The sequence below is a fragment of the Aythya fuligula genome, chromosome Z (genome assembly GCF_009819795.1).
Source record: "Aythya fuligula isolate bAytFul2 chromosome Z, bAytFul2.pri, whole genome shotgun sequence".
In the NCBI taxonomy this organism is placed as follows: domain Eukaryota; kingdom Metazoa; phylum Chordata; class Aves; order Anseriformes; family Anatidae; genus Aythya; species Aythya fuligula.
Genome location: NC_045593.1, coordinates 56,839,472 through 56,983,650, shown reverse-complemented (window position 1 = coordinate 56,983,650; position 144,179 = coordinate 56,839,472). Strand labels below are relative to the sequence as shown.

The window sequence follows — 144,179 nt, the reverse complement described above, 5'->3', positions numbered from 1 at the left end:
GTCAGAACAAGCTTCTTTCGTTTCATGTTTATTGTCACTGACTGCAATGAATCAAACTCACAATTGAATTTACTAATCAACTTTCATCTTTTGTTCATTACTGTCAGTAGCAATTGCCTTGCTGCTGAGGAACAAGTATAAACTGATAATCTTTTCAGGCAAAGCTTTTGAATGGGCTACCTCATATTTCCTACTGTATTCATTTTCTTGTTTTACATTTGATCCTAGCCATACAGCAGGAAAACATGGCACTGTCATTCTGTTTCTGAAGAGAACATAGAAAAGTTCTCAAGTTTGGTCCTGTACCTTTGCCTAAAAGGGACATTTTGTCATGAGCAGTCCACTCCTGAGACATGCAGAACCCTCAAATTTCAACAATCAACAATCTTCTAAGCCTTTCCCAGTTTTCTAGTAAAACTAACAAATCAATTTTTTTCCTTAACAATTATATATATATATATATATATATATATATATCCAACCATAGGTAAACAGTAACATGAAATTATTTTACTGACACATTCATTTGTGGGCAGATTCCAGAATATATATATGTGTGTGTATACATATATATATATATATATATATATATATATATATATATATTATTTATTTATTTATTCCTTATTTTGCTGATAAGTCTGGGCTCAAATTTTCCGTCTTGCCCAAAGAAAAATGCTACTTAGACATGTCTTCTTGTGCATTCTTACTCCTGTTTGCTGTGAAAGAAGAACTAATAACTTTCCTGGAAGCAGGTCCATGCACTGTGCAGTCAAGCACATACAGACAGGCTATTGTAGAATCATAGACTCATGGAATGGTTTGAATTGGAAAGGACCTTAAAGACCACCTGGTTCCAACCACCCTGCTATGGACAGGGACACCTCCCACTAGACCAGGTTGCTCAAAGCCCCATTCAACATGACTTTAAACACTTCCAGAGATGATGGGGCATCCACAGCTTCTCTGGGCAACGTGGGCCAGTGCCTCACCATGCTCAGAGTAAAGAATTTCTTCCAATTATATGGTATAAACCTACCCTGTTTTAGTTTAAAGTCATTACCCCTTGTGGGGGCACTATGTCCCTGACAAAGATTCCCTTTCCAGCTTTACTGTAGTCTCACTTTAGATACTGAAAGGCCTCTATGAGGCCTCCCTGGACCCTTTTCTTCTACAGGCTGAACATTCGCAACTCCCTCAGACTGTCTTCGTAGGAAAGGTAGTCAAACCCTCTGATGACTTTCCTGACCCTCTGGACTCTCTTTAATATGTCTAGGTCCTTCTTATACTGGGGGCCCCAAATCTGAACACAGTACTCTGTGGGGTCTCACAAAAGCACCAAGGGGGACAACCACTTCCCTTGACCTGTTAGACATGTTTCTTTTGATGCAGCCCAAGATACGGTTGGCTTTCTGAGCTGCAAGTGTACACTGCTGGCTCATGTTGAGCTTCTCATCAACCAACACCCCCAAGATCCTTCTCCTCAGGGCTGCTTTCAGTCCACTCTCCACCCAGACTGTATTTGTGCTTGGGATTGCCCTGACCCAAGTGTAGGACTTTGCACTTGGCCTTGTTGAACCTCATGAGGTTTACACAGGCCCACCTCTCAAGCCTGTCCAGGTCGCTCTGGATGGCATCCCTTCCCTCTAGTGTGTTGAACATACCACACAGCCTAGTATAATCAGCAAACATGCTGAGGGTGCACTCAATCCAACTGTGCATGTCACCAACAAAGATGTTAAACAGTGCTGCTCCCAATAACAACCCCTGAGGAACACCAGTTGCTACTGATCTCCAAGTGGACACTGACCTGTTCACCACAACTCTTTGAGTGTAACCATCCAACCAGTGCCTTACCCACCAGGTGGTCCATCCATCAAATCCATATCTCTCCATTTTAGAGACAAGGATATCATGGGGGACAGTATCAAATGTTTTGCACAAGTCCAAGCAGACGATGCCAGTTGTCCTTCCCCCATCTACCAGTGCTGTACCTCTGTTGTAGAAGGCCACCTGATTTGTCAGGCATGATTTTCCCTTAGTGAAGGCATGTTGGCTGTCACCAGTCACCTCTTAATTTTCCATGGACCTTAGCATAGTTTCCAGGAGGATCTTGACAGGCAGAGGTGAGACTGGCTGGCCTGTAGTTTCCCGGGTCCTCATTTTTTCCATGTTTAAAACTGGGCTTTATGTTTCCCCTCTTCCAGTCAGTGAGAACTTCATGAAACTGCTACAGCTTCTCAGATATGATGGACAGAAACAACTACACCCACTAGTTCACTGAGGCCCCGTCGATGTATCATCAGATCCCATGGACCTGTGCACCTTCAGGTCATTTAAGATGTTTTCAGTTTTTCTCCATTACACATATTTCTGTGGATTTGTGGGACACACAGCTTAATTATGCAAGTGTCACTGCAATTTTTATTTTTGTTTTTGATTAGAAATTTTTCATTTTTTAATTAAAAAAAAATAAAAATCCCTTTGATTAGAAAATTCTTGCTCTCCCTTCCCTTTCTGACACAGCAGCCACACCATTAGCATGTCTTTTAAATGTGGTTGTTCTTTCCATTGGCTTTTGAAAAGAGTTAAATACAGTGCAACAGTTAATAAGAAAATGAGTTCATTACATTCTTATTCCTTCAGCTCTTGTTCACTTGCCTAGGTACTCTTCCATGCTGAAAAGACAGTATGAAGCAGAGGCCTATAAACTCATTATGCTAATGAAGTGATGAATGAAGTGCTCTTCAGCCTTTCTATTACTAGTAGCTAACTTCTAAAAACAAGTTTACAAACAGCATCGAACATAGAGAAACCTTGTTCCCTGATATTTCTTGTCTTGAGAAAGAAAAGAAATTGTTGTCATCCTTTGTTATGTTTTATTTTGTTTTGGGGAAAGCTGATGCTGAGTGATAGCACACATATTATTCCAACATTTACTTCCTTTTACCTTCCTCTTTCAGTATCCTAGTGTTCAAAATCAAGATGATTTATTGTACTGTGCTGTATTTTGAAAGGTTTTGAGGTTTTTTGTTTTGAATGGTTTTGAGAGGTTTCTATAATCACCTTAAGCAAAACTATGCTAACTAGCAGAAACAAGTAGTTCTAATGATACAAAGAGTTTGAGATCTGACAAGCTGTTCTTCAGTTGAACTTTTGACAACAGTAGTCATTGTCTTGTTCTTTTGCCAGTGTTATTTTTCTGTTTATATACAGTCTGTTCTTATGTCTTTTGATTTTTTTCTCTTACTTTTTCTTATTCTCCTCAAAAAAAAAAAAAAAAAAAAAAAAAAGTTGAAACAAAGGTGTACCCAAGTCCATTTCTACCAAGTCCATTTCTTTATTTTTTTAAGGTCTTCCTTCTTTTCCTTATTCTACTTAATTCTCTTTCCCCATTATCTATATTGTTTCTATCATATAGACATGTTTCTATATCTATAATGAGTTCAAAGAGTCTTTAATACAACGGGAATAATTGTACAATAATAATAATAACTACAAAAACAACAACAACAATAATAACCAGTTAACCAAGAGGTTAAAAGCAGGCTTTGATTCTCTGTACTTTACAGAAATGAATAAATAAATAAATAAATCCCCTGAAGGAAAATTTAGAAAGAGATGTCTTCATAGTTTATCAGAGATCATCCAGTACTGATACCTACGTCAGCAAAGTACTGCACAGATCGTTTTGTAATAAGCAGATCCGGGTGCTACAGAGCATCCTTGAACGATTTTCCCTTTCTCGTCCCTGAATTTTTGATTTAACTCGCTCATTGACTGTAAATGCATTCTTCCACCAGAGGGAGCCAAAATCTCTAAGTACGTAATCAAGACCCAAAACTGAAGTTTTCTGTTCAGTCCCAAATCAGCAGCTACTGCGATAAAGCTAAAAAATTTAATTCAGGAAAAAATAAAAAATAAAATATTGCAGGACGAACAGGAGGAAATTAAAATATACTGTTTTAGTCCTACTGCTACAAGTTTACCGGATTTTAAGTATAAAAACTTAAAGGCTAGCTTTTCAGCAACAAGTTATGTATTATAATCTTAGTACTTGTAAGGAAGTTACTTAATACCTAATCACCTCATGTATTAATTCATGTTCAGAACAGGACTGTCTCATTGTCACTTTTTTTTTGGTGACAGCTTAAATCACAACATACTCTAACTTTACAATGCATTGCTAATACTTGGCATTGGATATGCACATTTGAGACTCAGTTTCTCTGAGGACCCAAGCCAACGCAGGGATGTTGATTATGTGGAAAGCAAAAGCCACAACAAACTCAGTGTTAGAATAACTTCTTCCTCATTATGCTTTTACATTTGTTCTTTCAAAGAAATTTTGTACAGACCAAATGAAGAATTTTACCAGATCATCCATGCTAAAAATGTTGGTGCTGTGTTGCTACACAGTACATTTTGTAATAACTTGAAGGCAGTATTCACCAAGAAAAGGAATTCACAGAACCAAAATTTGCTTAGTGTCCATTAGCTTACAGCTAGAGAACATGGTATTCATTTCTAGTGTAACAAGGAGAATGCTGAACTTCACCTTTAGGCTAAATAATACTGATCTTTTACATCTTTTTGATGGTGCGAAGAACTTACAGAATCATAGAATCATTCAGGTTGGAAAAGACCTCTAAGATCATCTGGGCTAACTGTCTCCTTACCACAAATTTCATCAACTAAACTATGTCACTAAGCATCACATCCAAATTTGCCTTAAACTTAAAATTTGCCCAGGGCAACCCATTCCAATGCCTCACTACTCTTTCTGAGAAAAAATTTCCAACCTGAAATACACTTTTATGGGTGTATGAAAATTCCAATAGTGTTGCAATAATAAATTCAATTTGTATTTTGAAAAATTTTTCACATATAGGATGAAGGAAATGAATTTGAGGACTTTGGGGTTTGAGCTTGTCGTTGTTGTTGCTTGTTGTTTCTTCTTCTTCTTCTTTTTTTTTTTTTTTTTTTTTTTTTTTAGTAACTTCAGTATACTAAAACATTTAAGTTATTAATAAAAATAAATTAATAAATTAAAATAAAATTAATAAACATGTATTTACTTTTCTCACCTATATAATCTTTATCCTTCTAAGAATATATAATGCAAAAGAGTTTTATTTTGTTACCCAGGTTGCCATGCTCTTCTGTTTCCTATTTAATTTTGGCTATTAACTATGGTGATATCTAGAACTAAGAACAGCTCAGATCAGCCAGAGTGTATACAGCACCACAAATTGCTCTGTCTTTAGATGATTTACCTTATGAAAGAGAAATAATGGCTATAAGAAAGAAGGAAAAAAGAAGGTAGAATCTCTTTCTCAGCTTGAGCTGAGCTAGTTCTCAACTGGTTAGTCTTGAAAGCAACACATCTTTCTTGTCTGTGAAGCAAGAATAAAGAAGGAAATTGCCATGCTGTGTTTCAGGGCTAATGTTAATTGCCCATATCAAGACATCTTTTAGGTGTTTCTTCCTACAGTGCTTTTTTTTTCATATATTTTTTCCTTAAATGATATTTTCCTGCCATTCAATCTCTTTGTCTAGGAGGAAAACAATAATAATAGATTATTATTATAATAGATTAGAGAGAGGAAGAGAGAGAGAGAGAGAGAGAAGGAAAGACAATTGCCTTTTACCAGGGAAAAGTAACTCTTAAAGATTTGGTATTTCAACATGTAGACAGCACAGATAACTAAGATAGTTTAAATTAAGCTAGTTAAAATTCCTCAAAACTGAAAGTAGGCTTTGATGTCAAGATTGCACTGCATTTGTGCTCTGAACTTACAGTGACATCTCTGAAAAGTTTTGACATGATTTTCATCTGATTTCAATAAAAGCTTTAAATAAATTGGATCTAAAAATACAAATTTCCTAAAGATAACAGGAATTAATGCCAGGCCACATTTGTTTAAAATTTTATAAAGTCCAATTTTAATCATAACACAAACAAAACCAGAAAAGTAATTCATAATACTGACTTCAATACCAAAAATCCATTAAATTTTCAGATCAGGATGATGTTAGACTGCAAATCTATTATCAGCATCTTACACAATAAATAAATACTAGTTCCAGCTTCAGTTCCTCTTCTCTAAGGACTTGTGACAGTCATTCTGGCCTTTTCACTGTGTTAGTGAAGTTAACAGCACTCTAACTTCTTGGCTGTTTATACAAATTCCTTGTCTAGAATACCTCTGAGGCACACTAGGTAAAAGCTTTCTCTCCTCCATCATTCACCTCTGTACTGCAAAAGGCTCAGTATAAATGTAATGCAGTGGGAGATCATTTAAAAGGAAGCTGTCTCAGTGAAGCGTACAGAAACCGTAACTTACTTTGCATAACTGAATTGTGCTCGAAAGCACTGTAGAGTTCTAATAAAGCTCTGTGTGTACAGAAAATAGGAAGAAGCAACTAAGAAGTAAAGATGCTAAAATGGTCTAGTGTGTTTTATCATAATAATTAAATTACACATCACAGTCCAAAAACATCACTAGGGGATATATATATATATACAGATATATATACTGGTACTGGCTCTGGCTGGGATGAACTTAACTTTCTTTTGGATTTGTGACTAAAACAGTGTTGATAACACACCAGTGCTTTGGCTATCACCAAGCAGTGTTTGCACAGCATCAAGGCTAGCTCTGTTTCTCACTCTGCCCCTCTAGGCAGAAGGTCAAGGCTGGGCAAGAGTCTGGAAGAAAGCACAGGAGGAGACAGAGCCAGGACAGGCAATCCTACCTGACCAAAGGGAAATTATATGCCATACAATGTCATGCTTAAGCAATAAAAACTGTGTTTTTGTTTTTGTTTTGAAAGTAACCATTGTTCAGAGAATGTCTGAGCATCAGTGCTGATTGGAGATGGTGGAGTTACTGCATTTATGTCACTTTTTGCCCCTCTGTTTTTCACTTACATCCTGTCTTTATGCAGACCCATAATTTTTTCTTACTTTTGCTTTTCTAAGTTTGTACCTTGTCCTGCTGGGAAGGAAGGACAGGGAAGGTGGGTGATTGCCCGGGTGCTTAGTTGTTAGCCATGGTGAATGCGTCTTTTTACACATTATCTATTTGTTTCCTATATGTGTGTGACTTCTGATATGTTTTACAACTGATGACAAGTTAATCCAAACAGCAAAAAAACATGTTTTTAACCATCTTGCTTATTCAATACAGAAAATGTCTTGCAGAATTTCCATTTCCTAGTGGTTTTGAGACACAGATACTTTAGACTTAGTAATATCAGGAATAAGTATTAGATTTGTGTGTGCATTTCAAGATAAAACAGAGGTTCAGCAGTGAACACTAGGAATGTGAAAACTATTCTTTAAAATATTATGCATTCACAGATCACTTGCTAAAACGGAAGTCAATACATCCCTTTTTTATTTTTACTGTTCTGTCAGAAGATCAACAGGTGGACATTAAAGCAACTCTACTCATAACTTTCATTATTTTAGCAAACATATATAAATAGTCCAGTATGTTTCACTTAAACCATGGTTTAAACTTTAGTTTAAAACTGCTTTGAGTAAAGCAGTACTGAAGAGCAGCCGTCAGCCTCCTGTAATTCTAAAGTCTTCAACCACATAAACACAGTTTGGCAGTAATTACAGAGGATTGCTTTCTAGCAAAAAAAAAAAAAATGATCCATTCTGAAAATCCCCGAATCAGTTTCTTGTCCATAACCACAATCTAAGAAAGCCAAAACAGAAATTCTGTTTCACTGAAAATGCTATTGTTGAAACGTCAAATTGGTTGGAACACATGAAGTAAGATGAGGTTACTACAATGTGTGAAACAAAAGTTTGTTTTCTTATTTGTAGATACTGTTAATTGTCATAAATCTGACCCATTTCACTCTTAGACTAATCAAATAATAATGAGATAAATATATCTATATGAATAGGGCATAATAGCAAAACACTCATACAAGTTTGATGTGTTCCCCTCCAAAACAATTCCAAAGCATTTTGTGATAAGTCATATAATCAATTTACTTATATATTTGTATTACTATAAACAGCTCCTCAAAGTATGGGGACAAGCCCTAGTGTTTCTGTACACATTCTCTTCTCCTCTGGAACAGAAGAACAAAGAGAAGGGGAAAAAAAAAAAAAAAAAAAAAAAAAAAAAAAGAGAGAGAGAGAGAGAGAGAGAAACTAATGATGTGAATCTGTCTTCAAAACAGAGGCCCAGTCATCAGCTCATCTTGACCTAAAAACAAGGGAAGGCAAACTATGTGTGGCCATTGGAGGAAAAACCTTTTTGAGAGATAATGAATTAGAGAGAAACAGAGAGCAGAGAGGCTTTCTGTCCAATTTCCAGTTAGTGAAGAAAGTTAAATGCTCCTTCAGAATTAAACTTTGATACCCATATATAAAAACTTGTACAGAAATCTGTCTATTCTGGAGGTGTTAAGATATTGAAACATGGGTATTTTAGACTAGTAAGGAAACATTTTGAGAATTCGGTCTGAAATTTTAAGCTATAAAAACCAAAATTGTAACCAGCAGTTTCTGTGTCAAGTTTGTCATTTGACTGAGTCTAGGACAGTTGCAAGTAAGGCATCTTGCACATATATAGGCATTTCAACACCAGGAATTTTTTAATGATCCCCTTATACTATGTACAAATTGCTGTTGAAAAGCTAGTCTATTATTAAAAACTAATCTATTAGTCTGAATTTCTAGTTTCAGCCCCTGCCTCCTCCTCCCAATGGATCTCAAAATAATTCTTTCCTCCAAGTGAGTCCAAAGGTCTCTTCATTATGAGAAACCCATTCCTTGAATATACTTAGACCATAATTAAATTCCTTCATAACTTTTACTTTAAAGAAGCTAAATAAGTGGCTATTCCTAACTATTATTTCTAAAACTTCAAGTCATTTTAACATAATTTCTAATCCTCACTTTGTACTATTCTCTTGATGTGACTGAGGATCATAGAATCATAGAATCATGGAACACCCAGATTGGAAGGGACCCACAAAGATCATTAAGTCGGTGTTTCAGGAACCCTGAAATATGTGCAGAGTTTGCTTCAAAAAACACTCCTGGACAAAAGATGAAGGGAGTGCTGCTTTCCTTTCTGGCTGCTGTAGAAGCCACTAGTCACACCTATAGTATGAGAAGACTGATGACCCCATCTGGCAATAATTAATCATCACTGAAATTAATCATCACATGCACACTTCTGACTTTGGCCCTTTGTTTGTCAGCTACCTAATAAAATGTCTACCTAATAAAGTATCTTCTTGAAAGACAAATTGTCATAAAAACCTATCCAAACTCCAATTAATGACATATTTTGTACTATTCCCTCCTATTAAAAAAATACATATTTTGACCATATGCTAAAGATAATCTCCCTGAAATTTGAACCACCTTCTCCATGTTCCAACAAATTAATAATGTACAGCAATATTATAAACATCAGTGAAAGTACCAACATCTGAAATTTAGAAGACTAAGAGCAAATAATTTGGTCAGGCATAGTAAGATTTATTATTATCCTCGACACACCATGTGAATACTTTAGAAATAATCCCCTAGTCCTTTGCAGACACCCCATGCAAATCTGTCACTGATTGGCTTTGTTAAAACTTCAGGAAGAACAGACCTCAAAAGTTAGAATTTGGTGCATCTTCTGCTTAAAGTCTGCATTAAGACAATTGTTTGTCAAAAAGTCAAAGAGTAAAGATTACTTCTAGGTTTTCAGTCAATTCATAACTATCTCCTTAAATAAAAGTTTCATTTTATCATTTATTTAAAGAATGTTGTCACTAAGTTGTCACTTAAATTAAATTAAATTGAAGTACAGTACTACAAACTTAAACATTTTCTTTTTTTTATACAGCTGAATACAATACAATACAATATCAGCCAATTTTGATAAATCCATACCTTGAATTCCATTCCCAGCTGAGCTTGTATTCTCATGTACACAGAACTATAAAGTTTTACATGAGGTTTTAATAAAAAAAAAAAAAAAAAAAAAAAAAAAAAAAAAGAGGTTTAATTTCTTTGAATTTCTTATACAGTTCTTACAAGGTTGAAGGATTAATACTGTTTAACTGTGATGCAAAGTAACAAGGAGAAAGGAACGAAAGGTCATCTGTCACATTAGCAACTCTGTGTTTTCATTCAGCATTTAACTTAGCTCATAAATAAGTCTGATAAAGCCAAAGCTCTAGTTCATGTCTATTACCTTGTGTCTGGAAAGATCTCAATTCTGTGAACCTGCAGTAAGTATTCACAAGTCAGATCCATCCACTCTGTCAAAGTCTCATCAACAATAAATTTATGTATATGAAATTCCTGGAAGATTACGCAACATAGGGCAGAAGAGGCCATTCATAGCTCATGAAGCTGCTCAATGTGATTCATGCAACCTACGAAAGACAGTTAAATTTCCACTTTGATACAAACAGTATATGCAACGATTCTGAAGCTTTCATCAAGGCTTGTGCCTGCCCTACATATGCACCTGCTATACTCAGTAAATATTGAGCTACTTGATTAACAAACACTTTTAAAATGATACATAGGATAGTTGTTGATTACTAAAAAGAAAGAATTTTTAAGACGATTAATCTGTTCTTGCCTAATAAAAGGCTGCATTGTCTCAATACTAAATCAGTTCTGAAGGTCACATTATTCACATAATAAATTGCAAAGAAATCTTTGCAAGCTGTTATATTATTGTATTTTTATACCATCATTTTGATTTGCAATTAAAATGACAATGTTTTCAACATAGGCTGATATTTAATACAGAATTTCTAATATGGTGAAAACCATTTGCTCTCATTCCCCTTTTTTCAAATTTGCTTTCCTTCCTCCCAGCTCTTATATATATGCAGAGAGAGAGAAATAGGGAGGGAGGTGGGGAAAAAGGGGAGAGGTCAGGGGGAGGGGGGGGGAGAGAGAGAGAGAGAGAGTGAGAGAGAGAGAGAGAGAGGGAGGAAAAAAAAGGGTGGAGAAAGGGGGAGGGAGGGAGGGAGAGAAAATGTTTACCAGTGAAGCAGAATCATGCCAACTTAAGTGGCAGGAGCTAAAGAATGACACACTTGGGAAGTAAAAATAGATTAGAGTACAGAGGAGGGGGTTGGTGTTTATTTATCTTATACATCAACTTCTTCACATTTCTTCACATGAAAGAAATAAATGAATGATTCAGTAAAGCAATTTTCCTCATATTTTGCACAATTAAAAAAAAAAAAAAAAAAAAAAAAGAAAAGAAAAGAGAAAAAGAAAGAAAGAAAGGAAAAGAAAAAAGAAAAACATTTTGAAAAATTTCTGTAGGAAATGTAGTATGATATGTGTATTTTTAACAAGTCATTAGCAAGCAAGTACTAACTAACAAATCCAGAATGAGTGAGGCAAGAAGAAATTTTATAGGTGCTAATAAATGTGAAACTTCTTGCTGAGTCTGACCTTGATTTCCAACATTCATTAAAACTACACCTCTTTTAATCTAGGGTCATAAATGTTAAGATTTTTTTTATTTTCCTCAGATAGATACAGAGAGGTTCAAATTTTCGTTGTTTCAATGGATTTTTTGATAGCTCTGTTTACATATACAAAGATTCTTAGTCCTCTAGACCCTCATTTATTACATGTACTTCACCAGTACTTAGTGTTTATTATTACTAAAGCAATACTTTCAAAAGACTGTATACTTCAGTTACAACAACAAAAGAACAAAGTTGAATATCTGATGGAGATTGTTTTTATTTTAGATATTGCCAGAATACCTTTTGTCTAAGGCTTTCTTACTTGAGTTGCATACGATCATTCAGTCATAAGGTTAACCATAAGCAAGGCCTTTCACTATCACGTTTTTAAAAATGTATAATAGCAAGTACCAGCTATGTAGTTTACATTATTCCACTAGAAAAATGACTGCTTCAAACAAAATTGTTAACTTTGTTTTGGCACAGTTTTAAGTTTCAAATAATGCTTCAAAACATTATAATGATACTCCACCCAACACTGCATAACTTGTAAAGAATAAAAAGCATACAAAGACTTTCCATGTATAATTATTGATTTAATTTACACTGTTAATGCCAACAGCATTTTGACATATATCGTACTTTCCTATCATTGATCACAATTTTTACTAGTTTTCCTAACAGAAACATCATTTTCATAACATCATTCAGATAAAATCAAGCCTTCACACAACTTTGTAAACTCAAAATCAATATTTGATTTTGAAGAATATTTCTTCAATATTTGAAGAAGAGTTTTAAAACACAGAAATGCTGTCTAGCTGAAATTAGTTTCCAAGTAAATTTCTACTAAACAACCAGCTACCTCAACAAATTCAAAAGAAGGCTACCTAATAAAGAAACTTGTCTGCATTAGATAAGGCTGAGTTTTCATTTCAAAAAATCAATAATGAAAAATTTTTACTAATTCAATGAATCTACGTTTTGCTATTTTATTACTAACAATTGCATTTCATCTTGCACACACACAGAAGTGCAAGAATGCACTGAGTAGAAGTTTGCACAACAGATACACAATAATCAAGAATCCCTAAGTGAAGGATTATTATGTTTAATTTAACTACAGCTTCCCAAAGTGGAGCTGTTGCACAGTGGAATTTTTTTACCCCCATCTTCCCATCCCCACCAAAGAAAACAAAAAGCAACAGCAACTCCACTTCTGAATCAGATACAGAAAATAATTGAGTCAATATTTTAAGAGTCCATTGAGGATTCAAAATATAGATTTCCTATTTCTTCTGATGAATCTTACCTTTCCCTTTCTTACACAAAGAAATAATATCTATCTATCTATCTATCTATCTATCTATCTATCATTTATCTATCTATCTAATCTATTTCCTGTAGCTGTCTCCCTAGCATTCTTTCTTCCAAAAAGAAGAAACTATGTCATTTTTTGGTTCATTTTTGGAGAAGACAGGCTTTATAAATACAGAGAAGAACCAGAGTTAATATAATCTTTTGTAAGCAACTTCCAGCAATGTTCCCTTTTGCACCATATATCGAATTTAAAATCCTGGATCCTTTAAAGACATGAAAGAATTAATGTGCATTGAAGGAAGAAACATTCACCTTGAACAAAGGTGAACAAAGAAACATTCTTCTTGAACAAAGATACATGCTATTTCTCTCATTCAAAAGCTGTGCATAGGCTCCTAAGCTTTTTTAAGGTGCTAATAACAATAATAATAATACACTGCAAAAGCAAATACTGCCTAGAGGCATAATGACTTTAAGGCATATTTATTTAGATTTACACAAGCATTTGTAACAAAGCAGTTCAGTTCTTCAGTTTGCTTGTTATAAAACAGTATCTTCATTTTCCAACATCAGTATTCTTGTTTTGGAATGATAAGTTTTAAGAAGCTTTCTTAACCTCACATGATTCTGGTATACCAAGTTGAAAAGATAAAGCAGTTTTAAGATATGTGATTTTATAGATCATAAATGATTTATATGAGAAATCCTAAATTGCATCTTTCTGAAGGTGAATCTTTGCTGTCAACCACAGGACGTCTCATACCATCAATGAAACATAATCCACCTCTATTCTTGTACTCAAGAAAAACTTGCTTAATTGACAGATTAGTCTAAGACAGCTGTGTGATCTCAAGCAATTCACAATCACTATCTTGCCACTTTCATAAATACAACTCAGGAATTTTCTCATAGCTACAGAATGTACCAAAGCAAGAGACATGCACATATTTCTCTCTATATCTTGAAGTACTCTGTCTTCCCTACAAGTCTTAACATTTATCTCATTTTGGAACTCAGGGATAAAATTTAACAATATGCAGAATACGTAAATAGTTTTCTCCCCTTGAACATTTGCTGCCTTAATACTATAAAAATCAGCATATATTTTAAATGACTTATCAAGTTGCTCAGGATACCATATGAAATGAAACTGAAGATAACACTCATTTTAAATAGTCATAATTCTTAATATTGTCTAATTATCATTTACAGCCAAAAAGGAATAAATTTAAAAGCACTATTGCAATATTGGACTTATATTTCCTGGACTGTTATAACAGTAATTATCATTTTATTCTGATCTCAGAGGTTTTTTTTTTTTCTTTTCTTCAATGAAGTTTAACATATCTACTTTGCCTACTGCAAATTCAATAGTACAATTCAATAGATTTTTTTAAGCAAACTTGGCATATAGAGAAGAGTCAGACCAGAATCTCTGTATTTAAAGTTTCTATGTACAGAAGCATGTGGTAGAACTCCTCATGTTCAAAAGTAACTTCTATCAATAATAAACAAATTGAGTGAACGTGTAAAGTGAGCTGTCTCATTTAAACTTAATTTCAGTTTTTATATTTGTAATAATGGTGACAAGCGTCATGATACTATATGCTGCAGATAAAGATCAGGGTAATCAACTAATTGGGTACTAATGGTTTAACATCAGGGAGTGGATTTTTAAAGAAAGTAGTTAGTAGTTCACGCATTTAGTCATATTACTATATTCTCTACCTCTTCAATGGAAATATATGTGTATATATTTACATGAAAATAACTTACTTTAATAACAATTATCCCAAAACTGTGGATATACTTCAGTGGAATTTCTAATATATATATTTGTCTATGAATTTCTCAACTAAAAAATAACATTTAGGATATCTGTATATACTTGAATCTGATATCTTCTAAATTTAATTTATCAGTTACTCTAAATGATTATGAGTGCTTACAGACATATTCACATATTGAAATGACACAACACTGCTGCTTTACCCAGTATGGACAGGAATGTCTAGTATCTGCATTACTGAAAGCTCTCAATTCAAAAACATGTAACAGACAAATGTACAAATCAATATAAAAGTATTAATTTCCTGTGATACTTCTCTTTAAAAAACATATCTTCTTGTTTACTAAACTTAATTAAGTCAAGTCATATGCAAGATTAAGTGATCTTAGACAACCACTATGGCTTCACCAAGGTCAAATAGTAACTGACCGATGTGGTGGCCTTCTGTGATGGAGTGACTGCATTAGTTAACAAGGGAATACCAAACAAAGTAATCTACCTGGACTTCTGTAAGGCCTTTGACATGGTCCAACATGACATCCTGATCTCCAAAATGGAAAGATGCAGATTTAATAGGTGGACCATGCAGTAGATAAGGAATAGGCTTGAAGGTCACACCCAGAGAGTGGTGGTCAATGGCTCTATGTCCAGGTGGAGGCCAGTGACGAGTGATGTCCTTTAAGGGTCTGTCCTGGGACCAGTACTATTTAGTATCTTTATCAACAATATAGACATTGGGATCAAATGCACCTTCAGCAAATTTGCAGATGACACCTATCTGAGAGGTGCAGTTGATACAACAGAAGGACATCCAAAGGGACCTGGACAAGCTTGAGAAGTGAGCCCACAAGAACTGCATGAGGTTCAACAACGCCAAATGTAAGGTGCTGCACCTGAGTTGGGGCAATCACAGACATAAAGACGGACTGGGAGACAAATTCATTGAGAGCAGCCCTGCAGAGAAAGATTTGGGAGTTCTAGTGGATGAAAGGCTTGACATGAGCCAGCAGTGCTTGCAGCCCAAAAGACTAACTGCATCCTGGGCTGCATCAACAGAGGGGTGGCCAGCAGGTCGAGGGAGGTGATTGTCTCCCTCTATTCTGTCCTTGTGAGGCCCCATTTGGAGTGGTGCCCCCAGGTCTGGGGCCCCCAGCAGAAGAAGGATGTAGATCTGTTAGAACAGGTCCAGAGAAGGGCCACAAATTTGATCAGTGGGCTGGAGCACTTCTCCTATGAAGAAAAGCTGAGAACTGGGGCTGTTTAGCCTAAAGAGAAGTCTCCAGGGTGACCTTATGTCAGCTTTTCAATACTTAAAGTTGTCTTATAAAAAAGAAGGAGGAAGACTCTTTTCTTGGGTAAATAATGATAGGACAATGGGGAATGGTCTTAAAGTAAAAGAAAGGAGATTTAGATTAGATGTTAGGAGGATTTTTCTCACTCAGAGGGCTGTGAGGCACTGGAACAAGTTGCCGAGAGAGGTTGTATATGCTCCAGCCATGGAGCTGTTCAAGACCAGGTTGTATGAGGCCTTGGCCAAGCTGATCTAATGGGTGGCCTCCCTGCCTATGGCAGGGGGCTTGGGACTAGACGATCTTTAAGGTCCATTCCAACTGGGGGTTGGGAGGAGATGATCTTTAAGGTCCCTTTCAAACAGAGCCATTCTATGAATCTGTGATTCTATGACGTCTCTATGATGTATAACAATGCTTTTACTTCCATTTTATATCTGGAGACCCATACTGCAGAAAGTTGGATAAGATGTCCAGTATTTGCAAGCCTAATTTGAAAAACCCAGGATCTGATCTGTCAGCACCTGAACACATTAATTTAGTCTTGTTGTTTGAATATCATGCTATAAACAAGCACAAGTCCAGCCTTACAAAGGTATACGTTAAACCTTGCAGGGTCCCCTGCTGCCTTCTCTTTCGGGAAGGGTTTAATCACTGTTCAAATTTCAAACAGTGATTCTTATTCAGGTTTGAAACAGACTGAAAACCTTTTGCCAGATTCCTCCAAACCTTACATGCCTTAAGAAAGGACATGAAGTTCTGTCAGTTTTTGAGGGGCAAGTTGTTCCCAAACTCCTTTGGAACAGAGCACTGCTTGTGTTTACAGCCAGCTCCATACCTCCTGCTTTCTGCTTCTGCGCAGGTTTTTCTCTTTTACACAAGTGCAGTGTTATAACAGCACAGCTTCCTGCAGCACAATACAGAGTTCTTATTTCCAGTCATTGGATCCCTCAAAGTCTTGCCACACAGCTAGCAATTTACTAGGACTTCCTCAGGAAATGGAAGAGCATCTCACAAAATTACTTTGTTAGGGCCGTGAAAAGAGAAAGGTAATTGCTAAATCCCCATTGCATAACCTACATCTTGAAAACACATAACTCATGTCCCTCCACAGGGCAAAAATCAGCCCTGTCGTATCTCTTGAGCTGTGCTTGGCAGAACTATCTAGAACTGGAAAAAGGACTATGCATTCCCTTGGAGGTGCAGGAGTGCAGCTATCACCTGGGTGAATACGCGTTGTCAACCACCAGAAAAAATTCAGTTCCAGGGTGCTGGAGCACTAGCTCTCCAGCAGCCTGAGCAGCTGAAGTTGGGGTTCAAGGTGAAACCTTTCTGAATTTCCAGAGTTCTGGTTACTGTGAAAGAGACCTTAGTGTATTGGGTCTACATGACAACGCGTCAGCAGCTGGGGCAACATGCAGGTCTCCTCTGGAAGGCAAGGCTGGGCCTGCCCTCTTCTGCATGCAGACAGTTCCAGCTGGCTCCCATGGTCCTGCCACAGGGCAAGGCTGGGCCCAGCAGCCAAAACGGTGGCACCTCAAGGAGGTGGATTTAAGAAAGGGTAAAAAATGCTGCACATTAGTTTGAGGAATGAGGGGAGAGGGAAGTTGAGAAACAGCCCTGTAAACACCAAAGCTAGAGGAGGTCAGAGGAGAAAAAGGGGGAAGAGGCACTCCATGGTGGAGCAGAGTTCCCCCTACAGCCTGTGGAGACACCATGGCAGAGCAGTTATCCACACTGACACATGTGGAGGGCACACAATGGAGCAGGGTTATCTTGAAAGAACATGAATGACCAATGCTTGTGCTGGCCTTGTATGGGCTGCTGTAGGGAAAGTTACCCAGCCAGACCCAGTAGAACTATATCCCATGGGAGGCCACAGGCTAGAACAGAGGGAAGAATGTGAGGAGGAAGGAGCAGCAGAGGGGACCTGTTATGAATTGAGCCCCCCTTCCCAATCCCCTCTGGGCTACTTGGGTTGGGAGGGTGAGGTAGAGGAATTGAGGACTGAAGTTGAGTGAGAGGGTGAGGGGAAGGTGTTCAGGTGTTGGCTTTTTCATTTGTTTTTTTTTGTTTTGTTTGTGGCATTGCTTCTCACCATCCAACTCTTTTCTAATTGGCAACAAATTGTATTATTTTTCCCCAGATCAATTATCTTTTTCTTGTGGTGGTATTAAGTTACCTCCCCATCTTTATCTCTGTGCATGAGCTTATCTTACTTTCTCCCCATCCTGCTGTGGGGAAGGGGAACACACAGAGCAGCTGCATGGTTGCTCTAGTGAGAAAATTATATTATTTTACTAAGAAAGAGGCATAACATTCCACATTTTGGCTGATTACAGTAGGTGTACCAATGTAATATATTAGTTTGTGTCCTGGTTTCAGTTAGCACAGACTGTTGAATAAGAGTCACCTTCCTGTAACTGAGTGGAATGTCCAATCATCTGCATTTGTAAATGTTTGTAGTGTAAACTCTATCAGTCTGGGATTTGATTAGGGGTGGTTTGTGACTGAAATAGCTATGAAAACAAAAGTTCCAGGTACAAATACAGTGTTTAACATAATGCCATATACATAGTGGCTTTACATCTCTTAACTTCCACTGAATCGCAACATGTAAGTCTACAGTGACACATTACAAAGAACAGACATTTTGTCCATAAGGTCATGTAATGATAGCATTTATCAAATAAGGAACAGGTTCCCAGTAACACGTGGTCACAGAGAAGGGCCTGTCATGCAGAAAATATCCTCTGTTAGGAGTTCACCAATCAGAAGTGTATATTCCCTGAAAGTTGCCCAGTTTTTTGCTGTGGCACACGTGATCTGACACATTCATCTTGTCAATACTCTACCAAACAGGCTAAATGTGGGAGGGGTGATCTTAAAAAAAAAAAAAAAAAAAAAATGAAAAAGGGGACAGATGAACAAGACCTGTATGTTGTTTGTGCAGCATACCCTGAAGAATTAAATCTAAACTAGAAATAGTATAACAGCTCTCTAAAACAGCCTAACAGCCTTACAATAATTTAAGTCTACATGTAAGAGTTGACAGTTTTGGATTGTTCAAAGAATGTTTTAAGTAACTTCAGACTTAAATTTTCAGGTGGGCTTTGTAAGCAGACTGTATAGAATGTCCTTGAAAGACTGAGTAGCTTCTTTTCAGTGCTTTACTGGAACTTCTAGTACTGTTTTCTATGTATTTTATTTTATTTTAATTTTTATTTTATTTTATTTTATTTTATTTTATTTTATTTTATTTTATTTTATTTTATTTTATTTTATTTTATTTTATTTATCTTATTTTATTTTATGTATATATACAAGTGCATTGTCTCAATTTACTTTTCCATTCCTCACCTTCTTTTGCAATAACTTTGAAGATCAGCTAGCAAGTTCAGCCAAATCTATCAAAAGTGCTGGGGCTCTGAATATATAGTCTGGAATTTTAAAGAGAAATCTAAAAGAATGCTTCTCCTTAGGAAAAGAGCTGTAGTTTGAGCTCATCTGGTATTTGGCAAAGCCTAATCTGCTGCTTCTTGCTTTCCTCTTCCTCACCTCACATTCTCAGGACAGTTAGCAGACATGACAACAAACCTGAGTTTTTGAAGACTGAGGAAGGTCGGGGAACATAACAGAGATTGTGATGGTGATATACAGGATACAGGTTTGCAGAAACAAAGTTCTCAGCTGTTCCCAAAACATTCTCCCCCCAACCCCGCTTATTTGAATTATTCAGAGACTGCCAGGTACAGTCTGAACATGTAACAAAGCTAGCTAATCTCACTCTGTAAACAATAAAAGGATATTTATTAGCTGTTGTGGTTATGGCTGGGTCTGCTCATGTCATCATGTTTTCTTTTCTAAAAATAACCAGCTCTGATTTTACATTCAAAGCCCGTATGATTTTAAAACCAACATGCTCTTTTGAATTGAGATACTGATTTGCAAATCAATAGGTGAGAATCAAAATAGCTGTATCACACCTTGGAGCTGTATTATGTTTTGGATGCTGCTGCTGAACCCATACACTTTTTTTTTCTGCATAACTGAAGCACTCAATAAACATTGCAAGAAAACACGACCTGTCTGGAAGGAAAAATAATGTGACAAATGGAGACATACTCTGAAGATGCTCCTGTTGCTCAGCAATGGCTTGCCACCCACACTGGAATTGCTCTGGAGTACAGCAACAGGAAACATAATCACAGCACTTGTACAGCTGCAGATGAGGAATTACCAGGCTGTTTACAGTGATGATTATCACATGCAAATTAGAGTAGCCTCAGTAAGGCTTGGAGCTTTCAATAGTCTGAAGTCATTCTTATCTAGCTGACTGTTGCTTCCCACCCTTCTTCAGCTTCTCTTGATTCCTTTGATCTAGGTCAAAAACTAGATATGCCAATGGCAAACTTATTAATCTTTAAATTATGAACTAATTTTCATCTAAAATTAGAATGAGAAAGTAAATTTAGAACACAAGAAAATTAGTTAAGTGTGGATTGTATTGTTTTAGAAAATGACACAATTTGAAAACAAATAACATTAGATCTTCAAATTGTGAGTTAATATACTGGTGATATATTGGTCCATTTATAGAATTTCACTGTTACTTACCTACCTATGACCTTGATAACTAATATCAAGAAACAATGTATTTGGCTTCAGTATTAAATAGTACACCAGAAAGTCTACTAATTGAAGCAAAGGCTAATTTGAGCATACATCTTTACAGGGGCTTGTTCATTTCACCTGAGCATTTGCAGTATTTATTTTGTCCTTTAAAAGTTTTCTTTAACTTTAATTCACTATAAACATGCATAATAATATACAACAATAAACCAGAACTCGGTAGAAATTTTTGTTAGAGCAGGTACAAACCAGAAGCCATACATAATGCCCTTCCCCTTCCAGACACACAAAAACTATATGAAACTTCCAGACACACAGAAACTATATGAAACTAAAGACTGGCAGTATCATTGCAGAATGATATCATCATAGAATCTCTACAAAATACTATCAAGAAAAACAGTCTTTTTTTTTTTTTTTTTTTTTTTTTTCATTATCAGATTCTAAACCTAAATGAACAAAAACTCTTGAACTGCCTGATGACAAGATCCTCTTCTTCTCAGTATGAAAGTTCCTTGTTTATTTTGAATATCCTCTGGAAGAATTAGTATGATCAGTCTGAATTTAAAGAAAAAAAAAAAAAAAGTATATATATATATAAGAATATAGCCATGTTTAAGACTATCACCTGACAATTATTTATACAAAGACTACTTATGACTTGAAGGATTATCACTGTAAGTTTTTTCTTCAGGCCAGGATTCTAGACTTATTCAAATAAAGTGCTTATTGTGATGAAATAAATCTTCAGGATTTCATTCCTTTCTGCTAGTCCAAAATATAGTTTAAAAGTGCCTAGTCTCTGCAGAAAGTAGTCATAGCTTTATCTTTGTTTTGAAAATACCAAGGGTGTCTAAGATTGAGGAGGATGAGAGACAATTACTTCAGTTCCAGTTTATACTTTGTCTAGCTAAGCATCAAGGTTAGGCTTATAAGGCAGTCAAGGTCTACACACTTCATCTGCTTTTAGAGAGAGTTAATCGCTCCAGTGAGTCAACAGTAATTTAGGAGCAGACCAAACTAAAAAGCAGTAAAAAGAAAAGTGTGAACTTTTCTCAACTGTCCTGGTGGATGCTAACTTTGAAGCTTCCTTATAGACACTGAAATTCCAATGCTATTATTACCACTTTGATCTGTTCAGCAAAATATTCAGCCAATACATTGATCCAATGTTGCTGTTCAGTAACTTATAAATAATCATTTACCTTAAACTGATGCACCTATATGTAAGGGATAGCAAAAATAATTTAAGAAGTTTATAAATATATTATTCAAAAACCTACACTTAGTTGGCCAGATTTAGCCATTTTGATTATCTAGCCAGTAGGATTCTGTTATGATTTCTTCCATATTTCCAGTTTCCCTGCTCTGTAATTAACAAATCTGCATGCATTTGAAGTATTTACAGGATAATGACATTTAAGCCTAACAAAAACTTGTATATTACTATAATGTAAGTAGACATGAAAATGTTTAGAAATTAATATTTCTAATCAGCTGTTTGTGAAGAGCTAAGTGAGTAGCAGATGCAAACTAAACTTTTCTAGCAGGAGTAATTTACAAGTGACCCACAGGCCAAACTTTTAAGAAATTTAGACTAGATTTTCCTCCTATAAACAAGAAGTGATTTTGTTTTTTCAACTTTTTGAAACAGAGAAACACTATTGAATCCTATTCTTTGTTCTTACTGATTTTACTTTGATAGATCCCATAGCAATTTTTATAAAAACAGGTATTTTTGTCACCTTTGTTTTCTACTAAACCTTAGTCACCCTAATCCTCAGCATTGTGCAGTTGGCTGGTTGATGAGGCCCAAGTAGGGGAGGTGAGGTAAGTGAGAAGAGGTTTTGAGTGTGGTGAATGAAAAAGCTAGGAGGAGGGAAGGAACAGGCAAGAAAGCTGTAGTAGTTAAGTGGCAGGATGATGATTTTTTTACCAATATCATTGGATGATTAATTATTATTGAGGATCTCATAGTAAACATTTTAAATGTAGAAGGAAGAATATAAAATTAAGTGAAGTAACAGGGATAACAAGTGAAAAGCAGGCAAATTAGGCTATCCCTGCTCTGCATGTAAGCTCTACTAAACTCTACTTTTTTTCGTTTTTTTTTTTTTTTTTTTTTTTTCCTCCTATAGTTTTGTGGTATTTGAGCTTTTCAGGAAATGTTTTAGAATTAATTGAAGAGTGAAAGGATTAAAATTGAAGCACTAAGTAGGACAGGGAAGTTGTTTAGAAAGCAAATAAGAAAGAGGATACAAAACACTAAGTATGTAATTAAGTACCAAGTTAAACATTGAGGATATTTCATGTGTATATCTTACATCACTAAAGACTGATAGACGCAGTACTTAAGGCTTCACAGATTTAAAATGGAAAGAGTTATTTGCTCAGAAGAACTATATGTTAAAAACAAAACAATGAAGATTTTTTTTTCTTTAATGTAAAGATACCGCAATAAACTTTAGTCCCCACTACTAGTGTGTGTGGGGTGGGGAGTTAAGATGAATGACCTGAAAATGTAGTCATTGAAATGGATTGTATTAAATACTTAGCAGTGCACCTAACTTGGATTGTGTATTGATTATATTGTTTACAAGCACAAATACAGTTTGAGAATAGCCAGAGGTTAGCAGTAGTTAAATCAGTGACACTTTAGGCATGATATTCTTACCTACATCTTGGAGGCATGCTTAGATGCCAGAAACCTGTAATACACAGTCAGGAAAAAAAAAAAAAAAAAAAAAAAGAAAAAAAAAAAAAAAAAGGCAGCTTATTCCCATAGGTTTTAGCTTTCCTGTCATAATAAAAAGCTTCATGCAACTGTCCTTAGAACATTGTGTGTCACGTGTATTTGTTGCCTGATACAGACTAGAAGATATGTTTAACAGAAGTCAATATTACTTATGGTGTGAAAAGCTGCTGAGATAGGAAGGTCGTGCATACTTTATTGTGCCATCTGGGCAAGAAGGAGTTGACGGAGTTGTAATACAAACAAATTCTAAGGTGAAAGAGAAATCCATTTCTCTCAGTGGGTGTGGAGAAAAATCTCCTGGTTGTTGTGGCAATTTCTAATCACTGTAAATCACAATTGCTGCTGATATATTACACATGGATCATTGCATGTGCAGCTGTGTGGTGACCAAGTTCAGAAAGTCAAAATGTCCAGAAAGCAATTATTTTTTAATGGGGTTAATCTCTGAATGGCATGGAAAAAGAGAGGATGGGATCACAGCAGCTCTAACTCTAGTTCATTTAAACCATTGTGAAACCATACCTTGGTTCCAAGGAAAGCCAGGATGTCAATTTCTCATGTACCTTAGAAGTACTCTTTGAACCAAAAGGCTTGCTTTAGCTAGAGATTGTTGAGGAGGTGAGCAGGGTATGTGACTTCATGAATTGTAATGCAAGCTACAGAAAACTGAGAAATTCTACTGAAAGGATTTAGGTGAAGGAAGCTAGGAAGCTAGGAAGCCTATTACGCAAAACATGAAGCAAAATGGAGACTTCTAGGTTCTGTAATTAGGAGTCTGATTAATGTCTTGCTGAAACAGAAATTTGTTCTGCTTGAATCTTAATCTTGCCTAGTATTGCAGTGATACCAGGTGAAGTTAGAAAATATGAGGCACTTTCATTTCATAAACACAAATGAAAGGGTATGTGCAAGTACACATCCTAGAGAACTGCACATGTGTAAAAGGCATAGGAAATGGAGATTATCTCCTCAGTTGCAAAGTGTAGACTAGGATTTCTAAGTGTTGTGTTCAATAAACAATTTCTATTAGTGAAAGCACAGGTTAGTTTGACAGAAAGCAGGAAGACTTCTCACAGTTCTAATTAAAATACAGAACTGTTCAAACAAGCTAAAGATTGATTCTCATTTGAAAGGATGTAGGTTTAAACTTATTAATTTGAATGCTATAACTGCTGGTGTTGAACTCCTGGTAATAAAAGGACAGTTTATAGCACACTCTCCAATAGTAACAGATTATGGTAAAGACTACATGTAAATGCCTTGCAGGCAAATAGGTATTCGTGGCAGCTGCAAGTATGTGCATTATTGCTTAATTAGTCTAAAACAGTATTGTCCACTCCAGAACCTTTTAGCAACCACAGGGCAGCTCTCCATGACATCTGGTATGCTGGGCTGGATTTAACTGTAAAGCTGGTAGAGGTGCTGTGAACCTGTAAATGCACCAGAAATAGGATGTTACAATCCTGACAGTACTGTTGGTAGAATTCATTAGCATTCACACCGTTTATTAATTTCTGCTAATACTCGTTCTATCATATTTTCAGTGTTACTTTTGATAGCTAAAATAAACTATTGCAAATGCAATTAATTTACGTACAGTCAGATCTTCTTATTGTGTAGTTAATCTCAAAGAGTACGCCCATCTTCTTAATGAAACGAAGGCCCAAAGCACACAGAGAATGCCAGAAAACTGTGCATGTATTAAAAATTTTTGCTGATTCAGGGTATTATCCTTCAAGGGAAACTGTGCATGTGCAGTGTGATCAATGACATCTAAATGTAGGATCTGTCACCAGAGGGACTCTAACCATTCAAAAGAAAAATTAGTAGTTGTCATGTGAAATGGGAAAATTCATTAAAACGTAAATAAATAAATACAACCAAACAAAAAACAAACAAAATAATAAATAAATAAACTTGGACATTCGGCCTTGACTTTTAACCTGAAAGAAGAGAGCTTTCTTTGTTAACTCCTGTACTAATGACTAAAGCAACATATGGACTCATGGGAATAGTCCTTGACTTTCACTTATCAACAGGAGTTGATTAGAATCACAGCATCATTGCATATCCTGAGTTGGAAGGAACCCACAAGAGTCATTGAGTTCAACTACACACAAAACCACCCCAAAATCAAACCATATGCCTGAGAGTGTTGTCAAATGCTTCTTGAACTCTGGCAGGCTCAGTGCCATGACCACTGCCCTGGGCAGCCTGTCCCACTGCCTGACCACCCTCTGTGTGCAGAACTTTTCCCTATCCCTCAGCCTGACCCCCTCCTCTCCCAGCTCCATGCCGTTCCCTCAGGTCCTGTCGCTGTCCCCAGAGAGCAGAGCTCAGCGCCTGCCCCTCCGCTCCCCTGGTGAGGGAGCTGCAGGCCGCCGTGAGGCCTGCCCTCAGCCTGCTCTGCTCTGGGCTGAGCAAACCAAGGGACCTCAGCTGCTCCTCATATGTCTTTTCCTCTAGGGAACATTACTGTTGTTGACAGATTAAAAATCAACATATATCAAAATGAATTTATGCACACAACTCTAAACAGCAGCCTGGGAAGATATTTTTTAACTGAATAAAACTATTTTCTTTACGTGGCTTCTTACAAATGAGTAAGAAGGAAGGGAAATGAAGAAAAGAGAAGGATGAAAAAGAAAGACTATCTCTGTGAGTAATTAGGATCTTGAAGAGAGGAAGTTGGAAGCAAAAATAGAGGAATTTGACTAACATCTGCCCCCTTTAACGATGTTTAGGTTTTTAGATAGTTAATAAGAATTGAGTGCATTCTGTAGCTAAGCAACTAGAATTGCTGGAATGTATTTGATGTTCTCTTTTGTTTTGTTCCCCTACATCCTTTCTTACCTGAGCACTTTTAATATATCTCCAGCTAGGCAATGTGTAGCAGTTTGTATGGCAGATTCTGTAAACGGAAAGGGATGCTAAATTCATGTATTCCTTTTACGTCTATTTAGGTGTGGTTTCATTATTAGAGGTTTTACTGATTCTGTGGATCATATTGATATCATACAGGCAAGTTATCTATTTATGTATCTATATTGACCTACAAAAGTTTTGCAACCAGCTCTAAGGACACCCTCTGAAAACTATTATGACTATTGTTCATCACCTATATATGATTCAGATTATTCATCAGTGTAAGCCACATAAGTTGTGTACCTAACACATAGCATGTTTCAAAATTCTTATCAATTTTGTCCTATCTCCTGCTTGCTGCAGGTAACTGCTTTATTCCAGAATTTCTGTGTAAGGTCTGTAACTGCCGGTTGAACAAAGTTGATATGGTTTTCTATGGTTTTCCTTAAAATTAACAAATCCAGAAAAGTAATAAAAATCCTTCAACTATTAGGATTAGAATCATCCTTGCTAAAGGTTTGTTCTTGTTGTTGTTGCTGTTTTAATTAATTACCTTGATTTAAAATTTATTTCCATTCTGACACTTGAACTGAAACTTCAGTCCATTGATCTTGCAGCATTCTTGTCTGTCACAAAAATATTCTTCTTTCAGCTGACTTAGGCAGACGTAAATGCTTCAATGAGCAAAAGAGTCTGATATAGCCTTTTTGTAGACCTGGAAGACATTTTATTGACCCGGCAGTTCCTGGTGCATCTTTTAAGATGCAGATCTAGGGGTGAAAAACACACACACACACACATATATATATATATGAATATATATATATATATATATATACGTATATACATGTATATGCATGTATATATATATGCATATATATATGTGTATGTATTCTGCCTTTAGCCCCTGAGATTTTGGTGTACTGTCCTAAGCTGCTTGAAAGACGGGTTGGTGGATATGCTTCATCTAGCCTTTGCTGCTTCTCAGAGTTGGTGCATGTGGCACAATCCATGTGGTGAGCTGAAGGAGCAGGTCCAGGAAACCACAGCCATCCAGCTGAAGGGGCTGCAGGAGCACTGGCAGTCCACCCTCCAGCAAGCACAGAGGCGCGTGGCTTTGCTCACCCTTGAAGGGCAACCATGAGGTAAGCCATGGGCCCAAGAGGTCTCCAGCTGACTGACTGTGGCTCAGATGTTGGCCCTTGGCCAACACAGCGCTTCAAGCTTGACTTAGCTCGACAGCTACTGGAACCACCTTGCTCTACTGCAACCAGGCAGCCAGAATCTTTCTTTCTAGTCTTCCCTCTCTTGATGGGCCAGCTGTGTTTTCGTGTTAACCTTGACTTCTTTTGCAGGGCGTTGAAGAAATGCCCGGCTCTGGCACCGGCAGCAGCAGCAGCCCCGCAGAGGTGTGGCGGCGTGGAGGCGCAAGGCGTGTAGCCGAGGCGCGGAGGGGAGGTGAGCCGCTCCGCTTCCTCATTCCAGCGGGTGCCCGGCCTCGGAGGGAGCCCTGCTGCTGCCTGCGGCGCAGCGCCCGCCCGGCGGCCCTTCGTCGCCCCTGCCCTGAACCCCGCAGGACTTCCACGATTGTTATTTGTTATTATTTATTTATTTATTTGTTTATTTTTATGAAGGAACACGAGCGGCTCCCCGACGAGACCGCGGGCGCCAGGGCGGGAGGGAGGTCTTGCCTCCAGCCAAGCCTGCCCAAGGACGCCCCGACACCGCCGGTGACTGCGCAGGCTGAGCGAGAAGCGCGCCCGGGGGCTCCCGGGCCGCGACTTTCACAGCAAAAAAACCTGGCGCGAACACAAAAATAAAAAAAATAAAATAAAATAAAAAATAGTAATAAAACCATGGCGTCCCTCCGGGCCGGGCCCCGCGCCCTGCGGCGGCCCCGTCCCCGTCCCCCGTCCGAGGAGGGGAGGCGCTGCGGCGGCCCCGGTGGCGGTGCTCAGGCCCTCCCGGCCGGGGCTCCTCCTCCCCGCCTTCCTCCCGCTCCTCCTCCTCCTCCTCCTCCTCCTCCTCCTCCTCCTCCTCCCGCTCGCTCCCAGGGCGCAGGGCTGACATCACGCCCGGGGTTTCCATCCGACCGCGGGAGGGGGAGGCTGAGCGGAGCGGCGGCGTGATGGCGGTGGTCGGCAGGACCTGAGGAGCGGAGCCGCAGCCGGAGCCGAGCCGCAGCCGGAGCCGAGCCGGAGCCGGAGCCGGAGCCGGAGCGGCGCCCAGCCCCGCTTCTCCCCGCGCCCCTCCCTGCCCGCTGCCGGGCCCCATTGTTCAGCCGGCCCAGGGCGGCCAGCGGGAGGAGCGGCGGCGGCGGCGCAGGCCCCGCCGCGGCCGCGGGAGCGGCTGGGACCCAGGGCTGCGGCGCGGAGCCGAGCTCCCCGCGGGGCGTAGCGCAGGCTCGGGCCGTGGCGAGGCCTGGCCTGGCCGCGCCGTGCCGGCTGCACGCAGGTAGGCAGCGGCCCCGCCATGGCTCCTCCGCCCCCCCCCCCCCCCCGGTGTCCGGAGCGGGGTCGCGCGGGGGCAGCGGGTGGCTGCCGGCCGCGGGGCCCGCGGGCTGCCTCCCGCCGGCCGAGGGAGCGGGCAGGCCGGGCCGGGCGGCTCGGGGTCGAGCGGCGCTCGCAGGTTCCTGCGGGGGGAGCCCGTGCCGAGCCGGCCGGGCGGGCGGCGGAGCGCGGCCCTGGCGCTCCTGCGGCCATGGGGGGCGCCGGGGGAAGCGTGGAGGGGAGGGCAGCGGCGGCGGCCTCGGAGACGCCGCCGGGACCGGCAGCCGCCGCCGCCGGCAGCGGCGCCCGCGCAGGCCGCGCCGCCGGCCCCGGGGCCGGGAGGGCAGCGCCGGTGGAGCCGGGCGCGGGGCGGCCCCGCGGCGAGCGGCGGAGCCCCCGCGGGAAGCCGCTGGCGGCGCCTCCCGGCAGCGCCGGGCCCGCGGGCGGCGGGGAGCGAGGCCTCCTGCGGGAGCAGCCGGCAGCGGGGCCCCGGCGCCGCTGCGGGGGTCCCCGGGCCCCTTCCCGAGCGTTCTGGGTCCGTCACCGCCTTTGTTCGGTGGCCCCGGGTGGCTGCGGCGGTGCTGCGTGAGCCCGGGGAATTTCCCGGCCCGCAGCGAGGCTGCCCCAACGCCCCCCCCCCCCCCCCCCCTCCACTCTCCCTCCTTCCCTCCCCGCCTCGCCCCCGTGAGCGGGGCCCCGAGGTGGGGCTGGGGCAGGCCGAGGAGGGCGCCGCGGGGCAGGGAGCCCGCAGGCGAGCCCCTGGTGGCTTCCACGCCGCCGGAGCCGAGAGGTGCTGCGCTTTATCTGGCGGTCCCCGGCAGTTGTGTGCGCGCAGCCGGTGCACCGTGAAGCCTAAACTTTCGCCGGGTGCCTCTGATGCTGCAGCGATCGGATTATTTAAGGCGATCTCGTATGTGCCGTCTGTGGGAGCTGGCTGGTTTGATTTAGTTCAGTCTTTTTTATTATTTTTATATTTTATTTTTTGTTTTTAACAGGGCAGTATTTATCTTCCTGCCTCTTCCCCCCCGCTGGATGTAAACGTGTGTGTGTGTGTGTGTATCTGGAAGTGCTTCCACTGCGGTTGTTGCCTGCACTAAATGCATCTTACTGATCAGATCTCAGCAGATCGTTTAACGTCTCTATTCTTTACCTGTATGTTTAGGGAGGCAGCTTTCCACAACAATTTACATAGAGTTTTTCCTGAAGTCAGAACTATGGCAAAAGTTATGCCACAAGGTGTGGTGCAGACACAACAGTAAACCATTCTTCTTGCCCTACAATGCTGAAGAGAGGTTCATTTCCATAACATTTCATGCTCTGCAGCTGGTGGTTCAGCAGAGCTGTCATCTTTATAGTAATGTCAATGAGAAGTTACATAAAGGCACATAAGGGCCTGTATGCTGGGATCTGACTGCAGTTGGGCAAAAAAAGAGACAGGTCTTTCCTTTTGTGCATTTTGTGTATCTTGGTTCTTTCTGTATTTTTTTTAATTAAGTGCAGCTGACAAAAAGACCTGTTGAGAAGAATCATTTCTAATTTTCATAGACATCAGGAAAGATTTTATTTTCAGATGAGAAATGGTGATAAACAACTAGGAATGAGTAACACAAAAAGCTATTTTTCGGTTAAAAAGATATAATATCAAATGTGATAGATGCTCCCTTTCAGTATTAGCATGGCACAGCAAGTTGTTTTTGATATTTTTTTCAGTTGAAAACCTCATTTCAAATTTTGTTAATATTTTTCTTTACCATTTTAGGTATTTGGGGAAAAAAATCTCGACTATTTGCAGAGAACAGTAGACCATACATATCACCCGGAAAACGTACAGTACCAGGAAGTGGATTCTTGACATCCACCTTGTAACCTGAGTGGACTTTTATTTATCTTTTAAACTTCTTAATATTTACAATGAATGGGCACAGTGATGAAGAAAGTGTAAGAAACAGCAGTGGAGAGTCAAGGTAAGCACTCCTTTCAGTTATTCTTGGATGTGTACTCTCGTGTATTTTGTTTACTAAAACTGATTTACATTTGAACTTTGTGCCAAAGCTTCCTGGTTAGCAAGCAGACCAGACTTAGGAGGACTGGCCACACTTAATCTGCATGTTATGTTCACGTTGCTGCAACTACTAATTGTAATGATTATGCTGATAACTTATACAATAAAACTTAAGTAGAAAAAAAAAGCAGCGTCAGCATCCAACAGAACAGCCTTATGCTTTTAAGGGAACAAAATGTTTAAAGTGTCAAAAGCTGAAACAGGATTGGACAGATAAAGTAAAGCTGGAGTCTGTGAAAGTGCAAGGAGCATATACATAATCTGTGTTGCATAAAACTTTAGCTAGACTGTCTCTAAAGCAGGAGTAGTAAGCTGTTATTTTAGCTTTTGAGATGTATTACTTCCTGAGGCTTCCTTTTCCATGGTGTTGTCAAAGTGTAACTACAGAAAATGTGGACTATGTATTTGTTTTCCAAAGTGGAAGTCCAATTTTCCAGCTGTTTTTTTAATCTGGAAAAAACAAACACACACAAACAATCAAAAAAGCCAGGCTTCTAATACGGAGTGATACTGAATAGTAGTCCTCTAGCATGTGTGGAATGTTCACTTGGTTGGAATACCCTAGTTAGAACTTCCCTGTCACTGTGCAGGATGGCAGACAGTTTGTAGGGGTGGAATTAAAAGTTCTCTTACTAGAACAATGTAAAGTTTAACAAGAGTCTCCTGCACTAAGAAGTTCAGATTTCTAAAACTGGAAATGTGGTAAACGCTGGAGTTTTAAGACAACAAGGCAAACTTGATAATAAAAAGTGTTTTTAGACTTCTCTTCTGCAAGATGGTTGTGACCTTGCTGTTAGCCTCGCCATTTGTGATTCTGCCCCTCTTTCTGATCACAGCCTGTTAGTTGATTCCATAAGTCAAAGGTCATAAAGAAAACTGAGTTCTGTGGACATTATGGAAACATCCATTCAGGTAGGAGACAGAAATCTGAATTATTGCTTCAGGTGAAGGAATGCAAGAAGGAGGTAATTGCCCACTGTCAGCACTGGCTGGCCATTAAGCTTGCACACACCACAGTGAGTGGTGGAGTGGAAAGCAAGGGAAGAGAGGAGTGTTCAGGTGACATTCAGCAGACACCTATGATCTGTAAAACTAGACAAACATCAATAACTTCTGGGTATTTTTGTTTCAAGCTTTCTGTTGCATGAAGTAATGTTCTAGAAAGATGATAGCCTTTCTATGCTGTGAATAATTTGTACTCTTTAATACGTAGTTCTTGAAGATTTGTGCTTCTAGTAAAGATGATACTGTTCTAGTTAGTGGATTAATTTGTAGTTTCTTCTAGTATGTGGCAAAATAATGCTGGTTACTTTGAAGAATAAAATAAAACGAGCCTTGTCAGATGAGAAGGGGAACACAAACAAAAAAGATGGTGTGAGCAAGGTTGGTCTTCTGAGCTCTAAGACCTCAAACATTAATTTATCGGAGACGACTCTGATGAATTTTTGTGTAATTTGTTTACTATATGAAGCAGGCAGGCCACCTTGCCAAGGATAAGTAGGAAAACTACTTTATATTAAACTTTGCCTATAAATACCAAGGCTATTTAAAATCTGTAGCAATTCATAAGACTAAAACAAGTAACAGTCATAAAAACCTTCCAGCAACTTTGTTGCAAGTAAATATCAGGAACATTCCTGGTACTTGAAACCTGGTCGTTACAAGACTTAGTTTTTCAAGTTAAAGTTGCTACTGAATCCATCTTTAAAAATGGAATTTTTTTTTTTGTGAAAACTTTTTTTGTTGTTGTTGCTAGACTTGTATCAATTATTAATACTGCAGCCTGTTTCATGGGCATGTATTGGAAAGCCTAATCACGTTTGCTATGTATCATCAGGAAACTCTTGTTTTTGTAAATGAAAGATGAAAACTTTCAATTTTAAGTGATGGAGCCCTTTTTTTCTTCCCTATTTCCATTATTAAAATAATTATTGCAAAAGGAGTTTGCCACTTATGGGATAGCTTAAGCTGACTTCCCGCTGTTGTTTAGTCTTTTTTTGTGTGTGTGTGTTGTTTTCTTTTTGTCATCTTCATAACTTTCCAGAGTTCTAAATATTTTTATTTTTGTAATAGAAAGGAAAATGCCTAAGTCAACTGCAACCTACTGCAAACAAATGCCCATCTGTAATCAGGGAAGTGTTGCTGTCTTTAACTTTTAAATCTGGAAGTGTGAATTCTACAGAATGGAAGATCAGTGGTAAAATAGTACAGGGCTTAGTGCGTTTTCCTTAACTAAACTAGGGAGAGAAGCAAAATGAGAAAGCAATTGAGAGTTGCTTCTGTGAAGAAACTGCAAAGATCAAAGTTTCAAGAATAGGTAGAAGGGAAGATGTGGAGGTGAATATAGTGATAATCCAAGCAGTAGCATTGGTGATAACTAACAAATGTTTAAAAGTTGTTTCAGTTTACAAATATGATACATACTATACTTGTAAAGTCCATTTTCCCCTCTTTGATGTCTCCTGTAAACTTGCGTAGCTGTCATTCTGGTGTGACAACCCTGGTCACTGAAATACAGCCTGATCTGTGGGAGCCGCCAGCACTGCTTTGCAAAGTTAAGAACTGCACTGGATCCAGACTATTAACAAAGACACACAGGCCTCATGGATTTGGCTTGATACTGTTTTAAGGAAATACCTGGATTTGCAGAAAGTGTGGAAAGCCTGTAGAACTGTCAGTATTAGGAGTGCTGGAGAAAGGACCAGCCATAAACCTTATACATGTATTTCATACGTTGCCAGCATCGTGGTAAGGAATGGTAGCTGTCTTCTGCTCCATGCGACTGGCAGTAAAGAGGATGCATTTCTGAAGCGGGTGAAAGAAACGGCTGATTTGCTATTCTCCTTCCCACTGCTGTGTATATTCATCTGGCAGATGAGCAGAACACTTTCCGTTGTCGTAGGTACTGAGCCTGAATTTCTGTTTTGCTACAGGTGGCAAAGTGCATCTCTCGTGTTTTCATGGTTGAATAAGTTGGGCACTGTTTGGATTTTCCTTGCCTACGTTAGCAACCTGTGAAGCTATAAATCAGTTTCAGTTCTAGTACCACATGTGATCGAGGTTGAGACTAAGATAAACACTATCGTTTAATCTTATTGCTTGATGTTCTGATTTCTGTGTGATAATCACAGTAGAGTCTACTCTCCAGCTTCTTCTTCACTTGAAATCGCTACTATGGAATATTTTAAGTAGCTCAAGGTAAAATACTACAGGTACTGTTCATTCAGTTAGCAGGTGAGTTTAGATGTAAAAACTTAATGGCAATTCTCTGAGAAGCTGAGTCTTAAAGTTAGGCAATGCATTTTTTTGTGTAGTGTTCTTGAAAGCATTCTCATTGCAAACTTGAATACAAGTAAATGCATACTAGTTACCCAGTAATAAGAAAGCTTAATCAGCAAGGAAGGGCAGTTATACCTGAACAGCAAGACAAGCTCCAGGTAGAACAGGGACTGCGAAAGTGAAACATCGGTGTTAATTGAATAGTAATCTGATTTCCCGTCTCTTTGCTCTTCCTATGTTTCCTGTAGAACAAGGTATGGAGGACTTGGGCAGACCTTACTTCTTTGTAGGCTGAAAGTGATGTGCTCAGGGCAGCTTATCTGGAAGGTGGCTGGCTGGTGTGCAGTCCAGTAACCAGCTGCTTACACCAAAGAATTTTACCGTTCTTTACACATTTGAAAGCTTATGTTAACAGGAGATAGGGATTTCTGTTGGTTTAATTAGTTTCATGCATGTAGTAGTTTGTGGACCACAAAAGATCTGTAAGTAAAGACTAAAGACTTTGTCAACAGGTTTCAGATTGCTGTATAAATTCATACCTTAAAAACCACTGTTCCAGATTCTTACTTTTAAGAAATATAAGTTGGAGTTAAACAGATAGTCCTCAGATGTGTTTGGAGAGATTTTTCCCCCTCTTGCTCCTTTCCCTTTCTGTAGAAGTTTAATAGGTAGTATTAAGGAAAATGTGTGTGTATAGCAAGACAGAGTTTGTAACTGCATGTAAAGATATACTTTAGTGCAGGAAAATTCTGAGATCAACAAAAATTCTCGAATGATAAGCAAACTATTTGTAGAATTAATTGTGAAGGGCAAGCAGTAAGTGCTTCTCTTCTATTACCAGTAATATGCTCTTTGATTAGTAAGTTGCCATTCTATCAAGAATTATCTTTTGTGGAATAAAGCATACTAAAGCATGATAAGGTATCCCAATCTAAGTTAAACACCTTTTTTTTTTTTTTTTTTTTTTGCTTATCTTAAAAAGTTCAGACAGAATATATATCAAATACAAAGTGTTTTTTTTTTTTTTCTTTTTTCTGGAAACCTTTCCAGTTTAAAGAAGAAATTCTAAATTCACAGTACAGCTTTCACTGTGTATGTGGTGTAGAGTTGACATTAAGACCCCTGCAGAGCTTACTATGTCGCAGTCATTGTCTAACCTAACTGGCCTGGAGAACCACTGATAGCTCCTCCTGCCTGTGAGGCATTCCCAGAAATCCTTTGTGCTCTTAATATTTCTGACTTGTGGCTCTAAGAGAAAGGCTTGTGATGTGGTTCACGGAGGTGAAAGTTGGTGGATGGAGAATACAATTTTGATACCTTTACTTTGGGGAAAGTTTATAGTAGTGGCATGAGAGAGGCTATGGGACTATGTACAAATAAAACGTATCTTTTATTATCCTTTGAGTTGTTGGCATTTGTCAGGAAATACAGTTGAGTTCGGGCTTCCTAGTGGCTGGGGACAGGAAATAATGTTTGATTGACTGAACCTTGTACTTATTGTCCCTTTTGCTTTCTACTGGTATTGATGAATAAGGTAATTCTTCTTTATGCATCTAAATCAAATTGAGTACAAGTGGTTTTGTGGTTGTTGTTTTGTTTTATTTTTTTAAATCTCTTAGATAACATTTCCCTGAAGAAACTTAAATGTGAACTTTAAGTTTTAAAACTTTGGCATTTAACATTACTTTTGCTCATTCTGATTGGGCTTTTTATATCTAATTGCTTGTCTTCCTTCAACTTCTGGTTTATGTAAATAAAAAAAATAATTGTCCACCATCATCTCACATGTTTTTGGTAGACCCTGCAGAAATTCACTGAACTTTTTCAATGAATTCACTGAATTCACTGAACTTTTATTTTGCTTAAATTGATACTCTGTTTCCTGATGTTTTTAAAACAGAAGACTCTCTTAAGGAAGCTTAACCTAATGAGTGCACTCTAAATCAGCAGTGATAAATTGTTGTCTCTTGGGTCCATTGTTAACCTAGCCCTCACACAGAGGTCTGAATGCTCAGATAGTTCTTTTGCAGCATAATTTGTGTTGCTTTTCATCACAGGGCTTCCAAGTGCTGTTTGTGAATTAGCAGTCTTTGTTTCTCACTCTGCATTCATATCAGATGGACCTTGTTTTAAGGGGTAAGCTACTGAAGCTAAATGTAAGGGTATTGAAAAGATCTAATGACTCTGTGACGCAATACTTGGTTTTATTCTGTTTTGGTGTTAACGATTTGTCTTTTTAGGCCTGTTATCTCTCCAAAGCGTTCTCTAGTTTCATTTCACAGATATTTATGGGGTGGTTGAAAAATTAGCCGGTAAAAAACACGTGCAAAAGTTACTCAGTCTTGTACTTTGAGTAAGCTGTGTTGTTTTTTCTTGCAAAGTAGTTTGAAAATAAATAACTGCATTTAGGGATGCATTTTTGCTTAAATATATTGGATGTACCTAGAGACAGTGTGTTTTGTTTTCGTTCATTTGTTTGTTGTTTGCTTGTTTAGTGTTTTTAGAAACAAACAAAAATGTCACAGTGTCAGACTTCCACACCAAATCAGATATGACATTGATACTATACAAATGCAGTTAGTTGACTCAAGGACGAGGGGTGAGAGAGGCTTCTTGACTATATACTTTGAAAAGTACACTTTATAAACTTGACCTCATTTTGTCAGCATGCATGAAACTATACTTTTTCACACAGAAATTCTATCGTGAGAATACACTGTCCATTTTTAATGTATACAATTGCTACTGCAGGTTATTGCTATGTGTTCACTTTGTCGTCATTGCTGTGATTTGTTTGCATAGTAGAGAAGGAGTCTCACTCAAGCAATACCAAAAAGAACGCCATTATTGCTTTATTTATCACACCTGCTTCTATTTCATATTCCTGTGATGCTCCAGTAACTGTTTTGTGCAACCCTGTGTATTGCTGTCTTTGTTTATTATTTTTTTTTTTCAGTAGAACAAAGTACAGTGTATGTAATGAATGATTTCTTACTAAGGAATACCTTTTATCACATGATGCTGTTTTCATTTTACTGTTGCCCCTACTCATCTATCATCAAGTAATACCTATAATTTGCTTGGAGCAAGGGGTAGAAGACTCTTAAATTTAAAAAAGAGATTTACAAAAGCAGGAATTCGGTTTTAAGTAGCGGAGCTAAGTGCCTGGAAGAGCACAAATGCTCTTCTGCAGTTAAAGTTAATGAATATTGTCTTTAGAGATTACATTAACAGAACCTCTGTTCTGTAGCTTCTGTTGCCTAACCCTGTTATTTTCCATGAGCATATTATATTCTAGTCTTGATAGTGTTTTTAATTTCTGTTGATGTTTGTAGCTTGGAAGCGCCTTCCTGAGTAAAGAAGGTAGGAAAAAAAAAACAAGTTAGACCACAGGATAGAGTAGGTTAGGAGGTCAGCAGTGCAAGACCAGAGCAAAGGGAAGTAGCATGTAGAGTGGGTTAGGGTAAACTGACAAACCCAGAAGAAAGTCAACTGAGAGCGAACCCTTGTATGCTGCCTCTTTCACTGATTATGTGTAAGGTATGGATGATTTTTCTGTGGAAAGAGTTGAAAGAAGAAAGCAGGCTATGACTCTGGATTGTCCAGCACAGTCTCTGTCTTGACCATATTCAGAAAGGGTAAGGAAAAGTCATTAGTGTTCTAATTTACGCTAGGTGCAAGATAGCAGAGATTTCCTCCTATTTTCTAGTTTCATTTAGGATTTTTTGGAAGAGGGGAAAAAAAGGATACAGGTGCACATGCAAAAAGCTGGTTGTGTTGTACCCAAACCCTTCTTTTATGCTACTTCAGGTGTCTACAGCATGGTGAGTATGGCGTTGTCTTTTGCCTTTTGCTGAACTGTTTCCAATAAAAGCATATTAAGCAAAGGCAATGACCCTGGGCTGTACAGGAAGAAAAGGGGGCGAGAGAGAGGGCACTTGTGTTTCTTTTCAAGCAAGGGGAGTGCTGATGAGCAGAAAACCAGAGCTGCTGTTTGAGATATTATTTGCATAACAGCATTAGGTAACAGGTAATTATAACAGTATTCTGAGTTGAGGAAATATTTCAGTGTTAATGTGTTAATGATCCTTGTGTCCTATTCCTAGGGATTTGATACCAGAATCTCAGTAGTTAATGGTGTCAGTTCAGGTGATGAATTTTGTGGAGGTCAGCAGTGCTACTTTGCACTAATGAGCATTACTGATTGTGAGAAAAAATTAGAAAAATTATGGACACTGCTTAGACTACATCAGATAATATTTCACGCTCTTTAGTTAGAAGGAATTGGTAGTAGACCATGCCACAAGAAATGCAGGGAAAATTAAAGAAGCCCACAAATGTGGAAAGGAAGGTGACAAAGGTGTTATGAGTACCTGACAGCTACTATCTGTCAGAACTTATATTTTAACATCCTTATTATAGAACCTAGGTCCTGTTTCTTTAGTGCAATTAAACTGGCTGTCATACAGTTTTTTTTTTTTTTTTTTTTTTAATGTAGCATCAAATTTAAAGTCAAATTTAAAAGCAAAGAGAGTGAAATGCTTCTCAGTTGTTACTTGTTAACTTTTGATGTTTTACAGAAAGTAAACATATTTTCTTTTTAGATTGTGTCGCCTCTCAGCCTTCTCTTCTCCAGGCTGAAGAGGCCCAGCTCTCAGCCTTTCCTTGTAAGAGAGATGCTCTGGTCTCCTAATCATCGTTAGAGTCCTCCACTGGACTGTCTCCAGCAGCTCCATGTCTGTCTTGTACTGGGGAGCTCAGAACTCGACGGACTCCAGATGTGGCCTCACCAGGGCTGAGTAGAGTGGGAGGATTACGTCTCTCAAACTGCTGGCAACAGCCTTTCTAATGCACCCCACTATATCATCACATAATAATGGAAACATTTTGAGACGTTTGTATTCAAAATGCTCTCTATAGCATCAATTCCTTTCAAAAAGCAGCTGCTTTTTCACTTACTGTTAGAATTTCACCTTTACCCTGAAGGGATACACAAGTGTTACATTCTTCAAAGATTTTGCTTGTTAGCATAGTACTGGTGACCGCTCATTATGCAACAAACAAACTAGCCTAAATTCATCACACTTAAGCACTTTCCCATCAGCTAGTGAAGCTTTCTGTGATGCAAAAGATTTTTTATGGTCAGTTCCCACCTCATTACAAAGTGTTGTAATGTCTTGTTTTCATTGAATTAACCACATTAATGGCATCCTTCAGCACTTTGTGCAGTTCTAGCTCCAAATTCTTTGTTGTGATGGCTTGCCTGTAGTTGATAAAGGGGATGATTTTCATGTATGATACTATCTCTATAACCCTTATACCAAATCCTTGTTTTATTCCAGTCAAAGCAGCCACTCCGTCAGTGGTTACATTAGCACAGTTTTTCCATTATTTTTATTAAGGAGTTCATTTACTTTTGAGAACACGTCTTCTGTGGTACATCCTTCCGTTAGTAGTTCTCAAAAAAAGTAGTTAATGTATTTCATCACTGAAACAGAATCCATGAGATGAGATGTTAGAAACATCTATACTTTCATCCAGACATCTAGCAAACTTGCACTCTGTATAATTCATTCCAGTGTTTGTGTCTTCAAATCTTCATGATTATTTTCTATGCATCTTTCAGCAGTATCTACTGACAAAGGAATGCGTGTTAGTTTGTCACCATATTGCTTTCTGTGCATTATTTCAGCAATTTTTACAGCAGCAGGAAGTAAATGACCCAATAGTCTGTGGCTTTTAGTATTTCACTGTTAAACAAGGAACCTTAAAAGAGGCCTTCTGAATGTTTATCATGAGATTTAGTGAAATTATGTGAAGTACAGGGTTGAGAATGGAATCACAGAGTCATAGAATGGTTTGGGTTGGAAGGGACCTTAAAGAGCACCTGGTTCCAAACCTCTGCCATGGACGGGGACACCTCCCACTAGACCAGGCTGTTCAAAGCCCCGTCCAGCCTGGCCCCTCTTTCCTCCATGGTTTTGTCCCATGGTTCTCTAGCAAGCATGTCTCATCACTTTTCAAGTATTGCATCACTTGAAAAATGACTGAAAAAGTCACGGAGGTTTGTTCTGGTAGTTTTTTGCTCTAGTAGTTTTTAAACATCTTGCTAATTGTGATGGCTTCACAATATCATTAGGTAATATCTCAAGACGTTCTATAAACTTGTGGTGACGTTTGTTGTTAATGATAGTTGACGTAAATACATATTTGAGATAGTTTTCTTGATAATTTTGTCTTTTCCTTTTGGCTAACTTCTGGTCAAATCTGATTAGACTGTCATTGTTTTTTACCTTGCAATGTGATTGACTTAAAGAAGTGTTGTCTCTGTCATTTTCTTCTTGTTCACTTGTCCTTACAGTATTATCTATCATCAGTCCATTATTCTTTTGCAGGAACTCTTAAGTCACTTCTTCATTTTGTAAGGCTTGGTTTGGTTAGAACTGTGTAATATAATCCATAAATCCACTTAACCAGGTGCACGTATACTGCATTACGTGCATACACAGAAGGCAAATGAAAGTGAAGGCCACTTCTGTCATCCCTCTGTATCGTGGAGCACGTACTCTTCCTCAGGACACCAGTGTATGTGACCCTCTGACATACAGACTTAGTGAAGTCAGTGAACCAGTGGCAATCTATATATTAAATATTTGTAAAACTTAAATATTTTTTCTTTCTTTAGATGAAAAAGAAGTAGGAGTTCTAGCATTTTCTTTGTGTTTTCCCATGGATTGTCTTGAGCACCCCTTGGGTTGTGTATGCACTTCTTTGGAGGCCACTGCCTCAGTGTGCTTCTAGTTATATTTTGACAGCGTAGTGTCATCATGGTTTATCTTCATTGCATATGCAATTCTACTTAATGCAGAACTTACTCGTGTATTACGCCATTCCCTACCTCCTTTGCAAAAGAGAACTTGATGGGTTTGGGTTATTGTACTGTCTTCATAGAGGTTCATAGAGGCACCTCCAAGTCAAAATTATACTGAAGCTCAGGGTTGAAATGGATAATCTTTTGCAGTGAGAGTATGAGATGAAATGAATGTTTATTGATAGCCTTCAGAGCCTACCATTTATACTTGTCCTGTGGCTAGTAAACAGTTTAAGTTCTCTGTACATCGGTAGAAAAAAAAGCACATCTATTCATCTCACCCTTTTTTTTTTTTTTTTTTTTTTTTTTAATGTGTGGTAGTTGCATCACGACCTCTGGGAATATATGGTGCACGTGAGGTTTTGTTATAGTGTATTTTCACACATCTGCATTAATTTGGATGACTAGAGTTGAAGTAAACTCTGAAGCTCTGCACACTATACCCTAGTCTTATGTACTTGAACTCCCATAGTGCTTTTTACTAGTCAATCCAGAACTTTTTAAAAAATGTGTATGAATACTTCCATACCATTTTAAGATTTGATAAATGCTTTACCAAGTCATTACTAGTTTTAAAAGAGCAAATTGCAATCTTTTCCGTAATTTAAAATTACTTGCTGGTAGTCACTTTGTCTTTTCCCATCTCCTTGTTGTATTGTCTTAATTTTTTTATTTTTATTCCACTGTGTTTAATAAAATGCTACAGCCTTTTATCTTATATTACTGTTTTTCTCTGTTCTATGTACCAATGAGTCACTGGTGATCCTGCATTGTCATTCGTGCAAGGTATCATTAGCAAAGCTCCAAATCAGTTGTTACGAACCTTATTATTTGTTCTTCTTTCTTGTAACCTCCTTTCTTCTTCTACCCATCCTTTTGTTTCAAGCTGTAAATCTCTTACTGTCATATATTATTAGTAAATGGGTTGAATATTGACTTAAAGATTTTTACTCATCAGGTAGTTACTATTGCAACTGAGTCATACTACGTTGCTCATGTCAATATCAAATCAGTTTATTGTGAGAGGCAGGGTTTATGAGAGAACTCTTACTCTGCCGGTCCTGCTAATAAGCTTCAATGGAATTCGTTCTTAGACAACTCTGGAACCTGTTGATGTTTTTTTTTTTTTTTTTTAACTTAACAGAGAGCTTAAGTGATATTTAGTTGATCCTTTCATAAGGAAACAATTTGGATTTTTTTTTAATATCTCACTACAGAGCAACTAGCAGTATCTGTGAGACTTTTTTTATTCTCACAGTCCCTTTGTTTTTGAACTTGCCACGTGCTTATCACAGAGAACATCAAATTACTTAAAATTTCCCATCAGCTGTGAATCTGACTGACATAATTTTTTCTTACTTATCTAAATCAACTGGAAATACATTTTTCCTTTGACCTCTCCACTGTTATAACGTGTAGTGGAAATACACATTTTTCACAATGTTGGCAAGTTGTTTGGCCTTAGATGGCTTATTCTAGAAAAAAATTCCTCCATGGAACCTTAGAATAGAGGTACATTATTTTGATTGCCTTTGGCTCTATGTGCTTTCGAACCTGTGGCTAGAACTTTGTTACTTTGTATGATATATTTTACCACTCTTTGGAAAGCTGACTTGATTGTCATCCGTGTGGCACAGTGTTTTGCATCTTTCTTAAATAGGATAATCTGCCTTACTATTGCTCTCCATGTGAAAATTGTGAGCAAGCTTTGTCCTGCATTGAGGTATTTGATTTCCTTCCTCTCTTCCAAGACTATCTAGAATTTGCACATTTTTGTTGGCTTTTTGTCATGTACTTGTCTGTCTGGTATTTACTTGTCTCTCAACGTTTCTGTTTTCTCTATTTTCTTCTTTTTCTCTTCATTTGTAGTTAGTGTTAATGTCTGCAGTTCTTGTTACGTGTACTTACAGCATCTCACTACACTGTTGTTTTACAATCATAGAATCATGGAATGGTTTTGATTGGAAGGAACCTTAAAGACCACCTAGTTTCAACCCCTCTGCCATGGGCAGGGACACCTCCCACCAGACCAGGTTGCCCAAAGCCCCATCCAGCCTGGCCTTGAGCACCTCCAGGGATGGGGCATCCACAGCTTCTCTGGGCAACCTGTGCCAGTGCCTCACCACCCTTCGAGTGAAGAATTTCTTCTTGATATCTAATCCAAACCTGTTATCTTTTTAGTTTATAAACATTACTCCTTGTCCTGTCACTACACCCCCTGACAAATGAGTCCCTCCTCAGCATTCCTGAGGGACACCCTTTAGGTACTGGGAGGCCACTCTAAGGTCTCCCCAGAGCTTTCTCTTCTCCTGGCTGAACAACCCCAACTCTCTCCGCATCTTTTCATAGGAGAGGTGCTCCAGCCCTTTGATCATCCTTGTGGCCCTCCTCTGGACCTGCTCTAACAGGTCGAGGATACAATGCTGCAGAAGTTTGTAATAAAATAGCATGCTTGTAATACTGTAATTTAATGTAATTTAACCAGCATTAGAGGTAAGATAATATTTGTGTACAAGAACACTATTTTATTTAAACTCTCTTCAGTAAATCATGGCGGACTGCCCTTAATTTCTGGTAAACAGTTTAAACTCTGGTCATCTTCTGTAGAGGCAGCCTTGCTTTATTTTGCAGGTCAGGTTAGAATTGAAGCACCATCCTGGAAATCCACTTTCTATGATAGAAAAGGGAAGTTTGGAAGCAGCTTTGTAGCTTCATAGTTTTCTCCTCCACAAGTGTGAGGAAGCCCAGAAGCATTGGATTTCTCCATATCCAACCCCCTTTTCAGAACCAGGAAGCTTCACCATGGTTTGTTTCTTTCTTTTTGTTTCAAAGCGGGTAGGTGCAGATGGCTGTTTGAGGTATACCCATTCCCAGCTGACTGTCAGCCAGGTAAATTGCGCTGACAGAGGTAGGGGTAGATTGTGATACCGGCTTTAATCATTTTGGATTTTGGCAATGTCATTACAGTGCTTTTCCAATGCTTGCAGTTAATGTGTACATAAAATGAAATAATTTTCTCTGTGGTGATATGATTACAATATTTTTCCTCATGATATCCTTTAAATACAGTAATATTAACCTGATTAAAGTTTTAGCTTGGCACCTTTATGAAGTTGTTAAAAAAAAAAGTTTTTATGTTTTGGAATGGTCATAAAATAAATATTGAAATATTGTGATTTCAAAGTATGTTAAATCTGGTGTAAACTGCAGGTGGAAAAATTAGGTGGAATAATTTGGAGGCTCAAAAATAAAGAAAGTGCTTCAGCACTTTAAGTTTTGAGTCTTATAATCAGTGACAAATCCAGGTTTGTCCGCAAAGGGAATTGTACTTTTCTTATTTTTAACAAAATAAGATTGTAGCATTTGTTTTAAAGAGATGTGTTCTCCTTTAAATAAACAAATAAATAAGGGGGGCTGCTGATCTGTAAAAAATCAAGAATTCTTTATATTTTAGTTAGACAGGTAAAGACCTGTGAAGTATACTTACCGTTCAAAGGTGTATATGTGTGTGTGTGTGTGTATATATATATTTATATATAAATTGATAGATCTAAACAAGCATTTTTTGGATGTGGGGGTGGAAAGTGTGAGTAGGTGAGAAACATGGGTATCACCTTTATTTCTCTCACTTGACTCTGCATGTTAATCAGAATATTCTTGTTTTAATCCTTGCTTTTTTAGGTTTCAGAAAAAAATATCTGATTAAACTCTGAATTCTTGTTTCTTATTTATTTTAACCTTTATCCATCTCATCTTATTCAAGCAACTCCGTATTTTTGTGTGCTACCCATGTATCTGGTCTAATGTAATAGCTGGTTTGTAGGTGAAGTCAAAGTAACTTGTTTTTAGGTACCTTATCCACTTTGTCATGTCCCCCTGTCTTGTAATTGCAGTCGATCAGATGATGATTCTGGGTCAGCATCAGGTTCTGGATCTGGTTCAAGCTCTGGAAGCAGTAGCGATGGAAGTAGCAGCCAGTCAGGGAGCAGTGACTCTGACTCTGGTTCAGAGTCAGGCAGTCAATCAGAATCGGAGTCCGACACATCTAGAGAGAAGAAACAAGTACAAGCTAAACCACCAAAAGTTGATGGAACTGAGGTAAAACAAAATATACAAATGAAGTCTTTGTGGGGAAAAAAGCATTGTTCTTGTTTCAGAGAGATGTTAATTTAAAATGAAAAATGTTTAGATTTTAATTTAATTGGTTATTAATTGCATGTACTGCAGCTGTCTTAAATACTGGTCTCAGTTTCTCATGACAAGTACTTGAATTGATGTTCTTAAATTCTCACTTGTGTAGGTATTTTGGATCAGATGCCTACGTAAATTTTGTTATGCAGAAGCACTAACTTACTTAAACCTCACCAAAGGCAAAGTCAGATGAAATGTTGCCGTTTCTGAAATTCTATTTTTATATTGTTCCAGTAATACTTAGTTTCCTTGCATCAATAAATAGTCATACAAAAAATTAAAGCTTACATAGAGATGGCTTTTTGTATCAAAAAGTTTGCTATGTTTAGGAAAAAGTGATGTTTTGCCCTCCTAAATCAAGTGGGCCAAAATTACCTGCACTCTCCTCTGTTGTATGGATTTGTTTAGGTGATAAGCACCTATATATATATATATATATATATATATATATATATACACACATATACATATATATATACATATACATATATACATTATGTTTTGTAGTATTATGTTATTATAGTACTATACGTATATAATACTATAGATACGAAAGGCAATAATATAATCATTGTATAAAACTCTAAGACTGTTATGGATTGTCTTTTATATTTTTATTTGTGTATTTCACTATTCCCATATGAAACAAAAACATACCAGGTAAATAGTCTGAACAGTTTTATCTGGATCAGCTTAAAAATTTTCTTTATAAATGTTTTACATTAACAATGCCTACACAACTATTGTTAAACTTACTGAAGGAACTATCTCAAGAATTCTTACATAATTTTCTGTTTTCAGGAAATCTCACTACTTTAAAATGGTATCCAATATTATTAGTGTCTGCAGTATTTTGTAGTGGTATAAATAATGTTAATAAAATTGAGATTAGTCGTAATAATGATCATCTTGAGTTTCAGTATGTTCAACTGACTTATGTCAATTCCTACTCAGTTTTGGAAGTCCAGTCCAAGTATACTTGCTGTACAGAGATCAGCAGTGCTCAAGAAGCAACAGCAACAGCAAAAGGCAGTATCATCAGACAGTGTTTCTGAAGAGGTGAATAATATACATTAGTTTTATTTACCATGTAAACATGCCTGTTCTATTGTCTTATATGATAGGCAACATTTTTTTTTGAGCCAAGCTGTATTCTGTAAGTGCGTGTTATAGTCCTAGCCTGTAAAAGTAATGTTCAAATAACTGACCTTTTTATAAGGAAAGGTAAAAATAGTTCTAGTTACTTGTCTTCAGATGAGTTATGCCAAAATTATAGCAGCCTAGATTTATGAGTATTTTCCAGTAGATATTCTGTGATGTATGGACAAAATTTTCAAGCCACACTGTACTGCCTTGTATTGTATTTTTGGCTTATTGCATTTCTTAAAGATAATTAAAAATGCTAGAAAATTGTTCAACTATTTTTTCAGTGGAAATGTAGCTGCTATATTTTTCAAAAACTCAGTATGGAATATAAAACTACATATTTTTGTACAGTTACTACAAAATAATTCTTGTATTCTAAGAACCACACCTGAATTCTAGATATTTTAATACCTAAGCCATTGGCTAAACTTGACTTTGAGCAGTAGGAATATCTTCTAAGGAGGCTAGTGACAGTGAAATGGTACTTACAAATCAGGTTTTTCTCCTTCATTGGAAATATTATACTGGTCACACTTATTTGGCTAGGTCTGTTTTTGTCTGGTTTAGCAACTCATTGTTAACTTAATCTCACATCAATAAAACATTAATTTACAGCTGTATGATCTAAAGTTTGTTCCTATGAATTTTTTTTTGAAAATCTAATTTTTAGAAGATTCTTTTTTTTCTTTTTCTGAGAGTAGAGAGAAGAACAAACACATTTTCAGATTTTTCTTAAAATGGAGTTTAAATGTGAAAGATTATAGAAGGTGGGAGAGCTCTGAAAGGTTAGGAGGTTTTGTTATTTTTTTGGTAGAACCATCAAATTGATGAACTTGGAGCATCTGAAGCCATGGCTTTATTTTATGTAGGCACAATAGTTATTTTTTAAGGCTTTTCTTCATGATGTTCCGTAGAGCTCTGCTGGCACAATATATTCATAGATAGTTAGATACTACAACAACAGCAGTCCTTATCTTAGTCTTCTATATTAGTCCCTTTGGGGGATGAAGACAGGGGGATGAACAATATGATGTCAACTTGAATGTGGGAACTGAATACTAGAAGTATTTCGTTCTTGTCATTGTCATTAATGGTATATTTTTTTTCTTCATCTGCAGGAGTCATCCAGTAGTGAAGATTCTGCTGATGACTCATCCAGTGAAACCAAGAAGAAAAAACATAAAGAGTAAGATATTTTCATAAGTAATATCACATAATTGTTTGTCAGTGATGTGTACTCATAACTGATGCCTTATTTTCCACACTGAAAATGCTTAAGTTCTCTTTCTAATTCTTGTTCTTGTGTTTCTCAGTTTTGATTGACATTTTGGAATATTAAAAAAAACAACACAGACTTTTAAAGAAATATCTATATCATATTCATTTCTGAGCAAAAGTGTCTGCAGTATTGTTCAAAAACATTCATTAGTGCTTTTATTTTTAAAATAATTTGTTGCAACATATTTTTGAGTTTAAGGCCCTCCTTAAAAGTTTTTGTAGGAATTGGAATCTACTTAGGTTGTCTCATAAAATTAAAGATGGAATCTCCTAATCAGTGCCAACTTTTTCTATTTTTTTTTCCTCTGAAAAGTTCAACAGTTATTATATTTCTGACAGTAATTAGCTTTATTGACTGGAAAACAAAGTTTCATTGAAATTGTTCTGCCAGATCAGTTAAGTAGATCAAAAATTTGTGAGAAGGATTATACTATGGCATATAGCAATGAGAAGTGAATAGGCATAGTGACCTGTGGTTTTTATGAATGCTGTGTAGAAAATGAACTGTTGTATCATTCTTCTTCTCACAATTAATGAATCATTGCACTTCCCATGGTTGCTGCTATATTGTCTTCATGAAATAGTAGTTGAAGAAAAAGGGCAAAAAAACTATGCAAAATAGTACTTTTCTAATGATGAGTTGTTATTCATAGTCTTCTGCTATTTAAAAATTTGAGTGCACCTAATAACAACCTCCATTACAAGAAGCATATTTATGTTTAAGAACAAATAACCAAATCCGTCATATATTCAGTGCTTTGATTTTGCCCTACGATTCTCCTGAACAAGTATGTCTGCAGTTGCTAGATGTCGTGCAGATCAGAGATTTCTCAATATGTAACTTGATCAAGGCCAAGAGGATTGTGTTTTATATCTGTGGTCTGTATTTCCAAATAGACGTATGTTTTGGACTTCTCTCTCTCCCTCTTTTTTTTTTTTTTTTTTTTAACCTACTGCTTGCAGAAAAAGTATAAGTCACGATTTCTTGCCATTGCCCTTGTACCATCTGTACGATATGCTTACATATGTAAGTCTTTGATGACCAGAACAATGGGACTGTAGTTTCTGCCAGGACCTAATGCATATCGAAGTGAGAGAGAGGTCAAAGCACTGATTCCTAGGCTTCCTTACTGGAATTTTATGGATGAGATTTTTATGGTAATATTTCAGCTTTGATGAACATCAGTACTGCTCTAGCACTTTGGTCAAAGAAACCTAAACCTGATGTTAGATTTAGCAACCTTTCCACAATGCATACCATTTTTTTTTTTCTTCTCTATGAAGATACTGAGATTAATTTGCCTATATTCAGTTAGAGTCTGAGGCAATGTACATGTACTATTCATTATCTTCTCTATTGCAAAGTTGATCACAGCTAAGCAGGAACAAGGAGATGCTGCTGCTCAGAGTCACAAGTGACTTATTCATAGTATGTTGTCTGGTTGTGAAGTTCTGATTTAGGAACTCAGTGGGAGCTTTTGGGAGCCAGTGCCTCTCACAGGTGCTGTGGTTCAAATCTTTTGGCATGTTTCTCAAATCCGCTTTTGCATTATCTTCTGTTTTTTGTGCCAAAGCTGCTGATTATTCCCGAGGCACAGGGAACATAGGTATTAGAAAATGCAGGACTCTCCAGAATGTACATGACAAGGTTTTATGATTTGAGCATGCGTAAGTTCCAATAAACATTTATCTTTCTAGTTAGACTTACTAAGTTTCTTAATGTCATTCTTAACTCATTACTTCAAGCTGAAATTTATGTAGAAATCCAGATTTTTCTGTTTTGAATTTTACTGCTACCTCTTGGTAATGGAAGACTTATTTCAATTCCCTTTGAAGCCATTGGGCATTTTTGTTTATCATTTATGACAATAATTTTTACAACTTTCTGTCCATTGGCTAAAATAGCTTTTATTTCTGTGAAGAATGCTTGAATTACAATAGATGATTATGGTTGAATATCTGTTTTTAAAAAAACAAAGTGAGTTACTCTTTTCTCTTTTGATTTTACAGCGAAGACTGGCAAATGTCAGGGTCAGGATCAGTATCAGGAACTGGTTCTGATTCTGAATCAGAGGAAGATGGGGATAAAAGTAGTTGTGAAGAAAGTGAATCTGACTATGAGCCAAAAAACAAGGTCAAAAGCCGGAAACCTCCAAGCAGGTAAGAAGTCCTTTCTTCTCTGGTACTATGTCTAACAAGTAGTTAAGTATTGTACCGCTAATACATATGCAAATGAAATCATTAATGTATATTTAAAAATTATATATTTTTAAGCTATTAAAGATATTACTAATACCAGTAGTTTGTATTGAATGCCTTTTCCTGTCTGCTGTAACTAAAAGTGTTGTAACTGTGCATTCGAGAAACACATGTATTCAGAAAGTATCACAGAAGACTTTTGGTTGTCCAATTTGATATGCCACTGTTGTGTTGTATCTTACTGTCTTGAAGAATTAAGCCAAAAAGTGGGAAAAAGACTGCAGGACAGAAAAAGAGGCAACTTGATTCATCTGAGGATGATGATGATGAGGAGGAGGATTATGATAAGAGAGGATCTCGTCGCCAGGCAACAGTCAACATTAGTTACAAAGAAGCTGAAGAAACCAAGACAGATTCTGATGATTTGCTGGAAGTTTGTGGAGAAGATGTCCCACAAACTGAAGAAGATGAATTTGAAACTATAGAAAAGTTTATGGATAGTCGAGTTGGCCGAAAAGGAGGTAATTTTTAACAGTGTTCTTAAGATACTGGAGTGCATTGTAGTGCAACTTTAGCATTCTTAGCTGTAGGTCTCTGATGTTTAAAAACAGCAATCATTTTAAAACGCCAGAGAGTCATCTTCTTTTGTTTCTCACATTCATAAAGATGTTCCTTTTTAAAGCCTCTTCTAAGCATTTCAAAGTAAAATGTAGAAGAAAGTCTAAGCAGAAGGAAAAATAAATAAAAAGAAGAGAGCTTCATATTGTATAAATATGCATCATATTTTTACACCACTGTTTGTACAGTTCAGTGGTAATTGATTTGTATAAATTGTATTTACTGGAGTGGAGAATGCAGACAAGACAGACAAGTCTGCTGACCAGTAGCCTGAGCTCTGAGCTCTGAAAGACTGTTAGGAAGGATGAACCACTGAGATTGTGATTTCAGTTATTGCTGTACAAATTGTCTCAATACAATGCAATACACGGAATCACTACAAAATAGATATAAAATTTATTGCACGTGAAGTTCTAGATGTATTTTTATCAAAGGTAGTAGGCATGTTGTATTTCCATCAGTTGCTGTCATGTATTGTCCAGCAGTTCTGTTTTGAGTTTGAGGCTGCAAAACAGACTAATTATCTATATAAGTAAATAATTAAATAAAAATATATAAAATGGTCCCCTTGCACTTCAGAGCTTCTTTTCTCCATTAGTTATACCCAGTCACTAAATTACTGACCCGTCTCAGAGCTTGCACTTTCCTCTCAACTCTTCTCCCATGCTGTCCTAAATTCTAGCATATACTGCCCCAATGCCAGGAGTGCGTAGTGTTGCTGCTGTGTTCAAAGTCTTCTGGACTAAGCTTCTTATATTCTACCTGCCCACATGCTGTTGCTGCTTGTGCTTTATATTGTTGTTGCCACTTTGTTGCTTTATCTGGTCACTGCAGCTTGCTGGGCTCATTTCCTTACTTGGCTATCCTCACAGAAATTAGCCTGTTTCCTGCTGCTAGGATGGTTTGGTTGTGATACAGACTGTACTTAATAATTTTCCCAGGTAAGATTCCAAAGCCAGAAAATGGAGTAGAACACATTTATGGAGAAATAGATTCATAGTATCATAAGCAATAGGTTACTGATGTCTCAAGTGCCTTTTATAGGCTCAGTGATGAGAATAACGTAGCAGAGAAGACAACAAGCAGTATTAGTGGAGCATTCCCTGGTGATCATTTTGATTTAAGTAGGAATTCAAAGAAAATTCTCATGAGAAATGATTAGATGTCATAGATTACATACAGAAGTTTGGATTGTTTTTTTCCCGATTCTGACTACTGTGCATGTATTAACATATCTATGTAATTATTCAAATAAATGTAATAACATAAGAACTGTAGATATTAGTCCAGTTACATGCTTATATAAAAGCATCAGTAATTGCTGTCTTACTGGTTAACTTATGACTGCACACTTAATTAAGCATTCTGGTATGGTTTCTTTTTCAGCCACTGGTGCCGCAACCACTATCTACGCAGTTGAGGCAGATGGTGACCCAAATGCTGGGTTTGAAAAGTCAAAGGAGCCAGGAGAAATACAGTATCTTATTAAATGGAAAGGCTGGTCACACATCCATAACACTTGGGAAACTGAGGAAACACTGAAGCAACAAAATGTTAAAGGAATGAAGAAACTGGACAACTACAAGAAAAAAGATCAGGAAACAAAACGATGGTGAATATTTTTATGAGGACTTCTATGCTGTATATTTTGTAACAATGTGGCTGTTCCATAACAATTGTTTTGTAACAGTTATGTTTCTGAGACTTGTTACCTCTTCATGAGGGCAAGGTTTCAAATGTCTGTACAACAGGAAGACAAAAACTTTGAAAGCTGAAGCCTCCTTAACCTGATCCCATTAGATAATCTTCTGAACCTGATTTTAATGTATCTCTTATAAGTTAAGTTTTAACAAGATGGGTAGTGTTTAATAATAATAATGAATTTGTTATTGAACTTTGTTCAGTTATGCAGGTTTCTTGCCTTAGAGATAGATTAATTTTTTCTTGGTGTCTTAGCCATTTCATATTGTTTTTAAGAATTTAATTTTCTTGGCTTGAATCTCTGTTCAAGTCTGAGAAATTCAAGAATTGAAGAAATCCATACATTTCTGTGTCATCTTTCTAGTATTCAACTTATTACAACACTTAATATATTTTCAGCAACCTTAAGTGAGATGGATTCTTACAGAATAAGCTACCCTCAATACGGTTCCTTGAAAATACCCTATAAAGTATACTACTTGCTGTTGAGGACAGGTATTCTGAATTATCAGATTGTGATTGAATTTGTGTCTTTCGACAACCATCCTTGGTCATTAATGTTGAGGCACCTCGGCCAGATGCAACATTTCTGTAGTAGGAACGTCTGAGCTGTAGCCCCTTTCAAAGAAATGCTCAAAGCAGTATTCCTGTGGTGGTTACACTCAGAGGTTTATTGTTGCTAGATTTTCATAGTTTTAGAACCACACAATGTAATAATTGCTGTAAATAAATTCCTATTGCAGGCTGAAAAATGCTTCTCCAGAAGACGTGGAATATTATAACTGCCAGCAGGAGCTTACAGATGATCTACATAAGCAGTATCAGATAGTGGAAAGAATAATTGGTATGTTACAAACCTGCAGAAAGCAACGTTGAGAATATTTTATGTTCATTGCTTGTGTGTTGCATTTGTAGTTAAAAATGTGGACTGTTACTAACTTATTTTTTAATTCAAAACAAATTTTGGGTAAAGAGAAGTTGTGCTATGAAGCTAATTTATGTTGTCTTATCACCTAAAATGAGTGTATTCTTAAAATACAGAAGTAAAATATTAATTTGGTATCTCTAATACGTTTCTACAGCTCATTCAAATCAAAAGTCAGCAGCTGGTTATCCAGACTACTATTGCAAATGGCAGGGTCTACCTTATTCAGAATGTAGCTGGGAAGATGGTGCTCTCATTGCCAAAAAGTTTCAGACACGCATTGATGAGTATTTTAGCAGAAATCAATCCAAAACCACTCCTTTTAAGGACTGCAAGGTGAGTATGTAAATGCAATGGATTTATAATAAGTTGTACTGGCTCTGGCTGTGATAAAGTTAGAATAGAATAGTTTAGTTGGAACAGGCCTACAAAGGTGTCGGTCCCACCTTGCTGGGAAGCCTCTTCCAGTGTTTGACCAATCTTACAGTAAACAAATTCTTCTTAATGTAGAAAAGGTACAATTGTTTGGTCTGTTGCTGAACAGTGTTTGCACAGTGTTCATGCCTTCTTTGTTTTTCGCTGTGCCCTTCTCCATCCAGAAGCAGGCCAGGGGTGGGCAGGTGTTTGAGAGGGAACATATATAGCCAAGATGGAACAGGTGACCCAAACTGGTCAAAGATATACCCTGTGGCATGTAATGTCATGCTTGTCATTAAAACTGAGGGGGAAAAATCAGAGGTTCAATGGTGACCATTGCTTGGAGACTTAATGGGTCTGTTGGTTGGAGGTCATGTGTGGTTGGTTATTGTTTTTTTTTTGTTGTTGTTGTTTCTCTTTTATATTTATATTTTCTTTTATATTTTTTTTCTTCACCTAGTAAACTGTCTTTGTCATGATCGACAATTTTTTTCTCACTTTTGCCATTTCAGTTTTTTCTGCCATCCTCGTTCAAAACAAACTGCATAGTGATAAAAAAAAAAAAAAAAGTGAAAGTTTCTTATGCATCAAGAGTATTTTACATATTACAAAATGTTCTTGAAGGTTGTTTGAGAACAGTAGTAATGGTAGATACATAGCAATATATGTACAAACATCTACTACTAAGAATGGCTTTTCATAGATTAATCCCCTGTTTTTTTTACTGGCTTTCAAATGGCTTGTTTAGTATTTTAGTTTGTGTGAAAGGTAAGCTGAGTGAATAATGGGTTAACATAATTCCCATTGTTGAATTTAGATGACCATTCAAACTGAATTCAGTTTGCAAATTTTTGTTTTTTAAATTACTCATTTTCACATGGCCTAGTTTTTGGTGGTGGATGAAGACGACTTGGTGATCCCACAGATGCCTACTACTACATTTTCTATAGAAAGCCAGTCTGGTAACTGCAGTCAGCAGTAAAACTGATGTTTAGTTTGCTGTTGACAGGTTCTAAAACAGAGACCAAGATTTGTTGCACTAAAGAAGCAACCATCTTACATTGGAGGACAGGAAAGTTTGGAGTTAAGAGATTATCAGTTAAATGGATTGAATTGGCTTGCTCATTCGTGGTGCAAGTAAGTATAGTTTGTTTGTAAATTCTAAGCATTCATAAAAACGTAAACGTTATTCTTTTCTATATTTATGGAGGCTAGATGTCTTACTACAGTAAGCTGAAAGTAGAGTCCTGAGAGGACTGTTTTTGCTCAAAGAAATACTAAAGCTACTGAAGTTAATTACATGGTTGGTTTCAAAAAACAATTAAACTCTGCTGTTGGTACTCCCACTTTCTGTGTAGAAGTCATGTTTTTAAAAAGCAATTGGAAAAAAATAACTAAGACTACAAAACTGAAAGAATCAAAGCAAAATCTTATGAAATGCCAACGTTAGTGTTACACTTATAAGATAGACCCCTTAAGAATACTTCCAAGCTTTTTGTTAATTTTGTTAATTTAAGGAACTAGTATCTTCATAAACTTCTTCAAGATGTATAGTTACAAAATCTTGAAAACTTGTACAAGTAGTTTCTATACTCAAGATAATAATGTCTTCTTGTCCATTCCCTTCCTCTCTCTTCATCCCCCTCTTCCTCATTCTTTTTTGTTTGTGTGTTTTTGTTTTTTTTAGAGGGAATAGTTGTATTCTTGCAGATGAAATGGGTCTGGGTAAAACAATACAAACAATTTCTTTTCTGAACTACCTGTTTCATGAACATCAACTGTATGGGCCTTTCCTGCTGGTTGTGCCACTTTCTACTTTGACATCTTGGCAAAGAGAGATTCAAACTTGGGCTCCTCAGATGAATGCTGTAGTTTACTTAGGAGATATAACCAGCAGAAATATGGTGAGTATTTCCCTTCATCATTAGAAAAGCTTATTTGTAAACCACATTCGTTTCATATTCCTATCCTCCACTAATTTCCAATATTTTGGTTGGGAGTGAGCAAATAATTGCTGAAACACTTAAGATGCAAATTGAAAGGTCAGATTATGATTCTATATAAATGTGCATGAAAGATTTCCATCCGTCTTAATAATAAACAGGATTAAAAATGTAGTCTTGCACCTGAAAACAAATTGTCATCTGCCATGTAATTATTTATGCAGATAAAATAAAAATAGTATGTATGCAAGCCAACCACAATCTTAATTTATTTTCTGAAAAGTTCTTTTTTTTTTTTCCTTAAGCTGTCTTCTGAATGTTAGTAATCTTGTTTATTAAAGCAAAAAACGTTTCGTAGAAATTCTCTGCTGTTTATTCAGAGGCTAACAAAGTGGTTTGGAGTGCTTAGACAGCTTGGAAGTTCAGTCTTGTGGAAATTCAGTTCATGTGTTGTGCTTCTGTTTTGTGATCAGATTATTGAACATCTTTAAACATTTATATTGCTGTAGTGCTTATGTCTCATTGATTGGTACAATTTTTTTTCCTAGCTTACTGTTTACTTAATTGTTTTTGTAGATAAGAACTCATGAATGGATGCATCCACAGACCAAACGACTGAAGTTTAACATACTTCTGACAACATACGAAATTTTGCTGAAGGATAAGGTAATTTCACTAGCTTTCTCAGGGAGATGAAACCATTGCCCAGTGTAGAACTCTTGTTCGACTTGCACATTTGGGTTTTTAGTCATTAAATGGATGTAGAGTGTGATGGATTTTACTTTTGGACAGTGTATATATTTTAAGCACTTCTTGCCTTTCTGTATGTGTGATGAGGCTTTCAGCCTTCTTCCATTTCATCAAGCAGGTAATGCTTCTAGTTTGCTTGAGCTTCGCATTACTGTAATGATCTCCTCCCATCAGGAGCTATACTTTCCTTGTATCATCAAAGAGCTGAAAAAGAATCCAGCCCATTACACAAACATCTTTGAAACAAAACTTTGAAATCCAAAATGACTTTTCTTCATTATTATGCATACAGTAGGGTATTACTACTGTGTCCAGGACAGTAGTACACAGGGTTATCGTTAGTCCTTCTAAGAGTATATGAAAATTTTTATAGACAATGAGAAGAACATTTTGACTGGATTTGTTTGGGAAGAAGAGGTCTATAGCTTCTGTGGTTGGTAGTTTGTTGTTGTTCTTGTTGTTGTTTTTATTTTTTGTTTTGTTTTGTTTTTCTGTTATGAAAATTAATGTGGATCAGACTGTGCGCCCTTTTCTCATCTTCTAACTTGATTTATACTTTCTTGGGATGTTTGCATATGCTTTCTTTGAACCTGGCTAATATAAAAGCAATGATTAGCACTAAAGACGTACAGCTGTCCGTATTTTATTAAAATAATAAAAAAAGAAAATGATGGTTATAAAACGTGAGAAATTGCATACTATGTTTACCTGTGTAATGTTCACCCGGTTGTCCATTTCTTTAAGTCTTTCCTTGGCGGTCTGAATTGGGCATTCATAGGGGTTGATGAAGCTCATCGTTTAAAAAATGACGACTCTCTTCTGTACAAGACTTTAATAGACTTTAAGTCTAACCATCGGCTTCTTATTACTGGAACTCCTCTGCAAAACTCCCTCAAAGAACTTTGGTCTTTGTTGCACTTCATCATGCCAGAAAAGTAAGGAAGAGTTTTGCATTGTTCTTGTAAACATTTTGTTAAGTTTCATAATATGAAATAGTGTAATGATTTGTAGACATGATGGTATAATAATGAAGGTAGACAATAATACTGTGAGATTGTTTAAATATTCTGTACAATGTAGATGTATGGTCCTGTTGCTGGTCCGGTTGCTGATTAACCCCAGTAGTAGTTGCTTCACCATTAGAGCAGTCCACAAGAATGATGGATTGAGGTGTACTGGTAAGAGCCCAGAAGAAAAAAGGCTTACTCTTAATGTAAGAGGAAAACTGTATAGCTTTACTATGGGGAAATAGGGTGAGATTAGGGATATCTTCTTGTCTTGTCTAACAGTACTAATTAGTGCTGTTAATGGAAGCAAGTTTGTACCAAGCTGCCTGATACCCTGTATTTCAGTCAGGTGGCTATTTTTCCCATTTATTTTAAATACAGTGAGCTTCCTGTATTGATCTCATTTTTTATTGACCTCTGTTTGTACCTAGATTAAATGAGATCTAGTGTTAAATGAGGGCTAGTGTAGAGCTCACATTCCTATCAGATATGTTGTAAATGCCAAGCAATATTCCATTGTCTTGCAATCAAAGCCAATGTAATCTTTCATTTAGTAATTTATTTCTAAATATAATTTTGTAAAAGTGTTTGGGAATTTCCATTCTTCTATTTACATACAAAGTATTTGGAATTTCTTGAAAGACCAACATTCAGAAATTGGTTAAATTAAACAAAGGAGGGGGAAGAAATCAAATTGGAATGCTTATACTTTTTTTTTTTTTAAATTTTGTTAGCATTCTTCTTAAATATTACTACTTTTTTATATTGTAGATTTTCCTCCTGGGAAGATTTTGAAGAGGAGCATGGCAAAGGAAGAGAGTATGGTTATGCAAGTCTTCACAAAGAGCTTGAACCGTTTTTGCTGAGAAGAGTTAAAAAAGATGTAGAAAAGTCTTTACCTGCAAAAGTTGAGCAAATTCTGAGGATGGAAATGAGTGCATTGCAGAAACAATATTACAAGTAACAATTTTCTTTAAATTTCATTGTTTTAATGATATGTCTACATGCAAATTACTGGTTTAATATTTTTCATAATGCAGTCTGAATTTAGGGCAAAACAGTAAAAATCAAGCACCTTTTTAGGATTTCACAACAGTAATGTTCTGTGAAGCAGAGGTTTATTGGTCTTATCTGTTTATTTTGCTTCTGTTGTTTGGCATATTTGTATATTTTCACTAGGAGCTGCTTTTTTTTTTTTTTTTTTTTTTTTTAGTTTGTTTATATTTTGAGAGCTTTTCTTGCTTCCACAAATGGTTATTTACACCATGTCTTACATCATAGGTGGATTTTAACAAGGAATTATAAAGCCCTCAGTAAAGGTTCAAAAGGCAGTACCTCTGGCTTTCTGAACATTATGATGGAACTCAAAAAGTGTTGTAACCATTGCTACCTCATTAAACCACCAGATGATAATGAATTCTATAATAAACAGGAGGCCTTACAGGTAATGTCATTTTGTTTTTAATTCGGGGAATTTATTTTTGTAATGTGCGCACTGTAATTTTATAGTGTTCTGGCAATTTTTTAGTTCTTAATATTAGGAAAGAGCAAGATCTCTAAAAACATGTATCCTGGACTTTACTGGTAAGTGAATTGATTTTTGTTTCTTTATTGGAACTGAACACTAGACAGATCTCTACTAAATAAAATATCTTCAAATTTTTAATTGCACTCAGCACAAAAAAGATATAGTTTGAAACAGTCTATGCATCTTCACACAAAATGAATTTAAGACCTATTTTAAACCCAGGAAAAATAAAGCAGCTAAACAGATGAAAGCTAAACAGGTAAATGGAAACGCAGGTGACTGGCACGAGCAATCTGTATGAAAGCATGAAGCAATCTGCAGAATGTTTTTAAGCTTTTTGTATAACCAGATATGCCTGCAAACAACCAAACTGAAAGGAAATGAAAGTAATGGTCATTGAAATCTGTCTGATTTTTTTTGCTGTTGTTCTTGTTCCAGATGAAAACAATTATCATTACTACCAGAGATGGGCTGTAATGTTTGTTTTTAGTAAATGTTAATTAATATTTGTACCAAAACTGCTCAGAAGCACAACAACAGATAAAAAAAAAAATAAATAATTATCAATGATGCTATTTATATCAACATAATTTTTTCTACAGATTTTTTTTTTCTTCTGTAAGCTTCTGGTAACTTAAACATTTTTCCCCAAAATATTAGTTTGTGCAGTGACAATCGTAATTACAAGATAGCTTGCAATATGAAACCTTTTTTAAAGCTAAAGGAAGTGTCATTTATAAATTGACACACTCTACATCTACCTCATACAAAATTAAATTCCTTATAACTGCTCGAACATTATTTCTATTAATTGCAGACTTTTAACAACTACTTCTTTGGTCCGCTTTAATAAGTTCTGTTAGCTCTTAATTATGAATGAACACATTCTCCAAAATTCTTTCTCAACCTAAAGAGGCCTAATGTTTAAAACAATGAATCCTGCATTTGCTTTCTGTTCCAGTTATTCCTAAAGGAACCAAGAAGTCTTGATAATGTAACCCACCTAAAGTCTGTTAGGCACCACAAATAACAGTCCTATCATGCATATTTTAAAGTATGTATATTATAAGGAGTGACAAATGTTTTTGTTTTTCTCCCACATCAGTAGACAGGAAGACAAACCTTAAAAGAATGTCTGACCACCTGCAGCACTTACTAGTATCGAGGTGAACTGTTTTTGTAATCCATATTTCTTCTTTTGATAGCATTTGATACGTAGCAGCGGGAAACTAATCCTTCTTGACAAGCTACTGATTCGTCTGAGAGAACGTGGCAACAGAGTTCTGATTTTCTCTCAGATGGTGAGGATGCTGGACATCCTAGCAGAGTACCTAAAGTATCGTCAGTTTCCCTTCCAGGTAACAAGCCTTAGTAGTCTTAATCCTGAATTTAAGAAAAATCTTTTCTTTTCTCGGAGTGTGACAGAGCAGTGGAGCAAGTTGTCTAGAGGTTGTGAAATCTCTTTTCTCCATGATAATTAAAAGAGAAGTGGACATGATCCTGGGCAACCTGCTCTAGTGGACCCTGTCTGAGCAGAGGTGTTAGACAAGATGTCCTTGCCAACCTCAGCCTCTCTGCCATTATCTGATCTTTACCACTTTGCTTAATAAAGGAGTGTCCTTGAATTAAGAAGATGACATGAAGCATTAACATTCCTTTTTTTCCTTCACATTACTGTTTTGGCTGTTGAGAATTCAAGTTGCTCTGATGAGAATATAGCATAAGAATTACTTTTAAACTGTAGTATTCAATCTCTTTAGAGACTTGATGGATCAATAAAAGGGGAATTGAGGAAACAAGCACTGGATCATTTTAACGCAGAAGGATCAGAGGTATGGTAATTTTTTTCCTGTTTTATATTTTCCCAAGAAATATGAGAAGTGTTCTGTAAAAATGACTGTTGAGAAAAATGAGAAATGCATCAAGTTTGAAAATCCAATGTTCATGGCTAGAGTGAAAGGTCTACTTTTTTAGATTTTAGCTTTAATGCAAAGCACAGAACTAAGTTGTGTGTCTTTGATGAACAGCGAAAAACTGATTTCTGAAGATTCTTTGTGTGACTTGTGAATTTATAAGGGTCTCTGCAGCTTTTTTTTTTTTTTTAAAGCTTAGAGGATTTATAGCTTATATAACATTCCAAATACACAAGCCGTTCCATTTGATCAAGTTAAATCGTTCTCCTTTTTTGGGGGCACAGGGAGTAATTGTTTTTCTTGGTAATAGGATTGCATTTCTCAGTTGCTGCTGAGCTTCTGTTTCTGCTACAGTTGAAGAGGAAGGACTTAACTCCATGAAGTAAACTTAAGAAATATATTAAATACAGAAGTTAATTCTGTTTTAAATCCCTAGTGTAGACATCATTGCCTTTTTCTGATTTGCAGTTATACTGTACATTTTTTGAGGAACCTAAACTTCACGTGGTATTTAATGGTGAAGGCAAACTTAATATTTGTGCAGCAACCAAATTATGTTCTTTGCTTTATCTTCTATTTCTTTCCTAAAAGTGTATAATGTTTCATACATTTTTGGCCATTAATGAGCAAAGATGTTAATGGAAATATTTTACATAATTCCCAGGACTCATTCCTAAGAGTCATGGTTTTCTGTTCTCTGTCACTATAGGAAAAATAATTACTATTTTACTTCCTCTTGAATTTCATATGTTGTTTTATTGCATGTCTCAAGCTTGTTTATAAATATATTAAACAGCAGTGACCCTTGAAGAATTCTGCCTCCTGTCTCGCAACTGGTCATATGTAGTCTCAGTATCTCTCCTAGTATGCCATGGCTGCTTAGGTTTCTTAAGTGGGTAGGTGAAGGAAGACTTTGGTCCAGTCTTCTGCTTGTCTGGTGTTTTGGTTGGTATCTAGTATGCTACAGCCTTTAAACCACAAAGGAATGAGCATCAATGTCTATTGAAAATAGTTATGAATGTTAGCTTTATACATAAAGAAACTTTCCCTAGAGAACGATTACAGAATTGACATGGAATGCATAAATAAGTGTCATAGTGGTTCATTTAAGGATATCAGAACTGCTAAATATAAAACGGTTACATTTTATATTTTCAGGACTTTTGCTTTTTACTGTCTACCAGAGCTGGAGGATTAGGTATAAACTTGGCATCTGCTGACACTGTAGTTATATTTGATTCTGACTGGAATCCACAGAATGATCTGCAAGCACAAGCTAGAGCTCATAGGATTGGGCAGAAGAAACAGGTACATTCAGCTGTAACCTCCAAACCTGAGGGACAGCTCTCTAGAGGAGCTGTCAACTGACTGGGCCATTGCAGTATTCGTGTATTTTGAGAATAATTAGTACTTGGCTGGATGTGTTAAAAATGTTAATAATGCTCTATTTATATTTATTTTTTTTTACTTTAAAATCTTCTTAAAACACAGTATGGCAGCTGTGGTATTATGGATGGGGAGGGAGAAGAGTTGCGGGCTTGTCTGTCCCATCTTTGTTGGCATCATGTCATTCTGGAAAATAACTCCATCAGCCACATTCCCCTTAAGTATTTTGTAGTTCTCTTTGGGTTTCTTTATCATTTGGGGTAATAATCAGAAATAGAAGAGTTTTGTTTGCGGCTAATCACTGAAGCTTAAAAAAGACATGTCTTAAGAATTTATTTCTCTATTTGTAAACTGCTTATGTAAGACCATAGTAAGAAATTTGAACTAGTATTTATTAAAATAAATAAAAATCAGATAATGTGCAGACAAGACTGACATTTCTTCTTGTTGTTGCTCACTTATTTAAAATATAGGTTAATATTTATCGTCTAGTCACAAAAGGGTCAGTAGAAGAAGATATTCTTGAAAGAGCCAAGAAGAAGATGGTTCTAGATCATCTAGTAATTCAGAGAATGGACACTACAGGAAAAACTGTACTACATACAGGTTCTACTCCTTCAAGGTATATTTTTATTATCTTATATGCCAATTTGTACTTAATTATATTTGGCAGGTAAGTAAAATCGCCAGTAATTTCATTTTGTTAATGAAAGGCAAACCAAAGGTAAATAAATAAAAACTGCAAAGTGTTTTTGTCTGTGTAGATTTTTGTTTCCATATCAAATATAGCTTTTACTTGACAGTAAAAAGAAATCTTAACTGGCTAGTGGTTATAGAGAATTCTTTCAGTCTACTAAAATAAAATGTTTTTCCTGAAACATCCTGTATTTCAGCTCAACACCTTTTAATAAAGAAGAATTATCAGCAATTTTAAAGTTTGGTGCAGAGGAACTTTTTAAAGAACCTGAAGGGGAAGAACAGGAACCCCAGGTAAGTAATGTTTCTAGACTTGAAATATAAAACAACCCAAAGTATGTATGAATTATTTCATTATAAAGGCAAATTCAATCTTTTTCAGGAAATGGATATAGATGAAATCTTGAAGAGAGCTGAAACTCGGGAAAATGAGCCAGGTCCATTAACTGTAGGAGATGAGTTGCTTTCACAGTTCAAGGTATTGCTCTGTCGTCTCCCTCCTGTCATAATTACTTTCCCTTATTAAAAACTTCTATTTTTTCTTTTATGTACTTATCTCCTTCATTCTTACAAAAGAGATGCCACAATAAGTTAATTGTCTCTTTCTAATAATTTTCTTTTCACTATACCCTCAGTACAAACTTTAAAAAATATTTATAATGTATTTTATGAATAAAATAAGACATTTATGAACATGTTCATGAGGAGAGGTTTGGGTACTGTTTGGGTACTAAAGGCATGAATGCCTTTAATGTTAAGCACTTGTGGTACTTCTGAACACAAAACATAATGTCTGGATTTCTTAATTGATTACTTTTAGAAATTGTTTTCAGCACTGAAGTAAACTTGAATTACAGAAACTTTAAGTGTTACCAGCTAGACATATTATCATGTGGCTGATTTTTTTTTTTTTTTATTTAAAATATATGGTGTGATAAGTGTTTAGATCAGTAGGCTATTAAATCACTATTCTGCTGATGGTTCATGTACAATCTTTTTTGATTCCTACGATGTACTGTTTGGATAGTTTTATATTACTACAGTCTCAAATGAACTGATGCATTCAAATGTCATTAGACTTATTCTGAAGGAAGTTAACTGTCATACAGCTACTGTGGAGTGTGTTTCATTATGCTCTACATTAGTCAACTTCTAAAAGAAGAAGAATTTTCATTTTTTCTGAGCCCATATTGCATGTAGTACATCTGTATCATAAATGAGCAAAAATATCTTCATTAGAGACAGTGTTTCTTGAAACATATGTATAGATTTTATGTGTATTATTAAGCAGTAATAAATACAAATGCATGAAGAATATAGATGCATAAAATATGTCATCAAGAACTTAGGTTTCCTAAAATATCTTTTGCTAAGTTTTGTTTAAATTAAGTCATTTATTTAAGTGATGAAAATACATACGTTCTGATGTATAAGGTGGCCAACTTTTCCAATATGGATGAAGACGATATTGAGTTGGAGCCAGAAAGAAACTCAAGAAACTGGGAAGAAATAATCCCAGAAGTCCAGAGGCGAAGAATAGAAGAGGAGGAAAGACAAAAAGAACTTGAAGAAATATATATGCTCCCAAGGATGAGAAACTGTGCAAAACAGGTACCTCTGGGTTTTAACTGACTTATATTTTTGTTTTTCTATTTTCTTTTTCTTTTTTTTTTTTTTTTTCCTTCTCTGAATTCATATTTTTGACAGGCTAGGTAAAAGTTTATTTTGTTTGTATTAAGAATGTAGTTTTGAACTGCTTATTCTGAAATTCCAGATCAGCTTTAATGGAAGTGAAGGAAGACGCAGTAGGAGCAGAAGATACTCTGGATCTGATAGTGACTCTATCACAGAAAGAAAACGTCCAAAAAAGCGTGGAAGACCACGAACTATTCCTCGAGAAAATATTAAAGGATTTAGTGATGCAGAGATCAGGCGGTAAGATACGGGATGAAGTGCATGTTTAAAGGGATAAAACAGTTATGTTTTTTTTTTTTTAAATAATTATAGAGTTCAAAAAATACTAAAGACGGTCTATTTGTGTGAAATTATTTGAAAATTTTCTTTCTATTTAGTGTTTTACCTTGAAAAGGTACAAAAGCAGTTTTTGTACTTTCTCGTGTTGACATAGTTGAACTGTTTGCCAGCATTTGAACCCATTTGGTAAGGGATAGAATTAGCTTGGAAAATGATTCTTGACTGTTTTTCACTTGATTATCATTACTCTAAATTCCTGCATCCCCTGAGAACAGTGATTTCAAAAAAGATTTGATAAGTGCGTGAACTTATTTTTTTAACATACGAAAAATAATTTACTTCCCATGATTCTATGTGAAAGTTGCAGAAAGAACAGCTTTCTGGTGAATACCAGCTTTTTGGTGATAACTACAAAAAAGTTGATTGGGTTTTTGTTTTGTTGTAAGCTTCTTGAAACTGTAATTGAATTAATTTCATAATTTTGCCTTTTTAAGCTAAAATATACAAAATCTGGTGCTGAAGTATTTATGGCAGGAAGAAGAATTGCCTTTACTTTGACTTCGTGGCTTTGTGAAATGCTACTCTGCTTCTGAAATTTAGGTGTTCACATTTCTCTAAAATATTTAGATCTTTCGAAATACTTTTTATTACAATAATAATCCTTTAATAATCCTTTAATAATCCTTAATAATCCTTTAAATATTATTGTTGCCTTTCTGTTTCATCTAACAAAGTGGATTGCATATTCTTTCAAGTGTATTCAAATGCTTGTGCTAGCAACCTGAATCTTTGATTGTTCTGGAAATTTATTTTTTTCCTTTATTTTTATTTCATTCCCTCCTTATCTTGCTGCTTCTAATTTCTTTCCATCAGTTATTTATCCCCAAAACATTAACATTCCTTTATCTTCTGTGTTATGTTTTCTGAAATCTTAAAATCACCTGTATTGATTTTCAGATTGCTCCTTATGTTACGCTCAGACATAACATAATGTCTGAATTCTCTATTTACAACAAATTCACATTTTATTTTTGATTAAACACATCTAGTTGCTGTATTTTGTCATGTGAAAGTAAAAGAAGTTTGTTTTTTTTTAATTAAAAAAATATTGTACCTTCTGCCATTTTATTTATATCTGTTCATAAACCAAATATAGCTATGACTCTGTGCAGGTTATCGTGATATACATCAAGCTGTGGGTTTTAAAATATTAATAGGATTTCAATGCAATTCTTTATGGACAATTAAAAAGTAATGTAGTTAGTTAAGCATACATTTAAACTGCAAAATTATTTTCTGTTATTAGGTTTATCAAGAGTTACAAGAAATTTGGTGGTCCTCTTGAAAGGTAAACTTATAATTGTGTAGCAACTTTATACCTTGTTTTCATAAAAATTAGAACAATATACTAAGAAACCTTAGACTTAGAGAGAAAATAATATGCTTGGTCTTTTAACTTGACTAACGTGTCTCTGGGATAGTATTTCAGTTTTGCTGGACTGCTTGTTTTTTTTTCTTTATATTTTACCTATTGTCTTGTTTAATCTGCATTGGTGATAGGCATGCTGTTGTCTTGTTTGATAGCTTGTTGAAAGACCATCAGTTTATCCACTCTGGCTGTTATCCAATGTTCAAGTTACTTTTGCCACTTCATTTTTAAGATATGGAATAAGGCAAAAAGCTTAAGAAAAGCTTGGCATCCTTATTTTCCTTGAGAATATTTATATTCGATATGATTGTGTCATAAGTAATGGTTCCTATTCATTTTTTTATTTTATTTTTTTAAATATTACTGCATTCTACCTCAAAACTGTAGAGTTAGGACCCTATAAAGTAATTGTTATATTGTCTTCTGATATCTGAATCACTTTTATTTTTTCCTTTTTGTAACTATTATATTCTTTTATTTAATTGTTTTTAACTGCATGGGTAACAAGTGCAGGTGACTGATAACTTAGATGATCATTTTTCTAGTTTCAAAATCTGAAGGAGGCATATGCAATTGCTAAACTTGCAGAGCAATAAAAATGTGTTTTTTTTTTTTTTAATTATTTTTTTATTACAGGTTAGATGCTGTAGCTAGGGATGCTGAGCTGGTCGATAAATCTGAAACAGACCTTAGACGTTTGGGAGAGCTTGTGCATAATGGATGCATTAAAGCTTTAAAGGACAATTCATGTGGACAAGAAAGAGCAGGTACAGTGTGTTTGGAGGTGTCTGTGTGTGTGAGGGGGTATAAAAAGTGTTAAGAAGTCTGAAGTATTCTTGCAGTCTGATCATAATAGGAAACAATTCTTAGGGGAAAAAACAAATGTTATCATTCTGGGCGATTTTGAAAAAGGGTTATACTAAGACAACAACTTCTTTCCTTTATTTTTTTTTTAATGGTCACTGCAGAGTGCAGTTTGTTTTTGCATTACTGTGAAATTTAGAAATGTTCTGTTACTATCTGAAAGACCTTGAGATTTTGGAGCTTAATTAGACTATTTTGTTAAGACAAAGTCATATAGTATAGCTATAGCAGTGAACTTGCTTGTTTTCTTTTTTCTTTTTCTTTTCTTTTTTTTTTTTTATAAGATACATGTAACAGCTAACATTTTAATATTTCCATCATTTATTTTAAGGAGGTAGACTTGGGAAAGTTAAAGGCCCAACATTTAGAATCTCAGGAGTGCAGGTGAATGCAAAGCTAGTCATCTCTCATGAAGAAGAGTTGGCACCATTGCACAAATCCATTCCTTCGGATCCAGAAGAAAGGAAAAGGTATTTTTTTTTTTTTTCCTAAAGGAAGTTATAATTTAGAAAACGGTTCAGGCTTTATTTGCTTTATTCAGAAAACCCAGACTCAAAGGACACTGTCACAGCCTTGTCCCTCCATTCTCTATAAGGACTGGCAGCAGCAAACTGCTTCAAATTTGTTTTTCATTATTTCTTCCTCCTTCAGGGAAGGAAGAGGTCAGTATCAGCTTTGGCTTCTGAACTGTACTCACTGTGGACTGTGTTCAGTTACCCATAGTACTACATCCAGACTAAAGGTCAGGCTTGCTGAGTTGTTCTGTGTGTCATATCTGCTTGAGAGAAAGCAGTATATGTCAAACTGCAGTAGATGGTAACTGTTGGTGGTAGTTACCACCCTCTGAACTTCTTTTCCTTGTGCATCACAATCTTTACATGATCCGCATATTCAGTTAGGAGTTTCATTTGGATGATGTTTTATACAGAAGTATAAAACAAGAGAACTTCACAACTAGCCAACCCTGTGACACCACCAAGGGCCACAGACAGGTATCCTTTGTCTATCATGATCGATGTAATCTTGATCAGCTTTAAAACATATTTCAGTGTTGATTTCAACAAATATTTTCTGGAAATGTTAAGAATGTATAGTGGTAGATACTTGGATTACTTTCCTAAACATAACATCATCATAGTGATGTAACTAGATGTGTTTTTTCATTCTTAGTATGTCAGCCTTCTCTTTCCTAAGCTTCAGAAATAATTTGTCATTGTAATTTATTTCTGTTAGATATGTAATCCCATGCCACACCAAGGCTGCTCATTTTGATATAGACTGGGGTAAAGAAGATGATTCCAATCTGTTAGTAGGCATCTATGAATATGGTTATGGCAGCTGGGAAATGATAAAAATGGATCCTGATCTCAGTTTGACACAGAAGGTATGTCATCTAAAATGTTTTATCAAGAACTTTTTTTGTTTCAATAATAATGCTAGTGACAGTTACTGAAAGAGCATATGTATCATAAGTGAAATTGCATAGGTTTTACATACCTATAGTACTTCCACGTATCTATCCTTTGTGTAGCGTGTCATTAGATTTGGAGTCTTTGGTATTCAACTGAAGTCTGCCTTCTTATGATCAGTTATGCTTCCCTATTTCTGTGGGCCTCAGTCATTTGAATTCTTTCTTTTCTATCTTTTTTGCTATTTTAGATGTTTGAGATGGGTTTGTTTTGTTCTTGAGTTTTTTGAAGGGAGTTTGTTTTAGGCATTTGTCTTGGTTTCTCCATCACCACTTAATCCCAAGGTTCTTCAGGTGATGGACAATCATGACATGAAAATAGTCTGGTCAGACTGAAGTACTGCAAGAGCTGATTAGCAATAGTGAGCAACACATTTAGGAAAAAGCTAGGACGAGGCAAACTTCGTGACAGTGTGAACAACCTGTAGCTTTGGGATTTAAGGAGGCTGGGTTTTGTCCAAATTTGTTTAGTAATGATCTATATGTCTTCATTTCATTTTCTTTTTTATCAGACCACCCATTTTTGTTTCTGGCATCTGCAATATACTGTAATAATGAGTTCTTCATTTAGTTCTTTTGCATGAGGCAGAATTGGGAGTTCTGTGAATGACTGATAGGGTAGCCCAGAATTTCTTAGATGAACTATCAGAATCGGAACAGAAATCTGATTCTAGTTTGTTCTAAATTTTGTGAGGCAATTTTCAAGATTTAGCATTTGCTGTTTTTAGGGAAATTAAAACAATAAATTTTCCATTGTTTACAAGCATGCTGTTATATTTGCTAGATACAGTTGAAGTGGAAGGACCCACCTTTTTTTTTTTTTTTTTTTTTTTTGAAACTTTTTCGCTTCTGAGTGCTCTAGGCTAATACCTTTGAAATCTGATAATGCGTACTCATAGTTCATACTACCAACATTTTCCTCAGATTTTACCTGATGATCCAGATAAGAAACCCCAGGCAAAGCAGTTACAGACCCGTGCAGACTACCTCATAAAATTACTGAATAAAGACCTTGCAAGAAAGGAAGCACAAAGGCTTGCTGGTGCAGTAAGTAAAATTTGGCATTCAGTAGCAAGATAAAATAATATCCATTTGGTGTTAGATCCTTTTCCTTTTTTCGTTCTCCTTTTTTATTTTGTGGAATATTGGTAATCGTACTACATGAGATGAACTTAACAAATGAATCACAAATATCACATCGTATTAATCTTTCCTATTTAGTATTCTCTACTGTTGAACTGTACTCCCTCCGGTCCTGAGAACAGTGGTGGTCATTACTGTCAATAAATAAAATGAAATCCCTATTTCATATAAAACCAAAACTTTTTCCTGCAACTCTGGTGAGGAGATGCTTGCCAGTTGCTGTATTAAAGGTACTAATTTGCGTTCAGGGCAATTCAAAGAGGAGGAAAACAAGAACTAAGAAGAATAAGATAAAGGCTTCAAAAATAAAAGAAGAAGTAAAAAGTGATTCATCACCACAGCCCTCAGAAAAATCTGATGAAGATGATGATGAGGAGGATAACAAGGTAAATATCTTTCATATGGTGAAGGTGACTGCTAGAAATTTCCATTTTGTATTCTGCTTGACCTAGTAAAATTGAAGCAACTGAATGGTGTCTTCTTCCTGTGGCTGCTACTGTTAATATTCCATTAGCACAATTGCATGGACTATCTATTGTGATTTGGTGCTAACCTAGGAGCTGAGGAATTACAAGTAGTTTTCTAAATTTTATTATTAAATAATGTTGTAGTCTAATTAAAAGTGTCATTGATCAATTTCAATGTTATTTAAAGACTTCAGCATTGTATCTATTAGAAATGTAAACAGTGTTGCTACAGTAGTAGCAACTGGTTCTTAAGGTATTTTTTAGTTCAGGACCAGCAGAAAAAAAAAGTCAAACCCAATTAGAAGGAGCAGCGTGAATAAATGATGTTTCAAGATGTGCAAGTGAAAGTTTCTGCATATGTCATGACTTTAATTATGTAAAAAGACTACTTAGCCTCATTATGTTGTGTTACTTCAGAAGTACTCTGTTAGGCCTCTGCTTTTGTTGGATCTATTTCTTGTATCTATTACACAGCAGAAACCACTAGAGAGAACAACATAATATTTAGGGTTGTGTCATACATAATTTTATAATTTTGAAATAGTTTAAATAAGTAATTGCAAATCTGTAAATATCATTAAAATCATTCCTACTTGGTTTAACATAAACCAAATTATGTAAGTGTCTTTTGTAACCATTTAAAACTATTTCAGGCCATTGTAATTGTCAACTTTTTCTGTAAAGATAAAACACTAATTGAAATATATAGTTGAAATAGATTAAGTCTGAGAAGAACTGTGATGCAGTTTACAGAAAAGTTTAAAAAAAAAAGTTTTAACTGAAGCCTTTCTATATGTTATTCAGGTTGTTTTACAAAGTATAAATGTTAATTCGTACCAACAAATGAATAAATAACAAAAAAATAACCTTTCTTTGTAGACTGGCTTGTTTTGTAGATACGATAACTTGAATGATAATTGTTCAGAATGTAAGACCAAGAAGTGTTTTCACAGTTCCCAGTAAATTGATAATTGGCAACTGAATGATAAAACAACATAAATTCAGACTACTTAAAAAAATTAATAAAAAAGTGTCAGACTTCATTCAAAATAGAAGACACTGCCAGTCTGTTGATTGACTGTTCTGTTTGGGAGAGTGCCTAAAATGCTTTTGTGTACATGTGTTTAGTAATGGTTATGCATTACTTGAATTCTTTTGGGCAGAGACAAATAATTTCACTTCTGAAGAAAAAAAAAAAAAAAGACTAGATCCCAAAGTAAGCTTTAAACACCCAAATGATTGGCTCTAACTATATAACTGCCAGAGTGCTAATAACTTGATGCCTAATCTAAGTAATGAGTTGTAATTCATGTACTAGGTTTCTTTACATCTGTTTTTTTGCAAATTGTCCAGGATTATCTTTTAAATTGATTAAAAGATTATGATGATTCTTGCACTTGTGCAATATTACTTTTGTTACTTAATAGTATTTTTCTGTCTGAAAGGATATGAGTTTCCATCTCTGACCTCATTAACCAATATTACAAACACTTGATGTATTTTTCATCATCAAATAATTAAATAGGTTTCTATTAGTTCGTAAGTAAGGCTTTTTATTTGAGCATAGTAAAAAGAACAGCTCCAAAAGAATGGAAGATAGGACTCTGCTTCTCCTGTGAACGTTTAATGTGGGATCAGTAAAAAGTTACTGAGACAAAGCTAACTAGAGCAGAGGTCTTCTAACATTTATCACCTGAGTGTCCTGAACAATCAGCTCAGTTTTCAAGACGTACTTCCTTAGTGTCTTTAGTGCTTTAGAGCTTTTTACAGGGGCAGACTTCTTTTGGCATACAAAAATTGAAGTGACTTAATTTTTCACTCCCTTCTTCCACCCACTTGCCAAATCAGTACTTGTTTTGTGTCACATCAAGGAAATGAGTAAATAGCCCTCATTTTTCTTTACAACTATATCTATTTCTATTTGATAGATGTTAAATCTATGTAAAAAAAAAAAAAAGAAAAAAAGAAATGCACAGATAAAAAATATGTTTTAATCTGATGGTTGCAAAACTTGTATAGCTAGAAACACAGTTTGATGTGACATATATGCTTGCATATTGCAGGATGAGATTGTTTCAGTGAAACATCTACATAAAAAAATAAAAGCAGAAAAAGAAAATGAAGAAAAGCCTGAGCCAGATATTGGTATAAAGAAGGAAGCTGAAGAAAAAAGAGAGACAAAAGAAAAGGAAAATAAGAGGGATTTGAAAAGGGAGAAAAAAGAAAAAGAGGATAAGAAAGAATTAAAAGAAAAAGATATTAAAGAAAAGAGAGAAAACAAAGTAAAAGAATCCACACAGAAAGAAAAAGAAGTAAAGGAAGAGAAGGTAACTAGGTTTATTTATCTTATACAGCATCAGAAAAGGCCACTAGGTTTTTGTGAATGATTTTGAGTTAAAAAGGTATTTTGGATCTGATCAGTTGTCATTTCATTGAAATCTTTTTACATCATTTGAAGTTATATTTTTACCACTTGCAACCATGGAGACAGGCATATGAAATGGGGAATTACTTCCTTAATTATATGTATCTTCATTGGATTGTGAGTATGCGTGGGTGCAAGAAAAGAAACTTACTCCTTTTCCATTCTCCTTTTCCATCCCACAGAGAAAGTAAAATATACCATCTTAGTTTTTCTTCCTGTTATTGAAGAGTATGCAAGAGTTATGGTTATTGTCATGCATTACAGGATAATTTCAGACCCAAAATATACTCAAACATTTTCATATTTTGTTCTTAGGTAAATGAAATCAAATCAGAAAATAAAGAAAAAAATAAAAAAATTCCATTGTTGGATACTCCAGTTCACATTACTGCAACGAGTGAACCAGTTCCTATATCAGAAGAATCTGAAGAACTAGATCAGAAGACGTTTAGTGTGGTAAGTCCCTTTTTGATAACCTGATTTACAAGTTTACACTTGATATTCTAAAAAATGGAAGTTTCTGATTCTTTATTCATTATTAGACATAGTACCAGACAATCTCTTGCTAGTAAAGTCTTAGATCAATGGATGATATTGATACTATACTGAAGTTATTTTTGTCTTCAGGCCAGAAGTTTTATTCTGTTGTTTGTTGCAGGTATGCAGTATAGTAAGAAAACTTACCTAGCAGTCTGTATACTGAATAGATTTTAAATATACTCTTTAAAGATCTATCCTCAACAAAAAGTTATGTATACTGCTTCTTCAAGAGCAGAATACATAATGCAGTTGATGGAGTCTCTGGCTTCACTTTATCATAAATGCTTTTACTCTTAGTAAGATAAAAAGAGAAATTAAGTTTCAGCACTTCCCTCCTGCAGTATCACAGACATAAATTATTAGATACAGGAATGAACAAATTCTAAAGCCTTTAGAAATACCTGGCCAGAGTAATCTCGTTGACACCAAAAGAATTTCATTTAAATTACTACTTGTCTAAAAACAGAATCAATATTAGAGAAAAAAAAAGAGTATGTAGACGCAAGATATGTAGAGTTGTATAGGTCAACTGCAGCCTTTGGAAAGGTACCAATGAGTTCTTTTTAGCAATCGTAAGCTCTTCTATGTGTTTTATCAGACAGATTTCAACGATTATCTGTTTCTGCTGGTCAGGTTTAGTGGATTTATTGTGGTGCTGGCTGTGACATGCAAATTAGATTCTCATGAGTATGTCCTTGACTCGTCTTTGTATATTTTTAAACTAAATATTCCAAGTGACTTACCTGTGATTCCCAAGATGAGCCTCAAGTGATTCAGGTGGATGTGTGGATAGCTTTGTGACAGGAAATCATTTGATTTCTCTGTACACGTAGATTTTTCCGATCACTTCTAGGTTTAAGCAGTGATCTCTGCAAGGTATCTAATTTAAGCTGTGGCTAAATCAATATGTATTGCAGCTGATTAATTGCTTAGTGTTATGAACTAGCAATGGAACTCTCTTCCTTGAACTCTTCAGGAATGGGGCATCATGACTTCTCTGTTCTCAAGGAACAGCTTCTTTGATTTTTCTCCACAGATGTTGACACATTGATTGTGGTATTCTTCAGTGTGTTCCTCTCACCCTGTGAGCAAGGTCTTGTGTTTTGTTTTGCTTGTAACAATGCTGTCTTGCCTGTATAGATATCACAGTAATGGGTGGGGTCATGTTCTAATTTTTTTAAAATTTATATATAAACATATATATAAATATGTTTCCTGCGTTTTACAGTGCAAAGAAAGAATGAGGCCTGTCAAAGCAGCATTGAAACAGTTGGATAGACCAGAGAAGGGTCTTTCTGAAAGGGAGCAGCTGGAACATACTAGACAGTGTCTAATCAAAATTGGGGATCATATTACTGAATGCCTAAAGGAGTACACAAATCCAGAACAAATTAAACAGTGGAGGAAGTAAGTTTTTCTGCATGATTTTTTGTTTTGGAAAAGGAAAATATTTAATTGCTAGTATTAAGGATAATAGTTTTCGGTTATTTCTCTTGTTTCTTACCCTCTTTTTCTTGTATTTTTCTGCTGTCTTAAGTAAGTGTTATACGAGATGATTATAAATGGTTCTGGCTTTTAATAGATTGACTTCTTCATACTGTATAGCAATGCACTTTATCCAGTAGGTGGCGTAATCTCACTTCTTACAACCTAAAGTAAACACTAGATAACTTTTATGTAGTGTTAAATATTTATTGGGAAAGAGTTCTTATCTTTAAGGATCCGTTTCTTCAGCTTTGAGGATTTTTTTAATTCATGCTAAAAACAGGAAATTCAGACGTGTGTGCTGAACTTTGATTTTTGTTTGTAGAATATTTATTTTTTTTAAATATACTCAAATAATATATGACACAATAAAATTATTTATAACATACTTAGATGTGTTTTAAAACAAAGAGTTCTTAAATGTCTTTACCCATCATTATATTACACTTAAAAGTAACTGAAATTGCATTAAGAATTTATCAGAATGTGCAGTTAAGTCTTGAAAATACATCCTACAGCTTGGGCTGAGAATATATCCTACACTTCCGTATGCAAGTCAGTTAAGCATTATAATTTCCTTACAGACTGTTGCTACTGTAGAATGCTTCAGCTGTTTTTACTTGCTTTACTTGAAAATTTTAAAGATGGTCTGAAATATAAAAATAAGACCCGTCTAACACATAATGTAACGTAATTTTTTTTTTTTAAGTGGAAATGCATAACAGAGCTAGTATTCACAATAATACTGCAGTACCATTTGGTTAAATGTTGAAATAAGATAAAATGAGACTTAAGTAGTCGGAGTGAAGGATCAGACTGATGCTTCCTGAGCCTGAAAAATTCAAATGTTTCTAGATTGTAGTATTTGGTAGTCTTGATAGAATTTTAGACTTCAGTTTAGTTATCTGTAATCTTAGAAACAAACATTTTCTTTCAGGTTTTGGCGTCTATACTTGACCTAGTGTTGTTCTTTGCTCCTGCATAGGACAGATTAGGCTTGAAGCTGCAACCATGTCACTTCTGTCATTTTTTCAGATTGATTTGTTTTCAAATCTTTGACTAGGATTTGGAATGGTGGATGAATTCTCTGACATTTCCAGGAAATAAGTCTTGTTAGTCAAATGCCTTCCCCTGCAGGAAACTTCAATTTTGGAAGAAGTTTTACTTACTGTACCTTACTTGCATTTTTAGTTACTGAGTAGCAAATATTGAAAATTTCTGTTAGAATTCTAACAATCTTTCAAAAGGCATGCATAAACTGAAAGCAACATTTCTAAGCATTTCCACAAATCATTGCATTAATGAAATTGATAATAATTGTACTGTTCATGCACTTCAAACTCTAAAGTAGTGATGATAAATAATGCAAAGTGTCAAATTGTCACAGGAGTTAATTTGTCAGATGTTTGATGTACAGCTAAATAATATTTGCTGTGCAGCTAGGCACTACTCTGTGTAACAGATTTTAGTGTTTCTTTTTACTGAGGTTAATGAATTAATTTCAGTTAAATCTATGTTGTTTTGTGTCATACAAAAAATATATATATATGAATATATATATATGTAAGAACTACAACATCTCTTTTCTTCTTCCTCAGAAATTTGTGGATTTTTGTCTCTAAGTTTACAGAATTTGATGCCAGAAAGTTGCACAAACTGTATAAGCATGCAATCAAAAAGCGCCAAGAGTCTCAGGTAATTTAAGACCCTCTCTAAATATAAAAATGTTCAAGTGTTATAACTCATTTAGATTTAAAGGATTATCAGAAACACAGCAAGGCACACACACTTTAAATAAGTATTTGCTTTGTGTTTGTAGTAGTCTCCTTTGATAGGCACTTAGCCATGTTGAACCTCATTGAGTGGCTAAGTGCACTTTGGTCAGAAAAACCACGTGCAATGCTACAGGGTTGGGGCAGAGTGGCAGGAAAGCTGTGCAGAGGACAAGTATCTGGGGGTGTTGGTTGATGCTTGCCTGAGCATGAGCCAGCAGTGTGCCCAGGTGGCCAAGAAGGCCAACGGCATCCTGGCTTGTATCAGAAATAGTGTAGCCAGCAGGACCAGAGAGATGATCGTCCCCCTGTACTCAGCTCTGATGAGGCCACACCTTGAGTACTGTGTTCAACCTTGGGCCCCTCGCTACAAGAAGAACATTGAGACCCCGAAGCGTGTCCAGAGAAGGACTACAAAGCTGGTGAAGGGCCTGGAGCACAAGTCCTATGAGGAGCGGCTGAGGGAACTGTGGTTGTTTAGCCTGGATAAGAGGAGGCTCAGGGGAGCTACCTGCAAGGAAGGTGTGGGGAGCTATTGGTCAGTCCCTTCTTGCAGGTAACTAGCGATAGAACTAGAGGGAATAGCCCCAAGTTGCGCCAGTGGAGTTTTAGGTTGGAAATTAGGAGACATTTCTTTTCAGAAAGAATAGTCAGTCATTGGAACAGGTTGCCCAGGGAAGTGCTGGAGTCATTGTCTCTGGGGATGTTTAAGGAAAGGTTGGACATGGTGCTTATGGACATGGTTTAGTGGGTGATATTGGTAGTATGGGGGTGGTTAGACTAGATGATCTGGGAGGTTTTTTCCAACCCTAATGATTCTATGATATTTTTCTAAAGTATTCGGATAAACTGAGATTTATCAGTAAGTTCATGTACTTGTCTCTTTTAGCAACACAATGACCAGAATATTAGCAGCAATGTGAACACACATGTAATCAGAAATCCAGGTAAGAAATCTTAAATATAATCTTGTGCTAGATATCTTATTTTTTTAGTATATTTCATTTCACATACCCTTATCTATCACCTAGATCTCTGTCCTATACTGTATAATATGGTAGAGATGGGCACACTAGTATAAATAAAGTAGTTTGAAGAAATTCAGCAGAGCACAGACTGAGCCTGGTAGGTACTGGGTTGAGCAGCAAGTTAGTTGAACATCCTTTAAAAATAACTAATTGGAAACCTACATTTTGTATTTTATTTTGAGGAGGTAGAGAAGTCTACTCAAACCTTTAAACTTCATAGAAATTCTTTGCCCATTTGTAAGCCATTGTAGAGTCAAAAAAAAAAAAAAGCCTTAGAGGAGAAAAATAAAATAAAATAAAAAAACAGCATTATTGTCAAAAATAAAATATATCCCATATAACTAATTGCAAACTGTGACTTCAATTGTGACTTCAAGATACCATTTCCTATATTCCCACACCTGCATTCTTGTAATACTTTTATGTAATATTTTGGTTATATTATCATGTTCTAAAAATGTTACATTGATTTTAAACACAGTATAGGAATACTAGTAATGCTTGTAATGCTATAGTAATAATAATTGCTAGTAGTAAATTGCTAAAAGTAAAATACTATGGTAATGCTACTAGTTCATACATTTAAAATACTGTCTTGTTGCTGGGGGCCTTTCCTACTTAGAGAAGAAGTTGCAGCCATTCTGTCTACAGTTGCTCTACCAAAGACATTTCTACTCACTCCTTACTTGGACCGCATTTAGCCTGTCCATTCAGTTTGTAAGGTTGAGAAGCTCAGTTTCTGAGCCCTACATATTACTTTTCTAGATTGCTTCCCTCTTACATCATCCACAGTAGTGCGTTTGTCTTTGAGCTACTAAGATCATATTTCTACCAAATTATAATGTTGTCGTATTCTTTTGAATCTGATAAGTAGAAGTGCTGTTTGAATTAGGTGAAGAAGAGAATTTATAGTGTATGAGACTTCCTCATAACCTTTGATTTATTAAACAGATGTAGAAAGACTGAAAGAGACTACAAATCATGATGACAGTAGCAGAGACAGTTACTCTTCTGAAAGACATCTGTCACAGTACCATGATCATCACAAAGACAGGCATCAGGGAGATGCTTACAAGAAAAGTGACTCTAGGAAAAGGCCATATTCAGCCTTCAGCAATGGGAAAGATCACAGAGACTGGGATCACTACAAACAAGACAGCAGGTGAGTTTCTCCAGCAATTGTAAAATCTCTTCAGAATTCCCTTCCTGTTCTTATAGTATGCTCATAGGAATCACCAAAGTATGTATTTTGAGTAATGCAAAATTACAAAGAGAATACATGTATATCTCTAAGGCAGTTCTGTTGAATTGACGTAACTGTAGTTACTATTGTGTGTTCAGTTAACATTAATCTAATATAAAAATTTGTATTTTTTAGATACTACAGTGATAGTAAACATAGGAAGTTAGATGACCACAGGAGCAGAGACCACAGGTCAAACCTGGAAGGAAATCTAAAAGACAGCCGGCCTCATTCAGATCACCGTTCGCATTCAGACCACAGGATACATTCAGATCACCGTTCTGCTTCAGAGTACAGCCATCATAAATCTTCCAGAGATTATAGGTACCACTCAGACTGGCAAATGGACCACAGAGCTTCTGGTAGTGGCCCAAGGTCACCACTAGATCAGAGGTCTCCTTATGGTTCAAGATCTCCCCTGGGACACAGGTCTCCATTTGAACACTCATCAGATCACAAAAGTACACCTGAACATACATGGAGTAGCCGGAAGACATAACAAAGACTGACATTTTCTGGACCTTCTTTTAGCCATATACAGTAAACTAACACAGTAATTGCCTTACATGACTTGAAAGATATGGACTGGATATTCTATCAGTAGCAGTATTGTTACTTCTTTCCAGGATGCAAGGTCTATTATCCCAACAGAAGAAAAATATTTTTGTATTTAAAGTTTATGCTGCACTGTGCTGCAAATGTTGTGGCACTTTTTTTTAAGAAATGGAAGATGTTTACTTTTACAGGGACCTCAACACTGCCCCTTTCAGACTGGATCTTACTATAAAACTCTTCATGTCAAAGTGGTTTTAGGCTGAACACAGTTTAAATTATGTTTGTAAATGAACTTTTAAACACTGACCTGTGCTCATGTTTCAGGAAGGAATGAGGAGTTTATTTTGTTTTGTTTCTTAGTAAAGAACTCTCAAGGACTTTGTTCACTTTCCAAAGCTACTTGTTTACATTGTACACTGCGACCACCTTGCCGCTTTTCATCACAAGCTTGAATATTTAAATTCTGTATCTATAACTGTAAGATAGCCAGGATTTCTCCTGTTTGTGATCAGCTATAATGCCTTTTTATGAAACAAACAAAAAATTAAAAAACATCAACACCAACAAATGGCTGTAAATTATTGTAAATTAATTAAATGAGCTTTTTCCCCACTCAGGCTTTTTTTGACTGTTCCTTTCCCCACCAACTCAGGCCTTCTTGTCACAAGTATGAAAGAAAGTCAGTGTACTTAAATGTTTTAATAAAGTATCTTGATGGAATCAGAATGTAAAAAATGGGGAAAGGGAATATTTTATTCCATTTAGTGTTCCTTTTTTATTGGATACTTTAGATACTTTTTTTTTTCTATTAAACTGTCAGTGTTGTGATTGTTGTAATGAAATCGTGAGAAATATCCAGCTAAACTGTGCTCTGGAAAGCTTTTCAGGTGCATTGGTTTTAAAGAAGGAGTGTTCAATATCTGAACACTTCATAACCCAAATCAGCCAAAATTTGTTGTAAATCCATTTGTTTTCCCTCTTTAACATGGGCAATAATGTCAAATGTGCTATGCAGCCAGTTAATATTTTAGAAGATTTGAATGACTTTATTAACAGAATTGTTACAATGCACACTGATTGTACATAGATAACTTCTATCTGAAAAATTAAATTTAAACTAAAAGGATATGTGGGCTCTTGTAGTTTTCTGCAGTGTTTTGCTGTACAGCATACCTTTTCCTGTTTTAACCATAAAAATATTAATCTCTTAAATACTAAATTTCAATACATAACATGATAACTTGGGAAGATACCTAGCCTGACATCATGTGGTTGAATCCATATCTGTTCCTCCAATTTCTTTTGCAATGTTGAGCATTGTTTCCAATTAACCGGATCTATATGAACACATTAATAAAGAACCAAAATCTGTCCACCCAGTATCTTGGGATCATATTGTAGGTACAGTTGCTGCCCACTAGGTTGATAACATTTAAACTAATTTAAAGTAGGCTGGGACTCGATTAATGGTTCTTCATATCTTAGCTTTTTATCTTCCCAGGTCTGGGAGGATTTTGCGTTTTTCTGCTTTTAGGCTTAATTGCTGAAGCAGTGTTCAGCCAGTGATGCCTTGTAAGGCTATGCATTTCTGTCATTCATTTTCAACATCCAATGGCAAAAATCTAAAATATGGAGTATCTCAAACCACTGCCTAATTCTTACTGCTTGGGTAGTGAAAATGAATCATGAACCTATTAATAGTGCATGGAGAGCAGTCCCACCAAATCTGGTTTGCTATCAGTGTAGCTACCTTATGGCATTGTGATTCATCATGCCTAATGTGATATGATTAGTCTATGTCTGCTTTTGTTTAAGGCATCTCAGGTCTGTCTGAAATAAGCAAGACAACACAACTGGTGGCTTTGATGGTCAGGATCTTTGGTAATTTGTCTGTTTAGCCTGGTTTTATACGAATGCATTTAGAGATTTACAAATCACATTTACAATGGTTTAAATTTTCCCATGCTTATTCCAATTTAGTCTTAAGTATGAATTTTGGTGGTGGAGATGACCTCCATTACTTAGGAGGCTGACTGTTAATGGTGTATACCTACCTGTTTAGTAGAATCCCATATCCTCCTCAGATAAGCCATTTAGGATTCATTTTCTATGCACTCAGTTTTAACCTTTATTTTGTAATGAAAGGCCTTTGTTCATTTGTAATGAAAGATCTTTGAGAAATGTGACCAGTTCTGAAGCATCCATTTTACGTTAGCCTTTTGCTTCAGATCTTGGTGTTGCTTATCTGTAAGATGTGTAGGAAAGCAAGAATTCTCTTGGCTGGAAGAGAACTCCTGGTATGGCTGTTGATAAAGATTCAGTTGTTTCATCCACCATGCATGGAGGCTTAAGATTTCCATCTTAATCATGTACATATATCTAATATAACTTTCCCAATACTACCTAAGAAAATGAGATTGATGGTCAGCCAGGGAGAGGGGGGGTGGGTGGGTGGGAAGGCATGGTAAAAAATGCATTGCTGCTGTTAGTTTTCATGACAGAAATGCATTATATGACTGGTTAATGTTAGTTCATCTGCTGTTGTGTTGGCATCACCATTTACCAGTCACCGTGTTTTCCCTATTTTGATCTTAATGCAGGTGCCCTGTCATCTGAGCAACACTCAAAGAGCCTGTGGTTTCTGAGAGAGACTTTCACTACTATCAAATAGAGGACTTGCAGGCTCAAATACCAACCACAAAAGGATGGCAGTTTCTGCAGAAACCCGGCACTCCCACAAAAAGGAGTGTGTCCTTACTGCTGTCTGAGACCAGGATAGCACAGTAACAGAGAGGGCTGCCTCCCTAGGCTGGGTAAATTTGATGACATTTGCCTTCCTTATTTTTAGAGCTTGGTTTTGTCCTTGCACTATCCTCTGTCAACAACAAAGGAGTCTCAGTGGTATTAGTTACTTCCACAGATGTTACCATTTAGCTGTAGTTTTCCCATCTAAAGTGTAAAATCTCAATGAAGTATTCTTGTAGCAGTGTATTTTAAGGAGCACTTTTTCAATGCTCAGTATTATGTTCTCAATATAGATATATATAATGTGTTATATGGTCAATGGTAAATGACAAGAGATTTTTTTGGCAGGAAATGACCTCCCTCTTAGGAATGTAGACAAAGATACTGAAGACTAAAGATACTACATTGTGATGCTGGTTTTGTTGTTTCTGATGAGGTATTTTCTTACAAGTATCTCTGTGATCATGTTTTATTTGAGCAGAAAACTAACAGAATCTTAGCCCCTCTTGTGTACCAAGCATGAAATGAGATCATCTGTTTTTTATTTATTTTTTTTTACTTTATAGAAATAAGACTCATGCTATTAATATTAATATTCTATTAAATAATATTATATCTATAATAATATTATCTCTATTAAATAATATTATTATTCTAACTGGTAACGGGTAACTGGTATGAATCAGCCACTTGTACTGGTTGAAGTTTGTCATGATAAATGTACAATGCTGTCACTTGTATCTCTGCTCATTCTTTCAACAAGCAGTAGACCAGTATGGTTGCACCTGCAATTTAAGCTGTTTTCTTAAAAGTTTCTGGTCAAGCTTTTATTTGTGAAATATTCCAGAAGAGGTAGTGAAGAAGTTTGATTATATGAGGCAATGCTAACAGCAGAAAGAAAAAGACTCCTGGAATTCATGAAATGTTTCTTATCCTTTTAATTTTCCTCTGTAGTCCAGTCACTTATCTTAAGGTATTAAATTCAGAATAACAGTCATGAACAGCATATTCTGGTCCCTTCATCCCTGTGCTAGCACACTGACTAGAGTCTGTGAAAGATTTCCCTTTGTACATGACTAATACTAAAGCAAATGGCTATTTCTGGTGTGTCTTTGCAGCCTGCTAACCCTACAATCTTATTTCTAATTATCTTTTTAAATAATTTTGAAAGCTATAAACAAATGAGAAGTTACTTGTGGGTGAATACTGACATTTAGTGATTGTTTATTTTCATCAAAAAAGAAAGGAACTCTATTGTTTTCAAAAGAAAATGGTAGGGCCAGGCTAATATGCAAACAAGATAGTTCTGCTTTTTTAAATTTATGTGATGTTATTTGTAGCATTTTTATAAACCTAATGTGGAAGCTGCTTACTTTGTTTTAAAAGTTGAGAAAGCATTAGGTCTTTAATGTATATTTTAAGTGGGAATTGCACTGATACAAAAAGACAGAAGGAGAATAAATTTTTAAAAGATCTTAAATGTTTGCTCATATTCTGTATGATATATTGTAGGAAAAAAGAAATGCAGCAGTAGGGTGTATTTTTTTTGTATTTGAAAGTATAAATATCTGCCCTTCAGTTTACTCCAGAACTTCATTATATATCCACACTGATAATGAAATCTGCATGCATATATTGCAGTTTATCAAGACTGTGTTTCTAACTTATTTTCTTCTGTTCTATAGTATGTCTTGTCTTCATGAATCTTAATCATTCACAGAAAGTAAAACAAGCAACAGTCCTTCAAGATATGCTTTAACTGGATTTTATGAAGAAACTTTCAAGGTGTTGGGTTTGGTCTGGCTTGACCCTGGCAGGCAGCTCAGTCCCACACAGCTGCTCGCTCACTGTCCCGCAGCAGGAATAAGTCTGCCAGTCCAAGTGCAAAGCATTGGCTGTTATCAAAACGTTCCCAGATGCAACAGAGTGGATTATAAGGAGTATAGCAAACAGCAGAAGCAACAGCAGCCACTAACAAGCACTAGACTCTAATATACAGTATGTGGAGGAATGGTTAAGTGAAATAGGACATGTTGATGTTGGGCAGTTAAAAGGCAATGGGCTAGTGAAGTACCGTACTCAACTCACATGAGTCTGGCACGTACGCAGCTGGCTGAGAGCCGATCAGGCTCAAGGACACGATGCCCTTGAGCGATGGGGAAAGTCCCTAAGGCGGGAAGGTAGCTAAAAGAAGGAGGAACTACCTGAAAAGAGCGGGAAAATGTTAGCCAATCCTGAGCTTAGTTTTTGCAATATGTATGAGTTGATTATGTTCAAACTAGATAAAAGGCGACTGAGCTATCCATTAAAGTTGAAGTTCACTGTTCACTCATATTGAGCGTCTGTGTCTTCCTCCCGTCGACAACACAGTAAGGCAAGCACAGGAGACTGCCAACTAGCACGTACAACATATATAAATTTTGTCTAGCACACTCCACACTGCAATCAAAACTGTCATCGTCTCAAGCCCCTTAAGCCCATCTTTGAGCCTCATATTGAGCAACAAGAAGTACTGCTGCAGCTTAAGCTCACAGGCAGCTGCGCCCCACACAGCCACTTGCTCACACTCCTCAACCACTGGGATGGGGGAGACGATCAGAAGAGTAAAAGTGAGCAAACTCATGAGTTGACATAAAGATGGATGGTTCACTGGGTAAAGCCAAAGCCACACACAGAAGCAAAGTAAAACAAGGAATTAATTCACTGCTTCCCATAGGCCCCCAGGTGTTTGCCATTTCCAGTAAAGCAGGGCTCATCACGTGTAACTGTTACCTGGGAAGACAAACATGATCACTCCGAACACCCCTTCTTCCTCCTTCTTTACCCCTATTTTATTGCTGACCATGACACCTCATGGCATGGGACATCCCTCTGGCCACTCTGGGTGAGGTGTCCTGGCTCTGTCCGCTCCCAACGCCTGGTGCACCCCCAGCCTGCCCTCTGGCAGGGCAGCACCAGGAGATGAACAGTCCTGGGCACTGTGAGCACTGCTCTGCAACAAACAAAACATCATGAGTTACCAACACTGTTTTCAAAATAATCCAAAGCGAAGTATCACATGCCACTGTGAAGAAAATTGACTCTATCCTAGACAAAACCAGGATGATGATTAATTATAATTCTGTATTTAGTCAACACCTGATACCCAACTGTAACCCCAAACTACTTAGTCCAATCATGATCCATTACACTACTTTTTATTTATTTATTTATTTATTTATTTATTTATTTATTTATTTATTTATTATTAGCTAGCTATGTAAACATTAGCTGCTTAGAGTTTCTGTAACAAGCGTCCCACATCCTTCAGTCGCAGTCAGTGATCTGGCATCATGTGGAAGTTTCTATACACCTGTTTTTTTTCCATCACAGAACTACCACATTGCACATACAAAAGATGTATCAGTAGACAGTCAATGGATTTCTATTTTACTCAGTCCTCTTAGAGCATGTCCTGGGAGCATATGTCATCTTCTACAATGATTGTAGAAAATATATATGTACAAATTATCCATTTCTTTTTTTTGTATCATCTTCTACAATGATTGTAGAAATGGATAGATTTGCCCACCACTTGGCTGCAGAATATTCTGCAGCTCTTTGGGAAAACTGCAGCAGGACACAGACTGCCACCAGAAAAAATAAATACTTTGGACAAATGAATCTTGGGCCACATTTGAAGGACATCTGGTAAAGAATTCTACAATGAATGGGCCATGTGCCAGATCTGGCTGGCAAACCACAGAATATCACATTCTTGCCGAGAAAATCAGCCCAGCAGTACCACTTCTATTCTGGAATTGATTTGCAAACCTTTAATACCATATAGTACCTTTCTGTGTGAATTTTGCAAATGAAAGCCAGTGAAAATACACTTTAGTGACTAAGGCCATGTGAAATCTTTTCCTGTTTAGTATTTTCTGCCAAAAATACTAATCGTAAATTTGAGCAAATTGGTGTTTCTAATTGTGGAAGTTGGGAACAGTTGTTCTCTTATAGCTAGAGGTACCACGTTCATAACAACAGAAATGAGGGCAGTGCTGGAAGAATGATGGTCCCATGCCAGGCTGGGGGGCCTAGCAACACTCTGTGGGGGAGAGGAGTCTGGTGAGCATGTGCTTCTAGGGTACCAGCCCAGAGATGGTGCCCTGAGACCCTGTCTTTTTTCCCCTGCTGTCCCAACCTGAGGTATCCCAGCCCAGTCTGGCATTGATGGCCTTGATTTTCTCAGCCCAAATTCACAGCACACTGCTTCATCCTCAGAGTTCATCACCGTATATTTTTGTCAGTCCATGCCAGGGACAAAGAAGGAAAGCCATCCTCATGGCTACCTGTCCCCAGGTCTATTTCAGTTTCCTACAGAAGCCAACTGCACACTCCAATTGGTTTTCACCAAAGCCTCCAACCCAGTGCCCTCATGTGCATAGCCTGCAGTTTCATTTTTGGAACGTGCTGCTGTTTCTATCACTAGTCAGCTCCTACCTTCACTCCAGTCTGGCTGCTGCAGCTGGCAAAACCTGTGCATCCCTGTAAAATGAAAGCCCAAGTTCAAGTTCTCATTTCCCTGAGGATTTTGTAAAATAAATAAATAAATAAATAAATCCCTCTTCCCCAAAAGCCACTGAGGAAGTTTTCACGGAGAACAAGAGGACATCCCAAGGGAACATGTATTCTGGATTGTGTGCTGTGTTCCTGGGAAATGCTTAAGGAAGAGCTTGGATCTAAGTTCATACAGCTAAGATGGGGGATTGCTGTAATAACTGTCAGGCTAAAAATGTGGTGTGCGGCAAGTCTGTTCCTAAACTGTTAACAAGGAACTGGCAAAACTGCTAGAACTGGTTAAGCCAGAGTGCTCCAGGGCACAGAGGTTTAATAAGGATGTTGCAATAGCCCTCTTTTTGACAGTTTAACAGACTGTCAGAGTCACTTGACGATGGATGAAATACTAAAATTAACATGTTGTCATCATAAGAGGAGCTACTGTGAAAGTGCTTTTCCTGAGCTTCACTGAAAGTGATCTGAAAAAAATGAATAATTATTAAAGCCTTATGGAAATCTCTGATTAAAGAGCTGAAGAGATTTTAAAACGTAAACTTTATGTCCTGTTAGAAAAAGGTATATGCATCTGTTTTGAGTTGATATACTCAGGGTGAAGCCCAAAGAACATACTTGGAGTTATTAATTTGTAAAAGGTAAATATTTTATTTGTCACAGGCTTTTCAGCAAACTCAGTTTTTAAGCCTATCTTCTCTGAAAATAAACACCCTGTGTCAGAAAAACACATCTGATCACATGCAATAAATGAAGTAAAGAGGTTTTAGTACTCATGCACTCCAAGACCTCCACTGAGATTTAATTGCAATAAATTTAGTACTTGCTGAAGTAATCGGAACATTTGGAAAAATAATTTGGAAAAGAATCTTCGTGTTCATCACTTAAAACTATTTGTCTTTGGTTGGCATTAACCCTGCTGCTAATAGGTGGCTGCACCTGTAGTGCACAGCCCAATTAACATTATCAAATGTTTCTTTAACATTGCTTGCACACCACAGAGAAGGAAAAAATAACTTTGAAGCTCTGGTATTTGTGAGCATATCAAATCATTGTTCTCTTAAGTGAAGCTCAATTTAATGTTACTTTAGAAGTTCTGAAATACTTAAGAATATATTCTGTGAAACTATGCTTATTGGTATCATAATTAAGAGCTAGGTCCTATGAATTTGGGGACCACAAAATGTAGTTGATAATTGAGCAATACACACAGCTACCAGGGCACTGACCATCCATAATAAAGCTGTCAGAAGTCCAAGGCCTTTCGGTTCATTTTTCTGGAACTGCATTCCCTTTTTGGCACTGTTTACAAAGAAGCTGTTGATACAAACAATAGCTCTTTTTTTTATTATTTTTTTTTTTTTTTAATGCAAAAAATAGGTTTTGGGGGTTTGATCTTGTTCTTCGTGTAATGAAATTTGCAGATACATTCTCTCTGGAGAATGGCATAGGGAGGAGATCTGTTTTAAAAGATTGCCTACAGAAAACTATTTTTGTCTCACTTAAGTTAATTAAATCCATAAAATCTAGAAAGGTGAGTTCAACCCAGCCTCTTTTTCTCTCATCATGAAAATAATCAGGGCTAGAAAATTACTCAAGATCTTGAGGGTTCACTAAGTCATGTCAAATACCAGACAATTATATGACAAGTTAGGATCCAGTCATTCATTAACCTTGATGCAAGGAAACATGCTCAGAATAGAGATATCTCATTATGAGCTTTGATTAAAAATAATAAAATAAAATAAAATAAAATAAAATAAAATAAAATAAAATAAAATAAAATAAAATAAAATAAAATAAAATAAAATAAAATAAAATAAAATAAAATAAAAAATAGAACAAAAAAAGAGTCACTGCTTCCTTCAGTTTGGTGTTTTATAACTTTGTTTTTCCCTTCAAATGCATTGCACTGGGACAATCTCTAGCCAGTAGTTGGAGAGAGAGATAGAGTTGTACAGAGTGTACATCCCTTAGCTAGCAGATAGTTTGCCCTGCAAGTCCTGCATATTCAGGCCAAGATTTTAATGCATATAGAGCAATTTTATCTGGTGTGGTATTTTTGATAATGCAGACTTCCACTTATTATTTTGACTAAGTCACATAATAAGAGAGATAATATTTATACTCCAACAAGAGTATAACAAGATTATTAGAAAAAATTAAATTAAATTAAATAAAAGGGACATTATGCCAAATTATTACAGTTTGCAGGTATGTCTATCATCTTTTGAAATAGTTACCTTTGTGAAGTCCAATGAAGTAGCTGCAGAAAATCACAAAAATGACGTTCTTTCTGCAGTTTAAAATTCTAGAGAAACTCCATAATCTTGAATACAGGTGAAAATAAACTCTTTCCACATATTCTCCCAATGTGTCTCCTAAACTATGACAGAACAACTGTATTTTTATTTATTTACATTCTTTCAAATTACAGTACTGGGGAAAAAAACAAAACAAAACAAAACAAAACAAAACAAAGTATGATACATCTTAAAGGTTGCATTTAAATTTATCCAATTTGCTTTTAAATTATTGAACATTCCATTTGTATATAAGGATCACTCTCACACTTAGGTAGAAAGTTAGTCTTACTAGGGAGAAGACAATGTTATTTAAGAATAGATTTCAAAACATATCGTATTATTAAAAACAAAAGTGGTATTTCCATAATTTCAAAAATACATTGAAATTATTTATTTGAAATTTGCTTACTTTAACTATAGTAAGTTCTTTTTCCATTCATAATCCAAAGACTATGATGTTGGTAGTGTAATAAAATATATAGAATAAAAAATTGTGGACTGAGAACCTAGCACTTTAAATATATATATATATATATGTATATATATATATATATATATAAAATAAGAATAAATGAGAAATAAATAATAATTTCTTTTACATAGTAAGGACTCAAAACTGAAGTAAGAATATTTTTTAGATGAGAATATTTTCAATTTCTTTTGCAGGTATCTAAGAGTAACTTGACATTTGCACAACTGCAAATGTCCGAACTCAAATGTTTGGACATTCCAGAACTTAGTGTGCTTTCAGAGTCTTAATTCAGTCTTCTATACAATCCTGCTGATGCAAATTTAATGACCAAATAGTACCAAACTATTTTTTTGTAGGGAAGTCCACTTCATTCATGATGGAGAGAACATGAAAAATACCAAGTGATATGTTTTTATTTTATTTTATTTTATTTTATTTTATTTTATTTTATTTTATTTTATTTTATTTTATTTTATTTTATTTTATTTTATTTTATTTATCTCTATGTATTTTATTTTATCATCATTCAGTGTATGATCACTGAGTTCAAATCCAATCATTTTTTTTTTCCTCAGGTTCACTAAGATGCATTCAGCTTACTATTGCAAACTCTTAAAAATGTATATTTTGTGAGATTATTACATAGCACATATTAGATAGCAGAAATGTCATTAACAACCATAATTTTTGAGCAGCACAATACTTTCATGTGGGTATCTTACTGTTTACTTTGGCCCTTCTCAATCTCCAAACTCATTGAGAGCTCTAGAAGCAGAGCCTTAGGTTCCAGCAGGAAGATGAGCACAGCTGATGCCAGGAGATCCTGCTTGGTAGGCAGGGAGGTGTAACGTGCTCGTTTGATTGACATAAAAATTGCTAGTTTGTGGGAATTCTGATTAATAACTCAAATCTTTTCATTGGTTCTTTGCTTAAAAATAAATTGTTCAGCAGAAGTAAGAAGCAAAATGAGAAAGCTAAAAGCAGGCATATTAAAGGAGAACCGTTTGGGTTACGCATAAGTTTTGCAAATTTTGGAAATGAACAATGTAGAACAGATGTGGTCATATTTCTCCATGGCAGGGAGGTGTGTGTAATTGTCTTCCTCTCTTTTTCACATACCAAAATTTGAGCACTAAGTTAAACAAAATATTTCAAATTCAGCTTCAGAATGCCAATGCACCAGTGTTGTTCAGACAAAATTTCTTCTTTGCAAATTTTTTTGCACCTGTCATGGTCATGAGGACAACTCAGGCTCTTGCCCACTTGTCTGTAAGAGAGCAAATGTGAAACAGCCACAAACATCCCTTGGTTCTCTCTTCCTGTCTGTTGTAGAGAAGGAACACAATGGAATGTAATCTCAAAACTAAACACAAGAGCACCCTTGTATTTACACACAAAGTACTGGCCTTGTCAGTGTCCCACAGTCCCACATAGTGTGAATACACCCTGGTATTCCCTGATGACACAACTACACAGGGTGATAGAGTAAGTAACTTCAAGGCTATGTAGTCAATCATCTGTGGAAAACATTTTTGTAGTTAGTTGTGGTCTCATTAAACATTGTAGCTGACTAAACAGTGTATCTTCCATCTGCTTTGGGAGTGTGATGACACGGTAAACATGTAGAGCCTCAAATCTTTCCACCTTTTCCAAACACCAAACCTGCTTGTAAGGCAGACACAAAGTCTGGGAAACTAGCTCTAAAACAACTGTTCCACAGACACTGTGTAAAACCTGAATTTCAGCTATCTGTGGAAGAAGTTGCTCTACAGTCATTGATGAAACGTCTAGCACTCAGATAGATAAATATCCACAACACTCACAAGTCGGTAATTATACTGACATAATACCCGTTTAACCACATAAACTTGGTTGCTGTTCTCAGACTCTTTTGTGCCAGGTGCCTGATGTTTCTGCTGTGGGTGTACAGAAGATTCCAGAAAATGTAGAATACTCAGCACACATCCCATGCATCTACAACAGATTTTTAGCTTGGCAAGATGTGGGTTTTTGAAGAGCATTTCCTGATGCCTTCCATTTTCTGCACTTTAATTACACTGGAAGCAGTTTCCCTCTGTATAGGACAGGTTAACTGAAGATGCAGCCAAAAAGGAAGACACCTTCTGAGTGGACAAGCCACCAGACCAGACCAAAACCTGGCAGATGTAACCTCCTTTTCCCTCAAGGTGTGAGGTTTGGATGCTGTGTCCTCAATTCCAGATGTTTTGCTCTGCAAACCCCTTCCTACCATGCTGCATGACTTGCTAACATAGACATAGTTTTCCTCTTCCCTAGGGAAAGCAGTCACAAAGTGCAGAACTGCACTGGAAAGATTTCACCCCCAACCCTGTGTATGTCTTGTGAGGTTGTTGCCTCCCACAAGTGCAGGGATGTCACATCTCCTCTGTGCCAATTCCAGTGCTTTAAGAGTCAATCCAGGACTCCCACACAGGGGTACAAAAAGGTATGCCATGGTACCAGCTGTGTTAGGAGATTTCAGTTTATTGAGTAAGAGTTTTAATGAGATAGTGAGGTGCTCTTAATTTACACCAAATATTTTGTATTAAAAGTAATTGCTTTGACAGTCAATTCAGACAAAATAAGTACACGTTACTGGTCTATGCACATGGTGTATAAAGCATGCCAGCTTGATTAACTGGAACATGTCTGAAAAGACAGGTTCTCAGGGATTCTCATTTCTTCAGTCATTTTTCTCCTGGCATAAGCGACCATGAAAGAGCCCTGTGAAGGCTACTGTAAGTGTTTGCTTGTAGTTTCAGGTCTCTCAAATACTGTATTGCTTTTGCAGTCATTCCTTAGATACCAGCTGCTCTTACTTATGCCTTTAAGCATGATTTTATAAAATGAAAATATGGAGAGTTTTTGTGAGTGAACTGAGAATCTTGCACTATTTGCTAATCAGAAAGTGCTGCTTGAAGTGCAAACTGTTTTATTTATTAAGCTTCATTTCATCTTATTTTATAAATTATTTTTGAATCATGTAGTCTGTGTAACAGTGCATACTTTCTTTTCTCCCTTATTGTGATATTCGATCTTCTCATAAATTAGAGATACATGTTTATAATCCGGGCTTCATTTTTCATCCTGTGTAGAAGATGGAGGGGGAAGAGGATGTTCCATCTCTTGCCAGACGTTCAGGGGAGCAGCCTGAGCCACTAGAGGGAGGTGCACGGCCAGCTGGGTTAGGCAGCGGATGAGCTGAAATGCTCTCCACAGAAAATTTGCATCAAGGTTCTAGGTCTTAAAATGGCATAGGTGGAAAAAGTTAATGGTTAAAAAATATTTACTAGAGACTTCTGCGTATTTACTACAGACTTCTGCATGAACAATCATACATAAATGTTAAATAGTGATTTTTCTAAACTTACTGTCAATGATAAATAATTTTGCAGCATACACTACCATGAGTACTTTTAATAAGGGTGATTTTTTTTTTTTTTTTCTGAAGCGTTGGGGATGCTTGATTGTTTATTAGATATTAAACATTTTTAATGATTAGCCGTAAGGTTCTTTGCATTTATTTTCAGCTTTGTGAATAATTCAGTTTAATATGTGATATTTTGATACTTTCTCTGGTCTGTGCATTTCTCTTAAATCTAAGTTATATGTAAATTATATACATTAACTCAATTTTGAGTTTCAGATGGACTAATCTTCCCAAAATTAATTCCAGCATTGAAAATTTGAGAATGAGACAGTTGGCACAATTAATTTTGGATCCTTCTAGTCTATGATGTTAGACGTGTTTTATTTTCCCTGTGAAAAAATAATCAGATTCTAAAATGATCTTTATGGAACAAATACAGGGAGGTCATCATGGCTGTTTCTGACAGCTTTGCTTAACATGCGTATTTCTAGGAAAGCTTACAGCATCAGGAAAAAAGAAGAAAAGAGAGAGCAAAGAATAATAGAGCCTAGGAGAAGACCTTTGAAGTGAATGTTTCAGCTCATGGTTAAAGGAATCACAGAATCACAGAATTTCTAGGTTGGAAGAGACCTCAAGATCATCGAGTCCAACCTCTGACCTAACGCTAACAGTCCCCACTAAACCATATCCCTAAGCTCTACATCTAAACGTCTTTTAAAGACTTCCAGGGATGGTGACTCCACCACTTCCCTGGGCAGCCTGTTCCAATGTCTAACAACCCTTTCGGTAAAGAAGTTCTTCCTAAGATCCAACCTAAAACTCCCCTGGCGCAACTTTAGCCCATTCCCCCTCGTCTTGTCACCAGGCACGTGGGAGAACAGACCAACCCCCACCTCTCTACAGCCTCCTTTAAGGTACCTGTAGAGAGCAATAAGGTCACCCCTGAGCCTCCTTTTCTCCAGGCTGAACAAGCCCGGAAAGCGGATGGAGCTTTTGTCATGGATCTGGATAACATCATGACAGCACTGTGCAGTTATTAAGGTATCTGAAAATGAACAAAGGACAGAAAGAGAAAAGGAGAGTCTTTCCAGCTATCTACAGATCTTAGGGTCTAGGGCAGTGCCTCTCATCTAGGCAAGCAGAGTCTGTGTAGATTGGTGTGGGAAATGGAAACTCCCAGGAGGGCAAAGGCTGGAAACCAGTGCCTTTTAGCTCTCAGGAGAGGTCTTGTGCCCCACCTGCAGGTCTGCACTGACAGAAGAGACCCACAGAGCAGCACCAGCAGGAGGTGGCCGCAATGGGAAACTCCCTGCTCTGGTGGCAGAGGTCCCTGGCTGCTGACCTGGCCTAGGCCAAGGTCAAGGGAGGTTTGCTCTTTGCCAAAACCTCAGACTGCTACATTGTGGGGAGGCTACCAAAGCTTGTCTGACCCTTGGACTGCTCTCCCCTGCTGCTCGCCCACATGAGTACCAGTAATGCAATTGGGGAGACCAGGAGCACAGCACCAGTGACTCCATGGCTCTAGATATAAGGGCACCGTGGGTCCAGTGGTGTTTCCTCTGTCACACCACTGACAGGGAAGAACTTGAGGAGAAATGGATGGACCCTGCAGGTCAACAGATGTTTTGCAGCTGGTTTTGACAGTAGAGTTTCAGCTTTTATGACTGCAGGACCATCTATGAGAATCAAAGACCATGCTGACTTAATGTAAGGTGTGTATCTGTAAAGGCCCATCAGAGCAGGAGTAGGTAGCAGATGAGTCCTTACTCAGGCAAGAGAAACGAGCCTCACATCCATAAGTTCTGGTCCCCATGGGGGACTTGAACTCCTCCGATACTCACTGGAAAGGCAGAAGTGCAGGACATGAGTGCACTCATGGTAACTCCCCGAGCTTGGATATTTACCATTAGCTTATCATTATTTAGTTAATTTTATTAGTATTACCCACTGTGTCACTAGGCATTTCAGAAAAAGTCTATTTTGACACACCCTGTTTTCCAGGGCTTTCTACAAAGCAATGCCCCCTTTCATACTGTCACTTTTTTTAATATAAATGAAATTGTTAAATCAATTAATAAACTGCAAATTTTTTTTCTTTATTTTTTGTTTTGGTTCGGTTGGTTTGGCTTTGTTCCAGTGTGTTTTTATTTTATTTTTTTTTCCTTAGCTACTTCTAACAAAATCATCTTAAATTAGGTTGGTTATAAAAGCTTAACTTCATTGATGCAATGGCAGGACCAGGGCCAGCCCCATCTGAGACAAAATTTGGTTTGTGCAACAGCCTCATGACCGAGACTTTTCAAATCCACCAACCACCTGAATATCACACCAAACCCTTTTCTCTAGAGGACAAGGTGTCAAGAAGGCCAGCGGAGTCTCCCCTGGGGTGGAAGTGATGCTACCAAAATTACTTAATGGTTAGATCAGACTTTGAACTGCCCATGCATAAGGGCAGAAGATGGGTGGTGTGGATTTCAGGTGATTCCTTGGATGAGGCCACAATCTCTGGCTATTCCTGGCTCTTGTTTAAAATTTTTTTGTATATGGTTACAAATTTTACAAATTTCCCAGAGAAATTAAATTAACAAGCTTGACACGGTAATAACGTAACAGAAAAAAAGCTTGTCCCAAGAGGAGTCATGTTTTACAGCTCATTTGCCACCATCCCTCAGAAGAATTTGTCAGCCTTCACTGTAGGTTTTCCTTCATGCTTGAAATGCCAGCTTCAAAATGGCAATAGATATATTGATTTTGATTACTAGCCTGAGTGTTGCTTTAGGAGGCTGCCAAGGACACACTCTAATATTCTACTAAGTGGTCAAAAGCAAGGAAGTTCAGGTGGATGGCTGCCAGCCTGTCTTTAACTAACTCTGTTTCATACAGTTGTTCAAAGTTTCTCATTATGCATGCTCTACCTCAGAGCTATTAGGAATACAACCAAGAACAATACTCTCAGAATGACAGTCTCAAGCATCATTTCTGCACTTTGTGGTTGTTTGCCTTCTATTGTCAGAATTTAGCTTTACTAAATGAGTGAAAGAGGTGCAGGTAGAGTAAATAAATTAATGCAAAAATAAATAAATAAATGTACCAGCTAAGTGGTGGCAAATATGGTTCAAACACAATGCTTTAATCTTAAAACAAGAAAATAAGTTATCTTGGATAAAGCCAACTCAGAATTTGAGAAATGAACATATGAAAACAGGAAAAATAAGTTTCTATGTCCATATTTTGTCTGTGGTGTCTCATCCATATTAGTTGTCTTCTAATTAGTCATCAGGATTCATATATTAAAAGATACTGATTACTTAACTTTATTTAAGATACATGCAATCCCATGTCTTTACCAAAATAAAGATTTGATTAATTCCTTTAATAATAGTAAAGTTTTGTGAAAACTTTTCAGATTTGGGAAATCATCTATTGAACCCATATTGTTTTCATTTCAATTTATCATCTTCTAATTGAATCCCACCATCAGGATATGACTCATCTAATCTTGCAAAATGAAAATGTACAGCAACTAGTTTTACCAGCCAACTAACTGCTGGCATTGAACACCAAGGGGCAAAATCTAGACCCATGTGCAAAGTTAAGAGTTTGTTAATTTATGGAGGTTCCATCCTTTAATCACTGAAGATTTTAGGCACCTAAACTCAATACTACTGTCCTCAGAGTCGCACTGCTATTCCTGATTCAGTAGTACCCAAAAATTGATGGTTACAGAGAGAATTATTCCTCCAAAATGAGACTCTATCCCACCTACAGAAAGTTGGAGAGATATGCCTAAACCCTTAACTGGTCTTTGAATGTAGGTCTTAGTATTTCCAAGTGGACTGGAAAGTTGGGTGGTAATTCTGGTAAAGGACAGGTGCTGGATCAGATATCTGGGAGACTTATAAAAGGGAGCCAAGTTAAAGGACTTTTATCGAATACAGATTGTGCTTGTTTTGTCAGAGATGGAATTTATTTTCTTCATTGTAGTTATTATGGTGCTGTGCTTTGGATTTGTGGTCACAACAGTGCTGATAACACAGGGACGTTTCAGTTGTTGCAGAGCAGTGCTTTCACAGTGCCCAGGACTGTTCAGCTCCTGGTGCTGCCCTGCCAGCAATGAGGCTGGGGGTGCACCAGGAGCTGGGAGGGGACACGTCCAGGACACCTGGCACAGGCTGGCCAGAGGGATGTCACATGCCATGGGGGGTCATTATCAGCAATATAAACTTCACATAATAACTTCACAATATAAACTTGTAGATAAGTTGGCCAAGACTGCTGTTTCTCGGAGTTTTTTTTTTTTTTTTTTTTTTTTTTTTTTTTTTTTTATGTATGTATGTATGTATGTATGTATTGAACTGTCTTTATCTCAACGCATGCATTTTCCAACTTTTGCCCTTCCGATTTTCTTTCCCTTCCCACCAGGGGGAGTGATCAAGTGGCTGTGCGGGGCTCAGCCACCCACCAGTGTTAGCCCACAGCACAGGTGTCACCAAGGTACCAAGCTTTTTACACTGAGTGTATTACAGCCATCTCCGATGATTTCAGGGGTGTGCTGGCTTTTAAAATCACTTGTATCATACATTTATAAATTCCCTTAAATGAGGCACTACAGTGATTTAAGCATAGCATGCAGAGATTTGTGTTGCGCTGCTATCCAGCAGACATTCAACTGAGATACTTTGAGTGTCAGGATCCACAGCAGGGCTTTGCAGCTTTAAGCTGTCCAGTAGGAAATGCCAGGGTGAATTCTCATGGGACTGGGCAGCTCCAGCTCTGAAGTAGTGCCCTCTTCCACCAGAGCTCACAGCTAAGTGAGTTTGGGCTTCCATTTATTGCTCTCAGAAGCAATAACATAACGATCAGTACAGGAAGAAAACTTTTATTTAGACATTTTCTTTACATAATTTAGACTGGGAATCTCAGCACGGATCCCTTACTTAGGCAAATCCTCTGTCATTTTGGCTACAGGGCTTTTAAGGATTTTGGCTATCACACTTTCTGAAAATGTTCTTATTTCTGCAAAAACATAGTGCTGAACTGCAGAAAGCAGAGCCAGCATGGGAAACAGCAAAGGGCAGCCTAAAAGACAGAACACAGTAATTTGAGAACAGAACCCTTGCTCCTATGCAAGCACCTATTACAGCATTTGTGTTGTTCATTGGAAAATGCAATCAGGGAACTGAAGGCCAAAACCAAGATTAGAAGCCTTACCCACCATGATCCTGCTCACAATCTCTACTCTCCTCTTTGTCCCCTGACTTCTGCTGCTTCTGCTTTTTCTATTTATCTGTTTGCTTACTTATTTATTTGTGGTGCCACTGTTACCTTCGTCAGTTGTGTTTTGAAGAGAAATCAGGGTTTCCATGCCCTGACAGCTGTGAAGATTGCAGAGGCCAAGATTTATCGCTCACTTATGGGAGATCAGTGTGGTGCCAGGTGGGAAATGCTGGGTCATCTAGCTTGTCTCTAGCAAAATTAGGTCCCTGAGTAGAGACCTAGGTGGGAATCTGAACTTACCATACCAAGCCTGGATTCACTTTGACTGACTGCAGCTGTTCAAAAACTGCAGGTCCAGGTTCCATCTCTATGGAAAGACACCCATGAGCAACTCCAGAAGACAATTCAAGCCAGCCTGCAGCAGGGCCTCTGACTCCACTGAGCACATGTTAAATTTGCTGAATTGAGGTGAAATAACTCCCTAGTGTTGTATGCCTCAAGCCTCTCTCAGGGCACCTAAGACCTTGTTTGGACAGAAGTGTCACTTTGAAGCAAGGCAGAACAGCATTTATTTGAGAATAGCTCCCGGCTTTTAGGCTTTTAGGGCATAAGCAATACCATGAAATGTGGAAGATCAAATATGTTCAGGTACAGGAGGAATTTCAGCTTGCCAGCAACTCTTACTGTCATCTGCAAAGCATGAGGAGTGAGGAGGTCAATTACCTGCCAAAAAAGCCCTGTAAGTAAACTAGGCAGATGAACCACATGAATCTGGGGAGGGTGCAGGCACCACCTTCAAGACCATGTTATTTTACTCTGGTGGCAAAAATATAGTCACCCTGAGGGACTTTACTGGATTAATACAACAGAGAGGTAGAGATCTTAGAGAAAACTCTGGATTCAGGCTGAAAAGGCTGTTAATATGCTTTGGATTTAAATACTTCCCACACCATCTAGGTGTATAGAATCTTTTGTAGATCCAGCCCTCATCACATTTGTAATCAGTAAAAACTACACATTTCCTATATATAAAGGGCAGTTCTACTGATATGGTGTAGGGGAAAAAAAAAAAAAAAAAAGGAAATCAAACTTTAAAACTACAATAATCATGAAAATAATTCTTACAAATAAAACCACTGACAATCCACATGTGGTAGAAGTCTTTTTTGAAGCTAGTTATCAGGTCTGAAGATTACCCCTGCATGTACCCAAAGTCTCTAATCAATCTTATTGGTCATAGTTGATTTACTAATCAGCAGCTTTTAATTCAATGAAGTCTGATTTACAAACATTTAGCCAGATTAAAAGAATTCTGAACCAGATCAGATACAATTGCTTTCCATCAACATCACAAATTTACCTGCACACCTGTACTTGATCTGTGGCTATGCTGCTCTCCAAAACAAGCTAATTAATCAGAATGATAAAATCTAATGAACAACACTGGCCCACACAATTTTCAGTTGTTTGGAATATGGATGAAAAGAACTAACAGCATGACACAGAAGGAAGTTTAGCTTGTAAACAACAACATAGAACACTTTTCAAAAAAGAAAAAAAAGTCATTACTAGTCACGTCTAGGCTTTTTATATGTAGCAGTCTTTAATAGCTGTAGAATAGGGAATAGACAGAATAGGGAAAGACAGAAAGGGATACACTTTGTATCAGTCAAGACACATACAGGAATTAAAAGAACTCAAAGCATGAACGCTTCACTGTAAAACTTCAGCTATACTTACATGAAGAATAAAACGAATGCTAGATTTCAAACTGTGCTATGAGTCTCACAAGAGAGGAAAGCCACTAGCCATTTGTTTGTTTTCTTAAATATGTCCCCTAATAAAACACTCATGAGGTGGGGCAAAGCTTGCAACATTGCTTGCTTCAGTGAGGGTATATGTAAGCAAATAGCCACTCCACATCCTCAAAATCCGTAAAACAAACACATGGTATCCATAGCACTAAGGTAACAGACTGTAAATAGCTGGGGACCTATTTTCTGGCAAAACAGCAGCAATTTCAAAGAAACTGTACTGATCTGCTTGCATATCGGAGGGCCTAACTCAGCTGAAAGGCAGATTGCTCTCAGACATTGCATGAGGTCGTGTCCCACTTATTAGGTGCTCAGTGCAGACTGTTCTTCCAACCAGGTTTTCCAGGATGTGAAAAGTGAGAGAATTTTTGGTTTGACAGTCAGTTGAGTGTACCATTCCCTTTTGTAAGGCGAGGCTTCCTTCAGAAACCATATGTACATACAAAATGAAAGATTAAGCACCCAGTACTCTGCTCAGTTCTGTGATGGGCTTCCTAGGGAAGTCATCAGTCCCAACTACAGAGAACTATCCTCAGCTGCTGTTAAGAGCTCTGCTAGCACAGGATTAGGAAATACTTTGGTTTAAAATGTTCTAGAAGAGACTCAAAATAATCTTTTAAGTAAGCCACTGACATCTAAATCACCAGCTACCTTTTTAAAGACAAAGAAAGCTTCAACAATAGCTTACTAGTTGTTGTATTAAATTACTGATAATAAAGCTATGTTGCCTTCTGCAGAGCTAGTTGTGGTAAATGACATTTGAAAATAAGCTCTTACAGATATGAAGGCCTTCTCTCATGTACACTGAACATAACTACACTGAACTTCGCTTCCTACAGCCATTGTTTCCACAAAGCATTTCAAAGACCTATCTACCTCCTACCCCTCAAATTCTAACTGTAACAGAAGCCTAGCAAAACAATATTCATTGTGTTTATTCTTAGTGCCTGATATAACTTTGTAAGCTTTGGTGCTTTCAGTTTTCCATCAAACTGTGTGATTAGCCTCGCAGCTGAAATATTACAGCTCCCATGTATCAAATCATCTCGTTACACAAAGTTATCTAGTATTATGGACTCTTCCGTACCTTTAATTCTTTTGACGCCTGTTTCCTCTTCAGTTTCACAGCAGATAATTTTCTCTTCCAAGGTTATTCTGATATGAGAGCTCTCCAGCAACTTTTAAAGCAGATTTTTGTAAGACCCATCAAGATGAACACAGTATCAGGACCACCGTGTTAAAAGCTCTCCTACGTACCTCTGCAAACACTGCAAAGGAAGTGTACAAGCAGGATCCTGAAGTGATGGTTCCTGCTGTTGGCTTCCCACACAGTGTCTTCAATAAACTGGCGTGGATTGCAGTGGCTGGTCACAGATTTCACTATGCAGCTTATCTAACAGAGTGGCAGCAGGCATCTGCCAGGCAGTATGGCAATGGTACTCACCACATTCCTATGCAACAAAGGATGGCTAGGAAACAAATCAGGGCTTTGCTTACAGATTGCCTGCCCAGTGGGTTAACCCATATCCCCAGTTTCCCTGCACCCCACCAGGGGTCACTAACACCACATCACAGGCATTCCTCAGCAGGGCAGGCAACTTTATTCTTCTACCATAATAATTTAAAGTATTTACACACTGCACAGTCACTCTTTCACACTAACATATATTTACTGGTACATTTATGAACCGTATCTAAAAGACTCTATAAGGACTGACACAATTTGGGGTTTCCAGGCATGAAAATAAAAACTGCAGCCTTCTAAAAGACAGCCATTTGGAGCATATGCGAAAAAAACAATGTTCCCTGTAAGCCTAAGTTCTCTCCAGAGAACATTCACTAGCTTCAAGATATCCACGTTTGGCATTAACTAAAGTTCTCTTGGCGATGGCAGACGTCAAGAACGAACATGTGCAAATAACATTTTCTCAAGAAATCCCCACAGTGGGAGGAAGAAAACTGAAAACTCTTTAGGGGAAGTACTACATTTCTGAAATACTATTTACCTGAGAGGCTCACAGATCAATGCTCATATACATATATACTATATATGTATATACACAAAGCATCTAGGGAAAGGCATTATTCAGTTTATAGTGTCTGCCCCGAAAGTACATGCATCACCGCAGCAACGCTAGGCTTGTCCATCAGCTTTCAGCCATGTGACCTTTAAATTCAGAGCAGTGATGAGGAAGTTCAGCCACCCAAAACAGGGAGAAGCCTGTCACCATCAGGTGCAACTCTGGGAACCACAAAATCAGACACAGCATAATTCCCCAAGTCTAACTCAGCTCAAGCAGCACCATCACACAGTTAGACCGACAAAACAAGCTGCCAATGGATCTAGCCTAGAACAAATTTTCACATTCTGCCTTAACTCAGTTCTGACTATTTTCATCTCATGTGTTCCCAGAGTAACACCTGCATGCAGTTACACATCCAAAAAAGGAATTAATTAGTTCATTTGAGAAGACTACTGCTGTCCATATCACACAATAATCCCTAACGCTGCCAGAACTTCATAAACCCTGCCAGTCTTCATAAAAAACATGAGCTTTCGCTGTACGAATGAAGTCCATCTCCCTCCACCAAAGCAAACACAAGCTCAGTTTTTTTTTGTTTTTTTTTGTTTGTTTGTTTGTTTTTTAGCAAAGGCAAATGCTACTTAGGTCTTTTGTCCAGAACAGGGCTAATGCATCAGTCCAACAATGAACCTCAGATGAATAGTTTCAAGAGGGAAACAAGCCTGTCTTGGAGCTGGAGTTACTGTAGCATGCACAAACACTGCAGTTTCTTGCAGCAGATTAAGGCACTATGTAAAACCAGCCTTTAAGCCACCAACTTGTTCTTCTCCTAGTTCCTCAGTAACAGCAGTCAGGTGCCTCATTTCCCTCCCCACTTTTTAATATACTGATATAATTAACACGTAAGTGCAGAATGACTTAACCTTCCAGGGCAGAACCATCTGCAGCAGCTACTTTGAAGAGGAAATGTTACACACTTACAGAAGTACACCATTAGTGTCTTTCAAAATCATCTCTCCAATGGCTCTACAAAGCTCCGTAAGTCTCACTCAAACACATTCACTTAGCTTATTTTCAAACTCATGCCATGGAAGTATGAAATGTCAGAATTACATAGCAGGTTCTGTACATCACGTTATCTGAGATAGCCTTCTGAGCTAATGGGAAGCACTTCACTCTCTCCCTCCAAAGAAGGGAGGACCATTAGGACAGAATATGATTCCTTTTTAAATTGTTTTAACTAGGGAACCCAGTAAAATACAGACATCGTTACAGGACAAGAGAGGTGCTGTCTCTACAGTAAGAGAAAGTGTAGAAAATATCCCCATGAATTAATACAGTAAAAAAATCTGTTAAACCAAGCAGTAGCTAGGCAGAGCACTGAGTACTGTATGTACATGTGTATATGTATAATATAGTTACTCAGATACACACATAAATATTTAATATATAAAAAATAAAGTGCTTTCTATCAGGTCCCAATGTAGGGACATTATAAAACATTTCACCAACTGCAAAACAAATAGATACAAAGAATACTACATCCAACGTACATGAGAACAGTTAACACAGTATGTACAATCTGGTGGGTGTCCCAAGACAAAACATCCCTTCATATACATTGTATATACATATATACTCATCTTTACTCAATATATTATGACAATATATATTTCAAAACTTTGTTATAGACAAAGAAAAAAACAACAACACCTACAAAAACACAACAAGGATCAAGCACACAAGTCCAAGACTGACAAAGAATTGGCTACCCTTGCCCACAGCACCACCTCTGCTGCTGGGAAAGATATGCCAGCGCTCCTTTCTGGGGTGCAACGCCTCCACATCCTGCAAGGCACTGTGAGCAGCAGCCGTGAAGTTAGCATCACCAGTGGTAAGCAGGTCAAACACACATGAGTAAAAATAGATGTCCTTCACCAGCATCTTCTCGTTGCATTTGGTGGTTGCAGATTCCAGTGTGTACACAGACCGGGGATGAGCAGTGCCTACCTGAGGGAGCAACTGGCCCCTCACGGGTAAAGGCAAGTGGCCACTATCATCTATACGTTCACTTGAAGGGCAACCATTCACACACAGCTGCAGATCCTGACTCTCCTCGTAGGCCATGGCCAGCTCTTGAGGCATGCGAATGGCCAGCGTTAAGTAGCGCCCAAGCTGACGTATGTACACCATGGTCCCAATATGCCTGGCATGCATTTCTATGTATTTGCCACTGACTTTATCCACGATTTGCAAGCTCTTGGTGTTCCCATCGCCTCCACCTGTTGTACCATCAACAAAAGCTGCAGGCAAGTCATCAGTCACTGCTTGGTATACCTTCTGATCCGTACAGTCCTGGTATGATTTAAAGATAATAGTTATCTGGAGGGGAGAGATAAGAAAAAAAAAACAAAACAACAAAGGTTAGTGATCATGGGGAAAAAAAAAAAAAAGAGTCATTTGAATCTTTTTTCCATTTTGCAGCTGAGATTTTCTGGGACTACCCGCTAGTCCAGACTTTGACACTTGCCTGCATTCATGCCTAAGCAGAAAACAGCCTGTACACATGCTTAAAGCAATATTTTCCCAGGTGGCAATTGTTAAATTTGTTCTTAACTTGGCCTGGAAGCAACAGTATTAGCATGTGGTAACTGCAACAAGGTCAGGAAAGGAAAAGGCTTATATTTAATTAAGCATCACAACTCCCTGTTGCCTGATGGTTTCTTAACACTTTGGAATGCATCCTGCAATCACAGTGGAATGATGTGCCAAATAATTCCTGCACTACTAGCCACCAGAGCAGAACTGGATTGAACTGTGTGAAAGCACAGAAAGGACCACAAGAATTCAGCTTCCCTCACCCACAATATTCTCACCACCTCTCTCACAGTGACTGTGTGACTGACCTTTGTCGGGTACTTGTTACTTCCTGGAGGTGTTGCCAGGATTAGCAGGGTGAGACTGCTGTAAAGGCACAGATGTATTTGGTGCTGTTATCAGCCACCAACACAACATGCACCAAAATGAGATGTACGAGCACGAAGAACAGCTAGTCATGTAAGTGCTTATGGCTCCTGGATTCATCTGGCCCAGGAGCTCGGGGATTTGACACTTCAGTCTGCTGCTGCTCAGTAATGTGCTGATGGAGAACCAAAGCAACACTGAAAGATACTCCAAGTCATGCCTTTGAAGGGTGAGCTCCAGCACAAAAACCACAAGTACAAAGCAATTACTCAGTCTTTTAAGATTATGACTGGCCTTTTAAACCTTAGCACTTATTTGAATACGCCACAAAGGGAAGAGTAGGTCCTCCAGTCTTACTTGAAGGGAATAATCAGGCTATTTGGCACACCAAACTCAGAGTGCCTAGTGGCTTTTTCAAAAAATAAAATTACGAGGAATCACGTATAAATGTTACAAACAGAGATACTTCTTCCTTTACAGTTTTGAAGCAGAGTAAATAATGATTTCTTGAAAAGGTCAAAGGATATTTTGTACCAAAAATAAATATTTTTCATTATTTTCATCCTTGACTGGTTGATTACATCAAAATTAATTAGTCTGTCATTTAAGCACTCTGCTACAAGATTCAGAGTACTCCAAAACACATTAGAGGGTATTTCAAATTAATGTTACAATTTTCCTTAAGATCTACTTTATGGCAACCTCACATTATAATTTCACTTAGCCTGCACACTTCTGCTCAACAGCTTTTGTTTCGTACCACTCTGCTTTGAAGTCAGAGCTAGAGGTTAAGTAAACAGCTGCACTACAGACAATCTGAATAAAACCTCTAATCTCTTTAGCCTCACCTCTCCATGCCAGTCATAAAAGACAAAAGTCTACCCTTTTCCCTCCTTCCTCTGCAATAATTCCTCCTCTGGAGTATGCAGACATACTCTAAACAGTACTGCATTGTTCTTCAGTATTTGGCACGTCCTGGTTAGTTGACACACTCAGTCTGTGTCTGTCTCTCACCCACACTGACAGCACTCGCTATTTTCATTCCATATGTTCTTGCTAGTTGCTGTCTGGAATTTTCAAACGTTTTTCCTTTGCTTTAATCAGTTACGCAGCTAGTTCGAGACCATCATCAGTCAAGTGATCTGGTAAGCATATCTGTGAGCCACAGCTAAGCAAGGCTTGAATGCTTGTGATGAAGATTCAGAAAACATTCAAGCACACTTCTTGTTGTAAAGACCACCTCACATCTTTGTGCTTGTTGAAGTAAACTCACCAACCTAGAGAAGAGATACTTGAGATTTGGAAAGCGATTAGTGCTTCTGCACATAATCCAGAGCCTCGTGAAGTAAATCAGGTGTTGTATTTTATATAACAGTTTCAATTAAACAGATTTCTATCTCAGCCTGCTCAGGTGAAGAAGCTACTTCCTGGGACGCTTTTGTGTTGCTTTGCAAAGAAAGAATGATTTACATTTCAGCAGAAGTAAAGCTCTGCATCCACTCAGCAACAGAGCGAATCTGGAGATAACAAGAGGCAATGGTTTTAATGACAGACAGAACTGGCTGCTTCACAGAACAGCTAAGCAAGGGACCTAGCAAAGTTTACCAGGAAGCATCTAAGTCTTCTCTTCAAAACTCCTACCTCTGAAAGAATGAAATGCAAACAACTTCAGAGACAGAGAGGGAGAACAGAAGCCTTCACCCTAAGGCAAAATCAGCAGTCACAGCTTCACGCTGAATGAGGGATGAACACCTAAGTGAACAAAGGCCCCCAAATACTTTGCAAGGATACCTCCTGAAGAGGATCAACAAAGAGACCATTAAGACTTGCCAAGGACAACCATATTTAAACATTGTGACTCTAGACATGAAGTTTGGATGTTGCATTTTCTGTCCTATCATATTGCTCTAATCTAGATCAATACAACCAGAGATCTGTAAGGACATCAAATCACAGAATGGTTTGGGTTAAAAGGGACCTTAAAGATCATCTAATTCCACCACGGGCTGGGATATCTCCCACCAGACCAGGTTGCTTGAAGCCCCATCCAACCTGGCCTTGAACACCTCCAGGGATGGGGCAACCACAGCTTCCCAGGGCAACTTGTTCTAGGTGTGCAGAATTTATTCCTTGTATCTAATCTAAACCTACCCTCTCTCAGTTTAAAACTATTACTCCTTGTCCTATCACTACAATCCCTGACAAAAAGTCCCTCTCCAGCTTTCTGATAGGTACTGGAAGGCCTGCCCAGAGCCTTCTCTTCTCCAGGCTGAACAACCCCAACTCCCTCAGCCTGTCTTCATTGGAGAGGTGCTCCAGCCCCTTGATCATCTTCATGGCTCTCCTCTGGACTTGTTCTAACAGGTCCACGACCTTCTTGTGCATGATCTTCCAGAGCTGAATGCAGTGTTCCCATGGGAGCAGGGAGAATCACCTCCTTCACCCTGCTGGCCACATTTCTTCGGATGCAGCCCAGGACACAGTTGGCTTTCTGGGCTGTAGATGCACATTGACAGCTCATGTTGAGCACCTCATAAACAAACAGCCCCAGCTGCTTCTCATCAAGGCTGCTCTGAACCCATTCTCTCTCAGCCCAGCCTAAGGTCCTTCCCTTCTCACCAGTTCCTACCTCAACCTCGTAACTTGGTCCTGAGGGATACTGAAGACCTTGTTGCAAAGGGAGATGAAGCAAGTTTAATTGCAAAGCTTTTCCTGTTTAAGTTTTCAAGGTGACATTTTTGACTACGTCATACTTTTGCCTTTCTCAAACAAGTTTAGCATGTGCACACTTGTATGCCTACTGCAGGAAAATTCCTCAGGAAAGAGGCTGACAAAAAAAAAAAAAAAAAAAAAAAAAGAGAGTTCATCCAGATGTTAGAAAACACACATGAAGTATCACATGCAAGAAGGTGACACTACCTACTGAGCAAGCAGTGACTTTGGAAAAATCTGAAGGAAACTCAAGAAAAATACAGCCCTGATGGCTTAGTAGTAATTTAATTAAGCACTGGAGAATAGGTAGATGTTTCAGCAGAAAGTTTTATGGTATTAGATCGGTGGTCTTCAAATATCCCTGGGAAGGCAGCGAAGGACTTTATGTGGTATGTGTAAGGTAGCTTTTAAGAGTTCATAGGTAGACAACTCCCTAGTGTACATGACGGCCTTAAATGACATCCAAAAGCTTTCAGAGTTCAAATATACATATAATTAAAAGGATATATTTTTTTAAAACCCAGTGCATTAAATAACTTTCAATCTATAACAGATATTTCCACAGCTTTTCTTTCCTGAGGGCCGCAACAGGTGTGAATCATGCACTGATCTAAGAAACCAAGTACCACCCAAAGAAAACCACCTGAGTAATGGCCCATGCAGAAAGGTAGAGCTAGAGAGACTTTATTAAGTAGAACCAAAAGGATTCATTGTAAAATTTGGATTCAATATCCTAATTTCAAGTTACATCACATGCTACTGCATTTTAAGATGCACTGCATGCCCTTCTGGATGAAACAAAACCAAAAGGTGCTTCACAAATGCTAACGACTGCTCAGCCCATCAGACAGCACTAGGCAGCAGAATCTCTCTCTCCACATCCCCATGTTTTGTGGTGTGCCATGACTGAAGTAGCTGTAGCTCAAGGACACCAGCAAGTCCTATGAAGGCAAGAGGTCTTGGGGCAGGGCAGGAAAGATTTAAGGACTACTTCAGGGATGCTGCTGGGGCCAAATTCTTGGAATCAGTGAGGGTTGAGGATATTACAAAGCAAAATATTGCAATCCCTCTTCAGCCTGCTGGTCACCTACAGCAGCACTGTGTAACATTTTATCCTGACACGTTAATTACTTCAGAGGAGAAGGTGTATGGATTGCATGCACAGCAGAAATAAAAAGGAGGTCGATCTGAATACAAGATGGAGTTCAGCACTGAATTTCCAAAAGGAAAGACAAGATCACTCAGGAAAGCTTCTCTCAAAGTTACTGTTCATAAATCACTCAAGAACCATTTCACACCTAGCGTTAATTGATTTAAAAATTACCTACAACTTTACTTCCTAAAGCAACGTGAATAGTAGCTAAAATATTCTACCTCTTTTTTTCAAGCAGACCTCTCCCTCCGCAGCAGTGAGGGAGTAGCAAGCAGCGAGAGCAAACAAGCAAGGAAGTAAAGCCTAAAAGACCCCCAAGGCTTTAAAGGCATTCATACAGATGCTGCTGGGTGAGTCCTCCTGCGTACTCTGTTTTCCTCTCCCTAAAGGAAGGAGTTCAAGCCAGTGAAGTCCCTGTAGCAGTTGTCCAGCAGTTCCACAGATGTAACACACAAAGAAACAGTTTAGTGCCTGACAAACTGCCACAGCTTGTCCTACAAAAACCCTTTAGTACGTCCAGGTTGTTCTGAACACCAGGAAACAGCACAGTTTATCTTCACACTCATGAAGCTGGCAAATCACCAAACTCAACAGATCGCCTGTGCCCAGGAAAGCTGTGGCTGTTTTTCTGTGTTATTCTTCTGAGACTGTCCCAAACCATGCTGCACATCAAAGTAACCCTAGGAAAGCTTTGCACATAGGGAAAGTGTCCATGACAGAATTAAATGAGCTTTCCTGATGGACAGGATCATGAGGAATGTGCTGAATGCACAAGCACAGAGCTGAGGCTTGAGATAGATGCAAGAAATTGTGTCAGAAATGAAGCTTTGCATTCCCCTGACAAGTCTGAGTTCCAAGAGCAAATACAAGACCAAAGAGCTTATCTGCATCTTCTGTAGAGCACAGAGGAAATTCCTCAAACCAAAAAACACAGCACCCAGCAGACAGTATCTTCTGCTGCAGCCTCTGCCTAAGAAGCTAACCTCAAAACTACATTCACTGCCTGTCTTGCTGCCAGGATGGTGCCAACATCCCTTTCTCCTGAGCTTCTCTATCACCCATTGCTATTCATAACAAAAAAAAACTACTTATTTTCACATGCTGTGAACTAACCATCATTTGGTTATGGTCAAAAGGTTACTAGGCACCAAAGCACCAATTTGCCCTAACCACAGTTGCACAGTAGAAGTTTATTATTTCTTCTACCTTGTCTTCTATGAAGCTGACTATTCATGGAAAAAAACAGGTATAGAAAAGTAAAGCACACCAACAGGTGTAAATTTATAGTTGTAATGCATGAAAAGGATTCTAAATTAGAACCTGTCACACTGTTTAAACCCGAGAGGAGGTTTCAGTCTGCCCTAACTGCAGTGCAAACACAGTTCAGGGGACATTCAGCAGCTAGCTGTTTGGAAAGTCTAGTCAAGGCACAGGCAAGAGGCTCTTGCTGTGAGAAAGACGGCTTGTCTTAAAGGCACTGGCAGGCATTTGCCTTTCAGAAATATCCCAAATCCACTGCAGGTGCTCCTGCACCTGCAATTTTCAAGCTGTCCACAGCTACCTGCTGAATCATTTGATTGGCTTATGCCCAACTACATGCCCAAGCACGGCACTACCTTGCATGGAGTGCAAAACCCCAGGCCCTTAACTTTACCCTTCTGCTTGCAGTCCTCTCTACTCTTCAATCACTGAAATGAAACACTCTAAGGTAATAGGAAGAGGAATCAGCTTTTCTTCATGGACAATGCAGCTTTTAACTGATGTCCTCCGACAAAACTGAAGCATGTACTTCTGAGAAATAAAGCCAAATTCAACTTGAGCTTAGGAAGAATGTCTATAAAGATGAAAAAAATAATCACACGTGGTTGGTTATCTGATGTTCCCACTTAAGAACAACTGAAGGGTAACGGGAAGACAAGTTCTTTAATATTGCTTGAAGAGTAAGTACATAGTATTCAGTCTGCACTGATCTCCTGAAAAACAACAGAAACCATGGTGCAAAAGAACTATTTAAGAGTTTTGACTCTGAGAAAAGGAACACTTCCCTGCTAACACAGCCAATAGTCAGTTTAAAATCCGTATGCTCAGTAAAACAACTTCAGTAAGAGCTCTTTGTTTTCCACAGCCAATTTGTTTTTCTTTCTCTGTCCTGCCATTCACTCTTTCACTCTCAGGCTGTCCACTACAAAGCACCTAAATAAGGAAAACTAGCTAATTTCCAATTACTGCAAGCAAGGAAGGTTTTGGGTAGGGAAGCCCAAGCGCCCCTGCTCCATTTGCTATTTGGGACAACTGCACTAGTGATACAGAGGACAGCTGTCATCCTGATGGAAGCCTTGTAACCCTTAAATGAAGCACACAATAATGCCTTCTATTTAATGCATTCTCCAACATACTTCCTACCTGCTCCCTCTACAGCCCCCTACATCCATTCTCAGAAAGCCCCTCAAAGTCTGCAGTGTTCTGTGTCTAAAGCTGGAGGAAATCAGATATAAAGACGCCAGTAACCTACACAAAACTCATACAGAAGTCTGCCAGAAAGAAAAAGAAATTGACCTAAGTCCAGTTACTTGGTGACAATCCCTTATTATCGATCTGAAAGGCCTTGCAATCCTATGCCAAGAGGCATAAACAGAACAGACCAGCTAAAACAACAACAAAACAAACAAACAAAAAAAAAGTTGCAAGTTTCAGCTGGACCACAGAATATACAATAGCTTTGTTCACTCTGGATACACAGATGTCCTCACTATGGGCAACAGAAAAATGCAAAACACCTACCAAAAAATTGCCCAGAGCATTTTGTGAATATATACACAACTCCCACTGGAGGACATACCTTTCCAATTAAGGAATGAAAGGAGGAGTCTTACAGCTTTCCACGCTTACCAGCCAGATGCACAGAGTAAGTTGGGGGGAAACAGATTTTTATTCTGCATTCTTTGTTTAAAATGTCCTCCTGGCTTTCTCTTCTCCATTATGAACTTACTGGATGGCCCTCAGATTGCTGGGGTCACTTGAGTCTCGTAGGTTTTGGAGTGACAGAACAACTCTACAAACAATAATCACTTTGCTGACGATTCCTTAAAACATGGTACACCAGAATGCTATGATAAATCTGAATGCAATAACCACCCATACGGCGAAATGATAGTTAAGCCATTTTCACAAGCATACTGTATATAGGATGAAGGTGCAACATTTCATTCCTATGGCTCCTTAAATTACTTTCCCTAATAAATAGGCATTCAGGATAAACTAAAACCTCTATTCTTCTCATCTCTGTTTTCATTATGTCTGCTTTAGGGTGGTTGAGGTAGTCTAGTTAGCAGTTTAGTATTTGCTTTGGCTTCTGCACAATTTAAGATCAGCATAAACCTTTGTTATTATTTCCCATTAAAGACATATCCAAATAATGGCAATGACGAAACCAAGACTAATGATGCATAGCATTCTGGAAGCTTTTCTTACGGAGAAGGCAAACAATGGATCTGCATGCTCTCAGCTAGGAGGAAATACTCTGTAAGTAAAATTCACTGAAATTATCTTGGTAGCTCTTTAAGGGTACCTTAAGCTACACACCCATGGCCAAAATAAGGGAAGTACATCCAGCAGACATTCCACCATCACAGAGTGGAACACTTGCAGTGAAAATGTTACAGGCATCAGTGCAATAGTGGTAGTGCAATTTTAACAAGCCTTTTCTGTATCTGTTATAATAGTCTGCTTCATAAAGACATCAGGGAGTTAAGGTGACGATGCACTGGAGGTATTGAAATTTATCTTGCTAAATTACTCGTGCATTCAAAAACCTTCATTTTCTACAAACAGGTGCACTGATACAATTTTGATTACCTGCCAAAGAAAGAAAATGCTCAAGGACTGTATACCAGGTAACAGAGACTACTATTAGACACAATTCTAATATCCTAAGTCATACATCTTATTTCATTTAATTGTTTCTGTGGTCAACTGTATCTGTACAAATGCAGGAGTACCGAACCATGATTATAAAAGAAAAAAATACATTATCACCTTTTCCAGAATGCCAGGACAAAAACAAAACAAAAAACTTTGAGAGTAGAAACAAAGACAGAAGGTACATTCTTTGATACATACACTTTTCCTCAGTATGTACAGATATTTATCTCCTTAAATTCTCCTCTTAGTTATCTGCATGAGAATACATATACCAGCATAGTATGCTACTGTAGTCAATCACATCTAGAATGTGGCCAGTTAAATGTTAAGATATCATCTATCTACTACCATCCCATTCTGGCCAGCCACAGTATCTGTGGACAGAAAGACTCTAGTTTTATCTCTATGAGTAAGGAAATAAAGAGCTTCCTGCAAAACTTAACAAAACTGAGGGAAGAAGCTTACTGGAGATATGAAATCGTACTTCCTTGTACTTCAGCATCTTGCAAGAAACCCACAGAATAGATTTCAAGGGACGTAAGTCTAAATCTCTTTTGCAAAGCATATTCAGCTTAGCCTCATGCCTTCATCTTACAGTCTTTAAGAACTGACAATACAGACTGTTTGCTGAACAATAACAAGTTAGGAAAAGGTGATTTTGAATTTCCGTAGTGTATCGGTCCAACCTTTGGCCTCTCTCAAATGCCAAAATTTGCTTCACTGATATAAGCATTACGTAAGTTGGCATCTCAGAACCCAACAGAAATGCATGTGACATGACTGATTTTCACTTATTAACAATACTGCACAGTCATCTCCTTGGAAAATGTGCTCCCTCCAACCTACCTCTGAACTTAACAATACAGTGAAAACTCTCCAGTACAGATAATCTTGAAATAATCTTGTACATGCAGGATCAAGGTATATTAGTCTCTAAGAGCTACACTACCACGGCAAAAACAAAGGCTATTTCACTTCAAAAAGCAAACAAGGCAGGTGGCAGTATCAGCTTCAAACATACATTCAAGTCATTCTGCTTACTAATGAAAAGCTACCTTCAAAAGTTCAGAGCATTTTTTTAACCCCAGACTCAAGGTACACGTAAATCACAGGACATCTCAGCAAGGCTCATGCTTTGTATCTCATTTTCTTTCTGTAGGTATACCTGCTACCTGCCTTTGGCAGAGAGAGTTAAATATTTTTCTTAAAAGAAGGAAATGACATATGCCATCAATACACATTTTCCTTCTCTAGCCACTTGAAGTGGTTCAGCTGATAGCCATTTTAAGCCTCGCCTGTCTGAAAAGGTATATATACACACTTGGCAGGATTTTCAGGCTGCTGGTTCTTTCTAGAGCACTAAAACCTTTTAACAACCATTTGGCATTAATGTCATTTTTTGCTACCTCCTCTCAGTTCTCTGCAGTTCCTCTCCTTCTCTCTGCTCTGAATCCTCAACATCTTGGTAAATCACAGGTTTGCCACTTTGTCAATGGATTTTTGTTCTCTACTGTTACGGCTATACAACTTAGAGAGTTTAAGAAAAGCAAAGACGGTCTTTTCCTTCTCCTTGCCTAGAATTTCTATTTAGTGCAGGGAAACAGATGCTGCAATTTGATACCTGTTTTGACAATCAAATTTATTATTCTTAAATGTTTATATTGTGAGATGTATGGTGAATTTGGGGGGGAGGGGGGGAGAGAGGAAAGGAGGGAGGAGCCTGGGGAAGAAAAGGAGCTGTTTTATTTTTGAGAAAATAATCAGTTTTTCCAGAAGAGGAGCCTAGCACTTTTAATTTCTCAGACAACTTAATTGAAGATTCTCAAGCTGCAATGCTCCTTTAACCATTACAGGCCGAGCCACTTACTCTACTGTCCTGGCCTTCTACTTCTGTATGCATACACAGTGTTTAAGAACAATCCATACCTTATTTGTAGCAGTAGCACTGGATCCTGGGACCACAGGCACATTCGTCACTTGCACTGATAAGTAGTTATTGTCTATGAGAGGCCAAGCACCTTCTACTTTGCATGTCTGGAAGTGATCCTTAAAAGTCCTCAGATGAGGATCACCAAACAAGCCACAAAATAGGTACGTGGGGGTAGTTTTCTCCCCTCCGGGATGTTCGCCGGCTCCTGTGTGGCCACTGTAATTGCAGGGATCGTGGGTTACTTCGGGGTTGGTGGAGGACGTGGGTCCGTCCTTGGAGCAGTTTCTCTGGCTCATGAGGTCGCTGATCCCGAGGACTGCAGAATGGTAGACCAGGTTTCCACGGCATACTTTGGAGTTGCGGTAAGTGCAGGCAGAGTACGCTCGCAGGGCCTTGCAGAACTCCAAGTCAAAGCCATCGAGGGCTGAGTTCAGTTGTGAAGTCAGGGACACAAAATCGGTGGTGCACTTCTGAATCCGACAAGGCGTTTGCAGCTGGCAGTCACCTAAGCACAAAAAACAGAAGGTGGAAAGCAATCAAGCGAACCTCTGGCACAGCAAAATCCTGTTCTACACCCACACCTGCGGGAGAAAACATCCTGAAGACAGATTACGGTGCTCGCCTGCTGTATTAGAGAAAAAAAAAAAAAAGGGGGTTATGAGGCAGAAAGGCAGCAATAAAAAGAGGTCTGCAGGGCTGAGATGACCCAAGCATGACTTCATTTCCACCTAGACAATGGCAAGCAGCAGATTAAAAGCATTAACCCCAGCAAAGCACGAGCCCGGCATTTCTCTCCCGATGCTATCAAGGCGATGATGCAACCCCGTGCCTCAGCTAATCACTTGGTCAACAGGCGAGCCTCCATTTCAGCCCTTTACACGGCTACCCAGCCTTCCCTTCCCTTCCCTTCCCTTCCCTTCCCTTCCCTTCCCTTCCCTTCCCTTCCCTTCCCTTCCCTTCCCTTCCCTTCCCTTCCCTTCCCTTCCCTTCCCTTCCCTTCCCTTCCCCTCCTCTCCCCTCCCGCTGGTACCCGCACGCAGCAGCACCCCCAGCCCCAGCAGCAGCCCCAGCAGCGGCTGAGCCCCGGCGGCGCGGGCGGGCGCGGCGCTCCCCATCCCATGCCCGTCCATGCATGGCGGCGCGCCGGGACCCGCACAAAGGGAGGAGCCCCTCCCTCCCCTCCGCCCTCCGCCCTCTGCCCGTCGCCATGGCGACCCGCGCCCGCCCCTCCCCGCGTCGCCCCACCCCATTGGCTGCCCGCGCTGTCCCTCAAGGAACAACGCTCCCCCCCCCCCCACGCGCGGCACCGCCCCTGCGGGGAAGCCCCGCCCCGCCCCGCCCCGCCCTCCCCGCGCGCGCGCGCGCGCGTGGCGCTGGCGTTGGTGCCCGCGCCCCGTCCCCGCTGCGAACGTGACGCGCGCGCCCGCGCTGCCACGCGCCGCCGTCAGGGGTCGCGTGTCCGCCGCGGCGCGGCCCCGCCCCCTGCCGCCCAACCGCCGTAACGGCTGCGGGCTGCAGACACAGCGCCCCCCGGTGGGGTGCGGAGCCCTGGGGGGGGCTTTCGCCCTGGCACCGTCCCCTTGGGCTCGGCTCTGGGGAGGGCGCACCTCCAGTGCTGTGCTCAGCTTTGGGCCCCTCACTACCAGAAGGACATCGAGGCCCTGGAGCGTGTCCAGAGCAGGGCTATGGAGCTGGTGAAGGGCCTGGAGCACAAGTCCTGTGAGGAGCGGCTGAGGGAGCTGGGGGTGTTTAGTCTGGGGAAGAGGAAGCTCAGGGGAGACCTCATTGCTCTCTGCAGCTGCCTGAAAGGAAGGTGTGGGGAGCTGGGGGTCGGCCTCTTCTCACACATAACCAGTGATAGGACCAGAGGGAATGGCTTCAAGTTGTGCCAGGGGAGGTTCAGGCTGGAAATGAGGAGACATTTCTGCTCAGGCACTGGGACGGGTTGCCCAGGGAGGTGGTGGAGTCACCGTCCCTGGGGGTGTGCAAGGAGAGGTTGGACATTGTGCTTAGAGACAGAGTTTAGTGGGTGACATTGGTGGTATGGAAATGGTTGGACCAGATGATTGTGAAGGTCCTTTCCGACCTTCATGATTTGATGATTCTATAATTCTTTTCTCTCTGTGCTTGCTGAGGGTCTTAGGTTTACGTCTGGCAGCCAGCGCAGAGGCTGTCCCTGTAGCAGTAACAGTGACAGACCAGTATGCAACATCTGGCTGGAGATGATCTAAACTCACAAAGGTGGAGGCGACATGTAGCATCAGGGCAGAAAGGGGAGCAGAGAGGGGGAAAAAATTGCAGATTTGGCCTTGTGGTCAGTAAAGTTTTGGCTCAGTTACTGGTAGAGCTACACATCCAACCTTCTGCTCTTTCTGCACTTCATCAAAATTTCACCCTGAGTTTGCTACCCACAATTTCAGAGCAGGTGTGCCTCTGATGTTTTGGGAGGCTGCAGCCATGTTGTGTGTAGGGACATACTGAGATGACCAGCCCTTCACCTCTTCAGCTGCATCAGTCACAAATTGCTCTGTTACTTGGTCCAGCGGTAGATGAATCTGAAGAAAGCCTGCTGAGAAGTCTGTAAATGCTACAGGCACTTTGGTTGAGGAGGGAGGCCTCAGTCCATGCACAAGTCTGTATCCACAGCCTGTGGTGCCTTGTCACCATGCACCATGCAGCGCCGTGGGAGCCCAGAAGCCCTGAAACTTACTGCGCTTTCTTGACAGTGGGAGCAGGCTCTTCTTGTTAAAGAGTGCTTCAGACAGTTCTGTTCACAGCCCACAGAATCATGGGATTTGAATTTACCAAAGTGCTTTGGAGCTTGAAAATCCACTGTCGCAATCAGGAAAGTTGCAGCTTTGATTAAAAGCCCTAAAGGCAAGATTCATGTGCATTTCTTCCCTTCCTTCTATAAGCACAAAGGAGATTGGATGCATAAAATAGCGATGAGTGAGAGTTCAAAGCGATCCCAGAGAGCTGGCCTTAGATATTGTTCTCTGATGCAATTGCAGCCCTTTACCATTCTTCTTTGTTGAGTAAGTGCCAACACAACAAACATAATTTAGCCAGACACGGCTCTTTTCTTTCCAAATATGTTAGTCAATGTGTTGTAGAAGCCAGCTTGTCCGATGTTGAAGAAATGCAGTAATTAAATAAACACTTTGAATGGGGGCTGAAACAGACCTTTCCTCTGTTATCAAGACAAGGGGCCTGGCAGGGAAAACATCTCTTCACCTCTGACATTTGTCAGATTCCCGAGCCGTTTGACACCAAGAAGCATTATTATCTCCAGGGCAGGTTTTTTCAGGTGCTAGAGAACAAGGGAAAAATAAATATCAAGAGTAGACAGCTGTTTGGTTTCATTACATTTCAGAGGTGACTGTATTGTATCATTTACCTAGCAGTCCAGCGTCTCTGTAGTTTCACCCTGAGGCTCATTATTAGCAGGTTGAGAAGTACCTCTGACTGTGACTCTGGTGACAGGGGAAGTGATACTTCACCTCCATATCACAGATATTTAAAGTGTTTCCCAAGGAGGAACAGACTTCTGGAATATCTCTCTGAGACATGGCTCCTACACATTTTATCTGTAGAGAAACACTGCTGTGCCAACACTGTCCCAACACGCAGAAAGTGATAACTGTCCTCTCTTTTAAGAGGCAAAACTGGAGGAGGGAAGTAAAATAAAGAGAGGTGTTCAAATTTTCTGATGAAACTTTATATTTTGATGTAAAAACACCATGTTAAAATATATATATATATTTATATTTATAAATATATATATTTATATATATATATATATTTATATATATATATTATATATATATATATATTATATATATAATATAATATAATATAATATAATATATTATATATATATAATATAATATAATATAATATATTATATATAATATATATATATATTATATATATATATATATATATATATATATTATATATATATATATATATATATATATATATATATATATATATGTATTTTAAGGCCTCTCAAAATTTCAAGTGAAATATCCCATCTGCTCTGAACCTCATTTCTTTGCTGTGACAGAAACACTGCAGATGGGAGAACACAAAATAGTCTGAAGATTCTGTGGAAGAAACCATCAAACAAACCAAACAAACAAACAAACAAACAAAAAAAAGCAACAAACACACACACACACACACAAACAAAACAAACCACAACACACAAAAACCAAACAAACAAACATTTTTCCCCTCCATTTTTTTGAAACTTAGAAAATTATTGTAATGATGCAAACTCCTTTTATATTATGCAGAAGAGCATTTAAGAGGAAGGATTTTTGCCAATAACATGTGCCATCAGTTTCACACAGCCTCCTTCCTCTCAAGCTGCTGTCTTTAAACAAGCGTCAATTGTTGGGACAGCAAGAGCAGAACCTCAGCGTACCATGACATACATGCTGTCAGCAAAGGGGATAAGAAAGGGAAGCAGAGCATACCTCAAAATATCAGTGTTTTTAGAAAAGATTCCAGCAAAGTGTAATTTTAATGCATTCCTAAATGCCACTGAAATAAGGAAGAAATGAGAAGAAATGCAAAAGAAAATGTGGTATTCTTGTAGGCAAAGGTGGAAGGTGGGCATCCTTCATTGCCATATTGCTAATGTAGCCACTGTCCTGAATAATGTCACTGTTTAGTCCACGCTGTTCTCTACAGAATTCCCACTGCTCCATGACTGTAGTGGCAGCTGCTAAGGGTGCACTGGTTTTCAAGTTATGGACGTTATTATTTGACATAGATCTATGCAAAGCACATTTTTCCTTGAACAGCTTGGTCCTTGGTTACATTGATACACTTGTGCTAGAGTTATGCCCAGTCCCCTCGGGTAATAAATGAAAAGAGAAAGATTAAAGGAAGGCTTAAAACTAAGGAGTTTCCTGGCATTAGGTGGAGGTCTCTGAAATGGTCTAGCTCTGTGCCTGGCAGCCGATGCATTTGAAGACAGGCAATTTGTCAGAGTCTTCTGATGCGTAAAGCTGGAGGGTGAGAGCTAGTGGCAGCTGGGCCAGCTTGATAGCCAGAAGCAGTGTAGCCACCTCCTGTGGAGGACAAGCCCAAGAAAATTGATCCAGATGAGGGTGGCTAATTATTGTCACTGAAGAAACAGTCCATACGGGGCTGGCATCTGCAGAGTCTTATCCTGAGCATCCCTCTGCTAGTGGGCATGACAGACATATACATGTATAATGCTGATCAAGGTCCTGTTGCCACCAGAGAATTCAGGGCTGACACCTGAACACAGACACACAGACTAAATGGAGGTGGGCAAGGCATTTCTGACCATCAGCTACCATCAGATAATACAAAGTTACTTCTTTGAGTGCATCTACTTCCATCGTTTATTTTTTGAGATGTGTGATTGGAGTCAAACAGCAGCACAATCCTGCCAAAAGAAGAACCAAATAATGGCCTGCCAGCAGCTAGTACAAAGGCCTTGGTGGCTCTTGGAGGGAAATCTGCTATGTCTGGCAGAGGACTGACACCTGCAGGTCAAAGCTAGACTGTTCAAGGCATAACACCAAGATCCAGTGAGCTCAGAACAAGTTCTAAAATACCACCCCTCGTTTGTAAGGAATATGGTTGATTCACTCCTTCCGGAGATTGTAGTGAGAAGGGTTTTGGTTTCTTGGTGTTAAATGTTAGCGTCCTGCAACATCCAAGGCTTGCAGTGTTCATCATATGGGCATGATAAACACGTTTGATTGGTGTTTAATTTAGATGTAAGCTTGCAGTTACTTCAGATAGGGATGTGACCTATGCATACCTTAGGCTGTGACCTAAAAGGTGGTGACGTGACACATAACTCTGCTGCCACTGGCGTTTGTGGCTATCTTTGTGGATATATGCCATTCTGGGTATTTGTCTTCCATCCTTCCTTCCTTCCTTCCTTCCTTCCTTCCTTCCTTCCTTCCTTCCTTCCTTCCTTCCTTCCTTCCTTCCTTCCTTCCTTCCTTCCTTCCCTCCTTCCCTCCTTCCCTCCTTCCCTCCTTCCCTCCTTCCCTCCCTCCTTCTTCTTTCTTTCTTTTTCTTTCTTTCTCTCATTCTTTCTTTCATTCTTTCCAAAAGCAGAAAAGGTTTTATATATGGGGTTCAAGTGGAGACCCAGGAATATATCCAGTGATATTTTGCAAGGTTTGTTCTTGCAGTACAGGAAGAAACATGAAGAAAGCCTTTTTGCAATTAAGAGACTGTAGATGGCAAAATACTGAATGACTTCCAGTAGAAGGGCCAGGTGCAGAAAAGGATAATCAGATAGAGATTGGCAGGGGAAAAAAAAAGAAAAAAAAAAAAAAGGATTTTTAAGGGTTTAGAAATCCAATATGATAGATATCTGAGATATCAAGATAGAACTAGTGTCCAAACTTCTAAATTGTTTTCTATTGGCAGAATGTAAATACTTAATTTTTTCTAGATTTCTTTCCAACATCAAATACAATGATCTGGATGACAGAGAAACGTTATTTCTATAGGGACAACATAACAAGTATGAAGGAAGCTAGGTTAAAGTTATAAAATAATCTTTTTTTCTTGGGATACTGAGTCTGTCGTCAAAAAAGCAGATCCTGGAATATGAAAGTCTGAGAGCTTCAATGCCAGAATCAATATTGTCAGCTTACAGAGGCACTATAGGACATGTGAAAATGTGACTGTGTAGTGTTCTGTGGGTCACAGTTCCCAAGAGTCGTCTTTGAGATGTGATAGATGACTTCTCAGATTGTTACCTAGAGTATTCTCAGAGCTTGATGATGAATTATTATAAGAGATATTCTGAAAGAATAAATTCTGTGGCCAGAAACCCTCTGGGAATGGAAGGATGATTACTTTCCACTATTCAATGTAATAATTTTAATGTTCATAAAGCAAAGAGCAAGTTCTTGAGGGAATGGTAGGGGTGTGATGAACCAACACAGAACTTCTGCAGCCACATCTGGAAACTCCACAATTTGGGTGCTCTATTTGTCCTAGGTGCAGAGACTCAGAATGGGAGGGCATTAGGAAAGTTCTCCTTGCCACAGTTGACTAATGTCTTTCCACGAGTAGAGAAATCAGCAGTCATGTCAATATTGTGTCTACAGGCCAGTTCTGCATGCTGTGTAAATATAGTCTAGTGAATGATGTATATGATGTGTGATGGAAGCGGTGAAGGCCACGTCTGAGTAATCTTAAACAAATCCTACAGTACTTGTTTGTAGCAGTCAAGCAATGTATGCTTGGAGTAGAATGATAAGTTTGGGCATCATTTCGAACAACTCCTGTGGCAACGTGAGAGCTGAAGATCTATGTGAGAGAAGTCTGATCTTATACAAAAACTTCTTATTTTTACTTCATAAACATCATATGAGAGCTTGTTGTCAGCATAGTACAGGGAGCCAAGAGAACATTAAGAAATTCCTCATTAAAAAAAATGTGACTGTAAATAGAAGTGTGACAAAAGGATTGAGGAGATAGTCTATTGTTGGCAAAACAGTGTAGGAAGCTATTTCAAACTTCAGGTCACTCTTTTCTCAGCTGTTAATCCTGGAAAGCACTTTTGGGATCAAACCTACACCACATACCTATTTATTGCACATTACTAATGCATTTTGTTGTGTAGCTACACTTATACACTTCTGAAGTGCATCTGTTTTTCAAAGAACTTCCAGCAAAAATGTAATATAAGAAGGTGATTGAAAGTTACACCTCAATTCTCTTTGGATTATGACAGTGCAAGATCTTAATTCCCTTAGTTTTTTTAAAGTATCTCTTAAGAAATGCTGTGTGGTGAAATAAATGGTAGGTAAACCTTCCTTAATGATAGGTAAACAGCAAAAATCGTACACTCCTTTTGAACAATTGTGTTATGAATCCTTCCTGTCCTTAGGCCTACGTGGAAGAATACAGTCTTTCAAGCTAAATATTAAGGGGGAGCCCATTGATCTGAGGTTATAAACCAGGGGTTATATTAGGAGGCTTTTTCTGCACCTTACTGTGCATAGGTGGAAACACCGCTGGACCTCCAAGAGTTGCATTTCAGGATATGGCAGAGGCTGTGTGATTTCTGTTTACCTGAGGAAAACTTGCTTTTCGTGCTGTTGAAGCTACCTTGCCCTAATGCTATGCTTGCAATTGGATGGAAAGCATACACTTGATCCTTCAGTGTGCTGATCCTGACAGAAATTCTGTCATTCCTGCCATTGAGATTAAATGGGGGAACAGCAAAGTGACCCTTTGTTTAGCAGTAGTTAATTATGTGGAAACTGTTCCCAAAGGCTGAGGTAGCATCAGCTGCAGCTCCCTGACTGTGGGTGGGAGAGCAAACCAGAGAGCAACAAGAAGATCAGAAGAGAGAAAGAGAACAACTAGTGTGGCCCTGACAGAAAGACAAAAAAAAAAAAAAAGCAAACTGTCAGGAGGCCTCTGAATTGGAATGAGAGCTTCCAGATTCTCCCATTGTTTGAGCCTACCATGGTTAGAGAAGCAGGTATTGTGTACTTTCCTCGTAAGTTCAGGAGACCACATCAAAGAAGCAACTGACCCCACCTCCTTATCAGAGAAACAACCTGTGAGGAACCATATTTCGTCTAACCTGGCAGGCAAAAATGAGTAACAATGGTTTAGATCATTGCCTAAGGGGCAGGAAAATATAAAATGGACTAGAAGGAGACAGAAATAGTTACATTCAAAACACCCTTCCGTGTTGCTGCTGCCACTTGTTTTTCTGTACTGGTTTGTTTAAATGAGGTATTTCAGCAAAGCTTGAAATATTTTTCCATTGTAGGTGACAAGATCAGTCTTGTATTGAAAGCTACTTGATGACAGATGACCTAAAAATACATGACATATTGTTTAACCCCCATTTAGAATTTGCCATTTTTAGTTTCTACTCTGCACTACACTGAAACCACTCTTTCTACTCCAGACACCTGGACAGATTGATAAACTTAAGAAAACAGTAGTTTGTGAATGTCAGATAAACAACGAATACTAATATTTTCTATGCAACAAAGTAAATGTGTTATTCATTCAGTGGAAGCAATACATAAAGTCTTTATAGGAAGCAGACCTGGAGTGGTCATCCAGTCCTCCCCTCTGTACAGCAGTGTGTTTGACTACTGTGTTCTTTAAACTATTTTAGTTGATAGGTGCCGTGCATCACCTTGAATATGTGCAGAGACAACAATTTTGCAGCCTCTATTGGTAAGTTGCTCCATTGCATAACTCTTATTTTCATAGTCTTAACTAAATAGTGTAACCTAAATCTCATTACTTCTATGGTCATTGACAGAACGTATCCCAATCCCAAACACACGCTAACATCTTTGTATGGCTATAAAAGAGATTAATGTATTTCCATTCCACCTTGGTTTTAGACTACTTGGATTCTGTTGTCTAGAATAACTTCTCTTTTTAACTGTCCAAAGCTCCGATTCTTTTGTTATTCTCTAAAATGTCTCCAGTTTGCTATTGACTTTAAAAGAAAGCTATAAAAATATAAATCAATCAGATATTGTCTGAACAGAGGAACTACCAAAGAGTTACACAAACCACTCGTCAAATTTACATGTAGTATTGCACTTTGTTGCTTTCTCTTCTGACCATGTACAATGTTGACTTGAAGTTACTTGCTCCCAATATTCAGTTCTTTCTTCCACGCAGCACAGCCAGCTTGCTTATTTTATCTGTTTCTTTCTACATGCTTTGAGTGACAGCAGATGATGGTTCTGGATTCAGCCCTAGATCTCGAACTCAAGGTTAAGTTCTCAGTGACCACTGAGACTTGGACTTTCCTCTTTATTTTGCAGGAATAATGAACTGCCAAAACCCAGGTGCTCATACTATGTGCTGTTACTATTAAAAATGTAGCCAGGACAAGCACTGGATTATATTTAAGCAGAAAGCAGTAATGGTAGCACAAATAAAGAATAACTTTTGATTGAATACATAATAGGCTCCACAAACAGGTTTGAGACAGGTCGGGCATTATGGCTAAGATTCTCCTTGCAGTTATGCCAGTCCTATACTGAAGCTGTTGAACCAGTTCTTCTGGAGCTACACCAGTTTGAGGAGGGAAGCAAAATCTGGATATGTTTATCGTTGCTGTTCAGTAGAACTATTGAAACAATTATGCTGTTACAAATTTTTCCTGCCTGCGCTGCTTTGTCTCTAAAAGATCCAGTTTCAGGCATAGCCCCATTTTACAGAAAAGGTTATTAAAGCATGAAGAAAGGAGAAAGAGAGAATAGATTGGACTGGAGAAATAAAGTAGAAAAAAATACAGACAGAGAGAGAAAGAGAGATAGAGCACAAAGAATATCACTCTCTAGGAAGAAATGATATAGATGATCCTTGATAGGTGAGATTAATTGACTAAGGTCTGGTATATGGTAGAAATTTCCATTTGGAAAATTGATCATGGAAGCCTCTTGTCTTGCCTTGAGCTCAGATGACCAGCATCTTGGGCAGGGAGTTCTGTATTGGACTGTGCTGCCGTTCAACTTCAGGTTGAATGGAATCATTTGTTTTTATTTCATCATAACTTCCTCTCTGTCTTTCTCTCTCTTTTTATTGCAAATTGTCCTGGTTTCAGTTAGCACAGAATTAATTTTCTTCCTAGTAGCTGGTGGAATGCTGTGTTTTGGCTTAGAATGAGAAGAGTGCTGATAACACCCCGATGCTTTAATTGTTGCAGAGCAGTGCTTATACTAAGCCAAGGACATCTCAGCCTTTTGCTCTGTCCTGCCAACGGGCAGGCTGGGGGTGCAGTAAGAGCTGGGAGGGGACAGACCCAGGACAGGTGACCCAAACTAGCCAAAGGGGTATTCCATACCATCTGACGTCATGCTAAACAATATATAGGGGTGGCTAGCCGGGGGGAGGGGGCCGGACTGCTCGGGGTTAGGCTGGGCATCAGTCAGCGGGTGGTGAGCAATTGCATTGTGCATCACTTGTTTGTACATACTATTATTACTTTCGTATTATCACCATTGTATCATCATTATTATTATTGTTATTATTATTTTGTTTTTTTTTTTTTTCCTGTCTTATTAAACTGTCTTTATCTCAACTCACGGGCTTCACTTTCCATTTCTCTCCCCCGTCCCAGAGAGGGAGGGGGGAGGGTGAGCGAACGGCTGCGTGGTGTTTAGCTGCCGGTCGGGTTAAACCACGACACAAATGTATTGAAAAATCTAAGGACCTGTTACAAGGCAGTTTCAAGAAGAACTATAGGTTCTGCTATACTATATTTTCTACAGTTATTAGAGAACTGTGTATCTACTACTGCTGCTTGTGTTTCTCTTCAGCCTGTACCCTGGCAACTGCTACTATGGGTTCTGCTTCAAATCGGTTTTGCTTAGACACAAGAGCTTGCATGGACAGATCACTGCATCAGAAACAGTAGCTTAACCAGACTGCAGTTCCTAGTCTACACTCAGGCTCAGATGGAAATCTAAACATCTCAATTCCTCCTGCTGTCCCTTCTCCTGACAAATCATTGATCAGTAAATACTGACAAATCATTGATCAGTAAATACTGACTTGTCTGAAGATTTCATACTGTGAAAACTATGAGGTTAAACTTTCAATCTGAACTCCAAATTGGCACAGCCTACAAAATACTTTTTCACCTTTTACGATATTTGAAAGCACCTACTGCCCCTGAAGATCACATCATTAATAGGAAGAACAAGGTCCTGTTGAGGAGGTGTGACATAGTGACACATAGCAAACAAATGACATGTTTGCACTTCAAAATAAGTCTCTTTCACCCTTCCTCTTTGGCTCCAGTGACTGCATCTCACTTTGTTTGATCATGGTTGCTGGCAGGCCTGAATCTTCTTCTGTTGGACACAAATGTAGGGGCACTGGTGTCCTGTCCCACATGCAGTTTCTAAACTTGATCTTTTTCCTAGCATTACTAAAGGACTTTTTTTTTTTTTTTTTTCCATTCTGCTGAGGCTGATCTGTAGAGTATATGCAAACTACATAAGAGCCATCATCTTGCAGGTGCTGGAGTATTGATTTTGTAAGGCAGAGGTGATATTGGGTGTATTTCAGGCTGGGAGCCCTCAGTTTCAGCTCAGTGCTGGTACACTCTTCTCTGTTTTCAGACTGCCATTTCCAAGAAAATGGGTCATGCTGGCAAAGGCATTTCAGAGATCCAGCTAGTAGGGAACATGTGCTTCACACATCACTGGTGTTATCACTGCACGTCCACTAGCATGGATGGACCTTGCTTCCTCAAGGGACATGGATGGCCAGGCTTTTCACAAAGCCTTATAACCAGCCATAAATGACTGCACTGAAACCAGAAAATGGTGCTTGAGTTTATTTTCCACAGGAAAAGAGGAGTGTTGGGGCAAAACAATACTTCATAGAGTCATAGGATGGCTGGGTTTGAAGGGGTCTTAAAGATACACTGTTTCTAACCCCCTGCCATGGACAGGGACACCTGCACTAGACCAGGTTGCCCAAAGCCCCATCCAGCCTGGCCTTGAACACCTCCAGGGATGGGGCATCCACAGCTTCTCTGGGCAACCTGTGCCAGTGCCTCACCGCCCTTGGATTAAAGAATTTTCTCCTAATATCTAATCTAAATCTCCCCTCTCTTTGTTTAAAACTTTTTTTTTTTTTTTTTTTTTTTTCCTTGTGCTAATACTATCTGCACATTTTAAAAGTTGCTCTCCATCTCTTTTTATAAGCCACCTATAAGTACTGGAAGGCTGCAGCTGATACTTCCTGGATCTCATTCTAGCAGGAACTGGCAGGACAGTGCTGGTGTGTTTGAGCTGGTCAATGCTTTCTGCTCCCAGCACACACCACAGTCTAGTAGTGCTGTATTTCTGTAGGCTCACCCGCTAATTGACTCTACACTAATTCACACACCAAACTGACAGACATGATCTAATACACTTCTACTAGTGCACTGTGAATCTATAATACTTGCTCCTGCCTGACATTAAGATTCTGAGTGGTTAATTTAGGTGTTGGATGCTTTTCTGATCCATGAGATAGAAAGGGCATCATCAGAGGGCGGTGCAAGACCCAAAGTCCATGCTAGGAGTGTCAGAGAAGATGGAAAGAGATCAATCAATTTTTCATTTTGTAAGCATTCATATGGAAGCCCTACTTTGCCCTGCCAGCAAACCACTCCTGACTCAAGACACACTCTTAAACCCTCAGGAAAAATTATTTTTTTTCCTGCTAGTAATGAAATGACTCAGCTGAACAGGACAGAAACCACTGCCTTTTATGTCGAAATTACCATGCTAAGGTCTCTGGATTTCCTGTTGAATTTATGCTTACAAAAAATATTTGCTTTTTAACTTTGATCAGTTTACGGACATCTTAAGAAACCAGTGACACTTCTGAAGAAAATGAAGAACTGTAACAATTTGATAGCCTGGTACTGAATGTGATAAAGGTTTGCCATTTAACATCCTCAAGATTCTGCTCCTTCCTAGTAGGAAACTGGATCTATAAGAAGCCATACTTCGATACATATGTATAAAAAAAATCCCTTGTATGTTTAATGTTTTCATTCTGTACTTGTTATCTGAGTGTGTTAAGTGATTTATGTTGTAAGCTCAGTGCCAGAAACTAAGAAAATTGTGCTTGTTTGGTAGGTTGTTTGGTTTGGGATTGTTTATTTGAGAAAGAAAGAGATTTCTCAGGGCATATGTAGAGGAGACGTATCTAACTACCACCAGATTACAGAAAGAGCAGCTCTCTATCACTGTCTTGGAAATGGCTAAATGAGCCCTCTGTGTATGAGGAAATAAAAGTGTCGGATGGTCTCACCTAGCATAGTTTTCTGATGAAGAAAGGCTTATACAACCATAGCTGGTGTGAGGAATATGTGTGTGTCTGCCCGTCTTCCAAACCAACTTGGGAACTCTCTTGGTATTTCCAGGCCAATTTGACAGAGAGGAAATAGTGCAAAAATCTGAACTTGCAAGTTTCATGGAAAGAGACCCAGATAGACAAGGAGCCATTGTCTGTGCAGCTGCAGAGAGACGGATGCAGGCCTGGACCCACTCTTATTAGACATCAGAGAATCCCTATAGGGCAGAAGAGCTGTTTGGGGAGGGGTAGAGGGCACAGTTTGAATACCCAGACATTGTGAAAGCTTCTGTCAGTGTTTTCTGTGTAGTCACTGTAGAATCCTTTTCACTGTCATAGTTTCTCTTTTATGTTGATGCTTTTTAAAGCATCATTGCATTTACAGTAAGTTTGAATGGTTTCTTCCAAGCATAACGTTGCTGGCTGCCTTTCACCTTACTAACAGGGTGCACAGCCCAATCTTGTTGAGTTTGTGGCAAGAGATCTTTTTAATCACTCTCACCATCTCTACTTTTATTAGCAATCACTCAGGGAAAGATGCTGTGGATATCGTCTGAGCGGGTACATTATGTTCACAGACCCTCCTCTGTGCAGCAGATGATGTGAAACAAGCAGAACTCCAGGCCTGCCCACAACACCCCTCTAATGCCTGCACGACTGTTAAGACACTGTGACAAACAGCCCAGGCTTTACTTGTCTTTTCAGCAGTGCTTTGCAGTGCTCAGGGAATTTAGCTGTCTTCGGATGGAGAAACAAAACTGGAACTCTCACCTCTGGAATTGCTTTCAAGATTGGGTAACAACAACAAAAATGTTTAATAAAAGATGCTGGCCTTTCTATTTCTTTTCTTCCAGGCTTACTTTCATGTGTGCACTTTAAAGGGGACAACACAAGGAGGCATGATGTATCCCCCATATTAAGGGGCTCTTTTTTTTTTTTCCTCACCTCACTAGCATATCTACCAGCCTTATGAATCTGTAAATTCTGAGCACAAAATCCAGAAACCGATATGCAAACTTCTCTAGATTGTATAAAGAGAGAAAGTTGAAATCTATTTTACACATACAGGAAGTATGCAACCTGCTTTTCCCTTTAGCTCCACCAGTGCCATGGGACTTGCCTAGGATACTGCTTAGTTGCATCATTACAAAAATTCACACCCCTTCTGGTGCTTCTCTGTACTCTCTGCCTACAGTACAAGTCAGTGGAAGGGGGTAATGTGTAAGGGATTCGGATCCAGTGGACACTGAAACCGTGGTAAAGTCACATTATGGGCTCCTATTGCACATGTCGATGTGACTGGAGGCTGCACTGTGATCTTATTTTATCCACAACCTTCATGAATTGCAATATCTTTGGTGTCATTAAGGCTTGTCAGTCTGAGGATCTGGAAAGGATATTTTTCCCCACTGCAAATTAGTTTATTCCCCAACCATCTGGGAAAGGATAGATCATTCTGAAGATTAGACTACACTTGTCACAATTTTGGCATAAGTTTCAGTATTCGGACCTGGAAAGGTACCAATAAATTGAAGGTCCTTGTGTTCTTGTGAAGTACAAGGGCATTAAGGCTAGGCTGATGAATATGTAATGGGAACAAGACCTTGCCTTGTGCAGTTTTCCTTCTATCTCCTGTGCAGTTTTCAGCCTGAAGGGTCAGGTTGTAGCTTCCCATTGCGGTTACTGGTGCAATCCTGGATTAAGGATTAAGGGCCAAAACTTCCTTGTGCCTGACAGGCTTTTGTTGGCACTGGAACCAAGAACCACCCTGCAAAATTTGTCCGAATCTTTGGAGGTCACCACTTGGTTGGTACATTTGGAGCCCCTGTCTGCAACTTTCTTATTGTCTCATTGTTCCTATATTTCTATCTTTCTATTGATGTGGCTTGTCAGGGAAAGTATGGGGATAGTACAGTTCTTGTACATAATAAGGCTGTAAGGATCACCTTGTCCACCCAGCATCTTTTGGTAGAAAAAATAAACCTCTTGAGGAATTTTTTTTGGTTCTCTTTTTAGCAAAGAATATTGAAAGAGTGATTTTTAATCAAATACTTCTACAAATTGTTTCAAGGTTCCATTTACTTGTTTATTATTATTTTCCTCTCAAATCCTCTTTCACCTTCAAGGATTCCCCTTTCCATCTACATTTAACCTCACATTTGTTTCTTAGTTTTACCACTGTACCCTTAACTCCCTTTTGTTCTTCTCATTTCCATTTTGCATCATTTATTTTCTGCTCTTTGGAGGCTTTATTTTTTTCTGGTTCCCTGTTTTGCAATCTCTATTGCTTTCTCAGTTAAAGTCCCACTCCCTTCCTGCCATTCTTGTCTTGTGGCTTTCTTTCAGACCTGCTCTTGGGTACATTTATTTTCACATTCCCAGTTGTGCTATCCCGTATGAAACCCAGATGGACGCAATCACAGTGCAGCAGCTGAACTGGCTACAGACTTCAGAGGCTTGGTGGTGTGATCTCAGAGTAGCACTGGTTTATTGGAGGCATATCCATTTCAAATTACTACGGAAGTGGTGCTCTGGGGGGGACCTGGGGGTGATTGGGGGTGGGGAGTGCCAGGTGCAGCACGTGAAGTATGTGCAGCTGTCACACTGCACTGCATCCCATTTAGCTTGCTGTCAGGCATCCTAATATTACCCAGGAGTATTAAGTTAGTGTCTTGGTGCACTGAGGATTAAGGTTTTCCCATACATTGCCATCTAGAGTGCTAGAAACCCCCAATTCTCTGTTAGGCTTCAGAGTTGCTGATTGTTCTAAAATATCTTTATTTTAACGTTTCGTGTTTCCTAAGGAAAATGTTTGTGTGATTACCCCTGTATGCATAGTTTTATCTGCCCCTCCTCCCACTTAATTCCTAACCCTCCCGGACAGTTTCAATCTACTTAACAGAAGGGAACAGGTCACAAAGATACAAATTCCTATAACTGCAATGAACAAAGCAGATGTTTAGAAAGGAAGAAAGCAACCAAGAAATCACTGGGTGATTAGTTTTACTATTATTAGGTACAGGAGAATATTTACAGATGAAATAGGAGAAGAAGAGATGGAGACATGTTACTAAGAGTGGGAAAATCTTCATTTATTAGACAAGATCTATTAAAGATATCAGCAGGAAACTCAAATCTGTTGGAAACTAGCCTGTGATAATTTTACTGCTTGTAAAGCTTCTGGTTCTAAGTGTGGAGTGCCCCTTGCATTTCTTCACTTATGAGCAAAGTTAATTCACAATCTTTAGTGTTCAATGACATAGAAAGGTGGTAGGAAAGGATTCAAGGATTCATCTTGTCATTACAGAGCTATGTTACATTCATGACTGTGGGACCCCAGTTGTAATACTAAAGGGCTGTGTACTACAGAAGGCCAAAGAAGATACAGCCAAGGCAGGCAAAGGGTGGAAAGAAAAGCTGTGGGATGGGAAGCAAACAAACTAAGCATGGAAAAGGTGTCTTTCATCATTGCTGTACATTCCCTGCACTTACAACTTAGTATAAACCCATGCAAGATTTGCATAATTCATGTGCAAGTCTTGTGGTTTTGTTATTGTGATTCCCTTGGAAATAATCACCATGGATACCTGCCACAGGAAAATGGGCATACAGGAATAGGATTGTGGTGTTGGAAATGCTGCTTAATGGCTTCAGGTTGGAAACTAACTTTTGTCTTTATGCTTGCTTACGCATTAAAGAAAATGAAATCACCTTCTGCAGCTCTCAAAGCTCTGAATAACTGTGACAAGCTGATTAATTAGGTATCAAAACATCTGATTCCACTGGAAAATGAGCTAGCTCCTAAGAGAATTAGATCACCACAATCTAGTGATAGTCTCTGACATTTACTTCAGGAAATGTTCCATGGTTATCAATATTTTTGCAGATTGAGGATCTGGACCAAAGATAACCTTCTTTTTATTCATTTCATTTGTGAGAGCATTTTGTTTGGGTTAATACTCGTTGTTTTTCAGATCTCATGTGAAGATTTAGTATTGTAGTAGTATTGTTGTACAGTATTTAGTATTGTAGTAGTATTGTAACAACCACAGTGACTCTGTGCATGATCAAATAACCTTGTTTTCCAATGTTTTCTTTCTATTTCGTATTGGTATCAAAGGCAGTGAATGACAAAATAAAAGAGAACAAAGCATGGTAGGTTTTGTTACCAGAGGTACAAATATATGCCATAACGGGTTGTTGTCCTCACTCACTGTTTTGTTTATATTGATAAATGACACTGATATTCAAAGCATTTCCTTTGTGATAATATACAGCTGTCATTAAATCAGTCCTTTACATTTCCGTTTTCCTGCAACTTCAGTTGCCAACCTCACATTGGTTTAATAGTTTAGCAAATTATATCTCTGGATTTTGATGTTATCTTCTTTCCATATCTACCAAGTAAATATTGTCCAGCAAAGGTGATTTAATTACCGATAGCATGTATATAGGTATAAAACCAATTTCTATCTCAAAATTCCAGTCACATACAACCACCTCAATTACTGCATTGCTGTAATGTAACAACATTTGAAAGGGTGGGAAACTCTTCTCATTTTAAATCACCTAATCTATCCACATAGTTTTGATTACACTGCTATGGGCAAGTTCAGAAGAATCTCACCACTTCCTAGCTAAAGAAAATTAAAAGGTTGAAGCAGTATTTCAGTGCATTTAAATCAATGCACAACATGCCCTCAGAGCCTCTTTTTCATTTAGATTCAAGTACTAACCATCTGACAAACTCCAGTAATCATTAAACACAGCATAGAAAGATTTGGAATTGCTGGTATTCCATGGTTTTAAATCTCACCATAAGATTGAAAATCAGTCAAATAGCAATCTAAATAGCAATCTAAATCTAAATTTAGGACTCTCAATTTGATCTCTGAAACTCTTTCTATAGTCAAGTCAAACAGCAGATATTGCAGGATCATTTGTTCTTTCTGTCTTTAGATAGCTGTTTCAGAAGGTTCGTGCCACCCTCTGGAGAGGCCAATCTCTCTCCACTGGAGCTGAAAAACATATTTGGATTAAACACCTATCTTTTTGATGTATAAACTTAAGTGAGGTGAATGCACCCAAAAACATTGAACTAGACTGGGAATAGACTGATGAGTTGAAATACTAAGGACAGCAATACCTGCCACTTACTGGAATTAATAGAGTTCTCTATATAAAGGAGAAAATGGGGCATCTGAAAATGGGTTTCACAAAACTGAGGAGCACACAGCATTAGCAATCATACTCAAAATATGTTAAACACATGATTTTGATATGGAGTTTAAGTGTTCATTACTCTGCTTAGATTTTGTAGTCTTGAACCCTTCCATAATCCTCACTCACTGGAAACAAAGTGGATCTAGCCTCTTGTGTCATTGCAATGCTGAGCCAAACTAATATAACCTAGCTCCCAGCATGAGTGTCTGCAGGGTACATCACAGCTCCAACATGGCTACAATCACCTGGGCAGAGGTGGCTCACGTCTATCTAGTTTGTAGTGTCGGTGAAGTTAGAAGGTGTTATTGGTACCTGCATATACGGCCAGCTTCATGTAACCAGTTATGAATATTTCTTGCATTTTATGGTCCATGTTAAAATATATATTTTTTATTTTTCTGTTGCAATTTTTTCAGGTTTCAGAAACGCTTCAGTGATTTAAAGTTAGCCTGTCATGACTGTATCTATAGCACCAGATAAGACCTGCTTCCTTTATGAAAGGAATCTAGAATGTCTTTCAGGTTTTCTGATATTTTACAAGACTTATTTCTGGATGTTGAAACTTATCTGAGGTACACAACAAGAAAATACATTACGCATCCAAGGAAAAATAATTTGCATTTTAAAGATAGGTCATTAGAATTGTATAGTACATTTATATGCGAATCTTGATGGGCGTCTTCGATGGAACATGTTGAGATCCTATCTCTTCTTTTGTAGAATGAAACCAGTAATTAATGCTTCTCTAATTTTGAAACAGTCAAAATGAAGCCAGTAATTCATGCTTCTTTAATTTTGAAATGGTCTAATCCAATCAATTAACTGTAACTGTACCACTTAGTGTAGTAGTGCGGTGAAGGTTATCTAGAAATTTGAAATGTTTCTCTTTGAATAAGTTGTTTATGCATTTGAACATCTGTTATATCTTTTTTGCAATGTGCTTGCAGAAATATATCCACCTTTATTCCCTCTTCTCATACACTTCTGAAATTCTCTTTATCAAGAATACCTCATTCTTTGAAAATCTATTTTGAATAGCTTAAAGCATCCATTTTGTGATGGATATTGTATGACCTGGAAAAAAAAAAAAAAAAAAGTGAATCCTTTGTAACAATGATTATGTTTAGATTATCCCTGAAAGAGAAAAATTAGGAAGAATATCTGCAAGAAAAGATCAGTTATGTCATGTCAGGGAATTGCTTAGCCTCCACAGGTAAACTTCTCTTTGTATTTGCTTTTGATTAAGAAGACAAAAGAAGGAATACATAGATGACCTCAGCCAAAAGTTAAAATACTGCTTTCTGGCAATATTTCTTTTTCCAATCTATTACTCCTTTCTAAAAAGTATGTTTCGTCAGGCCTGATCTTATCAAACATCATGAAAATTTGTGGTACATTCCTGTCATTGTGCAAAACATTTTATTAGTGTTTCAGGTGCCCTCTTTATAAACTAAACTAATTTTCAAAGATATCAAAATCTTAGCACACATTATTTGTATTCTGATGATGGTCCTGATGAATTTCATTCTTCACTGGTAATTTCATCTCCAAGACCTGATTAACATCATGTTCATTACCAAATGCTTGGGAAGAGGGTATATGTGTATATGGGTGTGAAAGTGGTTGTCCTTTGACATGGGAGTTGCAGAAGGAATTAATATGGTGAGACAATTTCATGACATGAAAGTGTATTATTGTGCCTGCCTTGTATTCTGGCACAGTGTGCCAGACTTTAAGACTAAAGTGTTCTTTATTATCAATTACCAACCTTTTGCAAAGGCAGAATTGTCTTTGACTGAGTGCTTGTGTGTACAAAAGTGGTTTTGATGGAGGGGACATTGACAGCTGCTCCAGCAAGCCTTAATGAAGGGTAAAAATATCTTTGATATAGGCATGGTATGCTTTGCTGCCTTTCTGGGAGAAAAAACACCAGCAAACATACTTTATGTTCCTGGGATCAGACAGGATGTGTGTGTTTGGAAGGTTGCCCAGCCTTCTTTGCTCATCACAATGAACTTCCAGGTATTACAGACATATCTATATGTCTCACTGTCAGTCCATGTTATGACAATGTTTAATGAATTATATGAAATTGACTAAAACGTATATATTCCTGTAAAAATATATACCTGTTTAATGATTAAAGTCCTACAAATAAAGTAGTGAAAAAAAGAAAGGGAAGGGAAGGGAAGGGAAGGGAAGGGAAGGGAAGGGAAGGGAAGGGAAGGGAAGGGAAGGGAAGGGAAGGGAAGGGAAGGGAAGGGAAGGGAAGGGAAGGGAAGGGAAGGGAAGGGAAGGGAAGGGAAGGGAAGGGAAGGGAAGGGAAGGGAAGGGAAGGGAAGGGAAGGGAAGGGAAGGGAAGGGAAGGGAAGGGAAGGGAAGGGAAGGGAAGGGAAGGGAAGGGAAGGGAAGGGAAGGGAAGGGAAGGGAAGGGAAGGGAAGGGAAGGGAAGGGATGGTCACACTTTTAAGGGAGGGATTGGATGTGGGGGTGGGGGCTAATCTCTTCACAGATCGGAGCAGAAGGAGAATTTTCTCATGCTTAATAATATAGTTCTGGGAAGTTCTGTGGTCTCAAGTGTCAGTGATGCTATTTTCACCAGTGAACTCCATAAATAGCTTACCTGATAAGGCACTTCACTAGATGTTACACAACATCTTTCCTTTTTATTTGGGTATAATATTACCATTTTGATCTGGACTTTTCCCACTAAAATAAAAAAACACAGAGATATCTGAACAGCATGATTTAGGAAATTGTGTTTCCCTCCCTACTGCTGAGTAATAATTCATTCTAAATGGTTGGGCATTGATTTCTAGAACCAGATTATGTCATTCTTTCTCATGGTGGCTGATGCAAATCAAGGCTAAAAACAAGCAGTTACAGCTGTAGTAGTATACTTTTCTTGTGTCCTCTAATACTTCCCTGGTATCACTTTTTTCCAACAAAGCATTATGAGATAGATTCACAAAATCTGATACTTGGAACAGTTAACACTTGAGAGTTTAGAGAAAAGTGAGAGCACCCTTCCCCTGAAGGTGTTTGTCAGTTCTGTAATGCTTTGGGGCATGAGAAAGTACCTCATTTTATACAAAGTAAAGCTTGGTCCTGGATGGATTAAAGTCAATGGAAGGATTCCAACTCACTCTATGGTATTTTGAATTAGGATTTTAGTGTCTAGAAAACATTAAAAAAAAAAAAGAAATTATATTTGACCTGTTAAAAATGCTTTGAATAGAACTTGTAGGGAGACCTGTATGTTTTGTTTATTGTATAGCGTTTTAGTCTTAATAAGTTGATTCTCCCAAAGTGTAGAAGAGAAATTGAAGTTAAAAATAAGCCCTCTTAGTATGACTTTCCTGTTATGTCTTGAGTTACCACAGTGAATGCAAACTTAAACTTGTTTCAAAAACTGTTTGTTGTGATGTCTTTTTTTTTTTTTCCCCCTGAGGTAATATCATTGAGAGTAACTTGCCAGGTATTCACAACACAAACAGGAGGCCTCTGCATTGCACTGCACTTTTCCCAGTATGTAAATAGGATGTAGTATTTCCTGTGAGAAGTTGGTTCTTACTGTGTTTCACCCTCCTCATGGCTTCTGATTTTTCCAGCCATTTAGCAGTTTATCACTCGTCTTTGATAACTGTCCCTTAGAGGAGCATTGTGTTCAGAAAACAGGACTGTGAAAAAGCTCTGATAAATATAACAAAAGTTCAGATAAATCTGTAACTGGAGAGATCTTTTTGAAACAGCAGATGCTCCCTGGCCCTCTGACAGCAGCAGCTGTGCAGACTTCTTGGAAGAGCTCCTTAAGCCACAGCTTGAGAAATTAAACTGTACAAAGCCTTATTAGTCATCAAAAGATGTAGAAACCTCAGAGTGAAATTCCTGAAGTTCGATTAGTAAGAGAAAAAGAGAAATGCTCACCCCCACACATACACACAGATGACAAATCTGCCACTGCTTTTTTTCCTATTTCCTTGACTCCTTGAGGCTAGCACAATGATAGCTGTGAACCCTGCTTTTTACCCAGGACTGGTGGACCAATTTTTTTCAGTCCAAACTGTGAAAGGATACAGACATACAGATATTTTGTTAGTATCTTGGAAGGAACTTAGGGAGAATTTCTAAGGCTATTTGAAGAAAAGATCAGTTCAGTAAAGCTGTCCCAAGGAGCACAGGTATGTCATAATACTAAAATCATTTAAGCAAGTTAACATGTATTTAATGTCACTTGCAACTGGCTATGAGGTCTTTATGTTTGGGATTCTAGACACGGGACTTGTAATCAAAAGCCATTGCTGAAGCAGTCTGCAAAGCAGTGGGTGGAAAAGCTGACAGAAACCAAAACAATTTCATGCATCTGTTCAAGGCATGCATTTCCACTGATTTTTTTACTTATCTTCAAAATTACTAGAGAATCTCCCTACTGAAAATTAGTTAGTTCCTCTGATGAAAAAATTTTAAGGACAAGGAAGAAAAATCAGATAAATGTGGAGTAACTTGGTCAAGGTGGAAAAGGATACAGGTGAAGATGTTAAACTCAGAGAGTATTTTTTTTTGCCTCTGTGGATATCTTTCCTCTGTGAAACAAGTGTAATAATGTGAAGACCGACTGATAGAAACAGACAGAGGATTAAGAAGGGTAATGAGAAGACCTAGGCAAAGCAAGGGAAATTAGGAGAGGGAGGACTCGGAAAGAAATGCCAATGATCAGACTTCTAATGCAAAGGGCATATTACATTTAGAAAAGGAAAAAAAGTTTGGATGTGAATATGAAGTAACTGGATACACCCACGCAACGTGTTCTATGCAGATGTGAACTTGTTCTTCCTGTTCTCCTAACTGAAAAATGGCCATGTGATAACATTTACATCATGCTAATAAACTCTGTTCAGAGGTAGCTCTGAGATAGGGTACATTAACCTGAGTTCAGCACTGTGATAAATCCTTCTCCTCCTGAAAGCAGCCGATGCAGTGTTTGGGAGCCTCTTTCTCATCTTAAAATGTGGTCATACGGCTTTTTTCCATCTCCAAGCAAGGAGAGAATTAGCTATTGTTTGCTGGGAGGATCATGTGTAAGCATATCCTAACTTGAATTTAGGAGTTAATGAGTTTTGTAAATGTCTGGCTGGGAAAACTTAGCCTAAAGATTAGCTTTAGTTTAGGAATGGGTTGGCAACATCAAGTATTTTGGATCCGAAAATGAATGTTGGAAGAAGAGACTAGTCCTGTGAAACTGAATTTTGCAACCTGCAAAATTCAGCTTCCAACTCTGAAGGCCACACAGGTCAGCCAGCTTCACTGTCTGAAGGAAACCATCAGGTTTTGATAGGAATATATTTGTCAGGATCAAAGAGAAAGGAAATCTGCAGGCCGTTTATAAAACAAGCTGGTAAGAATGCTTTTTAAATGCACACAAACTGCGGGAGCAGCTAGTATCAGTGATATTTCTGCATGGCTAAATCCTTTTGATTCTTTTTGTAGTACCAGAAACAAAGTGTAAGACCGTATGAAATTCATTTAGAGGTTTATTTTTAATGGCTGTGCTTCACTACAGAGCCCCATTGAAGCAATTGTATTACATTTCTTTTCTTTCAACTTTACAATGTTAGAAACAAGACCATCAGTCAGGGACTGAGTACCACATCCTCACAGTAAGAAAGACTGGAAACAATAATTTGTTTCTTAGGTGGAATTAATTCTTCATGCAGTGAAACATTGACCCTAATTTGCATCTGTATATTTTTTCAGTGTTAAATGCACATGCGTTATTTGCACAGCATTATCTGCTTGCACACATAACTCCCCCAAAACTAGTCCTCTTTTTAAGCTGAAAAGCAGTAAGAACTGAAATTGTTTGGTTGGTTGGTTGGTTGTTTTTTTTTTCTTCTCCTGCATTTGCTGGAGGTGGTAGCCTCTATCCACACTTTATATTCAAATAATAACTAAATGGTTTAATTGCAGACCAGTTGTTTTCAGACAGAAGCAAAGGATAGTTCCTTCCTCTCCATACTTATAATGAAAGGTAAGAGGTAAACATAGATTTGCCAAGGAATACCAGAACAGCTGTCAGTGTAAGCACAGCAGCTGTCAACTCAAAAAAATCACTCAAGATAATGATTAAAGAATACAAGAGAAACTCATCACATTCTTTATGCTGTGTCTGTTCTATGGAACAGAAAGAAAAAAAAAAAAAAAAAAAAAAACAAACAAACAAACAAAAAAAAAAAAAAAAAAAAAAAACCTTTCCAAGCAAATTAAAATACTCACTTTAACAAAACCTGATATCACTTAAACCAAACTAATAATTTTGTGGATCTGTTTATGTCAAAATGACATAAGTTATTGATGACTTAAAAAAAAAAAAAAAGTTTTATTTTATATAAATTATATTTGTATCTTTTATTCATAAATAATAATAAACTTATCTCTTTGTTAGAGGGATGACCAAGTCCTGATATTGAAAATCTGTTATGTACTGTCATTGTATCTATGAATAGATAACACTTGAAATGAAAATAATTAATAATCTATTAATCATTATGCAGTCATTTCTGCATAAAAAGTATGTCAAGAAGTCTTTCTGTGAGCTTTACAAAAATGATAGTGAAACATCCAGAAAAGGAGCTGAAACCAGAAATGTCCAGTTACCTGTGACATTCCTGTTAATTGCCCTAAAGTTATATGAAGGTCAATGTCTGAGAAATATCTCTTAGCTTCAAAACAACAGAAAAGCCTTCATTCTTTTTCATTTCTTCTCACAGGATGTTGGTGGCTTTCCTTAGGGGTCAGTTTCAGGATCAGCCCTACTTAACACCTTTGTCAGTGGCATGGACAGTGGGATCAAGTGCACCCTCAGCAAGTTTTCAGATGATGCCAAGCTGTGTGGTACAGTTGGCATGTTGGAGAAAAGGTATGCCATCCAGAAGGACCATGATGGGCTTGAGAGGTGGGCCTGTGTGAACTTCATTTGTTTCAAACAGGCCAAGTGCAAGGTCCTGCAGTGGGGTAGGGGCAATCCTAAGCACAAATACAGGCTGGGTGAAGAATGAATTGAGAGCAGCCCTGAGAAGGACCTGGGGGTGCTGGTTGATGAGAAGCTCAAAATGAGCTGGCTCTGGTCTCATGAGACCCCACCTGGAGCATTGCATTCAGCTCTGGGACCCCCAGCACAATAAGGACATGGATGTATTAGAATAAGTCCAGAGGAGGGCCACAAAGATGATCAGAGCACCTCTCCTATGAGAACAGGCTAAGGTCATTGGGGTTGTTCACCCTGGAGAAGTCTCTGGGGACACCTCAGAGTAGCCTTCCAGTACCTAAAGGGGAGTCTACAAGAAAGCAGGAGAGGTTTTTTTTGTCAGGCAGTGTAGTGATAGGACAAGGACTAACAGTTTTAAACTAAAAAAGGATAGCTTTAGGTTAGATATTGGGAAGAAATTTTTCAGTTTGAGGGTGGTGAGGCACTGGAACTGGTTGTCAAGAGAAGCTGTGGATGCTCCAACCGTGGAAGTGTTCAAGGCCAGGCTGGATGGGGCTTTGGGCAACCTGGTCATGGGAGGTGTCCCTGCCCATGGCAGGGAGGTGGAATTAGATGATTTTTTAGGTCCCTTCCAATGCAAAGCATTCTATGATTCTGTGGTTCTATGTTGAAAATATATATACATATATACATATATTTTCAAAGACAACCCTAATGAAAAAAAGGTTTTAATCATGTACTGCAAGATATTCTGTTAGTTAAGCATTTTCACATCTTCACACGCCTGTGGTGAAATACAGTCAGGATTCTTTGTTTAGTGTAACAAATAAACATGCAGATGATAGACACTGAGACACCTGTTACATAAATTGCTGTTATATTTAGAAATAAAGAATAATGTGGTAATTTTTATGTCCCTCTTTTAGAGCAGTTCTAACAAGTTAATGTTTTTCTTGTACTGGGAAATCCAGAGCTTGTTATACTCCAGGTGGGGTCCTGTAAGGGTGAAACAGAGGTAGAATTACCTCTCTTGACTTGCTAGTTACACTTCTTTTGATGGAACCCAGGATACACATGGTTTTCTGGACTGCAAGTGCACAATGTCAGCTCATATCCAATTTTTTATTCACCAATACCTCCAAGTCCTTGTCTGAAAGACTGTTCTCAATCAGTTAATCATACAGTCTGAACTGACAAAGGTGATTGCCTTGACTTATGTGGAGGACCTTGCACTTGGTCTTGCTGAACTGCATGATGTTCACATGCAGCCAATCCTCAAGACTCTCAATGCCATCCCTTCTGTCTTGCATATTAACTGCACAACTCAGCTTGGTGCCATCTACAAACTTGCTGAGAGTGTATTCAAACCCATTATCTATGTCAAAGATAAAGATATCAAATAGTATTGGTCCTAATATGGACCCCTGTGATACATCACATATTACAGGTTTCCATTTGGTCATTGATCCATTGATTAAAGCTCTTTGTATGCAACCATCCAGTCAATTCCTTATCCACCTAATAGTCCATCCATTAAATCTACATCCTTCCAATTTAATGGCAAGAATGTCATAGGAGACCATATCAAAGGCCTTACTAAAATCCAGGTAGATGACATCAGTTGCTCTTCCCTTGTCTACTGATGCAGTCAGTCCATCGTAGAAGGACACTAGACTAGTCAGGAATGATTTACCCTTGGTGAAGACTCATTGGCTGTCACTAATCATCTCCCTGTTACCATATGTTTCAACAGGTCTTCCAGGAGGATCTGTTCCATAATTCTGTCAAGCACTGGCTGGCTGGTAGTTGCCAGGTTTTTAAAAATGAGCATGATATTACCCTTTCTCCAGTAAGGATTACCCTTTCTCCAGTAAGGATTTACCTGACTGCCACAACTACTGTGTGTTATTTTATTGCAAGAAAAAAAAAAGGTAACAAAACTTTGGTGAAGATCAGATGTTTTACTACCAATAAAATTAATCAACATGCTGTGTTCTCTTCTGGACAGAAGTGAGCTGATAAAATCAACAATTAAACTGTCATTCGAATGGGTCAAGGTGCTTGTTTTTTTTTTTTTTTGTTGTTGTTGTTGTTTTGTTTTTGCTTTTATTTTTATTTTTTTTTTGCTTTTTTTTTTCCCCCTCCCTCTACACATTCCTTTGGCTGCTTATTCTATATTTAAGATGGCTCAAAATCTCCCTTGGTGCATCATTCGTTGCCTTACCGATCTGCTGTAGGCAATTTTCAAGTGGAGAAATGTGTCTGCTCTGCAAGTGAAGAGGAAGAGTGAACAATTGCTAGACTCCCTCAAAACTGCTTTCCCCTGAGACACGACCTACAATGTGACAAAAAGATATTTCATACTTTGCCATCCAGCTCCTTTCCATAAATGCAACCACTGAGTTACTTATAACAACTTCTTTGAGCAACATGCTCAAGTGCCTCACTACCTTTACAGTGAAGTATTTCCTCTTAATGTCTAATCTAAGTCTATCCTCTTTTAGTATAAGACCATTCTCTCTTGTCCAATCGTTATCTACCTGAATAAAGAGTCCTTCTCCATCCTTTTTGTTAGACCCCTTTAAGTATTGAAAGGATGCAATGAGGTCTCCCTGGAACCTTCTCTTCTCCAGGCTGAACATCCTCAGCTGTTGCAGATTTTTTTTCATAGGAGAGGTGTTCCAGCCCTCTGATCATCTTTGTAGCTGTTCTCTGGACTTGCTCTAACAGTCCCACATCCTTGTTTTTCTCAGGACCTCAAACCTGTACACAGTACTCCAAGTGAGGCTTCACAAGGACAGAGCAGAGGGGGACAATCACGTCCCTCAACCTGCTGGTATACCTCGTTTGATGCAGCCCAGGATGTAGCTGGCCTTCTGGGCCACAAGTGCTCAATGCGGCTCATGTTCAGCTTTTCATCCACTTTTCATCCTTCTCTGCAGGGCTGCTCTCAGTGAGTTCTCCCAGTCTGTACTCATGCCTGGAATTGCCCCGAGTCAGATGCAGCACCTTGCTTTTGTTGAACCTCATTAGGTTCATATGGTTCCACTTCTCCAGCATGTCTAGGTCCTTTGAATGGCATCTCTTCCTTCTTTGCTATCAACCACACCACTCAGCTTGGTGTCATCTGCAGACTTGCTGAGGGTGCACTCAATCTCATTGTCTATGTTGTTAATTAAGCTATTGAAAATCATCAGTCCCAAGACAGACACCTGAGGGACACCACTAGTCAGTGGCCTCTCATGTTGACACAATAAAGCTTTAAAAATCATCCCTTCTAATTGGCCTAGCTGTATACATGTAAAGCTGATATAAAGTTTGAGGCCCTGCTGACTGACTCCATCCGTTCCATCAGAACTGGATATGTGAGTGAGATGGGAAATAGGACATTAATGCAAAGAAATTCATTATGGTTAGACAGGCAATTTCTACGTTCCCAAAATGTGGGGAACACAATGCAGTTTAATACTGTTTTCTCCTTCTGCCTGCTTTATTTATACTCTAAATTCAAGGAAATACGGATTAAGAATCAAAAGTCCTTTTTCTACCTGCAGGATTCTTCCTTAACCTTACCTAAATCAATCAATAATGTATGATTATGATATTTGGATCCCATGAGGGTGGGATGCTGAGCAGTCAGGGCAAGTATTCTTCACATAATTTCCAAGAGATCAAAGGTAGCATAATATTCTGAGGTTATAATACATATGAAATATGGATTACACTGATATGTTCTCATGAAATATTTCTGTATTTACTTACTGTCCGTAAATATGTACACATGGATACGTTCACACCTATCCATTTGGTGTGTGGTGCTGCTTTTTGTTTGTGTGTTTGTTTGTTTGTTTTTTAGTATTGCCTGGTCTTCCAGAGCACAATGCTATGAAAACGTGATTCTTGATGTATGAAGGTTTAGTTTTTGACAGTATTCTATATTTCCCAGTGATACTTCTGAATATTCAGAAGTTCACGGTTGTTTCAGGTCACC

General features: G+C 38.1%; 2 protein-coding genes across 4 annotated transcripts; one reads left to right on the top strand and one right to left on the bottom strand.

Moving 5' to 3' along the window:
• Positions 1-28,502: 28,502 nt before the first annotated feature.
• CHD1 (chromodomain helicase DNA binding protein 1) lies at positions 28,503-80,011 on the top strand. Of its 3 annotated transcripts, XM_032205722.1 has the most exons (37): positions 28,503-28,579; positions 30,374-30,578; positions 44,720-44,924; positions 45,972-46,076; positions 47,282-47,349; positions 49,452-49,601; positions 49,893-50,161; positions 51,645-51,870; positions 52,703-52,803; positions 53,042-53,220; positions 54,311-54,438; positions 54,989-55,205; positions 55,821-55,910; positions 56,739-56,929; positions 57,773-57,961; positions 58,283-58,445; positions 59,735-59,887; positions 60,290-60,361; positions 61,601-61,750; positions 62,302-62,450; positions 62,722-62,818; positions 62,907-63,002; positions 63,959-64,135; positions 64,299-64,459; positions 65,805-65,846; positions 66,564-66,694; positions 67,123-67,261; positions 68,025-68,175; positions 69,184-69,306; positions 69,651-69,788; positions 71,933-72,196; positions 72,610-72,750; positions 74,063-74,241; positions 75,918-76,014; positions 76,981-77,038; positions 78,071-78,281; positions 78,498-80,011. In XM_032205722.1, the coding sequence occupies exons 2-37, from the start codon at positions 30,526-30,528 to the stop codon at positions 78,859-78,861; spliced, it is 5,427 nt and encodes a 1,808-aa protein (XP_032061613.1). In that variant the 5' UTR covers positions 28,503-28,579; positions 30,374-30,525; the 3' UTR covers positions 78,862-80,011. The 3 variants fall into 3 exon arrangements, with proteins under 3 accessions (XP_032061613.1, XP_032061612.1, XP_032061611.1); XM_032205721.1 differs by lacking the exon at positions 71,933-72,196 and having other exon boundaries at positions 28,504-28,579; positions 55,136-55,205; XM_032205720.1 differs by lacking the exon at positions 71,933-72,196 and having other exon boundaries at positions 28,504-28,579.
• A 22,007-nt stretch (positions 80,012-102,018) lies between these two features.
• Positions 102,019-115,236, bottom strand: RGMB (repulsive guidance molecule BMP co-receptor b). The gene is made up of 3 exons (XM_032205773.1): positions 115,145-115,236; positions 114,111-114,619; positions 102,019-103,816 (listed from the first exon to the last, which is right to left on the bottom strand). Exons 1-3 carry the CDS (start codon positions 115,227-115,229, stop codon positions 103,148-103,150), a joined length of 1,263 nt encoding a protein of 420 aa, XP_032061664.1. The 5' UTR covers positions 115,230-115,236; the 3' UTR covers positions 102,019-103,147.
• Between the last annotated feature and the right edge of the window lie 28,943 nt (positions 115,237-144,179).

What these genes read in the sequence shown, in the direction of transcription:
- CHD1 (XM_032205722.1), top strand. Translation starts at nt 30,526, where the DNA reads ATGAATGGGCACAGTGATGAAGAAAGTGTAAGAAACAGCAGTGGAGAG. An exon ending in AGCCGGAAACCTCCAAGCAG is followed by an intron (nt 49,602 to 49,892) that starts GTAAGAAGTCCT and finishes ACTGTCTTGAAG; the next exon opens with AATTAAGCCAAAAAGTGGGA. An exon ending in ATAAACAGGAGGCCTTACAG is followed by an intron (nt 58,446 to 59,734) that starts GTAATGTCATTT and finishes TTCTTTTGATAG; the next exon opens with CATTTGATACGTAGCAGCGG.
- RGMB (XM_032205773.1), bottom strand. Translation starts at nt 115,229, where the DNA reads ATGGGGAGCGCCGCGCCCGCCCGCGCCGCCGGGGCTCAGCCGCTGCTG. An exon ending in GGGGGTGCTGCTGCGTGCGG is followed by an intron (nt 114,620 to 115,144) that starts GTACCAGCGGGA and finishes TTTTGTGCTTAG; the next exon opens with GTGACTGCCAGCTGCAAACG. An exon ending in GTGCTACTGCTACAAATAAG is followed by an intron (nt 103,817 to 114,110) that starts GTATGGATTGTT and finishes TCTCCCCTCCAG; the next exon opens with ATAACTATTATCTTTAAATC.